Source organism: Diadema setosum, chromosome 16 (assembly GCF_964275005.1).
Source record: "Diadema setosum chromosome 16, eeDiaSeto1, whole genome shotgun sequence".
Lineage (NCBI taxonomy): Eukaryota > Metazoa > Echinodermata > Echinoidea > Diadematoida > Diadematidae > Diadema > Diadema setosum.
In genome coordinates this window covers 14,296,823-14,417,692 of record NC_092700.1, presented here as the reverse complement: position 1 = coordinate 14,417,692, position 120,870 = coordinate 14,296,823, and the positions used below count along the sequence as shown (strand labels likewise).

Here is a 120,870-nt window from a genome sequence, read left to right as displayed (position 1 = left end):
AAAATGAGCAAAGAAGATGGGATTCCATTGGGATTCAAACGCGAGACCTCTGGATTGCTAGCCCGGTGCTCTACCAACTGAGCTATAGAAAGCGCTAGTTTAGTGTTCGTTCCAGAAACCCTAAATTTTCATTGCTCGGATGGTCAGAAGCTATAGTAGTGTGTTTACACACACACGCACACACTTAAACCTGGCATAAACCCGAGGGATAAATGCGAGGGATCACTGAAGTGATGCAGCTTTTTGAATATGTAACAAATGCAACAAATGTAACAAATGCAAACAGAAGAAAACTGACCAGAAAGGAATATAATTTATTAGTGGAAAAATTTTTATGTGTTATTTCCATTGCTTAGTGGAAACCATAAAACCACTTTATAGGAGCAAATTTTGGCTATAATGCATCGTTCATCATATACTGAGTATATCAGTCATTCCTATTTAGTCATCTTACATGGAAACAAAAAAAAAGTAAACAAAAAAAAATACAAAATATTAAAGAGCTCATACCCCTTATTCAGATACTACTTTCCAATACCACAATTCAAAATTTAAGAATTTTATTTATCATACAATTTTTAGATATGTGGAAAATACATGTATGTATGTGATTAAATGGATGTGAATACATTTTAAGTCTTGCATTCTTTCTTTTTTATATATCACTTAATAACTTGAATAAGTTTTCAGCATCCTACAATGTATGTTTTGACATCCCTCCTATTTTGTAGTATCAAGTAGTAACAGTGAAAGTAGCAGCGATTTCTATATTTGTTAAAAATGGTATCTAAGTCTGTACAAATCTTGTAATGTTGCTTATTTTGCAAATACATTGTAAAAACAAACTAGCCTAGTGGAGAGAAGAGATGTGTGAATTCAGAACAGTTTCTCAGCAGTGCTGGATGACGGTCAACTCAAATCTTTAAGTGGTTTGGATGACAGATGAAAGTCAAACAGGATATGATTAATTTTGTACTGATTTTATCTGATATTTTGCTCATACTGTATACCTCCACCAGACATCACGTTCAAGGTTACCTTTCCTTGTAAAGGGGTGTGGTCTGTTGGTGCTGTTCCATGTAATGATAATAAGAATATGTTAGGGCTTAGATGGTTGGGGTTTGCTTTTCTTGACCAGTCCTTAGGAATTAAATGACTCCTGAGTGAGTTGATGATGTCATACCCTCACATTTTTTTTTAATGTATGTTAATGAAATTCAGAAAAATTGATATTTTTAGCTTATACAAGTAAAAGCATGTTCTCATACCAAGGCATATCAGAGTTAACATTTGTTCTTTTATATTTTGAGTGGTTTTAAAGGTAGGGAATCCCATTTGCATGCCTTAAATGAAGAGTTGTATAAATACAGTGGTATGTTGAAGAGAGTATCATTTTAGAAACTCCCATAAAGTATTGAAAGTGGAAGGTAACATTTAGTACATTTTTATTGACCATTAGATTTTGAATTGAATTTTTTTCGGGGCTCACCGTAAATTCCAGTACATTACTAGGCTACCTTTGCAGACCCATGCACTGCATGTGTGTCCATCATGTATATTTTGTGAAGAAAGTTCATCAAAACTTACAAACATTTCTATATACATTCTTGCCACACACTCTATATGTTATTACATCAGCTCTTATACTTTTAGATTTGTGTTTACAGATAAAAAAAAAAAAATACAGAAGACTGCAACAAAAAGGCTTAAGTGTGGCTGACACACAGAACTACTGAGTAGTTGAGTTTTGTGCATTATTCAAATTGTAGATAACTGTTGACTTCCAAATTTCTCAGCAGTGGCCTAAACAAGTCCCCTGAGGTTCATATTTAATGTTTTGCTGCATTTTGGGAGGTCTGTAAAAGGTATCCCCTACCTTTAAGGCAAGTTTTATATTCATACAGCTGAAAGAAATGTGAGATTTTTTTTTTCCATTTCTGTATATATGAAATGAATTTAAAGAAATTGTGAGAGTTTGGCATTGTCAACTTGCTCATTTGAATATTCTTAAGGACTGGTTAAGAAATGTTTTCCTCCAAAAAATATGATATTTCAAAGTGTCATATCTTCCTTATTTCTTATCTGATTTTTGTCATTTTTATTTTGTTCTGTAGGGAATATTATTTTCTTTCTTTTGAAGTATATTTATTTTTGGGGTCGATTTCCTCCTTAAATAGCCTTGTAATCTGCCATGGTAATTTCCAGGTGGGTGTATGTAGTGTACTTTAATGTGTGTGTGTGTACAGTGCGTTGCCTGCATACAATCACGGTCAATATGATACACCTGCTTGTGGCAAGTAACATACAGCACTGGTACTACTATGATATGGCAGACTTAGAGTACATGACTAACCTGGATGTACAAAGTGTACAAAGACATTGCTGTCCATCTAACCACACGTGCCCTTGACATTTGTCCATATTTCATAGTTACAAAATATTTCTCTTAGAACTTGAAAGATAGTACGATTGTATAGGGAATTGTGCCATGTGTTTCTGTACGTCCAAGTATTCTTTTTTTTTTAATTCCTCCTCAAAGGATGACAAGAGATATTATTTTGATATTGGCAAAGTACATGGACTTCCCATAAATAATACTGTTTACAGCAAGCACTTGCATAGTGACATGAACTGGACATTCTCTCTAGACTGGCATCTTTAGTATCAAAGGTATAACATTCTCATGTTAAAGTGCAATTGTATACCACAACACACATCAAGTTTTGTTTAATAGAGTAAAATCAAACTAACATAATGTGGATATTTCATCAATATCACACCAAGAATAAGACTAAAAGTTGATCAGTTTTTGACACTGTTATCCAGTCAGCATTTTGTTCACAGCCAAGAAAAAAAGAATGAAAGGAGGTGATGTCATGGCCTCTCAAATCTCCCGTTCACCTGTACAAAATCATCCTTTTTTTCTGAAAGGAATGGGAATTACAAAGAAAAGCTTATACCAGGGCTGCACACTTACCCATTTTTTCTACTGGTCAGACCTTTCTGTCGGACCAGTAGGTACCCAGTTCTTCCCTTTTTTACCAGCCAATTTCTGAAAAGTTACTGGTCCGACAGTGCTTTTTACTGATCCTGTACTGTTGGACCAATGCCAGTGTGCAGCATTGCTTATACTCTTTGCCATCTAGATTTTTGATATGTTGCAATGACCTACCATTGGTGATTCCAGTGTAGTAGCTGAATCATAGTTACTAAAGTATCAACCAAGAATAGAATTTTGTGATTCTTTGTAAGTGCAAAACCAATAGGAAAATTGTAAGTCACCACACCTAAGCAATAATTCTGACCCATATTATTATGTGAGTAAAACATGTGAAACATCAAAGCTCCGTAACTTTCTTACCTTGTCTCTCATTTTGATGAAACTTCTACTTATCTCTTCATTTGATTTTACTGAAAATACTGTATTTTTGTAATGTCAATTTGTTCATATTGAGAATGAAATCTGATTTGATATGTTTCACAGCAGTACCCAATTAAACCTACCCAAACAAACATTTCTATACATTTAAAGGAAGGGATTTTTCACATTCTATCTTTCATAAGAGTACCTCATTAACAGGTATTCCATACCTTGTAATTTAGAATTTACTGTACCTGTACAAGTTCTTTGTGCTTGATTTCTTTCAGTATTTCAGTTGATATCTTTCATCTCGTTTCCTCCATTAGCCCAAGTCAAGAACAAGAGCATTACACAGTGGACAGTAGATCTGTTAAATACCATGTGTACATTAGGTGATGTGGAGATTGGTGGGTGGGGCAGTTTGGTTTGGGAGGGGTTGTGTGGATGAGTGAAGTCTACAGTAACATGGAAGTTTGTCACCTGCATGCATAGTGTAGGGTTATAAAGGATGAACTTACAAAGCTATTGATTTCCAAGCAGATAGCCTTGGAATGGGTGTATTCATTAGCAGATGGGGGAAGCTTTCAGTAATTTGATTGCAATTGGGGCCGCATGGTGCAGGTGCTGGGTCTACTGATGATGGAAATCGCAGGCATGTAGCACTTTACTGTGGTACTCTAGCAAATGAAATGTTCTTGAACAGGAACCATGCAGCATTTGATTGACAATCCAATCAGGCATGATACTTCCAGTGAATTCACAGTAGCCTCTCTGTGCGGTATTGATTGATTTATTTTGGATACTTACTAAGAATGCATGATAGTCTCAGTCATGTGCTATCATATTTTATTTTGATCATGTGGTTGGGTGAACCACTATTCATTGTCCAAATGCATGAAAGTTTCCAGACCATTCAACACTTTTACCTGACTTACGTATATTTTGTAGAGGTGTTACTGTACAAAATGAGAGAGAATAAATGCAAAGATGAGAGTAATGATAAATACAAACTTTGCAACTTTGTTATCCTACTAGCCACAGAATGGAAATTAAGTCTAAACTGATTTACTGTAGGTCAAATGAAGCGATTAGTTTGCCATGTTATAGTGCTTTGTGTGATCATTGCTTACAATGGGACACTTGCATGTATGTATTTTAACTAGTTTATTAAAAAACATCACTTTTCAATGTCTTTTGTACGATGTACAGTACTCCCAGTATATAGCCTCACCCATGGGGAAATTCTTAAGGCTTTACTTTACTTCATTATATGCAGTACTTCCTAAATGTTATGGTGAGAAACTATCTATTCTAACTATTCTAACAAACTAAAATGCACTGTCGTTGAATCATATTATTGAATCAGACCAACTAAACGTAAGTATGCCTTGGAGAGAGGCTATAAAGCCAAACTAGCAATTTGTGTGGAGTGTTTGCATCCTTAGAGGATGCTATAGAAGAGCATAATGCAAAATTCGTATGCAGAGTCTCTGAATAATTCACCCATCCAACCTTAAGGTCCTGTCATTTATGTAACTTATTCAAGACACATGAACACTGAACTTGTGAGCAATCATGGAAGAGTGCAGTGCACTGCAGTGAGATGCCCCTGGCCCTCATAACAGCACAAGGGAGGGGAATCATTTCTGTTTACAGCATTGCTTTCTTTACTCTTTGATTTTGATTTGAATGAAACAAATTAATTCTTTTGTATCTTTTGTATCTTCTTGAAGTAGATCTCTGCTTCCAGTATGTTCCAGAAATATCTTTGGTATCATGCTGAGAATCTTTTGATTTTATTTTGTTACCATTATTATCATGTGTGTGTGTGTGTGTGTGTGTGTGTGTATGTATGGCAAATCAAGCAAGTAGGGCCTAATGTATCCTGTAGCTTTTCTGTCTGGGAATTAAAGTACCAAAAGTGATGTATGCCAAGCCAGGCAATATAATTTCTTCTTTATCGGGTAAAGAAACATCAGCCAAAAAAAAAAAAAACAACAACAACAACAACAACAACAAAAATCACCAGCAACAACTGATTCCAGTTGGTTAGAAAAGATGTAGAATAGATGTCACTACAAACTTTTGGATAGTCGGGAGCAATGGCATATTAGGTCAGTTTGGGCATTTATTTCTGCAGTTGAATGGATGGCTGGGTAAAGACCTCTGCTGGAGCTTTGAATACAGGCAAGTGCTGCATTGCAACACAATAAGTCCTCTTCACTTAGCCAGATTTACCTGTTCAAGCTACATGGATTATATATCCGTTATTCATTCTCTGTGGATTTACTACACTAGTATGGAAGAACTGGATGAAAAGACACTGATTTACTTTGCCTGGGTGTCCTCTCTATGCTTTTCAGCTTGATGGGTCCCAGAGGCATCGTGGCTGAATTGGCTTTTTCATGATGTCTGCCCATTCCTCTTTGTGTCTGTCTGTAACCCCAGATCTTTGCCTACATAAAACTTGTGCAAGTCTTTTGACATGACTTATGGCGATTTTCAGTGTCATTATTTGGCAAAATTTGATAGATGGATATACGCATATGATAAGCAAAAGAGATTCTTATTACTTCCTATTCAGCTTGATGATGGCTGCAGTGACATAATCTATAGATGACAAGAAATCTATTGGACACAGTGCCATTTCTTTTTGCCCGATATGAAGAAGTTGAAGAATATATTCTACAGATGTGTACAGATGTGTACAGCTGTAGTGCACTCTGTTGTGTTCATGGGTGAAAACTGCAATAGGATTTGTCGTTCTGTGGTGAAATAGTGACTTTGCATTTTGTGTTGTATTCTTGGACTGTGTATAAAGTTTCTGTTGCTGTCATTTGCTTGCTTTTTTTTTCTCTCTCCGCATGCTGTAGCACAATGGGGAGTGATCACAGGTGAGAATCATCTCATTTATTTAATTTTGGACTTTGATATATATATTGCATTGTGATAGAGTCACTTTTGTGAAGTAGTAGTGATATGACATTGATTTGCAGTGTTGATTTCAGCAGAGGTTTACACTGGATGAAACTTTCATTTTGTTGGAACTTTGTGAACAGGCTTGTTTGTGAAGGAAGCTCATAGCCATTGACTTGAGTTGCAGAAATTCTTCTCAGTATTCGAAGTTGTGAGGCACGTGTTGAAGTTTGCAAACATGTGCTCCTGTCACACTTGTGCGCTGTGAAAAAGGGCAACCAGTCCTTGAGCAGTTTCCTTGAACAGTGTATGCATGCATGTATGTATGAGGGAATCGTTGGAGTTGTCAAACCGTGCACTTCCTGAGTTGTGAGCTTGTGAATATTGCCAACTCGGCCATGACACAGGGTGTGGAAAACTAAAAGAGTAGAGTACATGGAGAGGAACGGATGGAGTGGGTGAAGCAGAGGAAAGCTGAGCTAGGAAGTGTATGTGGGAGGAATCTAGAGGACAGACAGACAGACAGATAGACAGACAGGCAGACAGACAAACACAGACAAAAAGAAAACCGTAGTAGTCTTCAAAAAATGGTACATCCTATTGTAAGTTTTTATACAATATGTTGTACACATGTATAGACTGTAGGTTATTGCTTTATAGATTCCATAAAGCTGAAACAAATAAGTTGTGCACTTGAGTTCATTATCTTGGAAGCTTGACTGCAGGAGAGAGTGTGTGCATTGTTTGATATCCAGAGGGTAGCTGTGAATGATCAGACAGAGCTGAGCATAGTTCATTGATAATGATAGACATGACTGAATTTAATGCAGTAAGAGATAAAGAAAGAGAGAGAGAATACAGTTGTGCTGTAGAAAAATTAAATGAAAGTGCATAAATACATAGAGATGACAGGCAATGACTAAAAAGGAGTTGAAGATTGTGAGAGAGAAAACTAGAGACATTTGTGATATTGATGATATGTGTTAGAAAAGAGAGATAAAATTTTGGTATTTAATGCAATCTGTGGTATCTGTAAACTCAGGATTGTAGAGTATGGGGAGGAAATTCATGGAAAATGAAACCTTGAAGCATACAAAAATGTATCTTGGTAAAAGATACTGAACTGTAGAAGAATGAAGAAAGTATTTGAATAATGTATTATGAGACAGCAGGGTGAAAAACCCAAGGACTGCAGCAGAGGAAAAATCTGATGGGATGATAAATGGGCTATGTGATACAATCATGACAGAGGACGTGAATGAGCAGGGAGGGTTCTTATACCTCCCTGGAATGAGAGAGGGATAGAAAGAGAGAGATAAAAGATATACCAAGACATAGGAAAAAACAACAACAGAAGAGCTATAGTTGGAAGATATTTGATTTATGACATTTACGCATAGATTGGAAAATCATTGGGATATAAAGGGACGGAAATTGCAGTTGAAATTTGAATTGCAGTTGAGCAGACGCAATGACTACAAGAACGATAAGATCTCAAGGGGAATTTTCATTAAAGACAAGCCTTGGTTATAGAAAGAGAACATGAAATTGAATGAAGAAAGTTATCTCTGGTTGATGGCTTTAACTTTTATATGACTGGTGACTAAAAGAGAAATAAAGTAGTAGGAAAAAGAAGTTTTGAAAGGAATATACATGTAAGATTGGCAGAACTTGTTAGAAAAAGAGTGAGGAGCAGAATACAAAATAAGTCCAAACTTTTTGCCAGCCTGGACTAGTGCTACATGGCGCACGTTCATTCAGAGCCTGTTCACATGCCTGAAATAGTTGCTCGTAGATATGTTATGGAAACATGTTTGATGAAAGTAGAGTAAATATACTCTTCAGAAGTACTGAATTAAAGTAAAAGCCTGTCTGTCAGATCACATGCCTGAAATCTTGTTTGGCCAATCAGGGTTTTTAGATGTTTGCCTATCAGCTTTGGCTTCCATGTGGGTACAGGATTTGTCATCTGAACAGTATGACCTCTAAAACTTTTGAGTTATTGTATATTACGACATATAGATAGGACCTATACGACGTTTCGATATGAGGGCATTCAGACTCAGCACCCCATTACACGATAATCATATGGGAGCATTCAGACCTACTTGTAGCGCACAAGCAGACGTGAAATCTCTTCCATGCGCAGTAGGACCCTATGTACAGTTGAACCTCTCTTATCCGGCCTCCCTTTATCCGGATCTCTCTATTATACGGACGCAATCTCGCCGTGATTTTTTTTTTTTTGTTAATGATTACGGGAGGAAAGGGGGATTCCCAACTCCTTGACAACTCCTACCCAAACACACATGAATTACATATTACTTCCAACATGATTAACATACATTACATCAAATTTCCTTCCAAATTGCTTACCTCCAGACATTTCAACATCCCCAAACATCCCCAAATGTAACAATGAAAAGGTTGCAGTATACACATTACTACATGTGGTACTACAATAGGCTACATCAGTACATGTGTATGTATATGTACATGTATAAAGCATTGAGTCTCCCGTATCCGGCCAAATCCCTTATCCGGATGAGCCCCGGTCCCGACTTGTCCGGATACGAGAGGTTCAACTGTAATTTGCAAAGGCTTTGCGCATAGTGTTTATACTCTGACTAGAATTCATCCGGTAGTTCGCTAGTTCTCGCCAGATCATTATTTTGTCACAATCTATCTGTCAGTCGCCTGTTATGAGTCCGCACCGCGGATACGTGAGCTCGGCGCACGCTGCGAATAAGCCCCGCCTACTCATACGACGCATGGATGAGAGCATTCAGACACAAATATACGTCGTATGGATTTGTAGGATAATGATTTGAAATGACGCTCGAACCATCGTTTCAATATACGACGTATATTGATATGACGTTTCAATATATAGGAACATCCTATATCCATACGTTGTATACATCGTATATCCATGCGAGAACTCTCTAGTCTGAAAGGGGGGCTAGTGTTTACTTCCTCCAAAAAACTGCATACTTTCTCCGTACATGTACTTGGCATGTGCATGGAAGAAGTCAAGCACGTGCATTGAAGAAGTCAAGCACATGTCTTGAGAGCTGTGTGTTTGATTGACAGGTCAAGAATTTTGGACACATCTGTTGTATGGAATGCTGTTAGCAGTCAGCAGTCAGTTTAATAGGACTGTCTGAATAGTTCATAATTGCAAACATGAGGAGAAACACATTTCACAAACATGTTACAAATGAGCTACTTTCTGCCGACTGAAAAGAGACCTACTACATGGATACACGTGTTCGTGAAACTTGCCCTGTGTCTCTGCTGTTGTCAGTGCAGCCTTATCGTGGAATGATTGATGCTATTTGTTTCCTTCTACCTTAAATACTTTGTAGACACCTTTGGTTGTCAAGAAACTTTTCACCAGAATTATGCAAAAGAGAAATATTTCTTTTCTCAAAAATGCCTGTAATAGAAAAAAAAATCCCCTTAAACTCATACATATCAAATGTGGTTAAGGAATAGTTTCAAAGAAATATAATATTCTAATGCAGCTTTTAAAAGAGCTACATGAAGGATTAACGAGTGATTTCCCCCCCCCCCCCTCCCCCCTTGTCACAGTTGAATATAGTCACATGATTAAGCAACTTAAAGGTCTCGTAAAATCATTTTAATTGGTTCTGGCCACCACCTGTCTTTCCAGTTTGCAGCTGATAAGCATCTTGTCTTGACATCTCTTCTTGAAATCAGAAGAAAGTGAATCAAATGAAAAAAAGAAAGAAAGGAAGAACATTTAAGTTAGGCAGTCATGCTTTAATTACTGTCTTTACATTTTAACTTCTTCAATTTCTACTTTAGATGAAATTTTGTGGAAATTGCGAGGGATTAGGAAGCTCTAAAATTGAGAGAAATATGTAGATTTAGCAAAGATTTGACATATGATATAAGAAATATGGATATTGCAGAGTTTGCTAATATTTCAGTGCATTGTTAGAGGGACCCGTTTCTTCGAAGTGTTATGAGACAGTGCATACATACATTCGAATATCACAAACAAAATAAACAGGCAAAAAATCAAAGTGAAGCTTTCTGTAAGTTGGTGTTATCCATCATGGAGAAAGCAGTTTGTGTAGTTCCTCTCTTACTTCCTTGTAAAGGAATTGAGGCCAAGTTGTCAACCCCAAACCTCACATGAATTGTGGGAATGAGGTCAGTGTTCTGTAGCATAGTATACCAGTTATCAGCACAAGTCACAAAATATGTGGTATGTAATACAATTGGCATGCACAAGGTTCACCGGTTTGAGTGGGTCTCCGCTTTCTTTTGAAGTTGAGTATAAAAAAAATCCCTCTGTATTCCCTCTTTCTCATTTCTTTTTTATACCCAGGACACACATAAAGACATTGTCCGGGTAAATTGCTCGCAAAATTGTGTTGATTTGCCTTTACAACGAGAGTAAATTTGATGAAGCTCATTGCAGTCTATGTCATCAAATGCTCTTGTCAGACACCTTGATACCATGTGTCACATGTTCTGATAGCAAAGCACAGGTTTCGTGTAGAACTGCTCAAATATCAAAAACTTGGCCCAACCATGTTCAAGCTACAGTCACTGGGGAATTCTTGTATGTCAGATGCAAGTTTTTAAATCTGATATTCCGAAAGCTACAGTCTCTGATGTGCTGTCATTTTGAATAGATACTAATCAAGATGAAAGTTTGTGAAATGTGAGCTACAGGTCTTAGTATTACATTTGTGCTCAGTCATAGAAATATGAGTGTCTTCGTTTATACAACCATAAGTTCAAAATGTGGCAAAATGAAATGAAAATTTGCTCTGTTTACACTCTATCCTAGTATTTTTTCAAGCTATGAAATGCATTTTAAAAATGTAAACTTATGTGGAGCAAAGTTCTACAATACCAACATCCTACTAAATGTAGATTTTCAAGACATTCCTTTGTTGTTTACAATGCTTGTAATGTACATGTAATCATCAGTAAGTCTGCTATGTAATGGAGATAAGGTCACATGACCTTTTATGAAATTCCTCTGTAGACCGTAGAAGATTGCTGAAGCACCCAAGAAGAGCAGTCTTTTCTTTTTTATGTTTCATGCTACATGTAATGCTCAGCAGTGTACGTACACAGTGTGATCTGATATTTTTGAAGTCATTGTTCGATGATGCCAAGTGTTATATGTCAAGACAGGAATTAATAATAGTTAAAGTGTCACAACTTACAGTACTTCTTGTTCAAAGATAACACCACAAGGGCTAAAGTTTACATAGAAAGTTGCCTGAAGTATATTACACCTGTATGTGGGATTTGACAGGCCTCAGAACATCTTATGAATCAGTGAATTCCTCTGTGCACAGAAAACAAAGATGAACAGTTTTATCGACTGTGGTCATCACTTGGCCAGTCAGAAACATTCAGAAAATTAAATCATGATGTTACATTTACTATTAAAAGGGTATTTGATTAGAACATTTATCTCAAAATAAACTACCACTCCACATTTTTCTCTTTGTTTAGACTCACAAACCTATATAAAGAACATGTTAAAAGTTTGACTTGTTAAATCACAATTTTTACATAATTTGATACAAAGGTAACAACTTGTTTCATTCACTCATTGCAAAGAGCAGGGTACATAACCTGTTGAAGCGGTCTGCCCCATGGGATGGGAAACCAACTAGTGCAGCTAAATATGGGCTATCCTACCATATCTGAGAAGATGGAACATACAAACAGACAAGCCAACAAACTGAATCTCCATAACTTTGGTGTATTTACATTATGACCAATTTTTGTGAAACTCTTTCAGTTCTGAGTATTGGCTCATCACTCACTGTCATTTGTGAGGCTGTAGATCACATCATATAGCAATGTGGATTTAATAGCTAAAACCATTTCCTTTAGAGGAAAGTGGAAATGAGGCTTTGTCGGATGTGCGGGATTGACCAAGGTCCTAACCTTTCCATTATTATCCTTATTTCCTTTGCATATATATATGATGACATAAATGGTACCCTGGGGTACCAGAAAAAAATCGGCCATTTTGTTGAATTATTTATTTTTTTTTTTAGGGCTGTACCCTGGGTTACCAAAAAGTGGGAAATTAATATTTTTGTGTGTGATTAATTCTTCAACATTCAATTATGGCCATTGTTCTTGTAAAAAAAAACCCTCTTCATCCTGTAGTTTTCTCAATTAATCCCTTGTTAACGTTATGAGTAACTATTTTACAGTGTATCATTGATATTGTTTCATGCTGTTATGATACTTGTACACCCTGTATTATTATTTATATTGATTCCCCATGAAATAGCTATCTTGTGTACTGATGCTATCTATGTTCAACAGTCATAATAATTTCATGTATATTGGAGAAAAAACAATCCAATTGAATAATAAAAAACAACATTAAATAATCAAATGTTATTGTCTTTTATGCTATCTATGTTCAACAGTCATAATAATTTCATGCATATTATCATTGGAGAAAAACAATCCAATTGATCGAAACTACGTCTACGAGATCGTAACTTTGGCACAGCTAGCGGGCTATTATAATAGTGCGTGTAGTCAGTGCATGAAGCGCTATACTGAGTATCGCACCGTACCACGGGTCAGTACAGTGCGCATACGTAACGCAGTAACTCTGCGGTTGTACTCGAGTGAACGTGAGATGGCGCTACACAACGTGGTACCCCGGGTTACTACGATACCCCGGGGTAGCGCGTGGTGCATCATATACAAGTGTATTGTGCAATAGTGCATTGTCATAGCATAATCAAGTTCCATGGAAATGCCCTCCTTGACACTGACTAATTATTATCCCTTTGCCTACTGGAGGTGAGTGTTTCCAAATACATGATGGCCCAAGAGTAAACCTCATTCCACACAAAACCATAATTTTTATGCCTCCGCCACGAAGTGGTGCCGGAGGCATTATGTTTTCGGGTTGTCCGTCCGTCCGTACGTACGTCCACTTTCGTTTACGCGATAACTTGAGTAATATTTACTGGAATTTTACCAAACTTGGTCCAAGTATGAAGTATGATGGGGCAACGATTTGATAAGATTTTGGGTGAAATCGGCTAAAGGTCAAAGGTCAAAGGTCAAGGTCAAATCATGAAATTGTATCCGTTTACGCGATAACTCAAGACTGTATGGAGCAAATTTCACCAAACTTTGTTGGAGGATGATGTATGATGGGACAATTACTTGATTAGTTTTTCAGTGAAATCAGACAGAGGTCAAAGGTCAAAGTTCAAGGTCAAATCCTAAAATTTATCTGTTTATGTGATAACTCAAAACTGGATGAAGCAGCTTTCACCAAACTTGGTCCAGGGATGATGTATGATGGGACAATTAGTTGAGTAGATTCTAGTGACATTGACAAGAGGTCAAAGGTCAAAAGGTGAAGGTCAAATGCTAAAAATGTTGCTATTTCCCCCATATCTATGCAATGCCCGCAGTTATTTTCTTGAAACTTAGTGTAGACATGTACTACTGCGTAAGGATTCTCCAGAGAGAGTTTCATGTCATAAGGTCAAAGGTCAAAAGGTCAAAGGTTAGGTGAAAATGTTTCAATATCACTTTTCTCGCAAATGGTTCAATGTATCTTCATGGAATATGGTACATATGCATGTACTGACTGGCAGGGATTATCTAGGGAATTTAGGGGTCATGGGTCAATAGTCAGGGGTTCAAAGGTCAAGGTCAACTCCTCAAAATGTTACTGCTGTATTTCCCTCATACATGTATACTAGTATATGCAATGATTGCATTATTAGTTTTAAAAGTGTTTGATATATGTACATGTATTACTTGATGGAGATTCTCTTGGAAATGTCCAGCCAGAAGGTCAAAGGTTAAGGGTCAAAGGTCAGGTTTAAATGAAAAAAAAAAATATTTTGTACTGTAATTACACTCTTCATACCTTGAAAATTATACTCAATGCATAAACTTATAATAAGGTCGGTCAGAAGTCAAGTAAAAATTTTCAATTCCCCAAATATGTGTACCTGCACTCTTTAATAGACAACTATAGCAAACCCAGTTCGTGGAAAGTGAACATTCAAGATATTTCTGACAAACCTGTTATTTCGATATTTTGCCAGTTATGTGAAACTGTCATCACACATTGTCAAGACATTGTACTATACACCTATTGGGAGAATCATGCATTATGGCGGAGGCATCAGTCGCCGTAGCGACATTTCTAGTTTAAGTATTAAAGAAGTTGGAGAAGAGGTAGCTCATCGAAAGACATGTAGATAGACAAAATGGAATACACTTTGAAACTTCTTAGGTTCATTCTTGCACAATTGGAGTCCCGCCTCGTGTCTGTTACTTTGTAATCAAATATTCAGAGTATATGAAGAGTTTGTTTGCAAAAACCGATAAGTCCATATTTGCCAAATGGAGATATTTGCGATTAATGGTCAAGAAAAATAAAGAGAATAATAAGAAAAATTTTGCTTCTTTTGACCATAACTTAAAAAATGTACCTTTATATAGTGACCGATATATCATTTAAAAGGTACAGTTAAACTCGCATAACAAAACACATCGACTTAGGCGAGTTTCGACTTGTGCGTAAGTCGAAAAAAATCGACTTACAGTTACACCACGCGTACCTATGTATAATGTACATGTATATACTATGTACATGTGTATGTTGTCTACTCTGGAGCCGAGAGCTGGAGCGGTGTGCCCGATATTTACCCTTCAGCAAGACACTTTATCCACATTGAATATTACCGTTATTCATTTCCAACAAAATTAAGAGCAAACATCTGACATTTATTCTAGCATCTTATGGAGCCGATTGTTACCGCTGTTCATTTCCAAAACTGAAGGCAAACATCCGGCTTTTTTTTTTTTGGTGGCCCGGCGTGCGTTTTTGGTGACCCCGGTCGCATATTAACCATTCGCGAAATCGTGATTCGATTCGCGAAAAGACTCCGCTAAGTACAAGGCATCGCTACACTCGGCAGGGGCTACGTCGTCCTTTCACCAGGTCTGGGTAAACGGAAACCAAAATCTCGCGTGAGTTCTTGCGTTACCTATCGTTAATGTCAACGAAACATTGTTAATTTGCGCGTGGGATCGTTACTCATCGTTACTACAAACGTTAATTTTCCCGATCGTTAGTTTGCGTTAATAACGATTCAGGTGAAACTGCTTGCGGTAATGAAACGTTAATGTTTAACGCAAAGTTTCTTTTTGTATATACAATGTACTGTATGTAAACAAAAACTGGCGTCTCGTGATTTTGACAGTGATTTATTACACAATAAAATCTTATTCGACTTAGGCAAAGTGAATTCAATGGTTTTTCCGTGAAAGTGTTCTTGGAATTTCATCGACTTAGGCGAGTATTCGACTTAAAAAATTTGACTTGTGAGTGAATTAATACACGTAAGTCAATGGGGAAAAATCGGGACTTTTTAAAATATTCGACTTGCGCGATTATTCGACATATGCGACGTCGACTTAGGCGAGTTTAACTGTATTATTTGTTACGTTATGACAGAGACCGTACTTCAAAATCTTCAAAAATGGACTTATCGGTTTTTGCGAACAAACTCTTTAATGGAGAGAGAGAGAGAGCGAAAATATTTCCTCACCATTATATAAAGCATGAATTGTTTGATATACCCCAACCAAACGATGAAATTTAGTGTAATATGTATTACTACTAAAAATAAATTCATTAGACCATATGAGTGAATTTGCCTGTGCTATGGCCTCTACAATATTTGTGAATGATGATGCATTATATCATATACATAGTGCCTACAACAGGAATCTTATTTAGCTTGCTAAAACTTCCTCAAGAGACATTGTACTATAAAAGCTATGTAGGCAAATACAGGTGTGTGACTAAATGCATTATGTCTTTTTTATTTTCTGTTCATAAACTATGATACTTAGCTAGATATTCACTGAAGTTTCATAATTGCATGTTTTTGTATATACATGCAAATGTTACCTACACAATAAATGTATGCATAATGTGCTTTTTTTAGTGTAACTCCAGAGTGACTGGAATAAGAAGTGAAATATGCTTATTTTTCTGAAAGATAGTATGTATAGGCTTATGCTTTATGAAATGTGACTCACAATTATCACACTGATTTTGTGTCGAGTACATAATGGCTCACACAACCAATAAAGCTGTAGTAAGAAAGGCCTTTAAAGTTGACTATTCTGATGTCAACAGTGGACATACAAATCAAGATTGTAAAGCTTCCCTGAAATATTTGCAGAGTTTCTTTGCTGATCTGTGGGAGGGGAGTTGTAAGTCACAGTATGTGTTCAGTGAGGTGCTGCAAATCAATCCAAAGTTAAAGGGACTGTACAGTACTGGTTTAGGTGGGGATTAATGTTTTGAGCATTCCTAAGTGAGAGAATGAAAAACCTCCCATGAAATATGAAAAAGCATGTAATTTCAAGAAGGATTCAATGTTTATTTGATGAAAATTGGTTTTCAAATGGCTGTGATATAAAAAAGGGATAATAATGAAAGGCGACAGGCCACGCCTTTTATTAGGATCTCTTTGTTTCACCTTGTTTTTGGATATCTCAGCCATTTCAAGACCGATTTTCATCAAATAAACTTTTGATACCCCTCAGAAATGCATGCTCTTTGACATCTCATAGAGTGGTTTCTGAATATCTTGCAAAACGTTAAAAGCTAAATCCTTACCTCAACCAGAACTGTACATACCCTTTAAAATGTATCGTGAAAAAAAGGAAAAAAATCCATCGATATGAAAATTAATTACCTGTCACATCAAAGAAGCTTACCACAGAGGTCTCATTCAGGGATCTTCTCACAATAGATTACAAAGCAAACCCCAGTTTCATGGGTTCAAAGGTTCACTGAACAAGTGTCCCTATACACTGAAAACATGAAGTGGAAGAGAACATGTGATAGAGTAATACAGTCTCACAGCTATGCCATGAGATCAGGGGAGAATTTCATTAAGCGTTTTGTCCGATAATTTTTCTGAAAAATTGTTGTACGCTACTGAAATCTTTGCATCTGATTCGCTGAGAGCAAATTTGAAAAAAAAAAAATCTGACAAAATGCTTCATGAAATACCCCCTCCCCTGCATTTTGATAAATGTCTTGAGTGACATTTTCAATGATATCTTGACATTCAACTGTTGCAACCTTGCTCTCATTCTATTTTGCTAAGACTTTCTTTGAATTCTCAGTTGTGGCTTTATGTTCAATCCAACTTCTACCATCTTTAAAAAAAAAAAGAGAAAATATTAAATTTAAGAAACTAAGATGGAAGGAGTTCTAATAAATGGATCAAAAGTTTAGTTTGTGGATGGGATATTCTCTCAAGAATTTCTAGGGAAAGAAGTATAAAGGGAAAACAAGTTTTTGCCTGCATTGAAGCAGCATTCATTGGGCTTAAAATCTGTCACCCATAACTTTGACCTTGAATGACATCCTTCATGATGACATTAAGGAAGTGTCGCTTGAAACATGTTTCGGTTGTTTGTCTGTCTGTCTATCCTTCGGTATTGATTTTGTTTTTTGCTTATTACTGAGACAATGAATATGAATAAAAGAAGAAATGATTGTCTTCATCTTCTGGAACATATTACACTAATAGTTGGAAGTGAAATCAAGAAGAGAAACTGGCATTATAGACATACATATACAGTGGATCTACAAGTGTGTGTCAGTGTGTGAAAAGAATACGATGGGAAAGCAAAATAGATATGGAATATTAAACATATTTTTGGAAGTGTAGATCTTGCTGTGTGTGGGGGAGGGAACCAGATCGGACAAAGGAGGAGTAAGGGCTGTATTTACCCAAACTCACTGAAGCATGAGCGATGACTGTATTGTGAATGTGTAAATCTTATTAGGCTGCTCAGCCAGCCGAGTCTCCGGTTGAATAACGCTAAAAGCACCCTCAAGCACCGACTCGCTCCAGATTTTGGCCTCTTGGAATCGTGGACACCGACCCGACTACTGGCTGACGACCGGTGGTAGGGGAAAGAAATAACATGTAAATTGGATTCACGAATGGTCCTCTGTGTGGTAATCTCATCACTATCTCTAATAGGAGACTGAACTTTTTCGAAATCGCATTAGTAGATATTAATGAAAGTAATGTCCAGTCCATCCATACTTGTTCGCTGTGCTGAATGTTAGCGCTTAGAATTCAATAGATGGGGAATTCACTCCAAAAGTAGTTGATTTGAATGAATCATGTAAAGGTGACATATCAGGAAAGATATTAGCGCAGTCCGTCATATGGTTGAGAACATGAATATGATTGATTGTCTCACTATCACCTCAGATACCATCTTGACTAGATCATTGAAGTTTGTGATATAGCTCACATTATCATAGTGTTTCTTGCATGATATTCCTCATGATTTGAACAAATAATTAATAGAATTCAAGTCCTTCTGGAATTTGTTTGAAGGTATTAAACCCTTTTCTCTTTGAGTCATTATAGTCTCTCACCTCCTGGATACAATAGTTCTCCATAGATATAGGATATTGCCTGCCTTGTTCCATCTGCATTGGGTTAAGAAAATACAGTGCCCAATATTGGCATTGGGATAAGTGTTGACCTTGGAAAGATGCTCATAATTCTGGCCAGTGGCTATTTACAGAGTATGCAAGGACATAGGTCAACTCACTTGAGAAGCCATGGCAGGATGCTTGTGAGGTCACTACCATCAAGTTGACCACTTAAAAGATAGCCTTAAGCTGGAATGTGTGCAGGTATGATGGGTTAAGGGACTTGTATTACCCCATCTTCCTCCTCTTGGTCCTAAGGGTGTGTCTGCAGGTAACCCTTTGACACATTGTCTGGTTGCTAAGAGACAGCTGCCAGTGCTCCTTGTCTTCCACATTCTTCCATTTTTTCCTCATCCTATTTTTCCTCTACCCTACATATTTATCATTCTCCTTCCACTTTCTCATCCTCTTTTTGCATCCTCCCTCCATTCTGCATCCTCCTTCTTGTCTTAATCTTCTTCCTTTTACTTCCCCACCCTCATCCACTTCCTCTTCCCTTTGCCATGCTCTCATGGTGACATCAAACATGTAGGTCTACTTCATCTCCTTCTCCATCACTTCTTTCTCAAATATCATTGTCGTGTGCAGTGTCTTCAGAATGTTTGCAGCAGACTTGGGTAGCTATTCTGGTTCTGCTTCCTACATTATTAGTGACTTTGTCACCTCTGCTGGTGGTATTCACATTCAGCCAAGCTAATGTGTGAGTTTACCCTCATCTGTAGCCCCACCAGCCACACATCCTGTTGTGAACATTACTTAAAATGCATCATGCCATGGATTTATGACTGGAGAACTGTTTAGTGGTCAAGGTGGTGGCAATCTGCCACTTTGATTGTCACTGCTGCTTGTAATGGGAGGTTGGTTAATGGATGCATTGATGGGAATGGCAAGGTTGAAGTCCATTAGAGTACTTTTATAGTAATGATCATGTCTGGTTCACCTCTCTGGGAATGCCAAGTCAGAAATAGATGATGTCATTCTGGCTTAGTCCTACGCCATCTCACCATTAGTGGCAGTAAGTGGCATAAGAAGAAAACTGGCATGGGCACATGAGGTTAAAAGTAAGCAATTTTGGATGTAGTTTGGGTTTTTTTTCTGCAGGAAAGCACCATCCACCCAACCTGTGAAAAGAGAGATTGGTGCGTTGATACAAATTTGCAAATTTGAACTTGAAGTAGAGTTGTTTCAGTATTGCTGATGTTTTTTTTTTATTCTTCTAGGAACACAGTTACAGTCCTTTTTTTTTTGGGGGGGGGGGGTGGGTGGGTGTGGTGGGGAAAAGTAATAGTCTGCTAGAGGTAATTTAAGGAACAGAAATAAATTTGAGGAAGACAGCACCAGACCATAATAGTGCATTCGTTCTTTGTGCTTGCCTGAGTGCCACTCTTGTCATTGCCAACCAACAATATAATTTTTGATAATAAAGGACAATTGCATATGAGTTTGTGTTTGTGTGTATGTGTATATACATTGCATCACATGAGCAAAAAGAATTAATCCCATCAAGGTTTATTCTATTAGAAGAAAGATGACTAATCTAGTTAGTAAGGCTAAGGGCTTCTCTTCCATCCTGTCTTTAATACAGACACTAGCCTTTACTGCTGACATGTACATGTAAAATGTCAGCTCTTTAGTGAGAGGAAGATAGATTTATAATGCATTAATACCTGGAGAGAAAGATAGACATACAGACAGACAGACAACAGTCAAATCAAGTGTGAAATACTGAGTAGTCGGGGGTAAAACTACAATATATGCAGGAGTGTGAATATATTGTGCCGGAGTAAACGTAGGATAGTGGAGGAAGTGTACAAATTTCATGCCTCAACAACAGCACATAAGTTAGATGAGAGGCATGAAGTAGGCAGAAGCATTCATCCTTGCTGCAGTACAGTGAACCCAAGCAAAGTGTGTTCAGCGTTTCAGCATTTCAAATATCATTGGTATTGCAGTATGTATGAACAGCTCAACATGTGCCTCCAGGTACAATTATAGCAGTGCACATTATACTTTGAACAAAGCAAGGCAGATTTGCTGTGTTGTTGTAGCATACAGTGTGAGCAGTATCACACAAACTTTATAGTTTGGGCAACTGTCCATAAGTGTGTTGGGAAAGTCATCATGTTGCTGAGATAATTTAGAGAATGTGAACAGTTGTAACCTAAAGTTCAAAATTGGAACAGTTTATCAACATATTGTAGTTTCAACCATGGGTAGCATGTTTCTCTGTATGAAATGCACAAATTTCATTCAGACAAAATATGCACATGTAATTGCGTACTAAAGCACTGTAAAGCAAGATATTTCTGTGGCATGAAATCTTGGCATATTGGAGCCGATGGTCTTTTTCGTGGCACAAATTTTTGCGAAAATTGTCACTGGCATTCAATGCATATAGTGTAGACAAGAACTTTTGCATGTATTTGAATTTTGCGAATCTTGGCTTTTTTTAATAAAGTATGTGTAGCAAAGGTGCAGAGTTCAATCTGTCACAATAAAAGAAGAGAGAAAGAGAGAGAGAGAGAGATATCTCAAAAGGAGAGAAGAGAAAAATTCTATACTTGTAAAGTACAAGCAGGTTGAACTTTGCTGTAAATCACATCAAATTATAATAAATGTAGGATACAAGTGTAATTCACTATTGCCATGGTGACATTGGGAAATATCAGGCCATGCACATCCTCTTAAGCATTGGAGATGAGAAGAGAGCATTTTGAACTTTTCCTCTACTCCAGAGAGAGAAAGAATATCAATATACCGTAGTCAATATACCAAAGATTGAGTATGAGCAACCTAATTTAAAACCAGAAAAGAGAAAAACAAAAGAGAAATGAGGTTTTCCAATACTGGGTATAATATTTTCCTCCCAAGAGATGACAGTGCCTGAAAATGTTTGCAGTACTCAGAAAAGAACGAGGTTTCCTCTCGAGAGAGAGCAAATTATCTGAGGCTTTTTAGGAAGACCATCATATATGCAAAGTAACTAGACTATGATATTTTGTAAATCATTCAAATTATTTCAATCATTGGATAATGCATTCCTGCTGTCTTCCGACAGAGAAGAGATAATATCAGTGAACTGGGAGCAATCACAGATTTTATGGAAATCATAGATAGAGAAAAAAAAAAGCATTGTAGTTTGGGCCTTCATTCTAAAACCCTCTCCAGTGACATATGCTTTCATTTGCAGTTGGTTGTAGACTTCAGAGTAGTGTGCACCAAGTTTGAAGCTACTGGCTCTGTAGTCAGTCTGTCTATGGAAGCAGAATAGGCTATTCCTGCTATATTCTGTTGTTGTTTATTCTTTGTCTTCTACCTGACCAAGACTTGATGTATGGTCAAATTAGACACACGCACATTATCCAAATATACGCAAAATAATGCAGATCGAATGAATGCAGGAATATTAGTAGAACACATCAGTGAAGTTTGAGGTACAAATGTAGTGGAAAAGTTTCAGTACTGCCATGACTGGATAAGAAGACTACAATAATTTCTGCTCTTACAGTAGGACAACGAAATAAAAAATGTAAACAGAATTCAACATATTTTCTTTTATCCAGCATGATGAAAGCACACTTGGATTACCTCTTTCAGAAGGCAGAGGGAATGATATTACCTCCAGCATATGACAAGTTGAAGAAATGTTTGCTTTTCATAAAGAATGACATTTTGTAAATTCCTTCATACATCGATAGGATTATTTCTTTTGGTATACTACCTGCCTGTTTTTATTGTACTCCATGTATTGGAGTCAACTTGGATATGGAGCACAGCTTCACTTTAAGTCTTATGTAGCACAGGTAGGCACAAAACAACTTCAAGCAATCATGAAATCACCAACACGCACCTCTTTTCAATATTAACCCATATAATTATGTAGGCAGGAATTTCACATTCAGAATTCTGGGCGAGCTGCACTCTAGCAAGAGTGAGATGGTCCTCACAGCTTTTGTCGTGCCCTATTGAAGTAGCGTAGGATAGTTGTTTATATATAGTATATTTGTGTATTGTCTCTGCACAATGAGAACAATGGATGCCCCACAGGGGGTTTATAGTGGCATTTGTCAAGCTCCTCTCAAATCCCATTAATTTTCATCTTTGATGGCAGTTGTCATTAGAAAGCTTGGTGTATGACTATTAGGGTTTTTTTTTATCATCAGCATAAGAACTGCCTCTTGCTGAGAGAGAAAAAAAGGTACTGATTAAATGTCGTTATATTGATATTTCAAAAATTATTTTTTTTGGGGGGATATTATAGTGACCTTGATAATAATTTTGTCATCACCATTGGCAATCTTTTTGTGCTCTGTGTCAAAGGAAGTGCTGGTTTTGAAATAAGAACACTAAGTTTAATATCAGTGGGAAAAAATTGCATTAAATGGCAACTAACAGATTATGTTCACATCCATGACACATTAAACAGTCATTTTTTACCATATTTGTTGTTGTTCTTTTTTGGTACAGTTCATAGAGACACAAGTAGTATGCAAGTTTTGTATTATCACAGTTTTCAGAAACAGTAATAACTGCTTTAAAGTACAGTTACTGTGTATCTTTTGGATACTAATGCAATACCAGGGTTTGTTGGAATGAATGTCTGTCTGTTCTCAGGCATACAAAACTTGTATTTCAATGATTGTACCTTGCTTAAAACTGCATCATATTGCTTTGGCTCCAGTGTCTGTCTGCTGATATTCTGTAAACCGGCTTGGTGTCTAGCATCATTTCATCAGCCTTGAGTAAAAAAAAAATATATATATATATATACTTTGTTCTCTGTGTGTAGCTTTGAACCAGATATAGCAGGAAATCATAAACTAATAACTATGTGTATATGCTCACAATGTATCCTTGACAGACAGGATAATACAATACAGTACATTTCTTCATAATTGCAAAAGATAGTGTACATATTCAAACCTGAAGATGATTTTCTTCAACAAATTTTAGGGTATGAGAAAACCAAAAGAGATTCTGAAGCTGTTATGTATTTATAATGATGTGTTCTGTGCACAAAACTGCAATTGTAAAATGTCCGATGGGTGCTGTCAAGCCTCCAAAATTGAGGGCAATTTTGGGAGAATCGAGCTTTTCAGAAACATAATAAGGCCTCTTCTTTTCTCTCAAAGCTGTTTGTTGTCAATAAATACATCAAAGGCAGACTAGTATGTAAAAATATATAAGAAAGAGATATTTCTAGCTTCATGACTCAGAGCTGTTCAGTGGGGCCAGGGTAAGCTGATATTCTTTCCAGTGGCAATGTTGTCAAAAGCTGCCCATGTAGAATCATAGGCTTCACAGGAGCTTTGTTTTGTGAAGGTCTCAGGATCTGGAGTACATGTAGAGTACATGGCATTATTTTGCCTGATTTCCCTTGCAACTGTGCTGTACAGTGTGACAGATATTTTGTCCCCCTTCCCCTTATCATGGTCATCACCCCATCATGATTATTGTGGACTCAAACTGTACACTGTGTGTTAAAAAGTTTAATAGTAGAACTACAACCACATTACCAGCCAGAATTTCTAGTAATGAGAAATTGCAGTGCCAGGAGTTTTTTCCTAGGTTTTCATTCTATTTCACAGTCTTCCTGAAAATCATATTGAGACTACAATGTGTGGTAAACTATGGCAGAGTCAAGATTCTTCATGGCATGGGAGATCAGAATTTTAGGAATACTCTATCTTATGACCACCACACCCACACAGCCATATCATCTTCCTAGTTTGTTTACTCCCAGCTGGTATACAACATCTTATTCTAAATGGGGGATTGGTATTTACAGAATGATCAATCACATTGAGGAAAATCATGGACATTTTATTTTGGTGTTTTTTTTTAACAGCACTGGGGCCTTAAAGAGAAACTCTGCTACTGTGTTCAAGTTAATGTAACAAGTACGATTCCAGCATTACACATGTTTTTGTAAAGTAGTGATGGTGCTCACAATCATATATTGTTCAGAATCAAATTTGACCGAGTGATGTCATTACCTCACTACTTCCCATATTATAAAATGTTTTTGCCAATAATTCAGCAGCTAAGTGCTCTACCCTGATCTCCTTCAGAAAGTAGACATTGATATACTTTTATAACTCCTGAACAATTTGATGTGAGTGTTACAGCTATTTCTACTTGAATTTCTTTGGGTGTAAAATTTGACAGCATTATGGTAATGAGGTAGCACTGATAGAGAAATCAACCCTCTTTCACATAATACTATTAGTTATCCCCTGCTTGTTCACGAAATACGGGCAAATATCTACGGTCTGGTGCCATATTCCATGAGGCCGAAGGCCGAATGGAATATTGCACCAGACTGTAGATATTTCCCATATTTCGTAAGAACAAGCAGGGGGTAACGATTTTATCTTTTAGTGTAAGTGCTAACCTTCTTCTCGCTGATTTCCCCTCGTGAATGATGTTGAAATCGCAGGCTGTCAGCCATGACCATAGGCCTACGTTTCGCGAGCTGATTACTAGACTGCATGCATGCAATGCTTGCGCGCATACAAATACGTACACACGTACACGCCATAAGATACTGCAGTGCAGATAAGTTGCTGTTGTTTATCAAGCGTCTAGTGGTCTCAGGTTATGTGCGCAATACGCTTGAGGACCGCGCGCTGTCCATTTGTTTTGTACAGGATTAGCGCGCACTTTCCTATAAGCGTCTTTGGTACACGCGCAGCTGGCTGTGTAATACAGTATCATGACGTCATATCCACGTAATACGGGATATATTAAGTGGTTGATTGACCAATGAGATTACAGAATTCACGATCACTAAAAGATATACTGTAATGTCATACATTAGTGTTTTTCTCTTATTTGCAGAAGCCACTTTGTAAAGCAGGATAGTGGTGAACATTTCCTTTTCCTACAAGTGTTGAATTTAAGTTTTGAGGTAATGACTAGAAAGTACAGGACCTCAGGCACCTAGTATTAGACTCCACTGAACATAACATCATTTCACTATCAACTTCCACCAAGGGACTTTAAGACAGCATAAGGACGTATTTTCTTATTCAGACTGCATTATTTGATGTGTGAGGCTTCTTTGTGTGTGAGGTGTAAAATGCAGATTTCATGTGATTGCATAACATCACTATACCTCCCAAAGGTTTGCATTGATGCAGTAGGCTGCAGTGTCTAGCGTGACAGTGGGACTTCATGACGACCGTGATGTAATATTGAAGAGGTTCACGTTCCTCCCTGTGCTCTTCAAACATTAGCGGCAAACATGAAACTCGATCAGATTGATGCGGGGAAGGGGAAAGAGAAGGAGGTTGTGAGGGAAGAAAGATTTGAGTTGCGAGCTCAAATTCCCACTCAGCTCCCCTGCTCCGAAACCTCAAAGCAGATATTGCCTTCACACAAAATGGAAGCTTGTGCAAAGAATAATGTATGTGTGCCCATATGACAATAGGCATGTATTGACTGACATGTGGGAAATGTGGGACCTACAGGATGTTAAGGTATGAGGGAGGGAGTAGAAGAGTGCTCCATATGTTGTCTTACAGTACAAAGGACATAGATGATTTAAATTGTAATCTTTCTATATGAACCATGATTTCCTCCAACAAACGTATTGTAAAGTTGAATGATGCATTAAGTACATTGTAATTGACCCCCTAAAAAAAAAAAAATGCTCGAGAGTAGACAGCAGAAATGCCGATGATACAATGTTTTCTCCTGCTGAACATCTACATTATGCTAAAGCTGCACACAGGCCTGCCTTATCCCTCTATCTACAGATTTTTAATGCCTTTATGGTATTAAAAAAAACAAACTTACTGTCAGCCCCAAACCTATTTTACAGTAGTCATATACAATGTCAAATTGCACAGACATTTAAAATCATCAGAAATAATTCAAAGCAAGTAGGATGTATGTAAAAACTACATAAGATTACACACAAGGTAAAATGATGAGTTGGAAAACAAAATTGACAAAAGGAAGGAACAATATATAGGATTTAAAAGGGCTGTGAATTTGTCCATATTTTTGGCTCACCAAATAAAAACCAAAAAAAAAAAAAAGGAGACAAAAATTAGAGGGTGCCATTAACCTTAACCCCCCCCCCCCCCATATACTTGTAACCTGAAAAACATTCCACGGCCCCTGAAATGAATATATTTTGTTTACAACCTGGTTTTTATATCTCAGATTTGGGGTTGTATCATTGAATGTTTGTGATATTATACATTTTTTACCTAAAATTTATTGTGGTTAGGAGAAAGAATTTGACAGAGTGGATGGATAGATGATGAATGAATGAAGGGAGGAGGAGAGTCAAAGAGATTGTTTGAGAGGAATTGTGCCTGGTAACGTTTGAGGTTTTGTGGTGTAAAGGACCAGACAGAGTCTGACTTCCAGGTGTTAATCTCATTCTGATTTTTGACATTGCCATTTGTAACTCCAGCCTCTTTTGCCCTCCCCTTAACCCGTTGAGAACAGGCTGATTTTGCTACAACACGCATTTCCCATAGACACCTGCCCACCTATACTCGGGACTTGGTCCTCAACGGGTGGAATCATTGAAAGCAACACACTGATTTGTTTCTTTTTACAATATATTGTTATATTTCATTCAATATCCTTGAGCTCATAAATCATAACATGCTACCAAGAGTTACAAATGAAAGATTGCCTTGTCATTAGAACATTGGATCTGCACAAGGTGATATATCAATGAAAGATTTATGAGTGGGGTGTATGGAAGATCTTACATGGCCTTGTAGGCCCTATATGGGGGTATATGGAAGATTTTGTAGGCCTTATAAGATCTTACATGGCCTTGTAGGCCCTATATGGGGGTATATGGAAGATTTTGTAGGCCTTGTAGTTACTACACTTTGAAGGTAGGGAATCCAATTTGCATGCCTTAAATGAAGAGTTGTATAAACACAGTGGTATGTTGAAGAAAGTATCATTTTAGAAACTCCCATAAAGTATTGAAAGTGGAAGGTAACATTTAGTACATTTTTATTGACTGTCAGATTTTTAATTGAATTTTTTTCGGGGCTCACCGTAAATTCCAGTACATTACTAGGCTACCTTTGCGGACCCATGCACTGCATGTGTGCCCATCATATATATTTTGTGAATAAAGTTCATCAAAACTTACAAACATTTCTGTATACATTCTTGCCACACACTCTATATGTTATTACATCAGCTCTTATACTTTTAGATGTGTGTTTATAGATAAAAAAAAAAAAATACAGAAGACTGCAACAAAAAGGCTAAAGTGTGGCTGATACACAGAACTACTGAGTAGTTGAGTTTTGTGCATTATTCAAATTGTAGATAACTGTTGACTTCCAAATTTCTAAGCAGTGGCCTAAACAAGTCCCCTGAGGTTCATATTTAATGTTTTGCTGCATTTTGGGAGTTCTGTAAAAGGTATCCCCTACCTTTAAAGGGATGGTACAGTATTGGTGGAGATGAAAATTGGGCTTAAACTTTTTTGCGAGATACGGAGAAAACACATATGAAATATTACAGAGCATACCATTTTAAGAGGAATTCAAAGTTTATTTGATGAAAATCGGGTTGGGAATAGCTGAAACATCCAAAAACAAAGTAAAACAAAACAATCGTAATAAAATGTGGGTCCCACACTTTATTAGGATCGCTCTGTTTTGGATATCTCAGCCATTTCAAAATCAATTTTCATCAAATAAATGTTGAAATCCTCATGGAATTACATGCTCTTTCATATTTCATAAGAGGTTTCTCACTATCTCACCAAAAAATGATAAAAACCTGAAGTAAAGTCTCAACGAAAACTATACGATCCCTTTAACACTTATTACAAATTTAATGGAAAGGACGGAAGTCAGGAGAGAAAAAAATAGAGGTGCAATAGGAGCAATGCCTATTGTGTGTTATCCATTTCGATATACGCTTCACTAGATGCTGACTGACTGAATATGTTTACAGTGTGATGGTGGTATGTCATACAGTAAAATGATATTGACGTGATGGGCAGACCTGAACTAGAAAGATAGGAAGGGGAGGGGGATGTAACAATATCCTTTCAGTCTACAGCCTAATTTAGTTCTAAGTGACCCGTGGAACCGCTGTCCTTCCGTTACCTTGCCTTCCACAAAGCAACACCCCTTTCTGCTAGTGGAAGTATCCTGATATTGCACATTTCCTGGTATGTATACTCTCTGACAAAACAATCTTTTTCTCACTTTCCTCCATTCGGTGACTGCAGGCACACGACTGACAGTCCGGGATCTTGAAATTTCAGCAAATGTCTTTGGCAGCCCCCACATGACTGCATCAGTTCCTGACGATGTTTTCAATGGTGCCAAGGTAAGGGTCCATGTACAATTTTATTGTCCAAATGTCATTTCATGCCTAGTTCTCATACTTTTTGTTTTAATTCTGACAGACTTCACAAGTCAGCTGTTATTCACAGAATTGAATGAACAGCTCGTGAAAATATTGCCTCCTGTTCGAAATGCTGCTTCCTGTTAAAAATGTGTTGTACATCGTATCCAAGGTGGAAGCCTTCAAACCTTCAACAACATAAAGTGGAAGATTGGCAACTTATCTCTTGAAAGTGATGATTCCTCTTTCTCATTTTGAAGATGTGGTTCCAGAGCACAATTCAACCAGTCATCAGATTTAATTATCTTACAGTCCCATTTGGCAAAATCTTATAGTAATGAAATATATGGCATTAATACATATTGTCTACGTAGTAGTAAGGGAACTAATGCAGCAAGGCTTTGGCAGATTATAAGCTTTTTGGGAGAATATTATAACTCCTGTGTTGGGATGTCAAGTGTTTATTCAGTCTCTAAGAAGGCAATATCGACTGTAAACATCTATATTTTTGTGCATTTAGTTTGTTTTGTTTTGTTTTTTTTTTTTTTGCACTGAGCAGCTCAAAAACATGTTTGCAGGTTCTTGAATTTGTGTTGCACAATCGTCAACCAATTCAAAATGTGCAGAGAAAATTGTGAATATAAGATTATTTAGTGGGTTTTAGAATTCACACTGTAGCCCCAAGTAGCACGAAATGCATTAAAAAATTTCTGAGTTTACAATATTTGTCGCCTTGAGTGTATGAAACTGTGATGAAGCAAATAGTTTCTATTTGTGTGATAAATGTACCATTATTTAGAAAAGGTACAACTGAGTTTTCAAACTTTGAGTACCATATCGTCGCTGGGGCGATAAGACCTCGTATCTACAAAATGTCAAATGTTCAGGAGAGCCAAAAAACATGGCGGCCAAAGCACTGTGGCGAATGGGATAGCCTTTCCTTTGACATGCCATGGTGGCTTCATTTTTGGAGTAAGACAGTTGGGATTTGGACAGGACGTCACTTAACCCATTATTTGTCCATTAATCCAAAAAAACTTATTTTCACCAAAATTGCAGATACAAGGTCTTATCACCCCAGCGACGATATATTGTCTATAGGGTGTTTTTTTTTTTTTTTTTTTTTTGTGAACAGTGCAGCAAACAATGAAAAGTAGTCTGTTACTGCAGTAACAACAGTTTGGATATGATGTGCATTGCTACATGCTTCCTTGAAGAAATGTGAATACATTGTTCTTAGGCCTGTATGATAGCATACATGAAAAATATCATACACACACTGGTTTAGCCAAGAAGCTTCATTGTTTACTCATATCATTGTAGAGGACTCGGTCTTGCTGTGTCACTGGCCCTACTTTTGAGGCATTATATTACATGTAGCCATGGAGCATTAAAATAACATGCATCAAATTTCAGCTCAAATTTCATATACAATAATTTTGTTTATCATCAAGGAGTGAAAGTATTCATTTCAGTTTCATTTAGCGCTTCCTCTTTGAGGCATCATTCTACGCCTTCAAAATACATGTACATGTAGGTACCTACTGTAAAACCAGAAATTTTCACTCGTATGGAACTTTCACAAATTTTGCAAGGAGCAAAGATTCACAAAAGTAAAGCAATGCATGTGAAAGTGTTTACAAAATGCATTGAATGCCAGTGGCGATTTGTGAAAGTTTCATGCAGCAGAAAAGGTTATCGGCTCCAATTCACAAAATATACTGCAAATGTTTCTGGTTTCACCGTATAGGCCTACCATGTGCTTGATTGTGTGTACACATACAGTATGCTGCATCAGCTCTGTGATTGTATCAACCATTACCGGTACATCTCTTGCAAATCGTGACTGCATTCAAATAATGTCTATGAACTCATGCAGTGAGGTCTGTAATTAAGCTTCAACCTCTGGAGAAACCTTTATTTCGTTTTATTCCAGCAAGTTGACTGATAGTCCTGACCTTGGTTTAGTTCTGTGGTAAAGATACTATAGATTTTCTTTGAAAAGAAATTTTAGCTGTTCAAACACTGTATATAGTTGCCAAAGTTTCAAACATCATTCTCTGAACTGGCACAAACTTTATTTCATTAGCCATCAGACAAAAAAAAAACCTTTGTGTCATTCATATCTAAGATAAAGGAATATCAAAGATCATGCTTATAGCAGTAGATAGATCACAATAGATTGCTCAAAAGGAAGATTGATGAGATGTCAATTATGATTTGATTTGCGATATGAGGTCTACCTATTGGTGGTATAAAATAATAAGATGGTGCTGTTTAATTTTATTGCAGAAGATTAGGTAAATGTCAAGAGATGTTGCCAATGCAATGCTTGAGGATCATCAGTGATATCAAAAACACTTTTGTCTTTCTTTGCCAAGGCATTGAATTAGCACATGTTGTGCTTTGTTAGGGTCAACGTTTGTTATTCAGTATAGAGATGTGAAAACAAAACTAGAACGAGATATGAAACTCGTCACACTAAGGACGAGTTAGGTGATACGCTTGGGGTCATCAGATGTCGGTCATCCGTGATCGACAAAGAAAAGAATGTGATATAGGCACCTTGAAATTATTCAGCGTGCATGCAAATCCGTTTCTCTAACCACTCGGCCACGGGACATCCACGGAAATGGTTAGGCAAAAAAAAAAAATGTATAGATATTACAGGGGGAAAAAGTCAATGCCCACTCAACAAACGGGGCCGCGTGAACATGTATTGCATTGCTAGACGGAAATGCGGCCTTGTAACGACTGATGTCGCTATGCCATTTCTGGCGACTTGGGAAAATACGTGCCGTAGACATAAAACCTATAATCGGCTGGTTTTGATACCTTGCCTTTAATCACAATTTTCAGTGTGATGACGTCATCAAAGTACGAAACAATAAGCCAGTTCGGGGTTCCACTTTGAGCATGAGCAGAAAAAGGTCATCTGTACCAGCAGAGCATGGTGGTTTTTAAATTCACTGAGATAAGCATCTGTAATGTAATGATTATTCAACTGATCCCTATAAGTGGTGCTTGCCAGCACATCCACATGACAGCAAAAGCGGTGTCTGACAATATCAATAGAAAGAGATTGTTAATACATTCAATGCAAAATAATGAAATGGATGCTTTCCAAAATGTCAATGGAAGGATCATTCTGGTCACCTGGTCTATGCAAGTTCATCCTTTGTTTGAACATGACTGATGAATTCCATAAATTGTTACGTTGGGCAAGCTCATGCCTTCTGTCGCTTGAAACTAGTGGAGTGCCTAATCAACTGAGAAAGAAGAAAGGTCATTTGTACCCATGTGCCCATGAGCTAACCCCGAACTGGCTTATTGACATGGTCTTGAAAGACAATTTTTCAAAGTACAACACCTCCGTCGTCGTCATTACATACTATGATCGGTTTGACAAAGTCAGCCTGCAAAAGTTTGCAGCAGTCGAAGCAATGTGGTCTCCAACACAAAAAAGAGGGATATTGTGTGTGTGTGTGTGTGTGTGTGTGTGTGTGTGTGTGTGTGTGTGTATAGGTGCGTTTATATACGAACTTGACTTCTACATGGACGAATATGTAATACACCATTGAAGAAAAAAAAGTAAAATAGCAAAGTATTTTGTTTCGTGATCTTGTGGGGTTCGAACCCGCACGTATGCAACCTCACTTCTCTGAGACGTCGCCTTTAATCACTCGGCCATACGTCTCGACGAGAAAATATGACGAACGTAAACTTATGTGTGTGAAAGATGAATCAGGAATCGTTTCGTCCACATTCCATTCTCATTTTCAGTTTTAAACTGCAAAATTGTCAACCTGATGAGGAGATTTCAAAGAATAAAATGCATGATTACTGCAGCTTATTGTCTCAGCTACAACATACTTTAGTTTCAGAGGAAACGAAGCAAAATCAGCTGAGATAAAGGTGGTGAAACGTTGTCAAGTCAATGCATGGTTTAAAAGAAAAATCACCTCCCATAGACATAACACGTAAACTTGTCCGATTTTGCGTCTTTACCTCTAATCACAATTTTCAGTGTGATGACGTCATCAAAGTACAAAACAATGACATGGTCTTGAAAGACAATTGTTCAAAGTACAACACCTCCGTAGTCGTCATTACTTATACTATAATCGGTTTGATAAAGTCAGCCTGCAAAATTTTGCAGCAATCGAAGCAATGTGGTCTCCAACACAAGAAAGAGGGATATTGTGTGTGTGTGTATAGGTGCGTTTCTATACGAACGTGATTTCTACATGGACGAATATGTAATACACCACTGAAGAAAAAAAAAAGTAAAATGGCTAAGTATTTTGTTTCGTGATCTTGTGGGGTTCGAACCCGCATGTGTCATGGTGTACCCTACTGTAAAGTCATGTAATGTCGTTGTGTTTCTACTGTCTTGTTCTCTCCTGTATTTGTAAACAAAAAAAAAAAAAAAGTTTAATGTATTCACAAGAATCCTTTTGAGTGGTTCACAATTTACAAGCATGCTTTTCAGTGAACCTCTCAGTTCTTTCTTTTTTTTTTATCCTCCAAACATAACTTTGTATTTTGCCGGTATGCATGTATAATTTCGTATTTGTTAACCATTATCTACCATGTAAAGTCGAATACATGCCTATGTTATATCTTCTGATACATTTCGTGTTATGTTTGACGAAAAAGAAAGAAGGAATGAAATAAATGAAATGAAAATGAAAATGAATGAATGAATGAATGTGTGCAACCTCACGTCTCTGAGACGTCGCCTTTAAGCACTCGGCCATACGTCTCGACGAGAAAATATGAGGAACGTAAACTTATGTATGTGAAAGATGAATCAGGAATCGTTTCGTCCACCTTCCATTCTCATTTTCAGTTTTAAGCTGCAAAATTGTCAACCTGATGAGAAGATTTGAAAAAAATAAAATGTATGATTACTGCAGCTTATTGTCTCAGCTACAACATACTTAAGTTTCAGAGGAAATGAAGCAAAATCAAGTGAGGTAAAAGTGCTTGAGCGTTATCGTCTATGCATGGTTAAAAAAAAAATCCCCCATAGACATAACACATAATCTTCGCTGATTTTGATATCTTGCCTTTAATCACAACTTCTAGTATGATGACGTCATCAAATTAGAAAACATCGACATGGACTTGATAGACAATTGTTCAAAGTATAACATATTCAACGTATGTCGTCAGTTTGGTATTGACTGGACGATCAAACACAGGAACATGAGGCAGCGATTAGTAATCTTCGCTGATTTTGATATCTTGCCTTTAATCACAACTTCTAGTATGATGACGTCATCAAATTAGAAAACATCGACATGAACTTGATAGACAATTGAAGGGGTCGATGCAATATAGTGCTAACCCACACAATGTTCATTTTGAGATAATCGCTGTTGAATGTTTGGAAAGTCCATACATTGTATATTGATAAAACATGAATGCATGCATTTTTTACCATCTTATTGGTTGAATTCAAATATGATATTTTCACGGAGGTTAGAGTGAAGGATAAGGATTATGAAAATGCTTAATCGTGTCATTAATTCCCAATCAATGACATCCCTACTATAGGCATATCATAATTTCTCATCTAAAATCAATGGTCTATAGGATTCATGCACCATTACTTGTATAGTGCATAAACTTTGCTTTTTAAGCTTTGAGTGAAACGTGTCATAGCATAATTCTGTAATTCCATCAGCAGTGATTGACATAATGAAGAAGAAATATATATCACATTGAACGCTTAGAACCTAACGGGGGGGGGGGGGGGGGGGTATTATAGCATGATACTCGGTTTTTTACTGCCCAGCTAGATGCCAACAACATCCATCACTCACGGCTACGCATAGAGAAACAGCCATGGCGAAAATAAAACTTTGCTTTCTCATAGGCACAATGACACAGAACCCCGTCAAACACACTTTTCTTGGCAGGGATGGACATGAAAAAGTTCATTACTAATACTAAACAGCGTATGCATTCCATTCATGTGGAGCTAGATACCTCTATAGCAACATAAAGCCTGTCTTCAACTCCGTTGATAGAACAATGACAACCTGAAATTTCAAAGAGATGAGCGAGACGCTATATACACCTGGCCTAGAGTTAATTTATTCAGTTCTCATTCCTACTTCAAGTTGGGTTATGTTATTGTAATCATTCCCATCTGCAGTATAACAAAACCAAAGTGAGGGAAAAGGGGAGAGAAAAACGAGAGGTGGCAAAAGGAAAACTGCATGCACAACTGCAATCCATAGCATTGCGTGTGACAAGTGAAACAAATGTTTTAGTTGTTATAGCAGTGTTTTATGAGCATAAACAGACAAATAGACAGACAATGTCAAATTTAAAAACCATCAATTTAATGTCAGAGAAGATGGTAAACAAGATGCATTGAAACCGTAACTAAATCGAACATATTCAGATATAACATTCTTGAATTAAAAACAAGATAAAGAAAAATAATGTCCACGTCAGGATTAAAAAAAAAAAAACGCCGCACGAACATGCATTATATTCTTGATGCAAAGTTCCAAGGATTGTCTCATTAATTTAAAAGCAATGATTCCCTTACCACCACCAGCACCACACCACAATGACGTCTCTAAAATCAATGGTAGCCCATATCATTGTATCTTGCATTGAATTAGCTCCCTTTTCCTAAACTACCAGTGAAACGTGCCATATTATATGGTGTAATTCGATCAGTAGTGATTGACTTTAAAGAAGAAAGATAATGCAACAAATTGAATGCTTACCACATTGCTTATAGGGCTATTCCAGTTTGGTACTGATCTGTTCTATTCTCCCAGATGCCAACAACACATATCACCTATGGCTAAACTAGTGAAACAGCCATGACGAAAATAAACGACAGAGAACCCTGTCAAAATCACTACACTAATTGGAAAGGTATTGCCCGAAATTCCTCATATAATATGAAGCAATATCAAGTCACTTCCTTCCCTGCCTGTCTTTAACTCCGTTTTTGTCAAACAATAACAACCTGGAATTCTAAACAGATAAGCGAGACGCCATACACCTGGACTAGAGTTAATTAATTCAGTTCCCATTCCTGTTAGTTATGTAAACGTACACGTTCCTAAATATCCTGCTACAGTATAACAAGAACAAAATCTAAATGAAGAGAAAAGGAAAGAGAAAAAGAATGGTAGCAAGCGTGGCACTGTTTCAAGGGGCAATTTACAACATTACGCGTGACAAAATTAATGAAGCAAACCCAACCTCCAAACTCCAATACAAAACAAGGGAAATAGAGTAGCTGTGTTCATGACATCAGAGTGAAGCTGAACTGCTGAAAAAAAGAAAAGAAAAAAGAAATAAAAGGAAAAAGTCCTGCGGGACTCGATTAACTTCTCTCCTTCCGGTCGGGCATTATAAACACGCAGCGTGCTAAGCGATTCTGCCACACGGAAGATCCGAAGATCCTGTGCGAAACTTAAATCTATCTATGTATGCTATACACAACACAAATTTACATTGATATTCAGTTTTTTGGCGATATACGTCAAGTGACTGATAGCGCTATTCAACTTCCCACGAGTGGCCGTGTGGATTCGATCAATATGTTACAAAGATAAATCTTGAATCGTTTCAACCAGATTCCATTCTCATTTTCAGTGATCGACAACGAAAATAATGTAAAGTAGCGACTTGAAGTAATATTGAGAAATGTTCGTGAAGTCCAATTCTTTATACAGTCCTACATAATTCAGATGAAATTGTTTCTGTCATGCAACTAATTGAAAATTTCGTGTAGTGGTGTCGGCGTGTCCAAGTAAGTTGATTGGAAAGGATATGTGAATGAATATTTACCAATAGGTCTTTATATTGTAAAAAAAAAAATCAAACATGGCCATGCGGTCTTTTAAGAGCCATCTTCACTTTAACATTTGTAATTTCAAGTCCAAGTTGCCAGTCAAAGCAATGTGGTCTCCAACACAAAACAAGGGGATAGTGTGTGTGTGTGTGTGTGTGTGTGTGTGTGTGTGTGTGTGTGTGTGTACGTTTACATGAAAACGTGATTTCTACATGGACGAAGGTGAATACTCCATAAAAGAAAAAAAGCAAAAGATGTAAGTATTTTGTTTCGTGTTCTTATGGGGTTCGAACCCGTAAGTGTGCAACCTCACGTATCTTGTGACGTCGCCTTTATCCTCTCGGCCATACGTCTCGACGAGAAAATATGAGGAATGTAAACTTATGTATGTGAAAGATGAATCAGGAATCGTTTCGTCCACATTCCATTCGCATTTTCAGTTTTTAGCTGCAAAATTATCAACCTGATGAGGAGATTTGAAAAAATAAAATGCATGATTACTGCAGCTTATTGTCTGAGCTACCACATACTTAAGTTTCAGAGGAAATGGAGCAAAATCAGCTGAAATAAAGGTGGTGAAACGTTGTCAAGTCAATGCATGGTTTAAAAAAAAAAAATCACCTCCCTTAGACATAACACGTCAACTTGTCTGATTTTGAGTCTTTACCTTTAATCACAATTTGAAGTATGATGGTAAGTCTTCTCGAACTAAGAGTGTGGAACGGAAGCTTCTACGTGAAAGATGAATCATGACGATCACCCGTGACCGACACATCTTTAAAGGGATCAGTTATTAGAGGTGGAAGACCTCGTGCCAAGATATTGTTTCAGCAATTCCAAAGCAATGATACCCTTACATTTAGGTATACCATAATTTCCCTCTGAAATCATTGGTATTATTCATGTACAATTGCTTGCCTTGTCCATAAACTTTGCTTTATAAACTTTCAGTGAAAGGTGTTATAACATAATTCTGTAACGCCATTAGCAGTGATTGACTACATAAATAAAGATATATCAAATTGAACGCTTAGCGCGTATAAAAGGGGGATTTTAGCCTGATGTTGTGTTATTCACTGCTCAGATACCAACAACACTCATCACCTACGGTTACGTATAGAGAAATAGCCATGGCGAAAATAAGGTTTTCCTTTTCTTTGGCAGATAGACACACAACCCCTTTGAACACACTATAATTGACATGGAGGGACATGAAAAAGTTCATTACTACTACTAAACAGTGATGCCTTCTACTCATGTGGCACAAGATACCTCTATAGCAGCATAAAACCTGTCTACAATTCCGTTATTGGGTCAAACAATAGCAACCTGGAATTTCAAAGAGACGAGCGAGACGCCATACACCTGTCCTAGAGTTAATTTATTCAGTTGCCATTCCTGCTCCAGTTGAGTTATGTAAATTATTTTCCGACCTGTCTTGTGCAGTGTAACAGGAACAAACGTAGAGAAAAGGAAAGAGAAAACGAAAGGTGGCAAGCGGGGCACTGTATATCAAGGGCAATTTACAACATTACGTATGATAAATGAAGCAAATCCAACCTCCAGCCTCCGACAAAAAAAAAAAAAAAAGGGAACTTGAGTGACTGTGTGTCGTGGGGTAATGACATCGGAATGAGGCTGAACTGCCAAAAGAAAAACAAAGAAAGAGAGAGAGAGAAAAAAAAAATAATAGCGTCCTGCGGGTCCCGAACATCTCGTCCTAAGGTAGTGCATAATGACCATGCAGCGCGCTAAGCGACTATAAAGCCACACGGCTGTCCCGAAGATTGGATGTGAAATTCATATCTTTATATCATTTACAACATGAAAAAGTTCATTACTACTACTAAACAGTGATGCCTTCCATTCATGTGGCACAAGATACCTCTATAGCAACATAAAACCTGTCTACAACTCCGTTATTGGGTCAAACAATAACAACCTGGAATTTCAAAGAGATGAGCGAGACGCCATACACCTGGACTAGAGTTAATCAATTCAGCTCCCATTCCTGCCAGTTATCTAAACGTACATGTTCCTACCTATCCTGTTACAATATTACAAGAACCAATGAAGAGAAAAGGAAAGAGCAAACGAAAAGGTGGCACTGTAACAAGGGGCAATTTACAACATCTCCAAACTCCAATACAAAACGAGGGAAATAGAGCAGCCGTGTTCACGGGTTACGTATACTTGGTAAAATAATACGATAAATGACATCGGAGTAAAGCTGAATTGCCGGAAAAAAGAAAAAAAAAAAAAAGAAAGAGAAAACTTCCGCGGGAGTCGAACTTCTCGCCTTCCGGTATGGCGTTATGAACACCCAGCGCGCTAAGCGATTACGCCATATGGCTGTCCTGGAGATTCTATGCGAAACTTAAATGTATGATAATACTGTCGTGACAGTGCTGACTGAGATGGCGCTATTCAACTTCCCACAAGTGGCCGCGTGGATTCGACCAATATACAGTTGCAAAGAACAATCGGGAATCATTCCGTACAGATTGCATTCTCATTTTCAGTTTTTAACTACAAAATTGTCGACCTGATGAGGAGATTTGAAAATATAAAATGCATGATGACTGCAGCTTATTGTCTCAGCTACAACATATTTATGTTTCAGAGGAAATGGAGCAAAATCAGATGAGGTAAAGGTGCTTAAACGTTGTCAAGTCAATGCATGGTTTGAAAAAAAAATCACCTCCCATAGACATAACACGTAAACTTGTCTGATTTTGAGTCTTTACCTTTAATCACAATTTCTAGTATGATGACGTCATCATATTTCAAAACCATCACATGGACTTGAGAGGCAAATGTTCAAAGTACAACATATCTGAATTTGGGATAATATTGAGCTTAAACAACAGAGATACGAGCAAATGAATGTCAGAAACAGTACCTCAAAAAAATCAATTCCACTTTTTTAATATAAAATGACGATTTGATGACGTCATCGCGTTTCTCTGGCAATATTGATACTTGGAATGTTATTTACAATTCATATGCTTTTGTAATATGCAATAGAAATATAGGGTCAACGGACGATTTAAAGAGCTATGACGAAATAAACAAAGACATGTTTTTTCACTATATTTGCAGAAAGACGCGCGTGCGGAATTTCAACTTTGACGCCTGTGCATTCCTTTGTTATGGGTCGAAATCGATCAGAAATCAATGGATACTGTTACTCAAAGTATCAGGAATCCAAATCAGTCAAAAAAATTGCATTTCCATGTTTCTTAAGCGCTCTGCGCGCGAAATTGCGCGGACGGACGCGCACGCGAGAAAATGTTTGAAACGCTTATAATTGTCTGAAACTTCGAGATTTCCCATTGGGAAGTCGTTTTGAGCCTTTTAAAATTTTGACGCGCGCTTACGCGCGCCTAATGATGACCTGGGTAACTAGCGTTAGAAAGTAAGATAGAGCGTGACCTGAACTTTATGTCCAGCGAAAATGATACAGAAATGACATCTAGTTATGAAGTTATGATTGATCATGTGACAAGGTCCGAAAATCACAAAATGGCGCCTAGATGACGTCATAGATATGTTACTGTCATGAAAACCTTATTGTGGCTAGATATTGTTATGAGACATGTTGACTGAAAATGTCATGTCATTCCGTGATGTCATTGTTGAGATATTGACGACACAAAATGTGGCAGAAAGAAAGAAGAATAAAAAAAAAGAGAAATTTTGACAATTACAATAGGTGATACGCTGATAGCGTATCACCTAATTATCAGTATGAGCACATTGTTGGCAGCTGTTAGTGTAACCAAGAATTCCAGTGCCTGTATGTGCATTGATAAAAAAAAAATATTGATGTCTGGCACAAACAAAGCAGTTGCAAGCAACAACCTTGTTGATTCATTTGAGCTTGTAATTGTGCTGATTAATTGGGGAGACAGAGTATTGATTTTTGGTATGACCGAGTTGTTTGGATGGTCTGGTTTTTTTTCATCTACATTTAGGCCTATATGATTATAATGCATACTGGTACTTGTAATTATAGGCCTACATCAAATTTCTTGATTCTCTTATCACATCTGTGTAAAACTCTGTTTCTTGACTGTGAATACTTTGTCTTGCTAGAATTAGATAGTCACTAATTTAATTCATAGTGCACATGCATCATTGGACATGACCTCATGGTGATGTACAGTATGTTGTGTCTATTGAATTATGAGGAAATATGACTGCAAGTTTTAGCTCTTAAGCTTCTCATATTAGTAAGTGTAGCTGACTAGCATCAAGCTTACACACACAGATGCACAGGTCTACAAACTATGTTCTAATTTCCCCATATCAACAGGCTTCTGGTTTGTCAAACTTGAGCTAATTGAGACATTTCTAGGTTAATCCAATTCTTCGTTCCATACTTCAGTGGAACAGTTATGTGCATTAAAAGTTACCAGAAGTAAATATGGCTAAAAATAAAGACTACCACCAGTTCTGTTTGAGGTCAGCTGACAAGGGGCAGTGTAAACAGGGTTAAGGATGGAGTGAAAAACGAACTTCTTCAACTCTTGAACTTCTTCTCTTATCCCCTTCTAATAAACAAGCCGCCCCTCTAGGGCACCCCTAGGGATCCTTGCTGCCCCTCTGTGATGTGGTCCAGGGGTCAGGTGTGTGCCCCTTTACACAGTTATGGTAATCCTCGAGTCCCACATGTTGAATATTGCTTGCTAAAAATAACTGGTGTGGAATCACCTTGGAAAGGATATTTAAGCCAGACTGTATATGATTTACAGCAAAGGAAATATTTATGGTGTGCTGCTCTCCTTGATATCCTGTGACATTAATGACAGGATGCATGACTTGAGGAGTCAAATATCTATTTTTGTCAGTATAAAATGTTCATTAGACGATGCAAATTACATGGATATGTAATGTGTTGTGACTTAAAAAGATTGAAAGAATGACACTTTCCTTAGAAGTTAGAAAGTATTTTTTAATACAAATTAGATCTTGTATGTATTTGAACAGTAGGTAGTGAACTTTGTGAAGTATATAAGGACTACCAGTCATATTTTACAAAATTTGATATTTAAGTATATCATAGAGAATCCAATAGACCTTGAGGGAAAAATGTTAAGTACAAGTTGTAAATAGATGTGATATCCTGAGATGATGAGCTGTTTTCTTGTATGATGTGGTGGTACAGCCATCATGGCTATGCCTGGTACAAAAGTAAAGATGACCTTCTTCTTTTCTTCATTTTTTTTTTTTTTTTTTTACAAATTAGATCTTGTTTGTATTTGAACAGTATGTAGTGAACTCTGTGAAGTATAAGGACTATCAGTCATATTCTACAAAATTTGATATTTGAAGTATATCAACGAGAATCCAATAGACCTTGAGGGAAAAGTGTTACAAGTTGTAAATAGATCTGATATCCTCAGATGATGAGCTGTTTGAGACATCTTGTATGATATGGTGGTACAGCCATCATGGCTATGCATGGTACAAAAGTGCAGATGACCCTCAAACTGTTGTAGAGATATTATTTAAAAGGACTTTGTGTTTGTGTGGATGTGGGCTCTGTTCTTGGCACTCTGTAGTGATTTGAAGTCATTGTTCTTTTTCTTTTGGCTGCCAAGTTTGAATCCATATTGATTTTCAATTTAAGACGTGCTTACAATGTTAATTTTGTGACCGCACCACAGCACCTGTTTGTCAAAATTCCACCCAGTTTGACTCCCGAAAACATAATAAAAAAAACAGAATGGAGCTGTAGATATGGAGGATTTCATGTCCACACTAAAAACACTAGTTATTGAAAAATGTGATAGAGATCAGGGGGGTGTTTGATCAATGTTTGTCAGTGCAAAAAGTTGTCATCGCTGACAATCACCATAGTAACAGTCAGTGACCAGAGCATCTCAGCCAATCAAAACCAAGGATTTTGCTGAAATTGTCAGCGCTGACAACTTGTCAGTGCTGACAAACGTTGATGAAACACCCCCCAGGTAGCATACTCACTTAAAGGGGAAGTCCGGACGATTATCAGCCGTTTCCTGTGTAAAGAACAATATTTCATGAACCTATTACCCTTTTCCTGACTAGAAAAGACCATCAGATGCATTTACTATGATTTTTTTTTTTAAATAAGGTAATTCTTCATGTTCGAATCCGTCGCGAGCAGCCCTTCGTACTATCTGTCCCAAGATGCATTGCGCGTGACGTATCAGGCGCAGTTTCCTCAGCTGAGAGCACCGGGAGCGAAGCCCAGCTACGCATCGATCTCCCATTGCATTGCTGACTGCGGCGTGGTATCTGCATGCCTGCCTAGGTGTGCCTTGTTGGCGCTACTGCAGGAGACCGTACACCGATTTAGGAGTGCTGTTGCCAAATGCTGTATTCCTTTATTCAGATTATCTTCGGTATATATCTATATAATATCCGTAAAAAATTAATGTAAAATAGTCGCAATGCTATAACATTTTCATTTAATTGCAATATTTATGTATTGTAATACTGCCGTACTTATTAGTGTCCACCCCATCATTTACAATCCATTGGCTATTGTTGCCGTCAGAGTGATCAGGCTGCTCAGGCATACATTTACGTCTGCTGCTGCCAAATGCTATCACAATCCGCGATCGTTTTATTTCGACTTCTGAGTGTGAACAATCTGAAATCAGTCTGTCAATTTCAGAATTATTGCCTCTCTTGTTGTTTGAGACTGTTGAGTACAGTGTATGTCTGAAGGTGGTAAATTACGACAGTATACATGTAACTTGAACCGCGGAAGAAACGCCAGCGCCAGCTTCATTATGTAGTACCGCCGCCGGTAACTGCGACCAGCAGCCCAATACACACAGCGTAATGGGACTGCGTACACTGTAGCATTCAGGATCATGATAAGGTAGTATCGTGGATAAATATCAACTTGAATATTCGAAATATTTCTTCAATTCGAAGACTTACTAATAAAGTTAAAGTATTGAAAACAGGCTTCGGACAACGTTTGGTTCTGCCAATAGTCCCTTTCTGTTCAAATTGATGACTTCAATGTGACTCGGTCGAGAGGAACCTTGGAGAGATACACTGAATTATTGACGGCCAGCACAGGCGCACACATCACACGCGCACAAATTGACGACCGGATGAGATGCGCTGACCGTCAATTCAGTGAAGCTCTCCCAGGTTCCTCTCGACCGAGTCAAATTAAGTCATTAATTCGATCAGAAAGGGACTATTGGCAGAACCAAGCATTGCCCGAAGCCTGTTGTCAACACTTAACTTTACTTGTGAGTCCTTCAAATTGAAGAAATTTTTCGAATTTTAAGTTGATATTTATCCACGGTACTACCTTGTCATGATTCTGAATGCTACAGTGCGCAGCCCCATTACGCTACAGTATGCGTATGGGGCTGCTGGTCGCAGTTACGCCGCCGATGGGGAGTATGACGAGGCTGCATCGAGTAGTATTTGTAAGTTTTGACGACAAACTTGTATTGGAGAGCCATCTTGCGCACCTTTCCCGCTCATTTTCTGGGTTCGGAATGGTAAATGGTCTTCTTCTGGCCATTGCCCGGTTTATTAGAACACCCAAACACTTGACACATCGGCATTTTTTAAGTGAAGCAATAGATCATGCCGCGTGCATCCGCTGCGTGGCTGGAACCACGCGGTACACTACCGCTTGCTCGGCCCGTATCGCCGTTGCTCGACCCGTATCGCCGTTGCTCGAGCAGGGCTCCCCGAGCCAGCTGACGCTCCAAACAAAAAGCAATGTGGGGCTAATACGTCACTCCGTCATGTGATCTTTCTCGCCGGCGTACAGAAATCGAACAGTTACGATTCAAAATTAGTGATGCTAAAAAATTGATTGTGACGAGTTGGGAGGGTATTTTTCTATGAAACTTAGTCATTATGGTCCTTGATTTATGTAGATTTTGGTGAAATTTATTCAAAATCGTCCGGACTTCTCCTTTAATCCAAGTGATGTCATCACACGCAGTCTCCTGTAAGAACATACATTGAAAAGCCCTGTATTCTGTAAAAGTGGAAATTTACATGGCGGGGAAATTTTCACATATTTCGCGCAACCAGAAACTAGCACAAAGATAAAAGCACGCAAATATTTTGCTTGCTGTATTTGCCATTATGTAATGTCTCAATTCAGCGTAGTTAAAAATGTGCGAAGTTCATCTTACTTGGCTGAGCACGAAAAATTACTCGTGTGAAAATATCCACTTTTACAGCATACCATCTAATTGATATGTGTGTCCATGTATGTCATCTACACTAGTTCTGCCCCTCCCCACCCTTGTGATGAAAGAAAACAAATATTTATAAGCCCCAAAGAATCTGTCTTGCTTTGTCTGTACAAGCAAGATGGCCATTAGCATGCTTGCCCTTGTATTATGCTCAGTTAGGGTCATCTTTTGATAATGATAGGTAAACAGTGATATGGTGACATTTGCTCCTGCAACAATTGCTGTGGTCTTATTTTCTCCAAGAACTTAGGGTTAGGGTTAGAGTCATGATAGGACTTGTGATGCCATGTAACCTAATAATATATGTCTTCAGTTTGATGTGAGGATTAAGATTAGGGTTAGGGTTATGTTTGTGGGTAAAATTTATGTTTGGCTTTCAGTAGCGTGCAGATATTTCGTGGAAACAATTGTTGCAGGATCAAATGTCATGTAACCTATGTGTCATTCACTGTATTATGGAACTTAAGGTTCAACAGTGATAGATCTAAGTTAATACTATCGGTTAGTATTACATTAAAGGACAAGTTCACCTTCATTAACATAAGGATTGAGAGAATGCAGCATTATTAGTAGAACACATCAGTGAAAGTTTGAGGAAAATTGGACAATCGGTGCAAAAGTTATGAATTTTTAAAACTTTTGTGTTGGAACCGCTGGATGAGGAGACTACTAAGGCTCGTGATGTCATATGAGTACAACAGCATAAATAAAATAGAAAGAAAATTCAACATATTTTCACTTTTTTCGCATGATAAAAGAGCACTTGACTTGCCTCTTTCTAAAGGCAATGGAAATAATATTACCCATAACATATGTCAGTAACGAGTCAAGGGGAATGTGTACTTTTCTCAAAAGATGAAATTTTGTAAAATTCTCTTTATATTTTCCTTATATTGTTGTATGCATGTGACATCAAACACTGCAGTAGTCTTCTCATCTAGTGGTGACTGCACAAAAACTTCAAAAATTCATAACTTTTGAACGGATTGTCCGAATTTCCTCAAACTTTCAATGATGTGTTCTACTAATATTGCTACATTCTCTCAATCCTATTGTTAATGAAGGTGAGCTTGTCCTTTAATGACTGTAGTTTCAATTTTGTTTCATAGCAGATCCAGGGGTGCCCCCCCCCCCTTTTTTTTTTGCAGGCAGGGGGGAGGGGTGGGAGGTCCAAATTGGGGCCTAAATTGTACATTTTCATCTTCTTCTTGAAAACCTCTTGATGGATGTTCACCAAACTTGGCAGGTAGCAACCCTAGGGGGTTAGGATCTCAATTTGTTAAAATGGGCACCATGCTCCTGCCCTCCCCCTCCCCCCCCCCCCCCCCATCCCCCAAATTAAGGAATCTTGAAAAAAGTGTTCTTCTCTAGAACCAGAAGTGATAGAGCTAAAATTGATACTGTGAGTGTGTGTGTGTGTGTGTGGGGGGGGGGGGTGTCCAAATTTGGGCCCTAATTAGGTGATCCGAGTATCCTCTCAGATCACCTTCTGTATCTGTACGGATTCTTTGTTCTTCTTCTTCTTCTTCTTCTTCTTCTTCTTTCTTTATTTCTGGACAAAAGTTGTGTATCTACTTACTCAGAAAGTTTTCAGAGTATCAATTTCAAATTCATACCATATATGTATCATGTCCCAAAGACGACAAATCTAATGTATCATAGTGATCAGTCGACCGTGACGTCACTATGACGTCATTATATGAAAACACATTCTCAATCATATCTCATTAATGGAATAGAATTTTTCAATGAAATTTACGTCACATGTATTTCAAGTTATGCGCATTCTACTCATATTCTCAAATTTCATATTTTCTCTTAAAACGTGCGCGTACGCGCGCGTTGGAATATTTGTATGCTCAAATCCAGCTCAAATTTTTTTTGGACACGTTTCAGACCATTTGGAGCATTTTTTGAAAAATTGAAAAAATTGGACGGACGCGTACGCGCGCGCACATATACGCACGCACAGCTCATATGCAATGGAAATTTCCCATTTTTTCACACTTATTGCATGCCTGAAATGTCAAGGAATATTTCTACCAAGTTTCAAGTCAATCCGACTCAATATGATGTCATACGGACCCGTCAAAGTTGAAATTCCGCGCGCGCGTCAATGGCGATATACAGTCCAACAATGCCAAAAAACCGCCAATTTTGAATCCGATTTTACTCGTCAGGATGGACGGTGACCCCCCATTTTCTTTACATATTCTGAAAGCTGATGAGTTGTACATGTCAATTCATGGGTTGGCGATGCTGGAAAAATGATTAAAAGATATCAAATTTCTTAATAAAGTAAAAAAAGTAAAATTTCAAAATGACGTCATCAAATTTCATGTTCATTCGAGCGTATCTCACTTATCCTTTGTTAATTTTCACCCAGATTTCAGTATGTTGTAGCTTATTAAATACTCTTTCATAAATGTAATAACAACATTTTGATTGGATGACGGTATCACCTCGTAAAAATGGATTGAAAGTAATCTTGTCAAATTTGACCAGTTTACGTGTTATCTCTATGGGAGTGCAGTTTTTCTGGAAATGAAAATTGACATGACTATCTTTTTCGAGCACTAGCTCACTTATGCTTCGGTGAATTTCTCCCAGATTTTGATATGTTGTAGCTGAGACTTTGCGCTATCGTGATTGTGCCCTTCGTTTTTTCATACGGTGTCGGGATCATGTCCAAAAACTTGGTTGAAATTAGAGCTTATCTTCGATGTATTGAGATATTCCTTTCTTTTTGCAACTTTCTTTACAATAACTCAAGAAAAACAAGCTCTATCAGCCCCATATTTTGCACATGTTTAGTTCATGTCACGTACATTATTTCATAAAATAACAACTACTTGATCAGACGTCATCTTGGGTATGTAAATTAGGGTCAAAGGTCATAAATGTATCATCTTGTATCTTGGTGAATACATGTATTATCTTTCCCATATTTTGCACACGTAACGACCATGTTACAAGGATCATTTCACAAAATAACCACTTTTTGCTCAGATGCCATCTTGGCTGTGCAAAGTGGGGTCAAAGGTCATATGTACTTCTTTCTTTATCTTCGTTATGACGTGTTATCTCTATGGGAGGGAATTTTTGTAGATGTGTAAATTGACATGATTGTCTTTATCGAGCACTATAGCTCACTTATGCTTCGGTGAATTTCTCCCAGATTTTAATATGTTGTAGCTGAGACTTTGTGCTATCGAAAGTGTGCCCTTCGTTTTTTCATACGATGTCGGGATCACGTCCAAAAACTTGGTTGAAATTAAAGCTGATCTTCGATGTATTGAGATATTTCTTTCTTTCTGCAACTTTCTTTACAATAACTCAAGAAAAACAGGCCTTATCACCCCCATATTTTGCACATGTTTAGTTCATGTCACGTACATTATTTCATACAATTACAACTACTTGATCAGACGTCATCTTGGGTATGTAAATTAGGGTCAAAGGTCATAAATGTTTCATCCTGTATCTTGGTGAATACATGTCCTATCTTTCCCATATTTTGCACACGCAAAGACCATGTTACAAGAATCATTTCACAAAATAACCACTTTTTGCTCAGATGCTATCTTGGCTGTGCACAGTTGGGCCAATGGTCAAATATACTTCATTCTGTATCTTCGTTATAGTGTATACCGAATTTGGTACCAAAGATGGCAGACCTGACTCTCTTTTCTAAATGAGAACCCAAATATCACACGGCCAATGTCTCTAAACACAGATGAAACCTATATGGTCATGCCTATTGCGATCAGGACTCGAATCATTGATTAAAAAAAAATCGGATCACCTAATTTGTCAGTCTTGACAAATTCCGAGTCTAGTTGTACATATTCATCTTCTACTTGAGAATGCCTGGTCAAATTTTGGTAGAGCTGTGTTTAATTAGGTGATACGCTATCAGCGTATCACCTATTGTGATTGTCAAAATCTCTCTTTATTTCTTTTTATTCTTCTTTCTTTCTGGACAATTTTGTGTCATCAATATCTCAAGAGTGACATTACAGAATGACATGACATTTTCAGGGAACATGTCTCATGACAATATCTAGCCACAATAAGGTTTTCATGACAGTAACATGTCTATGACGTCATCTAGGCGCCATTTTGTGATTTTCGGACCATGTTACATGATCGATCATAACTTCATAACTAAAGGTCATTTCTGTATCATTTTCGGTGGACATTAAGTTCAGGTCACGCTCTAGCTTACATTTTAATGCTAATTACCTAGGACATTATTACGCGCGCGTACGCGCGCGTCAAACTTTTAAAAGGCTCAAAACAACTTACCAATGGGAAATCTCGAAGTTTCAGACAATTTTAAGCGTTTCGCGCGTTCGCGTCCGTCCGCACATTTTCGCGCGTAGTGCGCGTAAGCAACATGAAAATGCACATTTTTTGACAGATTTGGATTCCTGATACATTAAGCAACAATATCCATTGATTTCCGATCAATTTTGACCTATAACAAAGGAATGCGTTGGCGGCAAAGTTGAAATTTCGTGTGCGCGTCTATGTGCAAATATAGCGAAAAACATGTCTTTGTTTATTTCGCCATAGCTCTTTAAAACGTCTGGTTACCCTCTGTTTTTATTGCATATTAGAAAAACATATGAATTGGAAATAACGTTTCAAGCATCAATATCTCCATGAATACATTATGACGTCATCATATCATCATCTGAAACAAAAAAAGTGGAATTAAATTTTTTAAGGTACTGTTTCTGACATTCATTTGCTCGTATCTCTGTTGTTTAAGCTCAATATTATCCCAAATTCAGATATGTTGTACTTTGAACATTTGCCTTTCAAGTCCATGTCATAGTTTTGAAATTTGATGACGTCATCATGCTTTAAATTGTGTTTAAAGGTAAAGACGCAAAATCGGACAAGTTTACGTGTTATGTCTATGGGAGGTGATTTTTTTAGAAACCATGCATTGACTTGACAACGTTTAAGCACCTTTATCTCAGCTTATTTTGCTTCATTTCCTCTGAAACTTAAGTATGTTGTAGCTGTGACAATAATCTGCAGTAATCATGCATTTTATTCTTTGAAATCTCCTCATGAGGTTGACAATTTTGCAATTTAAAACTGAAAATGAGAATGGAATGCGGACGAAACGATTCCTGATTCATCTTTCACGTACATAAGTTTACGTTCCTCTAATTTTCTCGTCGAGACGAATGGCCGAGCGGTTAGAGGCGTCGTCTCAGAAACCATGAGGTTGCACACGTACGGGTTCGATCCTCACAAGAGCACGAAAGAAAATAATTATTTTTTTTTTTTACTTTTTTTTTCTTCAATGGAGTACTACACCTTCGTCCATGTAGAAAACACGTTTGCATGTAAACACACCTATACGCACACACTCACACAGTATACCTTTGTTTTGCGTTGGAGACTGCATTACTTCGACTGCTGCAAAATTTTGCAGGCTGGGCTTTTCAAACTGATATAGTATATTGTAACAAAATGAAATTTTTTCATATCAATTCAGTAACACAATGTAGTCGTGATTACTTTGTGCTGATTTACACATGTAACAAGCTATACATTGTAAAAAAGGTATTTGCATTGTTCCTTTAAGTCAGTCTTCTGTATTGATGATTATTTGTCAATTAGTGGTTTTTGTGGAGTTTCAGATAGTGATAAAAAGTATGAATGATAAGTGCAGCGATAATTCCTACAGTTAGTTCAAAGTTGTGTTACAGATGTTTGATACATACATTTAGCATTGTGTGTGTGTGTGTGTATACGTGTGTATACAGGTTGGCCATATGACACATTCTAGACAATTAATCTTAATTAATTAGCAAACGTGATCAGCTATGGAACTGAATATCGTCGCTGGGGTGACAAAACCTCGTATCTCAAAATTGTCAAATGTTCAGGAGAGCGAAAAAACATGGCGGCCAAAGCACTATAGTGAATGGGAAAGCCTTCTCTTTGACAAGTCATGGTGGCTTCATTTTTGGAGTAAGAGAGTTAGGATTTGGCCAAGACATCACTTGACCCATTATTTGACCATTAAGCTAAAAAAAAAATTTTTTGACATTTTTGAGATACGAGGTCTTGTCACCCCAGCGACGATATGGTACTAATGTATGATGTTAATGATTCTAATTAAACTGTGACGAGTTTAAAGGGATAGCATAACTGTGTGTAAAAATAAGGCAATTATAAGGAAATTTTAGGGGAATTTGATAACCATGCCTATAATAATTTCATACAGGTACTAATACCTGCCTCATATTCATGCGATAGATCGTCATGTCAATAGCAAACTGACAACGTACGATGAATGTGTTATATATTGAACAACTGTCTTTCACGTCCATAATGTTCCCCATATTTTCTTGTCGAGACGTATGGCCGAGTGGTTAAAGGCGACGTCTCAGAGATGTGAGGTTGCGGGTTCGAACCCCACAAGATCACGAAACAAAATACTTAGCTATTTACTGTTTTTTTCCTCAACTTTGTATTACATATTCGTCCATGTAGAAATCACGTTCGTATATAAACGCACCTATACACACACACAGACACACACACACGCCATATCCCTCTTTTTTGTGTGTTGGAGACCACATTGCTTCGACTGCAGCAAACTTTTGCAGGTTGACTTTGTCAAACCGATCATAGTATGTAATGGCGACGACTGAGGTGTTGTACTTTGAACAATTGTCTTTCAAGACGATGTCATTGTTTATTAATTTGATGACGTCATTACACTGAAAATTATGATTAAAGGCAAGGTATCAAAACCAGCCGATTATAGGTTTTATGTCTGCGGGACGTATTTTTTCCAAGTTGCCAGAAATGGCATAGCGACCTCAGTCGTTACAAGGCCGCTTTTCCGTCTAGCAATGCAATAGATGTTCACACGGCCACGTTAGTTGAGTGGGCATTGACTTTCCCCCTGTTATATCTATACATTGGTTTTTTTTTTTTTTTTTTTTTTTTAGTCTTACCATTTCCGTGGATGACCCGTGGCCGAGTGGTTACAAAAACGGTTTCGCAAGCACGCTCAATATAACTTTAAGGTGCCTATATCACATTCTTTTCTTTGTCGATCACAGATGACTGTCATCTGATGACCACAAGCGTATCACCTAACTCGTCCTCAATGTGACGAGTTTTCATGTCTCGTTTAGATTAGTGACTGCAGAAAGGTGAACTTGTGATCTTCAGGTGAGCACTAGACCCGCGGGTCTCTTGTTTAAAGTAAACACCCATTTTAATAGCAGTGTAGGCAATATCTTTCATTTCCTATGTGGTGAATATATGTCTGGGTTTAATGATTCTATTGACTGCTGAGAATAATTTGTTTGCATACCTCTGGAAAAGGTTGTTGATTGTTCATTTTATGTAGAAAAAGCAATTCAATTCAATTCAATAGTTTATAGGCAACAGAATAAACGTTTGTCAAACAAAAGAAATGAGAAGAGTGAATAACCAACTGTTTGTTGTTGTTTTTTTCATTTGTTTGTTTGTTTTTTCTTTTTGTCTAGTCTCCCAGTCAAGGAGATTGTGTTCCATGTCTTGTAGCACACATATTATATGTTGCCATAGATGTAATGCAATAGATGGGAAGGAAGAGGAGACATACAAAGTTGTATGATATATGTTATTCATACAGAAAGAACAAAATCTGGAAGGTATGTCTAGCTCAAGTTAAGGTTGTTGATTGTAGTTGAGGACTGATATGTCTTCAGTTTTGTTTGAATTTGTGCTTATTCCATTCTTCCCCCGAGGATGAGAACTGCCAATCTCCATTTCCTGTCAACAGGATCGTCATGGCGATTTCTGATGTGGTTTGTAAACAGCCTGGCAGGTTTACTCAGGGTACCATCCCGTCTCATATCTTGCCCACTTGCACAAACATTGTCGTTATATCTATCCTCCTCCAGCTCTACAAGATTTCTCATTGCATTACATGTGTGTCGCTCTGATGACATGCAAATCCTATGTGATGAGTAGATCACATTGAGTTCATGATGCTATGCCAAGTGGAAAGTGTTGAGACACGGCATGCTGGAATTGAGGAGGGTTTGAGATGTAAGGGGGATTAGAGGGGATTTTGTCTTGGTAAAGACCTCCTTGTTCATTGAGGGAGAAGAATGTGTGGTCAAAAAGCATCAAACGGCAAACATAAAATAATCATAACACTTTTAAAAAAAGAGCAGTGTACATAATGTGCTGGGAAAGGCGTTTGAATGGTTCTATAGCCATGCCGTAAGACTTGTGTATGCGCAAATGCATCTATAGATTATTCCTGAAGTTGATTGCCCAGTCTTGGCATATTGGGAGCAGTAAATTTTGATGAGAAAATCATGAAGTATTGTGTAATTTACCAAATGTAAATGATTTAAAGTATCATGCACAACAAGCTTATTTTAATACTTCTTCCAAAGAATACGGCAATAGCTATGGAAGTGATTCTCAGTGGTTTGTTGATAGAGTGGGGGTGAAAGGTAAAAGTGATGTCATCTATGTAAATTCTGATGTCATTGGGCATTGATGGAGGGAGTGATGACACAGCCTGTGTTTGTGTGTATACAAGGCAGGAGGCACTCATCTCTCTTGGCAAGGAGATCAGATCCACTGAGGGGGGCTGGTGATGCAGGATTCACACAATGGTGCCTTATTTATTGGCAGTGAAGATTTTGACTTTATCTCACCTTTCAGTCTTCCATTGGATGTTGCCATGGGAGACTGCTAGAAAACTCAGTGAACAACCCGAAACAGAAACCACTGCCTTGGAATTTGCGGTTTTGAAAGAGATCTTTTGCTGCATTTTTTGCTCCGTGAAACCCTCACCCACCTTTCACTGGTAGAATTCTTGGTTTTAGGTCATGTGACTCACTCCATATGGGTGCATTCACACTTGAGGTGTTAATGATAAAGTTTGCATTCATTTGGGGAATCTGCATATGCAGTCACATGGAGCGGGGCATGTGCAATATTCACCAAAAAACACCTAACGTTTTGGAGGTAAGCAGTCTCCTGCTGGTTTTCCTGCAAGTATAGATGGTAGAGCTTAAAAAAAAAAAAGTAAGAGAAATTTTTTTTTTTTTCAGTGTACATGAATATCGTAGGCAACTTTTCCAACACTAACAGAATTATGTCAAAAGATTCTAAGGAAAGAAAGGAGCTTAAAGGACAAGTCCACCTTCATATACTGTAAAACGAGGAATGTTCGCGTGCATTTTAATTTCACGAATTTCATGAGCACCAAGATTCGCGAAAGTTCTTGTATACACTATATGCATTGATTGCCAGTGGCAATTCGTGAAAATTTCATGCCACGAAAAAGGCCATCAGCTCCAATTCGCGAAATTTAATGCCGCGAATATATCATGTTTTACAGTATATGTGGATTGAGTGGAGGCAACAATACTAGTAGAACATATCAGTGAAAGTTTGGGGGAAATCGGACAATCCGTTCTAAAGTTATGAATGTTTAAAGTATCTGCGCAATCACTGCTGGATGAGAAGACTACAATCTGTACTACAGTGTATGATGTCACGTGCGTACAAAAGATACAAGGAAATTAAAAAGAGAATTTCACAAAACTTTACTCTTTGAATAAAGTGCACATTTCTTCGACTTGTTACTTGATATTACTCCCCCTGCCTTCAGAAAGCGAGAAGTCGAGTGTTCTTTTGTTATGCGAGAAAAATGGAAGTATGTTGAATTTTCTTTATTCTTTCTTTATATCGTTGTACACAAGCTATAGTAGTCTTGTCATCCAGCCGTGACTGAGCAAAAACTTAGAATATTCACAACTTTTGAACGGATTGTTCGATTTTCCTCAAACTCTCACTGATGTATTCTACTGATATCACTGCATTCACTCAACCTACATGTCTGTGAAGGTGAACTTGTCCTTTAATAGTGGAGGAATTAGGTGTGCTGTTAAAAGTAGCTGCTTAGTTTGACTTTATAAGTGAAATGAGCCATTTATTGAGAATAGCAGACACTCTTTCTACAGAAACAGACAACCATGTTGTCTATGACACCATGGTCATTTGTTTCCTATAGTTAAAAAAATATCAAAAACAGAGAAATAGTATAGATATGTACTCTGACTTCACTAATGGCCAAGTATTTTACCAAACTGCTTTTGTCAAAAACCTTCCAAGACTGGAGAATGATATGCAAAACAATCCCCTTATAATGTTCTTTTTTTTGGGGGGGGGGGGGGTAATCTTTATTAAAGAATCTTTGAAATTTGGGTGTTCTGTGGAATATTTTGAATGGGTACAGACTTGTAAGAAAATTAGCAGTGTTCATGGTTCTTTTTCTTGTAAGAGTCAGTCTTTCAAAGATGCAACTGTCCCCCCCCCCCCTTTTCAAATTGGTGGTTTTATTTGAGAACGGAAGATAAAGCGGAAGGGGAGGAAGAACAAACAGCCGACTTTGTTTGGCTTTCATCTTGTGAAATTGTCGGAAGCTGAGTAAATGGGATGCAATTTCAGAAGTCAAAACACACAAACATGATTGGGTTGGCCTGGGTTGTGAGCCGAGACAGAGTGAATCAGATCATGTGACAACTCCTTCAGCTTTAATCTATTCTCTCTTCCTTCTCCAGTTAGCTTGAGGAGCTCAAACAACGAGATGCTTTCGTCTTTTTTTTTTGTCCTTTTCCAGGATTCATGTCACCTGTGTAATGCACTTTGCCATCAAATTTAACATTTCAAAGAACTGAACTCTCTCTCTCCCTTTCATGCACCCTCCCTCTTTCTCACTATATACATGTATAGTGTGTTATATGACTGTAAAGATGAAATTCTTTAATCCATTTTTCACAACCATAGAAAAAAAAGGAAACTTTACTGTCCATTTATGCTCACCCATTATTTTTCAATTAATAGAAATTTTTGAAAGACACCGGACATTTAAGGGGGGATGTACAATGTATGATTTAAGGCATTGTTTCTAATGGCAACAATTGTATCAGATAGACAGGTTATAGCCCTTCTGTATGTATCTGCAACATTTACCAGTGCCAGTTGAATAATGTGCAGTCAGTGTATGAATATTGTAATGGTGTTCTGTACTATATTGCTTGTTCTTGTCTCACAGCCACCATGAACCACACTATTTCCGTTCATTCAGGCGGAATAATCAAATTTGGATATCCGTAGAATTTCTCTCCCTCTGTTCCCCTTGTTTTTTTTTTATGTGCTTGGTTCAGAGCAAATTTGATTTAAACCCAGATGGAAAAACTGGAAGATGCTGCATCTCTTGCTCCTAGGAGCCGTGTACACTGTCTCTTCTGGGTTCCATTCCCTGGCGTCCTTGTAGGTTTATGCTTAACTCAGTCTGCACCTTTGGCAAATGCTACTGCATGAGATGTATCAGTAGTAATTGACAAAATAGATATGAAAGGGTTAAAAGGATGCTCTGAGGGAAGAACGAAGAAAAACCCACACACGCAGTTTGAGTATTGACTGAAGCAAGATGAAATCCCGTCTTTTGCCCTCACTATTTGACAGCAGTTTTTTGATAGATCTCGTTGTAGTTGGTTAGTATGAGGTCATTTAATTGAAAGGGAAAAACTAAACCAAAACATATGTCTAAATATCCAATCCTGGACCTAGTGGCTATTGAGAACTAACTTTGTATAAAGGCATGCATAGCTCCCCCCCCCCCCCCATGAAAAAGTAAATTCAACCCATTTCATGTAAGATTATCCAAGTCTCCATAGACTTTGTACACAATCCATCATGTGCCCACAGTCAATGGATCTGTTGAACCTGATTCCAATTGTTGACCTCTCAGATGAGCTTATGTATGATTCTGTGAAAAAGATGCGGAAAACTGTATTAATCACAGAAAGTAAAACTAGGAGATATTTGTAGAGATATTATGTATTCAATACACAGTATATCTTCAAAGCAGAAATATGTAGCATATTGAGTGGTTTGACTCATAACAGCTTGCTCGATACTGCAGTGGACTAAATTTAGCAACTTTGTCAAGGATTGTAAAACTTTATAGTCAGCTGTGTAAATTCGATCCTCAGTGACTTGTATAGAGTGAGGGAAGGTGCACTGTACTCATGCTTGCCAACATTCTCAAACATTAGAAATTTAATGTTGCAGGGAAAGTGCATTGGCAGACATGTGCTAACTCAGACGTGTGGACGCCTTCAAGTACCTGTCAAGTTTCAGTTGTTTCTCAGTTCTTATTCAGCCTGCATCGATACAGTGCATTTGACGTGATGTTACATTATGTATGCAGTAAATCAACCAAATGTGATAAGAAAAGTACAAACAGTTCATCAAGGAGAGGTCAGACATTCTAGATTCCCATTGTCCATGCAAGCAATGTAGTGTGGACCTACGGAGACCATACTCTGAGGATTAAAGAATTCATGCATTATGGTGATGGGACAGGCTATCAATTTGAGAATAATACTATCAGAGGGAATATCAAGCATCGATGAGAATAGCAAAACACACAAAACAAAGAGAAGACTCAATTTAAAAAACTAATCAAGCTTCCGACACAAACAGATCAAAAGGAAGCACAGGCATGTTGAAAAAAGTGCAATTCATTGAAGGGATGTTCCTTGAGATACATTGTATCAATCGACCATATGGGAAATACTATTACTATTATTTACTATTACTGTTATTTATAGTGCGCTTTTCCCACAAGGCCCAAAGTGCTTACAGTCAATTCAAAACATGTACAGAGTATGTGTAATTGGATAAATGTTACAGCTACGAACTAGTTGCTACTAAAAAGATGTGTTTTCAAGGCTTTTTTTGAAAACACTGACTGATGGAGACTGTCTAACGGTAAGTGGTAAATTGTTCCAGTGCCTTGAAGCAGACACAGTAAATGTCCTATCACCGGCTAAGGTGCAAGTAACAGAGTACTGTAAAAGTGGAAATTTTCGCGGTGTTGAAATTTTCGCGCATTTCGCGCAACCAGAAACCAGCGCGAAAATAAAAACACGCGAATATTTTTGCTTGCCATACGTTCCTGTGCGTGATGTCTTAATTCCGCGGAATTAAAAACACGCGAAACTCTTCTGACCCGGCCTAGCGCGAAAAATTAGTCGCGCGAAAATATCCACTTTTACAGTATGTGAGACGAAGCGGGTCACTAGATGACCTCAAATTTCTAGTAGGTGTATATAAAGTCAAACAGGCATCTAGGTATTTTGGAGCTTGATTGTTGAGGATTTTATAGACAAACAAAACTAGTTTTAAAACTAGACCCGGAATTTGTCAAGACTGACAAATTAGGTGATCCGATTTTTTTTTAATCAATGATTCGAGTCCTGATCACAATAGGCATGACCATATAGGTTTCATCCTTGTTTAGAGACATTGGCCGTGTGATATTTGGATTCTCATTTAGAAAAGGGAGTGAGACCTGCCATCTTTGGTACCGAATTCCGTATACACTAACGGAAATACAGAATGAAGTATATTTGACCTTTGACCTCACTTTGCACACCCAAAATGGCGTCTAAGCAAAAAGTGATTATTTTATGAAATGATTCTTGTAACATGGTCTTTGCGTGTGCAAAATATGGGAAAGATAGGACATGTATTCACCAAGATACTGGATGAAACATTTATGACCTTTGACCCTAATTTACATACCCAAGATGGTGTCCGATCAAGTAGTTGTTATTTTATGAAATAATGTACGTGATATGTACTAAACATGTGCAAAATATGGGATTGATAGCCATTGTTGTTGTTCATCTATTGCACAGAAAGTAGAAAGAAAGAAAAATAAAGAAAAAATTATGTTATTTTATAGAAATTTGAAGGAGAAGCATAAAAAAATCAGAAAAAGATAAAGTAAGGAAAGGGAGATTAAGATTAACTAAAGAAAAAGAAGAAAAAAGTGTTTAAAAAAATTTAAAAAAATATTGGCAGGGGTGAGCCTCGAACCAGGGACCTTAGGATTACGAGTCGGATGCGCTACGCAATGACCGTATTTCATTCTCCATAGGCCCTGTGTATTAAGCAAAATGACGCTGCATCAAAGCCTCGTGCCATTTTCAACCAAGTTTTTCGACGTGATGCCGACATCGTATGAAAAAATGGAGGGCACGCTTACGATAGCCCAAAGTCTCAGCTACAACATACTAAAATCTGGGAAAAATTCACCGAAGCATAAGTGAGCTAGTGTTCGAAAAAGAGAGTCATGTCAATTTTCACTGCCAGAAAAACTGCTCTCCCATAGAGATAACACGTAAACTGGTCAAATTTGACAATATTACTTTCAATCCATTTTTACGAGGTGATGCTGTCATCCAATCAAAATGTTGTAATTATATTAATGAAAGATCATATAATAAGCTACAACATACTGAAATCTGGGTGTAAATTGGCAAAGGATAAGTGAGATACGCTTGAGTGAACTTGAAATTTGATGACGTCATTTTGAAAATTTACTTTTTTTAATTTATTAAGATATTTGATATCTTTTAATCATTTTGCCAGCATCGCCAACCCATGAAATAACATATTCAACTCATCAGCTTTCAGAATATGTAAAGAAAATGGGGGGTCACCGTCCATCCTGACGAGTAAAATCCGATTTAAAATTGGCGTTTTTTTGGCATCGTTGCACTGTATATCGCCATTGACGCGCGCGCGGAATTTCAACTTTGACGGGCCCGTATGACGTCATATTAAGTCGGATTGACTTGAAACTTGGTAGAAATATTCCTTGACATTTCAGACATCCGATAAGTGTAAAAAAACGGGAAATTTCCATTGCATGTGAGCTGTGTGTGCGAATATGTGCGCATGCGTACGCGTCCGTCCAATTTTTTCAATTTTTCAAAAAATGCTCCAAATGGTCTGAAACGTGTGCAAAAAAAATTTGAGCTCGATTTGAGCATACAAATATTTCAACGCGCGTGTACGTGCACGTTTTAAGAGAAAATATGAAATCTGAGAACATGAATAGAATGCGCATAACTTGAATCATATGTGACGTAAATTTCATTGCAAAATTCCATTCCATTAATGAGATATGAATGAAAATGTGTTTTCATATAATGACGTCATAGTGACGTCACGGTCGACTGATCACTATGATTTTACTTGATCTGCCGTCTTTGGGACATGATACATATATGGTATAAGTTTGACATTGAAAGGCAATGCACTTTCTGAGCTAACCGCTGCACAAATTTTGGTTAGAAATAAAGGAAAATAAAAAGAACAAAGAATCAGTACAGATACAGAAGGTGATCCGAGAGGATACTCAGATCACCTAATTATCCGTTGCTTCAAAGGAAGCCAGTGCAATGACTTCAGAAGTGGCTGAGATGGGTAGTACCTAGAAACCTGAAACACTGATCGGGCTGCCCAATTTTGAAGTCGCTGCACACGATCCAATTGAGTTGAAGGAATGGAAGAGAGAAGCCCGTTACAATAATCTATACGGGATAGAACTAAAGAACGCACTGCGTTATGACATGCAGATTGATCAATAAATCTCCTTGTATTGTAAATACTTGTATGATAATATGAAGCTACAGATATTTTGGGTCATCTCATGTTGTCATTGATGTGCTCCTTTTAATGGTATAATTACAAAATTATATCCACAGTCAGGGGCGGATCCAGGAATTCCGTAAAGAGGGGGCGCCTTTTTAAAATTAAAGGGGGCACACACACCCCTCCCCCATTTTTTTCTTTGTATTTCCTTTGTTTTGACAAAAAAAATAAAGGGGGGGGGGTGGGCACGCCTGGTGCGCTCCCCCCTGGATCTACTACAGTACTGACAAGTGCACTTTATTCAAAAGAGGTAAGCAGAATATAATATCAAGCAGTCTGCCAAAATCGTCCCTTTCTTCTTTAAGATGGTATCATTTGCCTAAACAAATTGAATGTGTATGACATAAATGGCTGTTAAAAGATGAAATGATTTTTTATAGCTTAGTACACATGGTGCATCAGATTGTGTACATGTATGTGTACAAGTAAGTATACATGATTTATAAATCACCCCCAAGATGCATCATATCAATATGATTTGCATCAAAACTACCCCTGCACCAAAATCATGTCATGGGTTGAGTTGGGGGAGAGAAGAGGGGTAATTAAAAAGGTACCCAAAGAGAGAAAGAGAGGAAAAGGAAGCCAAATTGTAATTTTGTTACAACAGGGGATCATTTTGATACAGCCACCTTGGACAAGGATCCAAAGGGAAGCTTGGGTAGCAAGGCAAGAACTTTGCCCTTGAGTGACTGGAAATACATAGGAATGGGATGTAAGGTGGATATTTGGCATTCGATGTTATGCTTTGCTGACAATGGTAGTCTGCTCTTCCATACCCATTTCATTCACTCTCTGTAATAGCGTGACCTCTACCAAACCAAAGGTCTTGTATTCACTGTAACTCGTTGAGGACAGACTGATTTTGCTACAATACACATTTCCCATAGACACCTGCCCAATTATACTCGGGACTTGTCCTCAACGGGTTAAAGGGTGTGTACAGTTCTGGTTAAGGTGAGGATTTAGCTTTTATAGTTTTGCGAGATATTCAGAAACCACTCTGTGAGATGTCAAAGAGCATGCAATTCTAAGTGGTATCAAAAGTTTATTTGATGAAAATCGGTTTTGAAATGGCTGAGATATCCAAAAACAATGTAAATCAAAGACATCCTAATAAAAGGCATGGCCTGTCGCCTTTTATTATTATCACTTTTTTTTGGATATCTCAGCCATTTGAAAACCAATTGTCATCAAATAAACGTTGAATCCTTCTTAAAATTACATGCTGTTTCATATTTCGTAAGAGGTTTCTCATTATCTCACTTAGGAATGTTTAAAACATGAATCCCCACCTCAACCAGTACTGTACAGTCCCTTTAACACTTACTGCATCTCTAGAAAATACAAGAATATGCCCCATACAACTCTAGATAGAATGAAATGCATTGCAGATATTGATACAACTTGTAGGACAATTTCCATAGAAATACTGCGATATCATTTGCTGCCACAATGCATTATGTATGAACTATTGTTTTAGCAACAGAACATTTTCATACAGAAGGGTCACAAATTAGTGCATCATGTTCCACTAACTTGTTGGTGATCACAGAAGGTAGGGATAAGCATGGAAGAAAAAATAAATAGATTGGAACCTCTTGAGCTGTTACCAGATCCACGACAAGCCCTCTACACGGGATGGGACGGCTGTTCGCCAAGTAATATACCAGTTTTATTATCAAGTGATTATGAGCTTATGTTTACAGTCTTTTATCCCATTGATGTCAAGGTTAGCAGTTTTCATTGAAGGCCTGTTTTATCTCCATCTGATACCAAAAGATAGCACCAAGTACTGTAACCCCAGAAATTTTCACATGCATTTTGATTTTGTGAATTTCGTAAGAGCCCAAATTTTGCAATGAATTAAAATGCATGTGAAAGTTCTTTATATGCCTTGAATGCCAGTTGCAATGTGCAATAATTTTAGGCCGCAAAAAAAAGCCATCACCTCCAATTCACAAGAATTTCATTAGACATTTGGTTTTTACAGTATGGAATCAGATGTAACGAATGTTAGCTGGAATCATTTTTGAGATGAAAACTGTTAATCAGAAGAGTTTCTGAACTTTGCATGAAAATTTTTGCAGACTTCTCCCCATCATATTCAGATGAAAAGATTGAAGTTTATTAGGTATCTCTTTCACTTTGGCAGCATGTTTACTGTATGCTGAATTTACCTCATGCTTTTTTCTTGTATTGCACTTCTGTACAATGATTTAAAAGGGTTTCTCCTTCCAAGCATTATGAAGAGACCATGTCTGAAATTGCAGACTAGCAGGGTTGGGTGCCTATTCACTGTTGCACCTGGTGAATAGATACAGGTGAGAATACATTACAGTGTGGCATGATTAGAAAGCATTAATCAATTATCTGGCGCAATGAGGCTGTACGGCCCATCGATTGCTCTTCCGGTGTTCTGGTGAGAAATTGCTTGTGACTTTGGAGGATTTTTTTTTCTTTCTTTTTTTTTTTCCCATCAAGCAGAAAGGAGTGCTGATGTACTCATTTGTATACACAATGTTGACAGGTAGCAGGAAGGTGTTAAGTTTTGTGCAAAGCAAGGTTGTGATATTCTGCAGAAACATACACACACAGACACACACAAACTGTCATTCGGCATTGTAAGTACAAAAGTACAATCACATCATGCAAATATGGACACACAGGGAAGGAGCAATAATGCACATCTTCTCTGTTGCCAGAATCATTTTAATTGCTTTAACTTGTAATCAAGATTAAACTATTGATTAAAAACAACACCATGACAATAAAAGCACACAGTCAAGTTGTGTTGTCCTCTTGCAATAATGATACAAATATTAATCATGACAATACTTGAACGATTTAGACCAGTATTGTGAGATAACACAATGATACATAATAAATTCAATATCCTCTTATTTGGGTCAAACTTGATAAGAAAATAGGACCCAGTGCTACAAATATTTTGCTTACCTCACATTCAATTTATCAGTATTTGCTTGTACACATTCAGCTGTAGTCACCCCTTCCTGAAGCATACTAGAGCTCGTTGAGTATCTAAAGAATGACTTTCTGTTTCTTCCATCAGTCTGTTAAGTCAGAGTGCAGGTAATATACCTGCTGTTTCTTTTCCTTTGTTTTATAGCACAGCTTTTTTTTTCTTCTTTTTATTCTCTGATACACAGAACTGCTTGTTGGTGGATATATTACAGATTATTAGTTAACCAGGAATCTAAATCACTATACTTGAGGAATGAGCATATTTGAGGAAGAATCTTAAAATTGATGTCTCCTTTCCTTTCACCGCTATCGAAAAGGGGAAGAAAAGCAGTAAAATCAATTTTCGGGTGCGATGAAAGACTCTTTATCTTTAAGTATTATTTCTTATGTTTAATGTGGCATGTGTATGAAAGTTTGATAGCGTGAGAATTTTTACAGAAAATGATAGGTTTTGCAGATGGGAGGAACTCAGAGATACCCTTGATGTTCAGATCCAGGGTGCTGTGTAGATCCCAATTAACGCAGGCATTAAATCTTGAGTGATACAAGTAATTGGCCAGAGGGGATGTGGAGTGGAATTTCAGGCTTGCCTCCTTGGGAATGAATCAGCGCAAGATGCCAAGCAACTTTGATGTTCTGTTTAAAATAAAAATCCAGCATGTTTAAGTTGACTTTTATCAGTGGAGTAAAATCAAACAAATGGGACAAAGAAAGTTTTATCGCTGTGGCACCAAAAGTGAAAAAGGGCAAGTTTTGACATTTAAAATTCCTGATTGTTTTCCCAGAACAGGGATACTGGTGCATTCACACATGCTAATTACATGATGCAATTTCTGCTTTCAAATGAAAGAAATGCAAATTTTGCAGTGTTTGTATGGAACATGACTTGCCAAGACTGCATCTTGGGTGTAACAAGAAGACCATACAGTGACCAAACCATCTCAAGCTTGTATTTCTGCAAAAATTATAGTTACAGATGACAAGAGAGCAGAGTGACACACTTGTATACAACTCACTGAGAAAACTTCATTCTCTCATCTCCACAAGGGTGATATGACACCCAGTGAAATAGTGTGTATACCACCTCCATTGTGCTAATTCACATTTGCACTGCCCTCCCCTTCATGTGGAGCCCCCCCCCCCCATACATGCACACACACACACACACACACACACACACACACACACATTATCATACATACACACTTACATTTTTTTATTACAAACCCTTGGAGTCGTGCTAATCACAGATTTTTTTAGCTCAGCTTGTTTCTTTTTGTTTGTTGCTGTGCAGCAGCAGTGGTGGCGTCGCTCTGACACCTTGGTCTGACCGGCTGATTGACAATTTTGCCGTTGGTGTGAAAATCACTATCCTCCCACCCTGGGGGATGTATTAAAGACAGACTGGCAACCTATTCCTCTCTATGAAAACTCTCACAAATCAGTCTGCATTATACATGGTTGGTAACAAGAATGGCAAGGAAAATCAACAACAAAATGTGGTGCCATATTTCAGGGTGCCCTTTTCCACTGTCATGGATGTGGTTTTTTTTTTTTTTTTTTTTCAAGGGTTCAATGTCTTTTCAGGATGTCAAGCTGCAGTGTATTCTCATTTAGTGTGCAGCTCTTCCAAGTTGAGTTTCAGTGAACTGTTTTTGCAGAAATCTTGATTACTGGTGATGTGCATTTAAGGGTTGATTTTCCTGCTGTGTGATTCTAATGAGAAAGAGATCCATTTATTGCTGTATCAAGAGGCATTGATTTATCAGCCTCTAATACATACCAGGTAGTGATGAAGTTTACCATTTGCAGGATCATGGCAGCTCCACTTTTAGAGCTAGACTTATGGTAATTTACCACAAATAAATGTGATGATTCAGTTAATACAGAAATGTGAATAGTACACATTACAGTAAGTTTGAACAAAAGCAAATGCAACTGTAATTAGTTCACAAATCATGAATTTTTACCATTTTGGTCAAGTCTATGTACCACCATCACATGATTAGAAGACTACAACAAGTCGTGTTGTCACAGTAGGGCAACGATGTAAAGAAAATATAAAGAGAACTTGACATGTATTCATATTTTTATGATGATGAAAGGCACTTGACCTACCCTTTCCAAAGGCAGGGGAAATAATATTACACTAAACATGTGTCAGTAACAAGTCAAAGTAATATGAGCTTTTATAATAGGGCACGTGTGTGGAATTTGCTTCAGATTTAGCTGCAAAATATTCTGCTCTACTCCAACCATACCAATGTGTCATATTTGACAATGTTTTTTGCCCTATTTGCTGGGATGCAAGGGTTACTAGCAACTAGTAACCTGTCTACAAATGTTCCCTTTACTGGTTTTTTTTTTCAACTCCCACTGTGACAAATTAACCTACAATGTAGTTGATATCTTTCATCTGAATTCAATCAGTCAGCTCTGTGAAAGAGCTTCCCTGTTGTCTTCTATCCACACTCTCTCAAAAGCTTGAATCATTGCGTCAAATATTTTGGAATATTTAAAAATCATGTCAAATTTTGTTGAATCACTGACTGTTTGAGAAGGGGAGGGTTAAAGAAGCAAGCATTCCCTTGGAGGGGAATCTGTCTTGTTTCACAGACTGCAGAAGTGTTGCTTGCACAGCTGCAGTGATTACAGATCTCTGTATGCCTAGCCTCAACCTCCAGGCTCTTTATTCATTACTTACCAGGAGAGTGGGAATCATGCTGTGATATATAGCTGAAATGGTTCCATGACATTTGCTGTTGTAACGATATTCCGGCTTAACATAAATTTTATCTACACACATAACCCTAACCCTAATCCTCATCCTTACATCAAACTTAACCTAAAACCCTATCACAACTCTAACCCTGAGTTCTTGGAGAAAATAAGACTGGCGCAATTGTTGTTGGAGCAAACGTTGTGTCGGCAGCTAAAATATTACACAAGGAGTTCCATGACAGATCTACTGTGTTCTCTATGAAGAATTCAGAAAGTGGTGATACACCACTATACATTCAAAGTGATATTTCGTTATTGGAATGGATGTTGTGTCTTGCTTGTGTAAAAAAACAACAACAAAAAACCACACACACACAAACAAACAAACTTCAGCTTGCATGGAAGGCCAGTGGAAGTGTCTGTTGCAGAAGTTGTTGCTGAATCTCCTGAGACGAGGACTGTGACATTCTACGTCATAGCTTGCCAGAGTGAGGGATGGGGGTGTCAGCGGCTGCTGGGGATGACTGATTACAGTACACACAGAACCATTGGCTAGGGCCAGCTGATTTAGCAATTAATGAATATGTGAAAGGTGTCTCTCATTTTGTTTGAAAGGTTAATTATTAGATCAACTGATCCAGATGTAGTTATAGTGTACAAAACCAGCCAATACAACCCAGTAGCTTCATGATAAAACCCTGTATGTAATGATTCATTGATTAAATGCTCCAAAGAAACACTTCTCAACATTTTTAAACCCGAGGCCCACTTTAGCTCCTGTAATTTTTTTTTTTTTTTTTCAAGGCCCAGTGAGATAGAATACAAATATTCTTCATTTAGTTTTTGGCTGACATTGCGGCCTATCTGAGAGAGTTTGTGGCCCACTGGTTGAGAAGTGAGGCTCGTAAGTTCTATTTTCAACCTATCTAATTGGAATTCATAGAAGTATGGGCTAATGTTTTTATGTATAGATTATGAAAGAGTTCTGACAGCATTGTGACATAAAACTTTTTTTTTCAGCAAATGTGCTTTGTGTTCGTAAATATTTTTAGATAATGTTGTGACAGCTGCTATGGTATATGTGTTAATTTTAACTTAAACATGAATTTTCAAAAATATTTTTATGGATTCATCTCACAATCTGACTTTACATGAGATTTCTTCTTTACCGTTGGCACATTTTTTTTTTTTTTTTTTTTTGGAGTTCCTTTTCTGCCATTAGGAAATTAGTAACACCAGGTATTATGTTGGACTATGTCTACTTGTTTGAAGATGGCTTTTATGCTGACTCCTTGCCAGATATGTATGGCATGCACTTTGCTCCCATCTGGTATAATCATTATCATCGAGTGTTGCCTACTCTGTGTAACAGTGTCACCATACATTTCAGACGTTGTTTGTGTCAGTGAGAACTCAGTCAGATATCTATTGACTGCCCTCTAATGTACTACTATTTTTCAATTTATCATGCAATGTGAGAGGATTTCCGAAGTATGTCAACCAAAGTGGTTGACTTGTTCTTGGAACAATTATTTCTGATATATCACTTTACTGTTATTGGACATACAGCTGTGTAATTGCTAGTTATGTGAGGTAAAAATACCCTTTTTAAAGTGTGTTAGGATCTGTCGTGACATTCAGAACAAGGATTTTTGTTTGTTTGTTTGTTTGACCTAAAGCGAAGTCAAAGATATTTGCTGTTGTGGTGTAATACTCGAATCTGATGCTTCATGCTCGTAGCAATATGTGATGCAATCCATGTACTGGACAAGCCAGCGGAATCTTGCAGGCTCCAATTCCAGCCTAAAGCACATCTCATATCAGACTCTGTGGAAACCAGGAGCTATTGATTCGTGTCTTTTATGACAGTGAGGAATTTTGCGGAAGGTTAATTGAGAAATGAAAGCTTCTGTCCTGCTGAATTTGTCCTCTTCCTTATTGCTCATCTCAGGGAGTCTCTGCTGGATGCGAGCCCCGTGTGATCAATTTAGCGTCAATTGTGCCGCAAAGAGAGATTGACATTTGCATCAGACTTGGCTGGACTGCAGGCAGGCAATATTTGTTTCCTATTTTGATCATTTTAGTCTGGAGGAACATGGTGTGTTTGTTTGTTTGTTTGGGTTTTTTTAGGTTCTTCATGCACTTGAGGTTGCAAGAATCGTGCAATCATTTCCTTGTGCTGAATAATGCCGAATATCTCTTGTTTCACTTCTCCCTCCCTCCCCCCCTCCCCCCCCCCCCCCCCCATGGACTTGTCTTGCCTACTCGGCTCTGTGTGTACTGTGAAACATGGAATGTTCGTGTGTATTTTAATTTCGCAAAATTAGAATGCACACAAAAACTCTTGTCTACATTATATATGCATTGAATGCCAGTGGCATTTCGAAAAAATTTAATGTTGCTAATATATCTTGCTTTGCTGTGTATGTGTGTGTGGTGGATTAAAAAAAAAGAAAGATGTTGTGCAAAAGAGCTTTTTGTTATCTTGATATGATAGAACTAGAATCATAATGAGAGTGATCTGCTATAAAATTGGAGGTTTGCATGCCTCCAGGGGTCTAATGTCATCATTGACTTTTCCTAAAATGGCAGTGGATAAAGAGCCATCAGATATGTTTTGTATAGGTATTCTTTGTCTAATATATAAACTCTGTCTTTTTACTGGCCAATAATGTTGTCTATTGATGTTTACATTGATATTTGTGTGTGTGTGTGTGTGTGTGTGTGTGTGTGTGGGTGTGTGTGTGTGTGTTAAAACATTCATTAAATACACATCACTTCTTTCTTGGTTCAACAAAGTTGCCTTCATTAATGTCAATACTATTCTTTTCTGGCACCCACCATTTGATGCATGTATGATACTGTACAGCCTTGTATGTCATACTTTGCTAATTGCATCTGCATGTTTTCTTTGCCTTCATCCGTGGACACAAAAACCATCAAGTTGATTAGACTAAGGATTGAGAAGGTCAGTTGTATGTGGCAGCAGTGTTCATTCATGGGTGTATAAGTCACTCAAGAAGTTGAACTACAACCATGCTATGAACTCTGAAAATTGTTATTTTCTTGGCGTTTTGTGGACTCTTCTATTTCTACGACCCAACTTGTGTGAATTATAACAATTGTAGCTCTAAACTCACATCTCAAACGCTTGCCATCTATTTGTTGTTGCCTGTCTCCTGCCAATAATAGATCAGATTATTAAATTGTAAACTCACAGTTGTCATGAATACTTTATGATTCAAGTCCCAGACCCACTAGAGTAAACAGTAATATCATATTGCCTTAAAGTAAATTAACTCCTGAAAACATATCACTATGCCTCCCTCTGCTTTCACTCCTTTTAGTATGATTAATGCTTTCATCTGCCAGACTGTATACCAACTAGAGTGAATGTAGCAATGTGGAGACAAGTTTCCATGATGTAATGAGAGTGGAGTTAATGGAGCTCTGCTGTGGCACAGACAAGAATAGAAAAGTTGTCATGTTTTTAGTGCGTTAGGACATGAGCAGTGAATCGGAGGTATAGTTTTTTCTACAGGCATTCAGAGCCTGAGATATGCTTTCATCAAATTATATCAAATTAAGAAAAAAAAAATACTCATGTTCTGGATCCTCCAAATTGTGATCAGTAATCCTGCTTCACTGAAACCTTCTTTTAGGGTACAGAGAAAGTGGTTGGTTGTTGGTTGAATACACAGTCTGAGATGTAGACTAGCTGGCCCTGGTGATTTATCTTCAGATAAGGATTCCATTACATCACCATACTGACGAGTTCGTCTATATCTTCAGTAGATATCAACACATCAGGTATGCAGTGCATTTGAAATGACAAATGTTCCAAGATTAAAGGAAACATGACCGTAACCAAAAGGGTGAGTTTCTAATAGAAGGCAGAGAAATTCCAGTTAGACTACACAACAAATTAAATTATCAACAATTGTAACACTTATTATAATTGCAGTTGCCATGGCAACATGTTTGATAACCAATCAACATTTTGTGTTTCTGTAAAGACCCCCAAGAATAAGGCTGACATCAGCAACATGTTTTCGCCCAAGATACAACCTACCCAAGAACCATTCCATCATATGAAATATGTACATGTATATCATACAGACTTATTCTTTGGTGCCAAAGACATTATGCCATGTACAATACTGTGCATGTAACTTATGAACAGCTGCTAATGGCATTTTTTTTTTTTTTTTGTTAGTCTTGTGTGTTGTATACAACCATTGGGATATTTTCAGGGTATGGTATTATGTCCTTCTGCAGTAGATCTGAAAATATCAGACAAAATGTATCAATGCTGTTTTGGGACTATGCTGAAGAATTAAATGTGACTGTGTACATATGGTATACCATGCATGTGCAATGGACACCAACCCCATAAAACTACTGTATACGCCGAATATTTCGCGAGGTTTTTATTTTTGCGAATTTCGCGAGTCAGGTGCTATTCGCGAAATTAAAGACATGCGAAAATATTGACTCTGATCCCAATGTGAATGTGACATAATTTATGCGTGTACACTTCTCCGTTCAGTGCAGACTCCACGATCGTGAATTTAACCACTCGCGAAATCGTCTGGAATTCTCAATTCGCGAAAATTTAGACTCGCGAAATATATGGCGTATACAGTAACTGGCTTGTCTTTCGAGGATTTAATGAGTGGACATGTTTTTGATAGCAAAGTCACAGTAGAAATGTAGTTTCAGTAAACAGAGGGTTAATTTGTTGTTGACCTTGGGTGGCTAAAAACCACTCCACTGATGGAATATGCTGACCAGTAGTTTTTTTTTTTTTTTTTTGCACTTTTAAAACCCTTCTTTATTAGAGTTGCTAACAGAGAAATCAATATATTTCCAAGTTTTCTTGAGAAAAGGAGTAACTGATATGACAATGAATTTCAACAAAAAGAGATATTTCAGTAGATACGGGGGGGGGGGGGGGGTGTATAGTCATACTTTTCTCTATTGACTAGACAGAATTCAAAGAGGTAAGAAGCCATTATGAAATCATTATTTTTCTGTTTGGATTAATTATTTACATTGCCTGGGCTAATTCTATCATGATGTTATTGCCAAAAGGGGTTTAAAAAAATGTAGCATTAGAAAAATGCAAAAGGGCCTCAGTAATAACGCCCATATCTTCTGCTGGTAGGTGTGGGTACTATTTTGCAATCGTGCATGATTTAGAGGGGTTAGGGTGGGGGCAATATTCCTCAACATAAAGGAAAGTTAATTGTTTAAGAGGTCTTTAATTAGAGCAGTGGAATTTGAATCAAGAAGGTTTAATCCATTAAATCAACATACAGCAATGGAAAAATCTTGAGTCCTTTAAGTTGCCATAGTGAAATAATTTCTTTACAGTGGCATCACGTACAGTGTGCTGCAACCACACATGCCAGCTTTCTTGGGGCAAATAAAATTCACAACTGGGTAAGTAAAATGAATTGGTGTTGGCTTCTAATAACTGTATTGGACACTTGCCCAAGTGCCTATTCAAGCAAATGGAATTTACAATGTAATTTCTAGTATTACTTGCATGGGTGAGAAAATGATAAGTACGGTATTTGATATTAGTTATTATATATGGGGTAGATACCATCGACTGTAACATTAAATGGTTGTTTTCCCCAATACATACTAGAAGTGAAATGTTGCATGAGAGTGAACAACCTATCATAATGCATCTTGGAGAAAACTAATGATTTTGCTGCTGTTCCAACAGACATTCATGAAACATCTCCCCAGTGATAAGTGAACAAGAAAACAATTTCTTAACTTCTGGTGACAAACAGTCGAGCCTGACAGTTAAAGTCAATGACTGATAAACTCAATCTGATGGCCCTCCCGGAGACAACTGTTTTTTTCCTCCCTTAATGTTTGCCTTATCAGTACTATTCTGGCAAGACGAGTAAGTTGATCGTCTGCGTCACATCCTCTCATGCATGAACACATATCCCAGAGATGCGCCCAGTAATGACCGTTATTAGCATGGAGTACCATTCCTCCCTGCAGAGAGAGATAATATTACGGTTTAATGGGCGGCCCAGTTTGCCTCCAGACCAATCGAGTCGGGCTGGATTACCAGCTTCGATGTCACTATCTCCAGCCCAGAGCCCCAGGAAAGTTCAAGTATGTTTTGTGCAAGGAGCCCTGGCTATATGCCTGTGCTGACGTGCTCCCAGTTTGCACACAACATGTGTCACATGTTCACAGAGTTAATTACAGACACAAAGGATAAAGGCATCATTTAGACTTGAGTAAGTGGCATTAAGCTCTATGATATCTGGGCCTCATGGTGACATTATTCAACAGGTAACACAGTCAGAAGGCTCTTTTAACCTTTTCTGTGCCAGGGACTTCTGACAGTGTATACAATGCTATAGGGTTTTCAAAGTCCTAAACAGCACTCAAAGCATACAAAGTGTTAATAGAGTTATCAGACTTTTGACTCTAAATGAGATATTCTGATTGAGTGATAAATCAACATTTACTTAGTTCTTCCTGCTTTATCTTATTTAAGAGACTATGGAAAAAATGAGTGTGCAAAATTTTCACTTTTTTCTACTTCAAAAAACCCCCGCAAATTAATGTTGTATGAATAAGATATTTTAAAAAGATGGCTCACACAGTTATTTTGCTTCAAAACCAATGACCATTTATCAAAAGCTTTCAAGTGGCCCATATACTGAAACATATTCCTGTAGAGATCTGACCATTTATCTTGAATTTTTCATGATGTTCAGCATTTTCCAAGCTAAATACAATGTGCATGTACACACTCCCACACACACACATACAGTAGACCAAGGTGTACCTGACTTTGGGATGATTTTTTTAACAACATCCCTCCTTGACAATAATGGGACACAAGTTTTTCCATCTTCTTGCTGCACCATTGTATAGATTCATGATGATATACAGAAACTACTCCCATTCATTTGTAAATAAGTCATACATTAACCGCTATTTTCATTAACCACTATTGTCATTGTGCAGTCATACAGTGACTGACCGGAGATATGGATATGGAGAGCCCAAAAAACTGACCTCTTGTAACATCCTGTGCCTGTAAGGCTGAGGTTAGAAACTTAAAGGAGGTCATGTCCACTTTTGTTTTTTCTTTCAGAGTAATGTTTAGTGATTCATGCAGCTCTAAATCAAGATGAAGACAACTTGTTGTAAAGCAAAGTAAAAATGAAAGCAAATTTTAGGAACACTAATTCATCACCTCCAAGACAAATGTGAAAATCTTTTCAGATTTTGCATGTTTTGCGCAACTTCCACTGTTCTCAGATATGTAGGGTTGTGGCTGTAGGAGACCGGTGCTGCCTTTAACTCCACCAGTGAGTGTTGTTAAATCCACAGAGCGAAGAGGCTTTCTGGCTAGTGTGTATGGCGCCTCATCACTTCCATCCAGAGTTGCTCGCAGGGGAAATATTGAGCACAAGTAGACATCGTGAAGTGCTCCTTTACGAGACCACGACACCTCCTATCTCTGCTCCAATAGCAATTTGAAGTTTTGAAGTCTTTTGCCATTATTGCTAATACTGCATAGGAGAGAGTGTAATCATGTAAAAGGGAAAGATGTTCTAAATCTTCCATGCTATGTAATGTGCTATTAGGAGAGATTGATCTTGTGCTTTGCCTCATCAATCATGTTCTTCTGCTACAGAGATCAACATACAAAAAAGATTATCTTTATATCTTCCAAGATCAACTTAAGGTTGAAAGAAAACTTAGAAATACCATCTCAAGTTTGTATAACAGAAGAGATCAGGTTATTTTACAATCTAAATATAGCAACTCATCCAGGAAGTTTTAGCTTTCAGATGTTGTAAAAGTGTTAAAGAGAAAACACACATGATGCATGCACACACACTCATGTACACATACACAGTACACAACAGATAGGACTGTGCAGGCCTTGGTAAGTGCTTGTTACAGAAACCGTGATATCATCAATTTTCTGTCTCCTCCTGAGGAGAGGAAGGCATTTGAGAGAAAGGGGGACATTTGGCATGTTATTTGATTACCTCAGCCTGCAATAAAGTGAGAAACTTGCCACCTTCCACAATTATATCTTTAGCAGAGACATGCTTAGGGCCAAGATTGAAAACAGGAGGCTGCACAGATCATAGCATTATCTAATCGTCAAATTATTAGTAAGGCAGGAGAGTTGGCTTCTCTGCATTGAAGTGCAACTTTTAGAACTCTTTTGCCCCTTGCTGGTACAGTGCATAAACATTTGGGTGTAGATGCTTTTTGTGACATCTATTATGAGCTCCCTCGTGGAGACTATATTTCATAACAATGTGAATAATAATATTTGAAACGTTTAAGATTTATTGTGGTCTGATTTGATGTCAGTATTGTTTAGGGCAAATTATCTTTTAATAGGGTCCCATTTCTTTCTTTTTTTTAACACCACTACAGAGGCTTTTACGCACGAAAAACAAAAATTGGGCATAGCTACCATTGTCAGTACTCCTGTATCATCATCAATAAGATGTTGTTAGCATCATGGATCAGCATTAATTTGTTGGGGCTACTGGTACTATGAGTAGGTGATGGCACTTGTATGAAGATGGTAGATTCACATGCCTGTCAAGCCCTAAAAGATTACTACATCAGTTTGTGCCAGTAGCAGTGTGGATACAGGCTTGTGAGTCATAGTTACAAGGATGTGTATGGTAGTTATAAATGAGGGGAAATATATAAAGGAAAGTGAGTTTCCGGTCATTGTTGAGCATATCTGACACATGTGTTTTGTCATGCTGCCATCAATTCTGTGTGAAGAGACTGGAAGAATGATGTAATCTTATTCCAGCTCATTACACATTGCAAACTCACCATTAATAAAAGTTACATCAAACATATGTGTCATATATTGTCTCAGATTGCACATTTGTACATGCGTAGGTTTTGTCAGAGACATATTTCACTTATGAATGATATTGTTATGCCGTCACACGGTTGTGTAAGTCATTCCAAGAAAATGCAAGTTAAGTCTTAAAGAGGATCAGAGTTTCCTTGGCATTTTATGTTTAACTGTTCTATTTCCATAACAGGAGTGACACTGCGATTTCTTCACATTTTATTCTACAACTTCGCATTTGAAGTTGGAAATGTGATGCCTCATTTCTGTTTGTTTATTTGACTTAAATTTCTGTTAACTACAAAATATATTGTACAATGAATTTAGCCACATAAGCACACCATCTATATATTAACTCAAAATTTTGATGCCATTTACTAGAAAATAAAGTCCATTCATATGCAAAATTCCTCTCCTATGACTTCTGTATCATTTACTGTAATAAAATTATGCAAGAAAAACACCACACATTTAGTTTGTGCTCATGATAAAAGTATGAAAGATGACATGCTTTCATCATCAGTTGGGTTGCTGTGCATACTTTAACAAATATGAAAATGTGTCATGCATTAATTTTGATAAGCTAATGCCAAGATTTGACACATTTCACTGATAGCCATCTCGCTATGCGATGCAGTAGTGGAGGATTAATGTGTCAAGAGAGGAGCTTAGATGAACAATGTGATAAGCTCCCAAGTTTTGAGTAAAATGTCATGCTTGCTAGTCTGCAATGCTCTTTACATTGAGTAGTTTTCTTAGTAATAATGCCACTTGGAAATTGTTTCAAGCAACAAAAAAGGGGAAAACAGATTTCCCTATCACAATATTTAATCTTTTTTCTTTTTTTGTGTGTGAATCTTTGCTACTATATGAAAATCAGAATAAAGTAAGATAAAAAAATTACTTCCTGTCGTACCCCTCCCCTTTACTGATGAGCAATGTTCACTGAAAGTTACAGTTTGTGAGGATTGCTTTCATCCCCACATACTAAAGTCACTTGTCTCATAACGTCTGTGAGTGTGATATATAACTGACCTGCTCGCGTTCCACATTTATGACTGAAGTGCTAATCACTGCAGCCCTCGTTATCTCCATGGTACAGGTGATAAAAAGAGGCCCTGAACATTAGCTGCGAAGACTGAATGTGATTTATATGAGCTGCCCCTGTACATTGATCAACCATTATCTCTTTTTCATTGACAGATCTGGATGTTGATCAGTCCCATGCTTTATCCTGCAGGGAGTAATGCTGTGTGGTCCTGGTGAATGGTTGGAAGCAAAGGGAGGTAAGTCTCATTTTGTTTAGTTTTGGTTCTTTGATTTTTGTTTTTGAGTAGTAGACATCAACATGCATATTATTGTATGGCGAACGCTTTCATTCATATCAGTGCATGTGTATGGGGGATGTGTTTGTGATCAAACAAGTATGCTAGTGTATAAAGAATTAGAATTTCACATGCAGAATTGATATTGGTAATCAACAATGAATTAAAAGCACATCTGTATGCAGATTTTAAAAAAAAAATGTTTATAAATGCATAAATCTAGGTGATATTTTTGTAATCAGCATTGATTTTTTACTTGTGTTCATCCTCGCTATAAATCAGTGATGTTGCTGAAATTTGATAATTGTAAGTAAAAAAAAAATGATCATAATTTTACCTCACTCTGCTATCACAGTGAAATAACTTGTTAGCCTTACAAAGTTTGAACAGCATCTACAGAGTAAGGCAGCAATTGAGAGAAGAAGAGGATTTTCCATGCAATGTAACACTTGATTGTTGTTGACCCGAAGCTAACTCTCAGCAGATATTAATATCTCCTGCCAATTCACCCTACCCCATCTTGTCTCTTAATTCCAGAAACGTGCACAGAATCCTCTACGTGGTGCTCACACATCAATCGGAGCATGAAATCAAAGCACTTGGAGAGAAAAATAACAAAAACAAAATCATTGCCTAGGCAGACTTAATTGCCATCTGAGGACAGATGTTTTTAAGCTAGGACCGGATGAGACAGAGCCACTCCGGGCTCCTACTTCTCCTTTTCCATCTTCCATATTGTCACGGCGCAACCACCCTTCACTTAATCCAGTTCACGGTAGCGGAACGTTAATGTAAACAGATTTCCCAGGAAATTCCACATTCGGCGGTTGACACGGAGGAAGCGACTATCGACTCATTACACACTGATTACCCAAAATACATCAAATTGTGAGGGTCTGTTGTTCCAGGCTCAGCCATCTTCAGAGTGCAACTGCTTTCGCTGGCTTGATGGTGATTTATTTGATGCTGTAGAAGAAGATTGAATTTGAAAGGGCACAGGGCAATGTAAAGAGGACCATTGCCAAGCTATTTCGTTGTCACATGTTCCCTGCAAAGTGTTATAAATTTTGAGTGCAGGAAATGTGTAGAGGACAGAATTGTTCCAGTTTTCAAAGTTAATTTAATCAAAGCAGCTATTGGGTTAGCAAGTGTTACACAGATATCTGTGCTTAAAACTTGTAGAATATAGGATCAGTTCCATACATTTGAGTTCCACCTCACACAAGCTTTGTTATGTGTTGTCATCACATTGCTTTGCTGATTGGATGTTGACATATTTACTCAACTGAGATTCTTTAACATAAATTGTAATGTGATTAGAAGTATCTGCTGCTTGAGAGTTTGCACTTCCACAATTCAGGTTTATTACTACTATCAAAGACAAACAAGATTTGATATGATCACAGCATCAACGTCATGTAGAGAGTCCATTAAAAACAGTGTTTGTCACCTTTTTATATGTATGAGTAAAATTCACTGGCAACTCAATTTCTCTGCGATTAAAAAAGGGAAAACCTGTCCTGAAGAAGTTAACATTAAAGGGCTAAGTGCCTGTGTGTAGCTGAACAAGAACCTTTTTATTGCTTACAAGAGAGGGCAGATAAGATTGAATTGCCCTGTATGTACTAGATACGACAGAGAAAGGTCAATCTCTGCAAAGAAATGTCAGATGTAATGAAGCTAGATGAAAGATCCAATCTCAACAATTCTGCAGGTTCGGCTACGTAATATTTTGCCACAATTGTATTACTTTAGGAATGAAATACTTCCATGACTTTTAGAATGTGCCAGATTGAAGAGTGTTATTGTTAAGTAAAGGTCCGAGAAATACAAAAGGTCACTTGCATCTTTTCATTGGGAATATTATTCTTGATGTCACATACATCATGTTTGTTTTGTTTTGTTTTGTTTTTTTAATTTAAGTAACATACCCATAAGAGATACAGTTTAGTTTTGGCAGATCATGAATAATTGTCAAGACATGTGTGGGTCTGTAGTTCCAGTAACTCTATAAATGCACGGTGCTCTAATAATTTTACAGTTCACATTCAAAACAGAAATTTAATCCTAAATTTGAATTAATTGTGTCTGTTTCCTATACTATCCGATCACAGCAGAAAACAAGACTTGCAGATATTAAAGTGTCTTGCATTCCCTGTGTGAAGGTGCATGACTGTATCATGGTTTATTTTTTGATAGAAATTATTTTCACTAAATGAGGTAGTGGTATTAAAGAAGTTTTTGACAAAGAAGCCTACTGTTCAAGTAGTGTAGGATAAACAGGAAGATTACATACTATGTGAAAGATATCAATTCCAGTGGCACACTTTCAATAGAAATATTAAATGTCTGTGAAATACAAAGATACTGTGTGAACACGCCTACTGTTGCCTACAGTGATGCAAGTTCCTTTTACTCTGCACTAGTAAAACCTTTCATCAGTGATCTACTAGTATTATAAGTTCCCTTGTAGTGGGTAACTATCTACCTGGTAAGTGTGGACAAGGGGAAGATTTTTTGAGAGTCCTCTTTTCTTTAGGTGTGCTGTCACGTTTCATAAAACCTCATCAGTGAGATGCAGTGTGCAGTCTGTCACTGGGGAATAATCTGGAGCAGAGCTATCAAGATTAAGCCTGCCCTCGTGAGTCTGGGAAGTGCCAAGTGATAGTATAAACAGAGGAGAGGAATCTATTTGCTTGTGATGTAGTGCATTATCGTTGCAGAGATAAGAAACTGTGAGGAAACACGTGTCACACCAACATTGGTGTAAGTGCCTGTTAGAGGAAGGGTGCATATCTGTAAAGTTTACAATGAGGTTTCTGTCAAACCCTGAGTTTTGTTGTAACATTAGAGAATCATGTTGGCAAGTAATTGGAAATGATATTTGCCATAATGTATCAGCATAATGCAAGGATGTGTAAGACAGCATAGTGTTGTCGTATGCACATCCGAGTAGGAAGGAAGGTCAAGAGATTGGAGTGAGGATGTATAATGAACCACACCCCCTCTGGGGGACAGGTCAGCGAATGGAGTACCAGAGTAAGAAGGAACTAATGCCCCCACGTACAACCGGCAATCCTTCGTTTGCAGCATGGCTACAACGAAGTGGGCACCTTACCCGTCTCATCATCATACTTTTTGTAATCCTGATCGTACTGCCATTTGTGACACACCATTACCTCAGCAACTCCGATCTGGATGTGCAGGATCAGAGGAGCCTGGATATGAGTGTGGATGAAATGGTGGCGCTGAAGCCAAGTGAGCTGAAGGCCCACGTCGTTGAACTCTACCGCATCAAGAGCTCGGTGCAGGCAGAGCTACGGCAGCTGGAGGAGAGGCGAAAGCTGCTGCAGGCACAGGTCACACGCTTATCCCTGCAACTGGATCATGCTCAGTCTGAGGTGCACAGTGCCATTGCAGAGCGGGACCGCCTCAAGGATCAGATTCAGCAGACAATACGTGATCAGAGCGAGATTGTGGAACGGAGCCTGCGCCACATCTCGGCACCTTTCCAGATTCTTCCAAATATTGAGGATAGTGGAGACATCGAACCTCCAAATTCAGCAGGACGGTGCAGGCAACACACATGCTTTGATTACTCGCGATGCTCGCTTACATCTCGTTTCCCTGTGTATGTCTATCACCCGGAGGATCTGTGGCAAGACAGTAACAAATTAGATGCAACGATTAAGCTAACTGTCACCAATGCGTTTGGACGAAGTACTTATCTAACACGTGATGCCAACATGGCATGTATATATGTTGTGCTAGTTGGTGACCTTGAGGATCAGGGTAGGACTACAAGTAGCCTTGACTTAGAGACCAGATTGCATAAATTGCCATATTGGAGACACGATGGCAGAAATCATCTCCTCTTGCACTTGGTGCGCAGTCTTTCCACTCACAACATTCTTCAGAACGTGAACACGGGACGTGCCATAGTGGTGCAGACACCTTTCACAGACTTGCAATTTCGACAAGGCTTTGATATTATTGCCCCTATGTTACTTGGGCTAAGCTCAGAGACAAACTGGAAGGATGTACCATTACAATTTCCAGCCAGAAGGAAATATTTAATCACTTATCAGGGATCAAAACCAACTCAAACTATGTTGCAGAAGGAGTATGTTGATGACAGGGACAATGCTCCCTTGAGTAGGAGACTTAAAGATGTAGACAGGACTAAATCTGTAGAGGATATTCTCATCCAGGAGTTGGACAAATTGAAGTCTTTGACAGATGACAATGTCCACCTTGATTTTGCCTGTAAGAGCTTTAAAGCAGTGGATGGTTTTGATGCCTCAGACTGGAAGCTGTGCAGCAATAAGCTGGAGCGGTTAAAACTCTTAAAGCAATCCACATATGCACTTCTTTTAAGTCCTGGGGACCATGTAGTATCTTCCACAACTTTTTACGCCCGTCTCTTTGAGGCTCTCCAAACTGGTGCAATACCCGTCATTGTTGGCGAACACATGCAGTTACCCTTTAGTGAGTTTATTTCATGGAAAGAAGCAGCGATTGTTCTTCCACGTTCTCGAGTGACAGAGCTCTATTTCTATTTAAAAACAATCCAGGATAATGACATTCTTAAGCTTAGGAGACAGGGTTGGTTCCTTTGGACAACATACCTGTCCAATACAGACTCTGTTATAAATGGTATCCTCGCAACCCTACGGACCAGACTGGGAATCCCAGCTAATGTTGCTCCTGAGGAGAAAGCACGAGAGATCTTCTCTGAGGAATATCCTCAGAAGACACAACGAGCAGAGCAGATGTACCCAGAGTCCGATGATGTCTTCCCAGCCCCTGAGTTACCTTTCTCATCCCCAAAGTTCCTCAGGAACTTCACTTCCATTGCAATGGACTCCTACTCCACCTGGAATAACCCTCCAGGAGCACAGTACTTGTACCCTTACACACCCTTTGACCCTGTAGTCCCTTCCGATGCCAAGTTCCTTGGATCAACACTTGGCTTCCGCCCCATTGGAGGAGGTGCTGGTGGCTCAGGAAAAGAGTTCCAGGAATCTCTCGGAGGGAACGTCCCAAGGGAGCAGTTTACAGTAGTCATGCTGACCTACGAAAGGGAGGCTGTGCTCATGAACTCCTTACAGAGGCTCATGGGATTGCCTTTTCTAAACAAGGTATTTTGGCAACTTTTCACAAATTCTCTACAAATTTTTTGCAAGTTGTTTCTGCTTCCACAATTTTTTAAAAGACTTTTCCATGGCATCTATTGCCATGAAGACATTTTTTTTCCCCTGAAAACTCCTAGAGGCATAAGTGTCCAGGCAAAAGTTTTTGTTGTCTATCAATTAATAGTAATCGGTCATTGTAACCACAAGGTTGAAATCATTGGATTCCTTATTGATGATTGAATCGTGTAGCACAAGATAAAAATGTGTAGCTTTTAGAGACATGACAATATGTGACCGTGCACCACAAAACGAACAAAAAGTCGCACACACTGATTTTGCGTGAGGACTGAAAATAAGTGGAACGGGTCAACCTGGCCGATCTTGACTTTCCCATATTTTCTGAAAGAGCAAGTCTTCTTTTACATTATGGTAAAGTTTAGGATCATAAAATGGGCAGGAAAATGTGTTTTTTTTAGCAGTTTATCTCGAACATTTTTGGTAGAATAGTGTGATTAGGTGTGTCTTTAGAGTCCCCTTTTCATTTCTGAAAAACCTTGTACACACTCTTCACTTTCAACTCTAATAACTTTTGAAAGGATAATGCTACTGCTTTGAAAGTTGGCATTAATTATATTAAAACAGAATGTGTTAATGAGGCATGCTCAATTTCAGTTTAATCTAATAATCCCTTCATTGTTGTTACTCCGGTGGTTTACTTCCTGTTTTTTGTCCCATTCATCGCACAGGCAGCACGGCTTGGTAAAGATTAAGCGCTTGAATAGACACTGTACTTCAGAGCCTCTTCTCAGTTCACACTTTTCCTGAGTTTGTGCTTTCTTTCCGATATTTAGATAGGTTCGGAGAGTCCATTTGATTTGAGTTATATATCATTATAAAGCTTAAAGTCTGCTCTTTCAGAATATGGTCTTAACTAAAAATTCATGTCTGGCGACTTTTTGTTTGTTTTGTGGTGCAGGGTCACATGTAGTTTTCATATTTAAAAAAAAGAAAAAACCTTGGCATAATATTCAGAAATAATTCTCATCCTTTCCCAAGATATGAGTTGTCAGAATGCTGTTGCTATCTTTACACAAAATAAGTGAAAGTGGACAAAACATGATTATGAAATAAATTTTTTCTGCTTGTCTTGTAGTGTTTCTAGATGCTGTTATTTGTATGTATAATTATGTATTTTTCATATTCTGTGGTTCATGTTGTTTCTCCTTCTTGTTGCATCAGGTCCTTGTAGTATGGAATGCTCCTGCAGCACCTTCACCTGACCTTGTTTGGCCTGAAATACATGTACCCATTAAGGTTTGTACCTTAATCTCTCTTTTTTCTTATTAGACCTCCAATCACACACACATACACACATAAATTATACCTTCACCAAGAAGTGTATAAAAGCAAAGTGAAAGCAGTATTTTGTAACATTTTGTTTCAAAAGAGGGAAGTTTTGTGTTTTTTTAGATATATTGCATGTCCTCAGTTCAAAGTTTCATTACTTGTAGCTGGCAACTTAGTGGTGTTGACAATTAAATTGACTGTGCATGCTCTTGATGTTGGACAGTCAACCTACTCAACATACAGAGTGTTCTGCCAAGTTTCTTGAAGGAGTTACCACAGGAAGAATGCTAGTAGTCCTTATGAGGAGTACTATGCGTAGCATAATTCGAACCATCTGCAGGGCTGCCAATATTCATACATCAAAATCAAGGAGATTTCAGGAAACTTATGTCTGCTGCATGCATCTCAATAGGTAAAAATGATTCCCAAATCACAGAGAGGTTTGGGGGTTTGTTTTCTCACATTCTGTTGTTGGGACAACAGAATGTGAGAAATATTGGATTTTTCTGGGAGAATTGGCTGCCTTGCATGTGCTATTATTTGTCATGTGAGAACTAATCTCTAGAAAACACAGCAAAACATGCCCAGATACTATCTGTGGGGTATTTTTTATCACCCACAACATGGCAACTGCCTTGTTCCTGTTTCTCTATATTTGTGTAGGTCGTTCGGACCTCCGCAAACAGCCTCAACAACCGCTTCTTGCCTTATGATGAAATCGAGACGGAGGCCATCTTGTCTCTGGATGATGATGCCCACCTCCGGCATGATGAGATCCTCTTTGGCTTCAGGTGGGTCAAAGGTCAAATCAGATCTGATGTCAGAAAGAGATCTATCATTACAGTTCCTCCTTGTGCTATTCATAGTAGGACAGCCTCGGTAGCTGGACACATTCTCATACTTCATGTTTGAGTTTTCAGAGACTTAGAGTGATGGTGCTGTAGATAATGTGTCAAATTTCAAAACAGTTCATACCCTGGTTTGTCAGTGGGCAGTGATATATTCCTCTAAGTTCCTAGAGTGAAGAGGATGTCGACCTATGCTCTCAAGATCAAAATACTTCTCTTCTCACACAGTTATCACATGTGATCTCAGATAGACTGATTTGTGTTCAGTTTACCATATGAATTATCATTCCAAAAGCAGTATTTTAGATGGCTAGAGAGTGAAGAAAACTATAAATGAATTTTTTCACCAGTCTTAATCGCCTATTTATCATGCAAGCTCTACTTAGTAGTTGTAACACAACAACCCCTGTTGCCACTCCCACTTTTTTTAAGCAATTTTGACTTCAGTAAACAATATTTAGATGATTGTAAGTAGTACTTGTATGTTCTGGTTGGCAAATTGATATCCTTTATTAATTGGTTACCACCAAGCTGTGGTGATAAAGTGGATTGCATTACGCCTACGTGTACTCTTTTATCCATGACATCAGTCAAGTGCACTTTTCTCTAAACAGTATCCTATTACACAAGAACTAATGTACAGGCTTTTGAAAGTTGCATAATGTATTAGGCTTGTGTTATGAAGAGTAAACCTCCCTTCCCCATCCATCAACTCATTTGCCACATACCGTTCGTTGTACCCTCAATTCTTCTTTGACAATACCGGTACTGCACAGAGTCTGGAGGGAATCGAGAGATCGTGTGGTGGGCTTCCCGGGGCGCTACCATGCCTGGGATCTCAACTACAGGAATGGGTTTCTCTACAGTGCCAACTATTCCTGTGAGCTGTCTATGGTATTAACTGGTGCTGCTTTTATTCATAAGGTAAGGTTTGCTTGAATTCACACAGGGTGATGAGGAGAGAGAAAGAGAAGAGAAAGTCTGCAAACTTTGAGGCAGGATATTGCTCGAGACACATGCATGATTAAATGTAAAACAGAGGAGTGGGAGATAGTGGGTAGAGTACGTTATGCAGGAGCCCCCAGAAACATTAAAAAAAAAAAGGCTGTCTTAAACCCCGGTCACACAGCGCTTTACGGCTTAATCACGGCCAAAACACGTCAAAAATTGGTCTCCTGTGAAGCAGACGATGTTGTTCGCGTTGATGTCGAGTTTAAGACGAGCTACGGTCGATTTATAGACGTGGCAGGACGCGGGGAAAAATCTGAACGGCGTCGGACGCGGTAAAAAGTTTTGAACTGCTCAAAATTTTATTCCGCAGACAACCACGGGCGGCACACGTGGTAAAGACGTGCAACACACGTGAAACACACGTGATAATCCGTGTTCCGGCAGTGATTAAAACTTGGGGAGACGCGGTAAAGAAGCAAAAGTTTAGCGGTCTGTCACGGGCAGAGCACGGTCATCTGACGCGTGTTACGCGTTGGTATCACGGGAAATAGCGGCTTATCGCTGACAAATGGATTTTTCCGCATACACACACGTGGCTGGACGCTGTTAGCCGTGCTTAGGCAGTGCTTCAGCAGTGGAACAGCCGCCAACGGCCATACCTCGTACAAAGCACGGCCAAACCAAAATTGACCAAAAAATTACCACTTACGACCACGTCCACCAGATTTTCATAACTTTTTGTATGTGATTTGGGCGTGGAGTGCTGTGTGACCAAGGCTTAAAAGTCTCTTGACTGAAATGTTTTCATAAGTGCCAATCAAGCAGGCCTTTCTCATAAATGAGTGCTACCTGTGTTATTTAAGTAGATGGAAAGGTTTGCGATGATGTTCTAAGGGGATTGTTAGAGTTAGAAAGGATAGCAGTGATTGTTTTCGCACATTTTGCGCAACCAGAAACTAGTGCAAAAATAAAAGTATGCAAATATTTGTGCTTGCTATATGTTCCAGTAGAGGATGTTTTGATTCCCCAGAATTAAAAACATGTGAATCTCATCTTACCCGGCCGAGCACAAAAAAATTACTCACGCAAAAATATCCACTTTTACAGTATTGCCCTAAAACACCTAAGAGGAAGATGAGTTCAGTAGCTAATCTGTCTGATCTGGGCACACCAGGCCATATACCATGCTGTACACCATTACACCAATGCACATTCACTTGCATCTTTACCAACAAAAAATCATGTAGTTTTTTGCACAATCTCCGCACAAGCATGAAGAATATGGATGAACATGATATGAATTCACAGTAACATAATATGTAATTAGCTAATGAATTATAGACACCAAACTTACTGAGTCAACATCAAGAATATCTGAGTGTGCATATGTATGCCTTTTCTCATGAAAACATGATGTAGAGTGTTGTCTGGTATAGGTGGCAGTGATGCAATTGCTGAACATGCACCCCATTCCAAATTGCAAGCATCATTGAGCATTCACTAACTAATGCACACATATGCTACAGTCATCCTGCTACCACAGTGTGAGGGTATATGATGGGAGAGATGCAATGCAAAACAGGTGTTAATGCATTCCAGGGATGATTAAGAGTTGTGAGAGATATCCGCCATTCCTTAAAGGGACATTGCCCTCGTGGGAACGTGCCATACATCACTGCATCAGGTTACCCCAGGAAAACCCTGCATCCATTCTCCTCTGCTCTGAGTTGGCTTCCCAGATATCTCCCGTGCCCTCCTGATCCTGTCCCTGCGAATGCAGGAGGATACATGTAGCTGATTGTGTAATCATGACTGCTGTTGGGAGATGGGTAATATATTCATATGTTGATTGAATTATCATACCATGTCAATGATAATGGTTGAAATTGTGACATCATTCAAATGCAGAACAACTGAGGTCAAAATTAAGGAAGAAGCTTGCCCGTAGTAGGTTAAAAGCAATAGCTTGAGATGTGGTCATTTGTTACAATGTGCAGTACATTTCTTGTTTATTACATTTATTTTCATATGATATGATAATGTGACAGATGAAATAAAATTTGGTTCTTTTTTTCGACATGTTTGCTAAATTACAGATCAGCAGTTGCAATCTTACAAATTTAATTTGTAGAGGAAGACAAATTGAAAAAAAAAAATAATAAAAATTCACACTTCAGTGTAGCTTTATTTAAACTAACCCCAAGGAAAATCCAGGATATTTGTGATTGAAATGATCCTGTTTCATCTTCCTTGCTGATGCCCTGTGTATACCATCTCCAATGCAATTACATGGCTGAGAAGTTAATGTCAAAAGTGCAACCTTTAAAAGCATCATTAAAGGGCAATGGAGGCATATCTTGTGTGTGGCCTATGGCATATTTCGAGCATGCCATCACACATGTCTGCACATGGTCATGTCTGACTGTGTGAGTTGTGGTATTGGTTGCTATCAAGACAGCTGATAACCCTAACATAGCCAGCCTGGCTTTCAACCACATCCATTTTACAATTTCCTACTAAAAGAGACATGAGAGAAAAGTATGACCCACCTCAGTATATCTCCTGTATTTAGGTGTAACAATGTTTTGAAATGCAAAACTAATTGTTTTTTTTTTTTGTAGAGCAAATTGCTGGAGCATTTAAACTGACCAGTTTAGATGCACACTGTGCCCTACTGGAGCACATTTTCTTAAAACTGTTGATTAGGTGGCCAGCTTTCACACTGTTGCTTTGCTGTTTGTTTGTTTGTTTGTTTGTTTGTTTGTTTGGGGTTTTTTTAAATAAATATTTTACATGTTGGTCATTTATTGCTGTCTTTAGTAAAGCTTCAAGACATTCCATGTGTTCAAAGAAAATGCAAAACATTGTGAAGAAGATTGTAGCTTTCACACATTCCATTGTGTTATCACTTATCATCTTGGGATTGCTCCATGGAGGGGTTATAAGGGCATGCAATATGTTCTCACCTTTCATGCTCCATTGGTATGTTAACGATCTTCCACTTTCCATGTAGAAATTTACAATATACTACTTGACTTGCAGTATTGATAAACAGAGCTTGTGTGAGAGTGCCATGAAAAGAAAAGTTCCTTCAGTCAGCTAGGAATACAAAGGGGCATCATCTGAGATGCCTGTTCATGGAGAAATATGCCCCCAGGGGTACATTATTTCATTGAAAGCAATAGAATTAAAGCAGGAGAAGAGAAAAAATGAGTAGAAAGTAGATTGATCAAAATACAGACAAGCATCGTCACTGATGTATTCAGATTTATGGATGTAGTTTTTATTCTTTTTTTCCCCCTGAGAGCCTTGTAGCAAGTGAGATGTCATGTGAATCTACTCACACAAGGCAATGGGGATGGGGTGTATTAATCACCTTCAGTGGTATTACTAGTTTTGCTTGAATTTTTGATGAGACATTTCAGGAATCTCTCCCTCTCATGGAAATTGTTTTCTTTTTAGGACTGATACCATTAGCCATTGATCCTGTGGTGAATAGCAAATCCAGGCATTATTTTATTGAGGAGAGAATGTACTGTATACGCCGAATATTTTGCAAGGTTTTTATTTTTGCGAATTTCACGAGTCAGATGCTGTTCGCGAATTTAAAGACACAAAAAAATATAGACCCTGACCCCGACATGAATGTAACATACACACATACATTTCTCCATTCAGTACTTTACTCCACTATCATCGTGAATTTAATCACTCACGAAATCATCGGGAAGTTCCAATTCGGGAAAAATTAGACCTGCTAAATATGTGGCATAGTACTTGGGTAAGGTGCTTGCCCACATGTGGCTGAAAATCATGTGCACACTCTGGGAAAGTAGTTTGTATCCTGGATTGATACTCATCATCTGTTGTATGCCTTCGGGATAGGAAGAGGCTTTGTGTGAGGTGATGGGCCTGGCGTTTCTGTCTGCTATCATAGCATTTCTACCCTCTCACTATAATGTGGGTCCCAGTTGTTGTAGTCTGTTTGTTTGTTTGTTTTGTGTGTTTGTTAAATAATAACCTTATGCCACGTGTGTGATGCTTGAAGCACTGGAAAATGCTAAATTACCTTATTCAAGCCATGCTGGCATGTCTTAGGTGTACATATGATATGCTCATTTCAGACACAAAGTATTTATATCCCTCCCAAGTGCTTATTCATACACATACGTGTAGGTAAAAAGGAGCACTGTGTATCGAGTGTCCAGTAAAAAGGACAAGTTTTGGGGAACTTGTATACATATATGTATTGAAAGCAGTGTGCTGTCTACTACATCTTGATACACCCACCTAGTAATTGATGCCATCATATTAGAGGTTTTGTGGCAAATTGACATGAGCAAGAACCCATGTGCTCACAGTTCAAGGGTAATATTGCATCACAACAATACAAAGAAAATAGAAAGAAAATTCAACAAAAATTCACTTTTCTAGCATTATGAAAGAGCACTTGACCAACTGCTTTCAGAAAGCAGGGGGAATAATTGCTACCCTTAAAATATGTCAGCATCAAGTTGATGGAATTTGGTACTTTCATGAAAAATGAATTTTTGTGGAATTTTCTTTATATTGTTGTCCACTCGTGTACGTCATAACCTCTAGTAGTCTCCTCATCCAGCGGTTCCAACACCAAAACTTTAAAAATTCATAACTTTTGCATCGATTGTCCGATTTTCCTCAAACTTTCACTGATGTGTTCTACTAATATTGCTGCTTTCACTCAATCCACATTGCTCTTTGGGTTTGCGGTCCCTTTAACACCACATCACCCCTGTACCATACAACTACAGGCTTGTATCAGTCAACAAGTACAAGTCACTCATGATATGGAAGACTTCACGTTAACACTGAAATTAATCTGTCTCCTCTCGCAGACGTCAACAGTTGTGTTAACCAGATTTCTTCCTGCTTTCATTTAAGTCAACTAACACAAGGTCTCCATTAGGTCACATGCAAGCAAGCCATGAACATTAGCACCACATTCTCGAAATGTGTCACGTTTGAAGCATTGTTTGGTCATGAATTTTTGCAAGCCACAGAGGTGTCTTGTATTGCTATCAGATTCAGCAAAAATCTGTCCTTCTTCATCCAGTGATGGCAATTAAAACAATACAGTGAAACCCCGTTATAACGAGTTCGGTTATAACGAGGAACCGCTTATAACGAGGTGATCGCGTCGGTCCCGTTTTCCTTGCGTGTAAACCTATGGCAGAACGAATCGGTTATAACGAGTTCGGTTATAACGAGATTCCGGTTATAACGAGGACAATTTCGGTGCATCATGATAAAGAAAAACATAAGCAATTTGATCGGATATAACGAGGTTCCATTTCTTGACTAAATTGCCGCTTTCAAACACGCGACAAACAAAACACTGAAAACCGAATTCACGCTATCCACGTCTTTTTCCGTTTTGCAGAGAACCGTTCCTTCCATGTTTTCTTCTAAATCACGTGATAAGACACAGGAATGCCTTCCAATGTTCCTACTAAATCATTAAACATAATCATTCGATTTTCTTTTCCGCAAGATACGCGTGCGTGATATTAGGGCAGACCACAGCGCAACGAGAAAAAAAAAGAAAAGAAAGATAACGCATTCAAAAACTTGTAGCGACACTTGTGGCCAAAAATGGACAATTGGAATGCGTGTGCAACTCATAATTATATCCTTTTCATTTTTAGTTCCGACTTCCAGTTCTTTTGCTGCTTAGCAAATATGAGTGTGGATGATTAAAGCCGAAATAATTAATGAAATCATCGCGATCCTGTCGGGTGACAGTAGCGTAAAAATAGTTGAATAACGCATGTTAACCTCCTTAATCGGTGTTCAGAAAAAGAAACAAACGCATTTATTAATTTGAATAGATCTGGATTTGTTCATTATCATTTAACAAATGATAATTTAAATATGAGTGTGCATGATTAAAGCCGAAATAATTAATGAAATCATCGCGATCCCGTCGGGTGACAGTAGCGTAAAAATAGTTGAATAACGCATGTTAACCTCCTTAATCGGTGTTCAGAAAAAGAAACAAGCGCATTTATTAATTTGAATAAATCTGGATTTGTTCATTATCATTTAACAAATGATAATCTAAATATGAGTGTGTATGATTAAAGCCGAAATGATTAATGGAATCATCGCGATCTCGCCGTGTGACAGTAGCGTAAAAATAGTTGAATAACGCATGTTAACCTACTTAATCGGTGTTCGGAAAAAGAAACAAACGCATTTAACAGTTCAAGGATGTACAAAACGCGAAGAGATTTTCGAAAGAAAATAAAGAACGCATCTTTAATCCCGTCGGACGCAACGATCATATTATATTGTATAAAATTACAGCCGAAATGATTCATGAAATTATCGAATTCCCGCTGGGCTCCAACAGCGTAAAATACCTCTCAAGTTAACGGTAAACAACGCATGTATGTTACTCTGAAATTATCGCGATCTCGCTAGGTGACAGTAGCGTAAAAAAATAGTTTAATAACGCATGTTAACCTAAATCAGAAAAAGAAACAAACGTATTTATTAGTTTTAATAGATCTGGGTTTGTTCATTATCACAATTTTAACACTGCATTTCACAATGAAGATTTTTCTTTCTTTCAGAATGGTCTATGAGGTACAGAATTGCGTAAAAAGGATCACAACGTAACTTTCCACATTCAATCCTGTCGCATATTTTTCAAGAACGGATGTACAAAACGGGAAGAGATTTTCGGAAGAAAATAAAGGACGCACTTTTAATCCCTTCGAGCGCAACGAACATAATTACAAGATTACAGCCGAAATGATTCATGAAATCATCGCATTCCCGCTGGGCACCAACAGCGTAAAAACACCTCGCAAGTTATGGTAAACAACGCCTGTATTTTACTCTATTTGCGCTGGTGTTAGGAAAAATTAACAAACAAGAATTACAATAAAGAATTATCTCATTTCAACCCCTACTTTTTCGTCTAATTCACAAATAATTTCCCTTTTATTATCTCAATTATAATGATCCATAATTGTGTGATAACAACGCAAAGGATGTTCTTAAGTTTCTTTCATTGATTGATGGGTATATTCCGATGTCGTGCTTATGTTTTTCTTTGTTTTTGATGCGTACGGTTATAACGAGGTACCGGTTATAACGAGGTAATATCGCCGGTCCCACGGACCTCGTTATAACGGGGTTTTACTGTATGGGATCACAACCTGTGTCCAGATATAGGCGACTCCATAAAAGTCATGCAGACAGTATGGCACTAGATTAAAGTGAGGCATCAGGTGTATAGATTGCAATCACAAAGAGAAAAAGTCCACGTTCAAGTCTAGCTCAAGATATTGACCAATGGAGATCTGTTAACTAATACCCAAATGTTGTGTATGACTGTGAATGAAGATTGTCCCTGATAACCAGACAGCTCACTTAAGACTTCCACAACACAGCAACAACCAGTGCATGCGAGTCTTGATTCTAATTATCTAGTTTATACAGGTTAAAGGAAAAGCTTGTCAAGAGGTCTTCGATCATGGGAAAAATGTCCATAAATTTGAATGTGCCAGTGAGCTGGCGTATTGTAACTACTGAAACATGGTAATTATTCACTACAGTGCAAGAATAATGGGGAAAGATTACGGTAGTGCTTGCCTTTAGCTTGAACTGTAGTTTCCTCTTCCATATAATTGTAAATTTCAGCATACAAAACAGCTGTGGAACATTGAAGAACATACAGTAACAAATGTGACAATAGCAAAAAGCATAAAGTAGGGTTTGTGATTACAGGTCAGCTGTATAGGAAAGAATGTGTGTGATATGTGAGTCATGGCAGAGTGATAAGCAGTTAGAGTGCCTTCTCCTTCAAGTGCCTTCCCAAAGCAATGTTTACAGTCTATGTATCTGGGCCAGGCAATATATCATGCACTTAAAGAGTGACAATGATGAGTGTTTAGTTTACTTGGAAGCAGCTGGTTGGAATGTTGGGCATTGGTTCACTCTCACTTGGGGAAAGATTTATGATAACACCAGTGGATTCTAGCAGAACTCTGAATGATTCCATGTTGTAGCTTTCCTCAGGTCAGTAGTGGATCTTTCACCTATAGAGAAAAGTGACCCTTCCTCCCCTCAGCTGTACAGTAGAGATATTTTGCTACATTAGAAAGAAATGTAAAAAGAAAAAGAAAATACCAGTGGCTTGTGTTCCTAAGATGTGATGAGATGAATTCATTTTTAAGTCCATTGCAAGGATGGCTAGAAATGAATTAGAAGATAAAGTTGACACCTTTGTAGTTACAAAGTACTGATGGTCAGCTTTTCATTTGAGATGTGGAGCTAATATGCTACTCTCATATTATTCATGAAAAGAAAAAATCATTCAGTTTACGACCATTACTACTACTTCAACAACTAACTGATTTACAATCAATGTTTAGTATATCTGTGTGATGATCTATATGTATATATGATAGCAACTTTGATGTGGCAGATTATAGTATTCATACTAAATTAACAATAATGAAACTGATCATAATAAAGTGATGATGAATATGTAACTCATAATAATTACAACTGCCATTATTGCAAGCATCACAAGGTAGAATCATGCTTGACTTTGTAAACTGTTCTTTTCCTTTCCAATCTGCAGTACTACATGTATCTCTATTCCTACATGATGCCTCAACCAATCAGAGACAAGGTTGATGAGTATATGAACTGTGAGGACATCGCCATGAATTTCCTAGTCTCACATGTCACAAGGAAACCACCCATAAAGGTATGTTCACAACCATTTTCCCATCCATCACCACAGCACAGAGTTTCAATGATTTCACATCTAATCGACAAAACATGTCAATTTATCATATGTTGTGATTGACAATTGAATGATAACCATGATGAAGTATTATGTTAATAGCTCAAAACTGAAAGTGAAAAATTAGCTGGTAATGGTGTATTAATTGTAATGTTCTGAATAATGCTGATAACACTCTGCAGTTTGTCATTATTGGAATTTGTGTGTCACAGAAAGTAATGAAACATGAACATTCTGCAGTTAGCATTTCTATTAGGTTTGGAACCATGGCATTCATCTGTGCAGTTATAGGCATTGATGTGTTTGCTATCATCACATCACTTATATATAATTATACACAAAATATTGACACAGTCTTCATTTACATAACAGACTGGATTACATATGTTTTATGCACTTTTCTTCATTATGCAGACCATAATATGTGAGCAAATGGTGAGCTATATACTCGTTACATCAAGGCAAACAATTTAGCAATGCAACACTATATGTAACATTCCAATTAAATAGAAACTCCTGAATATTTCATTCCTGCCAAATGATTAAGATATTCTGTTATCCCGTTCGAAAACACTTGTTCTTTCTTACAGGTCACTTCGCGTTGGACATTCCGCTGTGCTGGCTGCCCCGAGGCACTCTCGATGGACGACTCCCATTTCCAGGAGCGGCACAAGTGCATCCAGTATTTCACCAAGGTGTATGGCTACACACCACTGCTCTACACACAGTACCGTGTGGACTCAGTCCTCTTCAAGACGCGCATTCCACATGACAAGCAAAAGTGTTTCAAGTTCATATGAAATCTGAACCCGTGTGTTCCCACAGTTCTGTCTATCTCCTTGTACCTTGATTTAGATTTTAATTTCACCACACACACATGATGGTCCAAGTAATGCAGATTTGTTTTATTTAAGGTAGTGATGATTCATAATTTTGATTACCAGGTGATTCATTGCTACAGACCAATTACTTTACACAGGTCCACTTCTTCCTGTTAGAGGAGTATTTACGTCTGTTGGCTTGTTCAGACGGACACTTTGCATAACTGGAACAGTGTGCAGTCTATGCATTTATGTTGTGCTGTCAGGTGAGGGTGTGAACACACCATGCAACAAATGACAAGAGTGTGTTCAGCCCTACAGCTGTCTCTCATAATGTAATTGGCAAACGTACAGCGATGGCACTGTTTGCATGGACTTAGATACATCTAATATTCTTCAAAACTGCTGTGGGCCAAACTGTAATTTAGATGATAGGATCATGATTTAAGAGAGTTAAGATAGAAATTTCAAGTGAAATGACAACACACAATGCCTGGAGTCAGCATTTTTAATGCAAAAGTTGCCAACATTCAGGCCCAAATTTACATACAACGTTCTTATCATGTATGTGATTTCAAGTTAGTCCGTGGACTGAAACAAGCATGAAATAGATGTACCTTGCCAGTGTTCACGTCTGCATGAATTCATTATTTGCTGCAGGCAATATGTCACATGCATTTACACAGTCAAAATTGCATAATCCATAGCCTACACTTTAACTCTAACAGTGATATTTCTGTTCTTACCAAAACTTGTCTTTATTTCCAGAAAATTTGCTACTGCAGTTGAGTAGCTGGGTGCATTGAATTCATTCAGTACCACAAATAAACCAACAGTAGCATTAAGGCAAACAAAATATTCCTGCACAACATTTGGTTGGATTTTTGGAATTATTGAATTTGATTCCTTTAGTTTGTTTTCTGAGGCAAAATAAATCAGGAAAGGTGGGAATGCTAATAGAGAAAGGCTTTTACATACGTGTACAGTACGTATGTGTTGAGACTTTATTATTGAATAGCTATTTGTTTAACTACCATATCACACTCTCGCAATGACATCTCGAAGTGTTGCAATGTACTGAAGGGACCATGCACAAACTTTCTTGAGATGAAACACTGAAAATGATGTATACCTGATCTCCTGTACTCCTGTTTTAAAGAGAATCATATTAGAAAATGCAATTAACAAAATCAGCTTAATTTTACCCACATGTATCAAATTGATATCTTTATTTTCCCCTCAGATGACTATGGCTTTGCCATTGCGACATCTGTTGTGATAACTCACTGTGATTTTGACTTTGTTATTATAGTTATGTGTGGATCATGAACATTAGACCGTGTTGTAATGCTTCAGTCTGTACAGTCAAGCCTTTCATGCAAATTTAACTGACCTCTGCAGAAATGGCAACCAGCATCACAGTAGCAATGTCATATTGTCAACCACACTGCCTTTGGGCAAGATGAATGGAGCTTTGGAGTACATTCCTCACACTTTCTAACAAGCCCTTTCAGTTCGTGTGTCCTAAAAGTGAGTGACCATGTAAAAGGCTCTTTTTTTCACCTCATGAAACAAGGCATTGTAAGAAAATTCTTATGGTAAGGGGGAAGTCAGGGGAAAACAACCACACACATAGAAGATCTCAGATTAGGATTTTTTTTATTCAATTTTGGGGATCATTTATATAATGGGTTATAATGTTTGTGCCTACATTGCTGGAGGCAGTGTGTTAGAGGTTGTCTGTCTGTCCATCCATCTCGCACACATCTTGTCAAAGCCATTTAAAACAGTGCCATGGATTTGCCTAGTACGGGTCCAGGTGTGGTGCATGAGGTGTAGATGTGCTAAATGGATTTGGGGCAAAGTCCGCAATCATCAAAGGCCAGAAGTCACTGCACTGTTGCTAAATATTAAAATTTTCAACTGTAGTATCATGTATGAATGTCCATTAGTAACATTTGGTAGAAAGATATAAATAATTGTTTACGGTACATAAAATGACAGTGATGGAAGGGAGAAAAGGATCGGATTCCTGTAGTTGCCTGCTAAGCACCTATATTTATACATGTATTTCTCTATGTGTCATTATTGTCAGCTATAATGGGATTTGTCAGGTTTGTTTGTTTTTTTCTCTGAAATCTAATTTGGCTCTTAGAGAGGATTTTTCCTTCCTGCTGAAGAGCAGCAAATTTTCATGAGATGCTTCTCTATCCCCTGTGATATTCATACAGTTCTGTCACAAAGGAGGGGGCAGCAAAATGAGCTGTGAGTCATACCATGACACTATCACAAGATGGAGTTTTCTGCCTAGCCTGTTGTAAATACACAAATGTTCAAATAGCACATCAGTACTTGGTCAATATGAGACGGATTATTTTTTTCTCTTTCTCTTGCCAAATTACATGAATTGTTAAAAATGGAGGGATAGTATATCATGATGATGATGATGATATTATAGTGATGATGTGTTAAATTACATTGTACATGTGCAACTCTAGCACTGGAAGAAAACAGTTTGGTAATGATGTCTGTGATATTGCTGGTATTGATGATATTGACAATGGAAGAGTATCAGAGGACATCTCATAGATTTGATAATCACTACCAATTCATGTGTGCCTCTGATTTCAAGTAATATTTCAGCATTATTTTGTTGAGTTTAGGCAGTACTTTTTTGCAAGGAAATTTACTAAAAGTATGATATAAAGAGTGATGGTAAATTATCATGGTTTACCAGGGTGATTATTCAAGCAATGACAGTAACAGCCATGACACTAGCCCCATTCCCTGAATATTTATGTCACCTGTGGACTTCTGCCCCTTTAAAATAATTATGATTGTTGTATGAAACCTTGCTGTATGACCAATATTTGCAGCCCACTTTTGAATAACGTCATTGCCTAAACTTGCCTAATGTGATGTCTCTTTTCAGACAGCCATAATTCCTAAATGATTCCTAAATCATTGTCTATAACAATTCAACTGGACAAGGATGTTCCATGAATGTTTTGGAGAAGAGATAATCTGCACATCTTTATGGTGCTTTTATGTGACTTTGTACGATGCAGATTTTGGACACATAGTAAATCTCCTATCATGAAGTTGTGTGTCTCTCTAGTAATCTACATGTAGATAACCTTATTTGTCAGATGTAAAGTACCTGTGTATTCTGAAGGCTGCTCTCCTGGTCCTATAATTTCATGTACCACTGTATACATACTAGGTACATGGATACACACACATACACACATACACACATACACACTACAAATATACATGCGTACATACATACTACTCAATTACTAGGTATGTACATTTGTACATGCATCATCAAACTTCACCCAATATTCATCCTTTATAGTAACTGTTGTGAAACATGTGTACACATGTTTAAGTAAACCAGTTACACAGAAATTACTGCCCACACAAATCAAAATCAAATTGCAACTTTCATTCTGATCTACCACTGTGTCACAATCGCAATGGCTTTTTTTAATCAACCAGGCAACTTTTGATGCATATACATGCAAGAGCATTGTATAGTACGTCTGTATATACAATAAAATGTACATGCCTGCACTGTTGCAGAAATGAATGCAAGGTCAAGGTAGGGACCATATGATATAATCTTCAATCATGTTTTAAGAGGTCACACCGTTAAGACCCCAGTCACATATAAACACAGATCCTCAAGGATCTACACAGTGATCCAGGGAGATCCGGGATAGTTTCGACCTCGATGAAGTGTTGATGAGCGTTGATCTGTCTGTATTCACGGTATCAACACAGCAGCTACACGGATAAGGCCAGAAGAGCGTGGCGCCTACTTGGACAAACACAGCATCTACACCGATCAACACGGCAGCTACACGGCATCTACACGGATCAACACGGCAGCTACACAGCAGCCACACGGACCATCCCGGATTGCTCTGCCAACACAGCAATCCCCTGATGACGCTGGATGTTTTTGACCTCCAAAAGTTGCCGTGGTGGCCTCCCGGATGTCCCCGGATCTACAAGGATGTCCAAGGATGTCCAAAGCATCAACACGGATCTCTCTCCGGATCACCCCGGATCAGATCCAGGGTGTTCCGGGGTGATCCGGGATGTCTATGTCACTGGGTCATAGGATTTCAAATGCATCCACACAGTCATGCAACACTTTTTTGGACAATACCACAACACCATGACTGGCCAAACATGATTTGATAAACATGTCTGGGAAAGCATGATTTCAATTTTTACTCAGACTTAACCCTAAAAGGGCTAAGGGGGGGGGGCGGATTCTGCCCCCCCCCCCCTTGACGTTTCGCGCTATAATTCTGTAACGCGAGAAGGCCTCGTCGCGAGGCTTCTTGACTTTGTTTGTTCAAGTCTCGCGCAACTTTTGAGACCAAATTTGCGACGTCCGCGCATACTTTTGCGAAGCCATGCCCATTTATGTAATGGAATGTCGCCCCAAAACGGGCACAATTTTGTGATTTTGTGTGCATTTCCTATGGAAAACAGTGCTCTGTCATGAAAGTCATAAAAACCTGATTATTTTTACAATTAATCACTTTCATTGATTAGTTTTGTGCTAATTATGGTAGAAAAGTGGTCAGTGACAATTTCCAATAAAAAAATAAAGAAAAAACAAAAGTTGAAAAACAAGGAAATACATAAGAAATTCTGAAAACAATAAAATACATAAGAATTGAAATGAGTTTTGAAAGTTTTTGTGATGTACAATTGTTGAATATGCCAAAACAGATTTACAGATCAAAAATTAGACTCTCAATGCTTTTAATTAGGCTAAAATATGATCTTGAGCTTAATTTGCATAATTAATTAATTAAGATTAGAAATTGCTTGTTTCAAAAAATCTTATGACACAATATTGTAGATTATGACGCGGGTCTCACGCATGCCAAATTTCATCGCGATCGCACCACTGGCTGAGATCTCAGGGGGGCGGAATCCATCCCCCCCCCCCCCCCCCCCGGGTCTGAGCATAGCCAAAAAAAGCCCGGCCCCTTAAGAGTTAAAACAAAAGTCACTGGAGCATGTGTGAAACATGTGTAGGAACATGTTTACAAAAAGTTCTGTGTGAAAGCTTTCATAGTCAACTGTCATGCTTTCAGATAATAAATGCTTTTTGGTGCCTCCATAGCACACATCATTGAGATACACTCCTCACACAAACAAAACAAAAACGTTTGATTATACTTTTATTTCCTGTCACAGTAACTTCACATGTTTGGACCCATGAGGGTAATCATTGGAAGTTGTTTTCCTGTTATAGATACATTGTATCATGGGGTGTTGCAGATGATGCTGTGTTTTTCAATGTATGTATCCACCCTGTTTCTTTTTAATTTATTCATGATTTATGGTGTACTAAGATGTTATAAATGTATGAAATTAACATGCATCTCATAGCAGAAGCAGAAATCCAATTCCTAAAGTATTTTTGAATGATAAATTTGTATATGGCAGATATATCTGCATTTGTATGTCCTTTATTGTGAATCATGAAAATGATTTGCCACAAACACAGATTGAAATTGTAAGTAATGTGTCTTAAGGGTTTAAGGTGGGTTTCACTTGGATATTTCAAACTAAAATATTACCAAGCTTACTATAGCATATATGTAGTCCAAGTAAACAAATAAATTCAAAATATAACTTGTGATACACATAAGGCTGATGTGTGTGCCACATAATACACTTTCTTTTAAATAGTACATGTACAATAATTTAACAAACCTTTCATTTTCTGTGTGCTCAACTTTGAGTTTGATGGCATCAGTGCACAAGAAGCAGTTGAGGAAATGGCATAGTACTATTTTCTTTTTCACCACCATGTCAAGCCTTCATCACATTACCAACAAACTGACAAATATCACAATGTACATTTACAGTGTACAGGGTTATGTTTTATGCATGTACTTTCTTTTTAATGTGTTATGAAGCCAGTATTGCTTGAATTTGAGAGCAGTTGAATTTCTCATTTTAGTACCATGATCTTTGTTTCATTTGTGATTAAATTTTATACTTTCAATTGGGTTTGATCATTGTCTTGATTCATATGTCAAAAGGTGGTAGGGATATGAAATATATGTTATACTTTGGCAGATGATCTATGTAATTGTGATGAAGTTCTGATGAGATGTAGCAACAATTGTTCTCAAAATCTGTCACAAATCAACATCAGAAAAAGAAATGATGGTAGTGTGTATTGTTGAATGTATTGAATTACTGTGTCACTGTCTGCTTTGTCTATAGCTAAGTGTCATACCAAAGCATTTGTTTTATATGAATATATTTTGCTCAAGTCGAGTATTAAATGACATCAAATGTTATGAAGAGGATAATACATGACATGGCTGTCTCTCTGACCCTCTGTTGTCTGGTTCTCTGGTTGTCAGTTGGTATGTGAGAGCAATCAATTTGTCCTTATTTATTATATATGTGTGTATGTATGTGTGTGTATATTATGTTGTTTGTGTGTGTGTCTGTGTGTTTGTCTCTGGGGATGTATATATAATGTATGGTATCCTGTGGGTTTATATATATATATATATATACAGCTGAAGCTGTAAGGCACGTACAGCAGACCGACAGGAGAGCTAAGAGAAAGGCACGGGCAGTCTTAGTATTGGCCCCAACAGACTTCATCTGCTGCAAGTGCTCTAAGGATTGCCATTCAAGAGTGGGGCTTTACAGCCACTCAAGGCAGTGCAAACTTCTTGCCTAGCTAGTGCTACGCCATCGTTTCTCGAGACGAATGGATGCCAACCATATATATATATATATATATATATATATATATATATATATATAATATCTGTTAGTGAACAGTATCTTTGAAACAGTGTGAAGCATGGTCAGCTCAAAATTTGGGATCAGTTTTGGACCCCATGCTCAAAATTAAAGTTTTGAAAAAAGAGGAATTTTTTCCCCAAGAAATCGTTTGTCCTAATTTTCTTTACATAAAGAATGTAGGACAGAATGATGTGGAGATAGCATTTGGCTAGAGAAATAGTAGAATTCAGTTGCACAGCTTAGACTTGTTCGTCTCTCCGATGCCTTATGACATCTTCAATCCATTACATTTGTACATTTAACATTCCTCCATTAACCCTTCACCTACTGGGACATGATAGTTCCTCTTGTATGGTGCTTATATAATTCAGTAACTTTGGATTCAGGGTAAGCTGTGCGATGGGAAAGCAAGAGGTATATTCGGTATAAATGACATCAAATTCATCCCTATAAATACTGAATAGTTGGAATACTAAATACTGAATCCCTCTAAATACTGAATAGCATTCAGTATATGGGGAATCTTGCACTGGTGGATTTTGTGCATTGTCAGAATGCATTGATGATAGAACACAGAACTAACAAACAAAATGTTAGAGTATCAAACTATATATATATATGACAGCACAAGTCACAAAGATAGACGAATAATTTGCTGATGCACGTCTACAGTTTTAACAACAGTGGCATGACAACTGTGACAATCAATTACAGACCAACAGAATTACAATCATGTTTCAAAAAATATTATCTTCAATTTCTTGATAGAGTTATGAAATCAATGCTGAAAGTAATAATACATATATATATATATATATATAATAAACATTTCATAATATACACAGCAAGGGAGAGTGAGGGATAAGAGGAAGAGAAGGAGAGAGGGGAAAAAGAGGAGTGACAGAGACAGGCAGATATCCCCCCCAAAAAAAAAAAAAAAAATTAAAAAAAAAATAATAATAATAATGATAACAAATGAATAAATGAATAAGTAAATAAATCAACAACTAGATTGATAGATTGGTGGGATGAAGTCATAGCTGACAAAAAAAAGAAAGAAAAGAAAACCAGTCATATTGTTCAGTGCTGAAATTTGACATTGAGAAAAAGGGTAAGGAGAGAATTTATACATTTTGTATGGCACTTTACCCATTGTACCAGTAAGTCTTGTTTTTGGAAAATTCACAATTGTTATGCTTTAACAATTTACAAGTAATATATATATATATATATATATATATATATATATATATTTTTTTTTTTTTTTTGGGGGGGGGGGGCTAACAAAGAAATACTGATTACATTGCACATTTTCCCAAAATTATATATTGCCCTGATACAGTGCATTTCTAATATTTTCTTTTTCAAGATATCTAAAAGTTATCTTTTGATGGGTTTTCGAAAATATTACGGTATTTGTGGACCTAGCTCAGCAACCTGTCATGGTATCCACTTAACATATTATGATGTTAGGACTTTATAAATTTTTGATTTAATCTGGATTAACCACTGGAGTATGTTTTTATTATTGTGGTATATCAAAAAAAACAACAACAACAAATAGAACATTTCCATACTGTGAAAGGGTCTCCAGATTCAATGAAGATTTAAAAACCAAGGTACCAATTAGTTTCTCCAGCTTGATATTGTCACTACTTGCCCAGCAATCTTTCAATTTAAATGGATAAACTTGTCTTCCACAATAATTTTGTCAATTACTGAATATCACGAACATCAGCTAAAACCAATTAATTTGACTCGAAGAAAATTTGTCATAGCTTGAGGAACAAACACAAAAGAAGAAGCATTCACGAGAAAAGACGAGACGAGGCATCCACACAGCGACTGTACGCTTGAGGGCGCAGTATCATTTCCGAATTTGGTCACTTTTTTATTTGGTCAATGAGGTGAGATCGACAGCTACGATACAGCACAACTAACGTTAACAGGCAGACGGTGAAACCTGAACGTAAATCTGAACAAATAAACCTGCGTGGACTGTGTTGAAACATGTACGGTGACCTATAATCTGTACGACATCTTTAAAAAGAAATTATAAATCAGAGAAGCCGTCTTGATGTGAAGAAGAAGCTGGGCAATGTTCGATGAGCTCAATCTCCACCTCGGCTGCTCCAGCAGCGGATCGACATCTGCCCCACCGAAGGTGAGGTGCTCTACCCGGTGCTTCCGGCCACCCGGCTAGAGGAGCTACCGTTTGCATCATCAGTTCCTCGTGATCGTGCTTCGCGGAACGTGTCGTTGCTAGTCTGCCTAGCTGAGAAGTACACTAAGCTTCATTTAGTCACTTTGTTATACTAGTTGTTAACATACAATACATATTTTACCAAGAAATCACTTTTGGCTATCCAAGATATACTGTAAGCCCCCAACATGCCAAAACCCAGGATAGCCATACTGAGCTGTCGGCTGATTTTATTGACAATTGTGTAGAATCTAACTGTTATTAGTTTTAGGAAGAATCGGTATTGTTGTAACAAGTTGTGTGAGTGCTTATTATTGTTTTGCTTGAGTTGCCTGCGCAAGGGTCAATAACCAATTCCCCTATTTTTAATTTTTTTTATTGTTTACGAGACAACGTGGTTAAAGCAAACACATGTGAGACAGTTCAGTTTACATAATTTGCAATGGCCTTCTCAATTGAACAGATTTTATTTACATTCGATCAGGATCATACCTGTATCGACACTGTCATTTGAATTATAGCGTTGTAGTGACAGACAAAAATCTTATATTATTCTAGCGTTCAGAATAATGCTTATAACTAGGTATAAATTGAGCAGATGTGCATTACCCCGGCCCCTCTTGCTCAACATCAAGCTCAATAATGTGGATCCACATATATTATTATCCGAATTGGGAAATTCCAAATATTGATATAAACATTCACCACCTATACTCTAACACGGTGTACCAGGGCAAGATATCTCCAGTTTATGTTAATTTCGGAATGTTCTGCGAAAGTCCACTGAATGCCGTGGGTCACTTTGCGAGGACGGCGTCGTCGAAGACGAGCGCGAAAGATTAGATCGGGGCGAAAAACTCTAACACGACAGGTCCAGAGCGAGATGAAATGGGAACGGGATGATGGTCGACTGGATGCTCGGCATGAATGAGGCAAGGAGCAAAGAGTCAGATTTGCCTGAAATGATGTAGATGCCGCATTGTGACAGTCATCGGAAAAGATTGAGCGGACATTATCCTCTTTATACACATGTATGCAGAGTCAGCAGTTTCTAATTGCCGGTTGTAATAGACTGATTGTGGGCTGCGGTGCTGTTCTCCTCCCGGGGAAAATGCTTATTTCCAGGCTGTCGAAGCATGGGCAGAAAAGCAAGGACTGCAGTGCCACGCTAAACAAAGTCCTCTCAAAATTTTCAGCCAAGTATTGTGGAGAAATAAGGACTGCCTGACAAAACAAAGTCCTCTCACAGTTTTCAGCCAAAAGTCATGAAGTTGAGGAGAAAAATCAGCTAGACGAGCTGATCTCAGGCAGCATAATCAGCAGTCAATGACAATTTCAATGTCCTGCTATGTCCGAGTTTTCAGGGTTTTTATATGGCTCGATCATGACAGCGAAGTGGAGGTCGTGGTCAAACTCACTTCCTCTTCAGGGGTCAAAGATGCACACGAAGTCTCCGTCCAGTCTGGGATCAGATTTTGTTTTTAGCTGCCTGGCTTTAGGATGACGGTGTCAATCAGACAGCAACTGGTATATTTCCATTTCATCTTACTTCTATTTTCATTGAAATACACACAATGAGATCTATTTGCCCTGAACTTGGAAGAAAAGCGACCCCGGAAACACTAAAGAGTGAGGGGTCAGTGGCGGTGTTCTTCCCTAAGAGGTGGTGATTTGTTATGGTCAGTGATAATGAGGCTTTGGGCTAAGGGGTACTTTATCAAAAGGTCAGGCAGAGCGGTCAACTGTCAGCTGTGGAGCTGTGCTGCAGTGTGACATTTTGCAGTGCCCACTTCTACTGCCTACATCATGATAAGAAACTGTACAAATACAATATCAGGCACCCGTCCTAGTTTTAAACAGACTTTCCTTCTCTTTTCCTAAATCAATGTAAACACAAGCTGCAAGAGGGTTTTGCACATTTTTCACTTTCAAGACAGAGCAGTGAACTGTGGTCACCATGGTAACGCAGTACAGCTCTGCTGCATAGTCAAGCGCACCTCGGGCTCAACCGTGTTCAGAATGCTAAATCGGCGAAATAGCTACGGCAAGACTCGGCTAACAGATTTAAGTCTTGAGATGTTAACATCATGCGGTCTTCTGTACTACTACTCAGCTACTACTAGACTCTAGTATAGTACAAGAACTAAGGTGGTGTAGCTTTACATGATTATCATGACCTCAAAAAAATAATAATTTTTTTTTTTTTTTAATCAATGGCCTCCCATGTTTCAGCTTCAGATCAGTGATTAGAGATCTAGATTAATAGATAGTCACAGTGTTATATCTGGACGTTTCAATCACCTATCTTGACCAAGGTTACACAGACAGTTCTTCTCAAGGTGTTTTTATGACCTCCTCCCCCTACATGCCCCCTTAAATCATCTGGGATATAACGTGTAAATGGTTCCTGATTTACTACTATCAAACTTAGTGACTGCATTTGTTATTGTAGCATATCTCAAGTAACTTCACAGTCACACTGTTTCACTCTCCTCCCCAATCTGGATCCCCCCCCCCCCCTTGTCTATATCACTGACCCTCCCCACTTATTTTGACTTCTCTTCCATATCAGTTTTGTTAATATATTGGCAAACCCTCTATATGACTGTTCATCACAAAACCGACAAAAAGTCGCCAGACATGGATTTTTATTTTTGGGCAGATTCTGGAAGAGCAGACCCTAAATAAGCTTCAAAATGATGTGTGAACTCAATTCAAAGGGATTCTCCTAACCTACCTAAATATTGGAAAGAAAGCACAACTTTGGAAAAGTGTGACCTGAGAAAAGAGGCTCTGAAGTACAGGGTCGATTCAAGCGCTTAATCTTTACCAAACTGCTAGCTGAGCCATGGAAGGGGCAAAAAACAGCATGTAAACCCGCGGAGCAACAACAATGAAGGAATTGTCAGATTAAGTTAAAATTGATCATGCCCTGTTAACACATTCTGCCCATGATTAATGCCAACTTTCAAAGCAGTAGCATTATCTTTTCAGAGGTTATTCTAGTGTTGAAAGTGAAGAGTGTGCAAAGAATTTTCAAGAAATGAAGAGGGACCTCTATCAATATACCTAATCTCACTACTTGCCAAAAAAAAGTGTTTGGTAGAAAAACTGCTGAAAACACACTTTACCATTCATTAAATGATCCCAAACTTGAAAGTCGGACGATCGACACCCCAATGGTATTTGGTAATTGTTATTGCGTAACTCTTCCGAACGAACGAAATTTGTGCATGCAATTGCGCAATGCCAGACTGCAGTGCTATCCATAAACGTGTGGGACAGTGCTGCCACTGAGACACGTGTGTGTGTGTGTGTGTGTGTGTGTACAAAACATTGCGACCGCAAGCTGCGGTGATTGGAGGAGAGAGGCCAGAAGATGCATTTTTCGAGTCCACACATAAAATCAAGGGGTGCAATTTTTTGTTGGTTTCTATGATGCACGGTCACAGTTGAGAAACTTCCACTCGCCAGCATGTCTATTCACAGAGTTATTTTGGATCCAGCGGTTCTTTGTATTAAAAATGATTTAAGTTCTCTCTAATTTGGTGTGTCAAAGGTCACCACCTGACACCTTTACTTAGACCATAGACAGGAAATGGACAAGATTTTGCTCAAGTCCTTTTTTCCTCTCTGTTTTCTGTTACTCTTAATTTCTCTTGTGAGTTTAAGATATAATCTAAGACTTGTAAATAAAAATAAAAATTGTATGATTTCCTCCTAGGGGAACTTCTTTCTTGTGACAGAAGCAGATGATGCTGATGCAAGCTTCCTCATTCATCACTTTCTGTCATGGTATCTGAAGAGTAAGTTTTGAATGTATGCTGCACCAATTGATATTCACATTATTTTCTTCCCTTCTCAGTGGAATTATTTATTGAAGAAAATACTGATATCAAGTTTCGATGGATGACTTGATTACAGATGAAAAAGCTTGGCAAATTAAGTTATGTGCCTGGGTACATAGCATTAAGGAGACTCTACTATTGCAGCTAAGTTTTGTCTGAAAATGGCAGATGTCAAAAATTATGCTTCTTCAGTGCTCCATATGGGAGTGGAAATGTGAGATTACAATATTTATTGACTTAATTTAATGTTTCAGTGCCAACAGCAGTTTGATGTGGCATTACAGTGACAGAGTGTCATGCAGAAAATTAATATTTTGATGTGATATATTTTCATTCTGAAGGAATTAATGTAATATGTATGTGTTATGAATCAGCTGTCTCTCTGTCAAGTTGTTGAATTGATGCTGCAAAGTTGACATTCAGAAGTTACTGTTCTTCATCTTTTATGAAATACACTGAATGGAATTCCAGAGTAAGATGACTCGGCATACGAAAGTCATCTTTTCTTTGCAGCTTTGAAAACTAAAACCATACCTAATGACTTCACAGAGATTGAGCAGAAGTTCTTTCATTCTTTTTGTTTGTTTACTTGTTTTGTTGTAAGGTGGTTGCAAGGTGATATTTCTTGGCCTGGCACAGTCTTTTAGTCACTACAGTGCCGTCTCACAGAAACTAGTAAGTATGCTCCTCATCATGACAGTGACTGTCAAAAGATTGTACATGTACATGTATCAGTCTGAGTCAAAATATTGTGGTCAGTTAATATGACAGAGGAGATTGAATCTGTCAAGTTAACCTTTTCATGTTGATTTTGAAAAAACAACAAAAACATATCAGTGAAGCACGGTTACATATTACATCCAATAGGATTGTGAGGAAAGCTAGCCTGATACAGAGTTTTGCAGAGCTCTATAGATAGTGCATTTTAAAGATGGTATCAATAGCCATTAGGAACTGAATTGCCTTGTTTGTGATAAATCAAAACATACAATGTACTTTAGAAACTTGTACATTATCATGATAAATGACATATTTTTCAGTATCAATTGTTGGTAGAAGTTTTCATTGACATAGTTATATGTGTAGGAAAAAAAAATTTTAAACTGCAAATTGATTGTTGGGATTTGTATTTCTGTCCGGAGGGTGTAAATTTGCCAGCAGCCAAGACATCAGGCCAGCTTGAGTTCATCAGCGGCTTGCAGTACTGCATTCCTCTGGTGAAAGGAAGTGTATGGCAGGGAGAAAGGGAGGACTGTGTTCTACAGGACTGCATCAGGTCAGTTGGCAACCTTGGAGGGAGGGTTTTTCACTCATTCTTTCTGTGTGTGACAAGCCACACTCTATGGACCATTCTCACTGTAATTTTACCCATCAGGCCAACTTGTGAAGCAATAGGGCCATTCACATTTTTATTGAAATACTACAAGTGTACAAAACTTAGAAGATTTGCTTGGAGATGATGTGTTACATTTTTAAAGAGTAAACTCACAAGTTTTCACTTAAACAAGGTTTGTGAGTTGGAATCCAGTAGTTTGAGATCTCCCATGTGTTATTCATGCGCCTCCTGATCATGTCTTGCTTGTGTAACATGCTAATACTAATTGGAATAAAGATACACAGGTTATGTTTTGGGGCAGTACGGGCTCAATGTGGTAAAATGTGAACAGTGAATTATATTTTTTATGGTGTGGTATTTGCAGATGAGACTAGCCCTGGCATGCCGAAAGACTATTACACCAACAGTGTTTGGTCATTGGGTCAGTCACCGAAGAGCAGGGTAATTGTTGTACTGAAGCCTAGTACATGTTTCTTACAATCAGAGATGAAATTTGAGTATACATCATCAGTGAAGTAAGAGAGAAGTCGAGCAATTTGTCATTAATTCTGCTTGTTATGGTATTCTCTTCAATGATAGCTCAGGGTCAATGAATCCACTCTACAACATTCTGAGAGACAGCCTGGCAAAAGAGACTGGTGCACAATCATATTCCAACGTTTTAGTGCTGATTGATGATATCAGCATCCTGCAGAGCTTAGGCTTGGACACCAGGCTGATCTCTGACTTCATACAATACTGTCATGCTTTGCTGGTGAGAGGAGATGAGGTAAGTAAGATGATAAAATTACGCAGCATGAAGGAGACAACTACCGCTGGGGGGGGGGGGGGGAATCTCCATTGTTGAACAAATCCATATGTGAATAGACATATTTGCATTTTCCTATTTCATTGAATTCATGCATCTTTAAAACAATGCCTGGTAAAATCTAAACTCTTCTGTGACTCAATATTAAGATATTGTGAAAATTGAGTGTCACAGTCCCGTTATGTAGCTCTGTGTGACAGGTTGATAAGAGTAAATACATCTAGATTCAATATGTAAAATTTGATTTTCCACAGGGAAATGAGAGGTTGTACTGTTTGTTTGGAAACCAAAAAGACAATTGCACTCCAATGTTTATTTCTTGTGAATAGATTTGTCATTGATTAGGTACAATGCAGTAAATGATAGCTATGTTATTGTTTTATACAAGAATTCTGTTTGATGCATTTGACTGTCAGTGGGAGTGCTGTATAACCAACCTGTCATTGCACATTTCAAAGTTCATGATGAGGCAAAAAACTGATTGTCTTTCAGACATTGTTATGACCAAAATTGGTTTCATCCATCCACGTGGTAATCCTATGTGTATATTTGATGTTTTCATTGTAACAGTGGCAAGGGTGTCTTGTCACTCTGCTGCACTGTGATACTGGTCAGGATGAGGATGAAGAGATGCTGTATCTTAGCAACCGCCTCCAGCATACCTGCAGCTGCCATCTGAAGGTGGAGGGGCTCTCAAGTGGCTTCTGTAAAGATGTTCATGGTCAGGTAAGCAGTGACTAGATTCTTTGTCATATATTGTTTGGCACATATAATTGAACATTATTTTGTTGTGGGCATACAAAAGCAAACATAAGTAATTAATCTGTACAAGAATCTTCCATCATATCACACAAATTATTCTCAGCATCTGGGAGAAGTATTGAATCATAGTACTTGTTTGTTGTGAAAGTCATGGCTATTTGTTGTCTCAAACCAACCAAAATTGAGATGTAAGAACTCGAACACTAAGGCACAATTGAAGGTTGCATAAATAATATTTGCTTATTTTTGTACATTACTGTGTTCTCATTGCAGATCTATGAAAATTTTCAAACAACTATATTCAATACAGAATATTTTCATGCAGATATGATGGAACCATCAAGGAAATCCCTGCAGATAACATATTCAAGTAAGTCACAATTTTTTTTTTTCTATCTTGCCTCAAAGCTACTCTGGCTTAATTCACATCTTTTGTTCTTTTTTCTTCTTGTCTTGTTTGTTTATTTTCAATTTGCAGTTGACAATAGTTCAGAAGTTGGACCATGATCCCGCAGAGTCAAGGAAATTGCTTCAGTTCAAAGTCACCGACAAGAATGTGTCTTTCTTTGCTGCTGGCACTTCATCAGCCGTCCTTTGATGGGGGAGCTCAGGGGAGGTTGCTATGACAATGTCAGGCAAGCTGTCCCTGCATCTAGAGTTATTCCTGCTGGCAGGATGAACGCGATGATGGAAGAGCATCAGTGTCTCTGTAACAGGTCAAGATAAAGTCATCTAAACTATAACGAGTTTTGAAAGAAAGATATCATTCAGAGGGGTGAAGGTTCAGGTGTGAGTTTCTTCAATTTGTCTCCCTGTACAGGGAGAGTTTTGTCAAAGATTAGACTCAACTGTATGGCATGCGTTCTTCATCTGTTATTGCAATTGTGTTATATCTCATAAGTTCATAATGAATGTTTGCCTGAAGAGCCAAGCTCCATTCTACCTACATGAACGGAGAGTTCTACTTTATGTTCAAGATGACTGAAATGAAAAGAATAGCTTTGAGAAAAAAAAAAATAGAATTTAAGTCAAAGTTTTATTAGTAGTCTGTTCTGGAGTCCCACAAGGATTGCATGCCAACAACCATTCATTATTATCAAAGCAGGCAAGCTAAATAAAATGGCAGAGGTTCTTCATCTCTTTGGAAGGCAATATGACCCACCTTAACATAGGATTGATGGTGAATTGTGCATTGCCAGGGCCATTTTCACATGCGTAAATGAAGAAGGGAATATGTCCCAATTGGATCTCAATGAGACAGAGATATGTGAAAGAGAAAGAGTGTACCAGCATTCTCCACAGTGACTACTGTGCTCACTGCTGTTCCAAAAAGCTGTGTTGAAGAAATATCAGGGTGTTTGATGTAACTCCGTGTGTGACCCTCACAGTGTCACAGTGTACCAATAAAGAAATATTGACTACTTTATTAAAGAATTATATTTCAAATTATTGATCCAACTGAGATGATCCTCATACACCTGCCTTGTCTTAAGCCTGTTTCACACTGCAATTTTGTCAAGCACTAACTGGCGATGCATTTCAATGCAGCTCTGTGATATTGTGCACCATTGCTCTCGGTTGCAGGATCTACATGCCTGACACTGTGCGGGCCGGATTGAGGAAATAAAAACAAGAGGATAGTTCGCAAAAAAAAAAAAAAAAAAGAATGAAAGATGATGTAAGTGTAGCACCGAAAATTTTAGGGTGGGGGAGGATTGGTTAATTTGTTGAATCAATTATCAAACAAATGTATTATTAATATGCAGCGGAAGTCTTTGGCATTATTATTAATGAAGGAATGAAAAGTTGTTCGATAACAACTGGTAACTGGAATTAAACATCAATATCAGACTGTATACAATACTCACAATTACAGTCATGATATATCACATCACTAACCAAATTCATTCACTACACACAATCATTCATACTTAGTAATAATCATCACACTAAACATCCTTATATACATTTGACACTGCCTATAAATTACTAGGAGGCATTGTTTAAAGGAATAATATCCTTTATTCCGTGTTAACTAACAATCAACATGTATACATTATCTTGCAAATAGGGAGTATGAACTCCAGATGCTTCTAGTCCCACATGGTATGTGTGTAGTAAGCATTATAACCAAGTTACAATTAAAACTAAGTTCCACTACTACATATCAAATTACAATACAACTGCTTAAGGCCTAACATAAAGGGGTTGTGCCACTAAGGCATTAGGGTCTCAATGATTTATGTTTTCGGGTTCATCGTATAGGTTGTGTGGATGTGGATGGCTGGAATGGGTGAAAAAATAATATTTTAACAGCAATCTGGCATCAACTCCTCTCCTCTCAAAAGTTAATTCAGTATAAATATGGAGCGTTTGTAATCAATCAGTATATTAAATATTTTACTACTAATTAACTGAAATATCATTTGTCAAAAATCATTGCTTAGAACTGAGGGTTAATAATAATTTTATTCCCATTTAAACGCATGCACATTCAAAGAGGCTACTTATGCAATCATTGTCTTGTAGGGCTTTTCATTATAACATTAAAGCTCTGACCCTGTGACATTGATGCGTCAGATAGAAGAGCTTGTGTCTATCTGATTGACCAGACAATGTCACTATTCGGGTTTATATATGATTATTTTAAAGTCCATCAAATGCAAAGTCTATTTCAAAAGTTATGCAATTTGGGTAAATTTGGAATAAAATGTTAAACGCAGCTGCATAGCCATAAACTAAACAATGTGCATTTCGTATCCACTTAACAAGATGTGGGTGTTAGTCACAAACATAAAGTTTAATTCATGATATAATTTTACTAATCTGAAAGATATGACACCACATGGTGCTCTGGAATAATTGAATTGCAAGTGGTATTTAAATCCATTTATATCTCGCTAAATTAATGCCATCCACAAATATGAATCAAATATGTTGAAAATATAATATACAATAGTTAAAATATCTGTAGAAATTATGTATTTGCTTACCTGGAATGGGTGAAAAATTAATATTTTAACAGCAATCTGGCATCAACTCCTCTCCTCTCAAAAGTTAATTCAAATATGGAGGATGAGAGTAGTTCCCAGATGCTGAACTGGGGGCAGGCCCTACCATTTCTCCTGCTAGAAGGTAAAACTGCCTGAGAATATGGCTAAATACCAGGTCATGGTAAGCAAAATACACAATAATAAATTACATATCAAAATTCATTGAGTAACCCTCTTTGACACAATATTAACAAAGTGATATATTACCACTAGAAATAATTGGATTAATTACAAAACAAAAACTTTCACACCTAAATAACATGGAACAGTCTGCATATATTAAAACAATAAGTCAGAGAGTGACCTTCCTTTCCTCCAGTTTCATCGTCCTTGCGGATTCTCGAGAACAGGATGAGTCATTGTTTCTGGCTACTGTACTCCACTCCATGAATGGAGGACTACTATGTGCTTTGTGTGAGCAGGGGTGCCTGTGTGTTTGACTTTGGTTACAAAGTATTAAGGTACATAAACTCTTGTGATATGCAAGGCATTGACTTTAGATTTTTCTTTTAGTCTGTTGGTTACTGTATTATAGAGAATCTTGGGCTGCTCAAAACTAGTGTAAAGCATATGCTTAATGTATAAAATCAATAGCACAGAATCATAGCCATCAAAACAGTAATATACATAATATAGCCAGCACTTGTGGCTGAAATGACGTCCATCATACATTTGCAAATATGATGTGACTATAGTATAGCCTATAGCAAATATGACTATAACTAGTGTGGCGAAGTTGGTTTTATGTGGTGGCTTCGCCGTAGAGATTCCACTTCTGACACCATGTGTAGTGAAGAACTTGTTTTGTGGTAGATGTGTGTGATGATAGATTGGTATCAAATTGAGGCCCTACGACGAACTTCGATCAGGATAGCCGAGCTAGGCGTAAGTTCGTTTGGCCGCAGTATACCGCCCAAGATACCAGTTAATTCTTACTACTAATTCATTTCTACCAGTTATATACCAGTACTCCATCAACAGTCCATCATACCAGCTTCGCACATTATCTACTAAATTACATCTACCAATATCTTTACCACCAGTCACCACCAAGGTCCACTCACCTGCACTCGCTCAGGATTCTTTGGTAGGAAAGATTACTCTTTCAGTTCTTGGTATAAATTTCAACAGGTAGTATTTAATTCGCAAATACTTCTGCACAAACAACCGTCCAACTCGTTTCCGTAATACACATACACAGTTCACCGTGCCGACCCGGTCCCGTTACTTCCAAGTCCCGAACTTTAAGTCCCGTCCCGGCCTGCCATACGTTATACAGATCTAGGCTAGCTAGCGATCAGGAACACACTATCCTGACCATCGCCTTCACTAGAACTGTCTGTAACTGGGCCGAACTCAGAAGCTCGATCCAACTCAACACGTACTAGACGTGTTTACCGTATCTGTCCCAACTCGACATCGAACCGAAATCTTAATTGCCAAATTATATTTCTACTCAATAATTATTAGCGTAGTTAATCAATATTTCCACCACTAAAACACCAATTAGGGGGAGCAATTCTTACCAAACCCCTACATATTTGGTCTCAAATTACTGGTATCTATTATTTCTCTCTGAATCTTAAGTCATCTTACCCCCTCTATGCCCCTATCTTACGTAATATTCAACAATCTGACCAAAACCGGGATTTTTGGACCTCGCTTATAGCAACGTTACTACCAACAATGATTGATTACATTCTAATGCTATCGATAATGAATCATACCCGGCTTATTATACACAAATCAACTAGCGGAAATGATCGATTTCGCTACACTAGTCAATGATAAAAAAAAACTATAATGTAGCCTATAAAGAAGGGCTACATACTCTTCCCCCCTTAAAAGAAGGAAGGATCAGGAAGCAATAAAGGATTGCCCTCCACATAAGAGCCATGTGGATCAGGTGAACCGATGGTGGTTCACAGAACGGGCAGCCCAGTTTGCACAAACGCTGACAAAATAATAGCGAAATAATGAAGACAGATCAAACATTTTAATGATGAGTATTAAGAAAGTCATCATTTCAATGTGTAAGGCAGGAGCAGTCCAAGTCTCGAAACACCCTGCAGGCTTTCTTCAATAACAGGAACGCTTTGAGTTCCAAGTCCATCTTGAGAAGGCATGCATCCAAGATTATCGAGGTTCTATCCAGCTGCAGTCAAACCATGTTTGTAGCTAAGCTTTTTATAAAGTCTCAGCTCAGTACAGATCAATAAACATGGTCCTTATAAGTTGGTCCATTATGATCACAGTCCACCATGGCAGGAATCTCTCAGCACGTTGTATAGCTTCACTGCTTTGACGGGGTCACTCTAGTCCTGACGTGAAGAGTCAAATGCAAACTCACGATTAAGCAGGCACTGTGTTTTGTTCAAGTATTCCTGTTCTACTATTCTGCACTTTCGGCTCTGCATACAGTCACATCATGCCACAATTGAGTTCGTTCTCTCGATGAAAGTCCTAAAGCCTTCCATCTGGACTCCTAAAGCCCTCCATCTGGACTGCACGATGATGCTGACCTGGCCAGGAGTTTGCGGGGAGCCTCGTTCAGTTTGTGTAGTGACTGCTGATAGACCTCCATCCCAACACTTATCATGAGAACCCTCAACCTCTAGACACATCCTAACACGTGCAAACCCTTATACTTTAGGATATTAAATCATTCTTCTTGACCACATAGATTCATATGTAATCAGAGTTCTCCTAAATTCAACAGGTTATACGCCCTAGAGCCTTCTGTATCTACATTTAAAAATAATGCCTCCTACATTTCAACACGAGACATAATCATTAAATCTGTACAGTTATTAAAATACATACACATCTGTTCATTTATTAATCATAAGTGATTCTCCATAAAGGCACGCATCTGTTGGACTAGTGCCAATTTAAAGTCAGCATTATACTGTTCACCAGGGTGATGATAAGCAAGTTTATTAGGTCCTATAGCTTTGCTACTTCGTGCAGACCGTCTTAGAGGTACATTAGTTTCCAATGGGGCAGATTGTTTGCTGCACATGGGATCAATTTGATTTTCAAGATGGCCATTTTGAGTGTCAACACTACATTGAGGAGTTGAGTCGGCAGAAGAGTCAGTTGGTGGGTCTTTGTCAGTGTCGTTCGAGAGAAAGTCAGTCCCACATGTTAGGTCGTTCTCTTGGCTGTCAGTTTCACATGTTTTACCATTATCATCCTGAGGAATATCATTTGCCGAATTCATCGGCTCATCTGAAGGGATATGATCACTTGGGGTGTCACAAGTCTGACTAGTCCTGTCATTTGGTGGGTTGTGAGTCGCAGTTATTGGGTCAGCTGGGGGTCTATGTTGTCATGGGGTGCATTAGTCAAGTCTTCCTCACTCGTTTGGGGGTCATTCACATTTTGGGAGTCTTGTTTTTGATTGCAAGGTGGTGTGTCATTCCCACCATTAATGTTTGAAACAAAGAGTATGTCTCGCTCATCCTCGTCCTCACTCTCGTACTCTCCTGTGTTGGGAGGAGCATTAGGTGTGTGTCTTGTCACCTTCCTCTTGGGGCGCGGAAACTTTTCCGGGTCCTTTTGTGCTTGTGATGGAGTAGCATTGGGTTTTGTGTACGGTAACAATAGGTTACGGTGCAATACTCTTGGTTCGTCATCACTACCCTCCTTTTTCACTCGGTATATGGAGGAATCGTTGATTCACTCTACTACGACATACACATCGTCACCCCAGCGGTTAGCAAGTTTGGGCTTTCCCTGTAGGTGCACGTTCTTGACCAAGACAGTGTCTCCCTCTGTCAGAACAGGGGCTTTGGCACTTTGATCATATTGCTTCTTGTTGGTTTGTGCACGCTTTGCCCTGTTGTTTGATGCCATTTCATATGCTTCACGAAGACGATCTCTCAGATCGTGTATGTAGGTGGTCTTGTCCTTGACTGTTGACCACTGAGGATCTGTGCCTAAAGCCAAGTCAACTGGGAGACGTGCATTCCTTCCAAACATCAAGAAGTATGGGGAGAAATGGGTACTGTCATGCTCGCAAACATTGTAGGCATGAACAACGGTACTCACATATCTTCTCCACTCTGACTTGGCCTTGTCTTCAAGGCAGCCCAGCATGTGCAGCTACACGCGATTGAAACGTTCGACCGGATTGGCTTGGGGATGGTAGGGAGTGGTCCTGATCTTCTGTACTCCGGCCATGGTACACAACTCCTTTATCAAACGAGAGTTGAAATCTTGTGCCTGGTCAGTGAGTATTTTGGCTGGCCACCCATAGTGAACTATGAAGTTGTCCCACAGTGCTTTAGCTACTGTACTACTCCGTTGGTCCTTAGTGGGGACAGCGACTGCATATTTGCTGAAGTGGTCTGTCATCACCAAGACATTCTCTATACCCCCATTGTCAGGCTCTATGGAGAGGAAATCAATACACAGGAGTTCCAGTGGTTGTGTGGTGACAATGGAATCCATTTCAGCCTTCTCCTGTTTGGACTTCCTCTTGATGCAGCGGTCGCAGCGGTCAATCCAACTCTTTATGGTAAATGCCATAAAGGGGAAATAGAACCGTGCTCGAGCAAGTGAAACGCACTTGTCAAAGCCAAGGTGACCACACTCATCATGAATACCTCCCATGGCCTGTTCGAGAAAATTCTGGGGAAGGACCAACTGGCGCCTCATATCTCCAGACACAGGGTCCTTAGCCTGGCGATAGAGGACCCCATTATGAATGACCAATTGGTTCAATTCACGATACAGTACCTTCAATCTAGGTCTTGCTCCTTTCCTGTCCATAGGTGATGGCCATGGCCCGACAGGTTTCTCTTGTCGACAAGCGCCCTGTAATGACCCTTTATTCTGTTCACTTTGTCCCTATAACTCGCGCCTGACCTCCTGCTGAAGCCTTCTTCAGCCAACCGATCAGCGAGTTTGTTGTACACATTTTTATTCCTGTGCACACCGTCCAATTTGCTCTGGCATTCTGGCTCTGCCCACAGAACAAGTAGCAGCCTCAGTTCGTCGTCCGTCCAGTTGGTTCCTTTGGTGGAACAGGCAGCCATTACTATTATCGACTCAATCGGAGAGTAATTATTTGTATATGATAAACAGCTGGATAGAATCGGTGTATGGTGTTGATGTAAACAAACTAGTGTAAGTACGGTACCTAAACACATGATTCATAAGACTTACACATGCAAACAAACAGAACCAGAACCTGTGGGATACCCCATGAGACACGTATGTGCACAGAGCACAATCATGAGTGACTATTAGAGCTGTGATCAGTGACATAGAAGAAGCGACTGGGTTTGGAATAATTGTCAGATGGGTGTGTCGCAGCTACCCACTTGCTCCCTAGTTTGCATCCAGTCTTACATCGCTGCGCTTTATCACCATACTTGTGATGATACCAGCACAAGTTGGCTGGCTGCTGATCCATATCAGCTTGTGAATTGTCTGCAGTGGCATCCTCCTAATCCTGTGCTTGCGCCCGCGGCTACAGCTACATCTGCAACCAAGACCCTTGGTGGCCTCCGTTCCTACTTCCAGCCGCTTGAGCTGGGCTACGATGCCATGCAAAAGACCAACAAGATCGTCAAGCTGTGTGGTGTCTGGCATCACCACAGCACTTGCGATGACGGAAGAACCTACTGCATTTACTTACTTTACTCTAATCCATGAATATGATGTAGGACAATGACTGTTCATCGATCAAAATTTGGTCTAAGAAATTGTCAAGTCGAGTGTGTGGGAAAGGAGAGATGTTCAAGAAAAATACACAGCCTTGACCTATACTGGTTCATAGACAACATCATGTGTTTTTGACCAGTCTACTCTTTTCTTCTAACTATTTACAGATGTTGCTGAGATGACATATTCAGGAAGACTGTTCCACAAATCAACAACTCTATTGCTAAAATAATATTTCTTACCATCAAGCCGAGAAAACTCTTTGTCTAGTTTCACACTGTGTCCTGTGGACTTCCTGTGAGCTGAGTGAAAGAACTCACATTGAGTCTCATACATTCCGGTCAAATGTTTAAAACCTTCAATCATATTATCCCTCCTGTACCTGTGAGCAAGTGTTTCAATTGCCAGGTAGGTAGGAACATACTCAAAATTATTATTTGTGATGCAATTTCAAAAAATAAAAGTTTAATACAGAGTTGCAAATTTGCGTGATATTTGGCATGATGAATATTTCGGAGGATTTCTGTTCAATGAACTGGCAGAGGGTATGTGAGTATAGAGCTATTTCATGTGACATCACGTTACCTTCCAGTATGGCAGCTTCTATAGCAACGGCAATCAATATTCATTGATCCAAGCATAATTTTTTATGTTGTTGGGCCTGATGATTTCTGCATTCTTTGCTTGAGCGCATGTTTACCGGTCAGGGTGCAAGCGACTGCCAAGGGAATTCAGGTCAGTCTTTGCAATCCTATACCATGGTGATATTCTATACCATGTCGGAAGGCAGTGTGACATCATCGGTAATGCCCGTCATGCTCACATAAGGACAAAACCTAACATAACATGCTTCACTCCTTACCCTCAGTTCATCTCTTCTCTCCTCTCTCCTTTCTGCAGCATGGGTCGGAACACGTCTCCCTACAACTCCTCCAACCCTAAACCTCTTCCTGATCGTGCCTCCACTAGTACTGCTTCCACCCTTTCTACCTCCGCTTGGACATCAAAAAAAAAAAATGATTGAAATAATTCTCAGTTTCCTCTTTCGATGCCTTGGTGGGAATGTGTGTACCATTGATAGCCCTGATTGTTTGAGGCATCCCTATTTCCGCAAACCCTTCCTTGGCCTCTCGAAGTCTTTGTCCACAAGGAAAAGAAATGAACTTTCTCAGAAGTCTGCTAACAATTGCTTTGCACACATTATGTGTTATTAGCCGAGCTGTTGTCTTCCGACTCTGAAGAAATGACTAATGCATCTGTAGGCATTTGGGGTTGCCAAATGCCAGACTGCAAATGCCACTCCCTTTTCAGCCAAAATGATCCACTCATCTCTCACTTGAATGATCTTTTTGAGATCTTCATGCAATTCTTCAACAAGAAAAGTAAATGTGTCCCTTTTCATCCTGAAGTTTGCCTTCTATTGTTCATTGCTAAATGTCCTCTGGGCATGGTCCCACCAAAGTCCTTATCTTTTGAAGACAGCCCTTGGCTGCCTTTCCATCGCAGCGATCATCATTATTGCTGCAGTAAATTTGCCACAGACACGGAGCAAGTGTCTGCAGCCACGGATGGCTCGGCGGTGGCATGTCACCGAAGGCAGGTACACCACGTCCCCGACATCAGAGTATCATCCAAATCCAATGTGTGATTCCTTTATTCTGTGTCCAGATGGAGTCAGCATCAACAGCATTATGAATCTCTGAATACATAACACTGTCAAACACACCTTCCACAAGCGACCT

The 120,870-nt window shown here is 38.2% G+C and overlaps 3 protein-coding genes and 1 long non-coding RNA gene across 4 annotated transcripts; 3 read left to right on the top strand and 1 right to left on the bottom strand.

Annotated features, from left to right (window-relative positions):
- The first annotated feature begins 29,063 nt into the window (after positions 1 to 29,063).
- LOC140240050 (uncharacterized) lies at positions 29,064 to 79,106 on the top strand. The gene is made up of 3 exons (XR_011902012.1): positions 29,064 to 29,156; positions 76,609 to 76,691; positions 77,268 to 79,106. It is a non-coding gene; the product is annotated as an uncharacterized lncRNA (long non-coding RNA).
- Positions 79,107 to 79,312: 206 nt separating this feature from the next.
- On the top strand, positions 79,313 to 94,691 carry LOC140239943 (exostosin-like 3). Its single transcript, XM_072319761.1, has 6 exons — positions 79,313 to 81,871; positions 83,105 to 83,179; positions 83,876 to 84,003; positions 84,837 to 84,984; positions 93,647 to 93,775; positions 94,405 to 94,691. Exons 1-6 carry the CDS (start codon positions 79,715 to 79,717, stop codon positions 94,612 to 94,614), a joined length of 2,847 nt encoding a protein of 948 aa, XP_072175862.1. The 5' UTR covers positions 79,313 to 79,714; the 3' UTR covers positions 94,615 to 94,691.
- Positions 94,692 to 103,543: 8,852 nt separating this feature from the next.
- LOC140239599 (elongator complex protein 6-like) lies at positions 103,544 to 111,321 on the top strand. The gene is made up of 7 exons (XM_072319430.1): positions 103,544 to 103,609; positions 107,373 to 107,454; positions 108,101 to 108,171; positions 108,639 to 108,772; positions 109,412 to 109,601; positions 110,211 to 110,366; positions 110,881 to 111,321. Exons 1-7 carry the CDS (start codon positions 103,544 to 103,546, stop codon positions 110,998 to 111,000), a joined length of 819 nt encoding a protein of 272 aa, XP_072175531.1. The 3' UTR covers positions 111,001 to 111,321.
- A 5,815-nt stretch (positions 111,322 to 117,136) lies between these two features.
- Positions 117,137 to 117,556, bottom strand: LOC140239598 (uncharacterized). The gene has a single exon (XM_072319429.1). The coding sequence runs from the start codon at positions 117,554 to 117,556 to the stop codon at positions 117,137 to 117,139; it is 420 nt and encodes a 139-aa protein (XP_072175530.1).
- Between the last annotated feature and the right edge of the window lie 3,314 nt (positions 117,557 to 120,870).

Bases quoted from the DNA above. Each gene is read 5' to 3' on its own strand.
- LOC140239943 (XM_072319761.1), top strand. From the start codon at position 79,715: ATGTATAATGAACCACACCCCCTCTGGGGGACAGGTCAGCGAATGGAG. The intron at 83,180-83,875 runs GTTTGTACCTTA...ATATTTGTGTAG, and splicing joins AAATACATGTACCCATTAAG to GTCGTTCGGACCTCCGCAAA. The intron at 93,776-94,404 runs GTATGTTCACAA...TCTTTCTTACAG, and splicing joins CAAGGAAACCACCCATAAAG to GTCACTTCGCGTTGGACATT.
- LOC140239599 (XM_072319430.1), top strand. From the start codon at position 103,544: ATGTTCGATGAGCTCAATCTCCACCTCGGCTGCTCCAGCAGCGGATCG. The intron at 107,455-108,100 runs GTAAGTTTTGAA...TTTTGTTGTAAG, and splicing joins TCTGTCATGGTATCTGAAGA to GTGGTTGCAAGGTGATATTT. The intron at 108,773-109,411 runs GTCAGTTGGCAA...CTTCAATGATAG, and splicing joins GTTCTACAGGACTGCATCAG to CTCAGGGTCAATGAATCCAC.
- LOC140239598 (XM_072319429.1), bottom strand. From the start codon at position 117,556: ATGCTGGGCTGCCTTGAAGACAAGGCCAAGTCAGAGTGGAGAAGATAT.